Source organism: Pinus tabuliformis, chromosome X (assembly GCF_031772625.1).
Source record: "Pinus tabuliformis cultivar Carrire ecotype Pingquan chromosome X, CPIR1, whole genome shotgun sequence".
Lineage (NCBI taxonomy): Eukaryota > Viridiplantae > Streptophyta > Pinopsida > Pinales > Pinaceae > Pinus > Pinus tabuliformis.
Window position 1 is genome coordinate 1,413,641,850 of NC_142308.1, and position 144,179 is coordinate 1,413,786,028.

Sequence of the window (144,179 nt, forward strand, 5' to 3'; positions counted from 1 at the left end):
CATTCAAAACACCATGATTCCTGAGAAATCAAATCAAAGACCAGATGATACTAGAGTTACCCCCCACCTTATACTTCATTTATTTCTCCCTCTCCTTCTTCCTCTTCGCTTTAGTAACACTAAAAACCATGTAACTGAGAAGAAGAAGAAAGGGAAGGAGAAGGAGAAGAAGAAGAAGCCAACGGTGAAAGGGGGAAACCATGCATCTTCTGGTGAAAATCCACACACTGCGCCATCCAAACCCAAATCTCCTCATTTGCAAAGGAGACCATTATCATCGAGATTGCCCTTGCATCCCTCGGATCTTAAGGGACTAGTCTCCCTGCTTTAGTGCAACCAGCGATTGAGTAGTGGGGTGTCATAGGTAAAAATATTTCACCATGTCTCTGTTCATTGCTTTTATAATTTTCTTGTACTTTTTAAATGTTTATCAAGAGTAATCAAAACTCATGTGTTCGTGCAGATATCAGACCAGTGTGTCTAGTAGTGCGCTCGAGAGTAGCACCTGTCGATCCAGCAGGAGAGGCTATAGGGAGGGTTGTCCTTCGTGATCTGGATGTAGCTGAGACCCTTGTAGTATTGCAGGATCAGATTGAGGGTCTCACCCTTGGTAGTTAGGATGTGAGGACTGACGAGTTACCTCTGAGATTACAACGTCATACCACTGGCGTGCCGAGCTGATGGACTAGGCTCTTACATATGATCGCACAGGCAGTGACTTGTTATCACTATCACCATTAGTCTAGGGTGCCTCCTTGCATTTTTGAGTTTTTGGGTTGTATGAACGATTTTGTCTGGGAAACAGAACACTATGTAAAAACTATAAACAGTTATATATATATTTTATTTTTGGAGCTTTATTTCGGTTAAGTTATATGATCCTGATGCACATATTGATGAAATGCATTTCTTTTATAAATGTTGCAAATGTCTATCTAACACATAATTTGCTAATGAATCAGTTAATGTGTTTAAGCTTTGGGAAATGTGTTGATATTGAATAGAATCAAAATGCCTTTCCAAAATCCTGACCCTTAGGAACATACGATAAATAGCTGGATTTTGAACGGAATAGATGCTGGTAAGCCGTAGAATGACGAGTTGTGAGTCTAGCCTAACGACAAGTCAGCGTATGCCATGTGCAATGGCATCAAAGAAGAGTTTTATCAATGCACTATATTTAGCGATGTTGTTCATTGATTGACCAATACATACCCCTCTGAAACTCACTAACTCGCCCCTTGGATCAAAGATGCCCCAGGCTGCAGAAGATAGGTTTCGCGTACTACGACTAGCTCCATTGGCATATACAACAAATGATTCCAATAGGTTCGACATCTACAATAAATGAAAAAGTGGATTACCTAACCAAAATGATCACTCCTGATGAAAACAAAAATGTAACAAAAGCGTATGAAGAGATTACCATGCTTAGTCAAGCATAGTAACGCTTAAGGTACAACCCGTTTCGAGGTTGCAACAATGGAATCCCATCGTAATCTACTAGCTCATAGGCTCCTTTTGCTAATAGACGCTTAACAATATAGGGACCCATCCACAAAGACTAGAACTTGCCTGCTCCCAATTTATCGGATTCTTGATCGTAATGTAAGACCAGGTCACCTTCTGAGAAGACACGGGGTTTGACATTCTTGTCAAACTGCGCCTTCACTCATTTCTTATGTGCTTCGTTAGCCAAGGCGGAATCACGATGGGTTTCATCCAATTGGATTAATTCCAAGAAATGAGCCTCTTCCTCTGAAGTTCCGGGGAGAAGGTCGACTGCGAGCTTGAGAGACGAAATTTCACAGTGAACTGGTAAGACTAGTTCCAAGCCATACACCAGCTGAAAGGGTGTAAATCCAGTCAAATTTCTCACCGATGTCCAGTATGCCCACAAGGTTGAGTACAGGATTAGGTGCCAACTCCGTTTATGGAATCCAATCATCCTTTGCAACATGCTCTTCAGGACTTCGTTGATCGCCTCAAATTGTCCGTTAGCTTATAGATAATACGGAGTAGAGCTATCGTGGGACAGTCCTAATTTGGTAGCCAATTCAATCATCATGTGATTGTGAAAATGCAATCCATGGTCTGTGACTATAGATTGTGGAACACCGAATCTAGAGACTACATGATTGAAAAAGAAAAGAGCAGCCGTTTCGCCGTTGTTGTTTAATGTAGGCATCGCCTTGGACCATTTCATAAAATAGTCAACTGCGACTATGATATACCCATGCCCCCTAGCCAAGGTGGGGTTACATGTCATTAAATCTATGCCCCATTTGGTGAACGGCCCAACAACAACTATTGGATGCAGAGGTACGGGTGGTATTCTGGTTTTGCGGTCAAAGATTTGACAAGCATGGCAACTTCTGACTGCGGTTATGCAATATTTGAACATTGTTGACCACAAGTAACCGCTCGTAAAATCTTTTGTGACGTAGCATAACTAGATTGATGCCCCCCACATGCTCCTAAATGACAATCATTTAGGACTTTTTTGGCCTCCTCATGGGTGAGGCACCTTCGTAGAACTGTATTGATACCTTGATGGTAAAGTGTATCATCGACGATCATATAGTCTTTTTTTGGTATTGAATACGTCATTGTTCAGAGCGAGAGTTATTAGGCCTGTATGTTTGGGTTTGGATATAGATGATTATATCTCCATACCACGGATCACTCGACGATATTAGAAACAAAGATTCACCCACAATTTTTGCTTCAGATATTGAATCGTTGGACGACGATGGGAAGTCGCATAGTGTAGAGCTGTAACTAGGGTCTCTCACACCGCTAATTATCCCACATTAATAAGTCAATCCGGGAATGTTTGTTATTGCAAGGAGTAACTCAATCCGAGGCTGTTTGTCCGAGTAATGCTCAGTAGTATAGTGTCCTAATGGTTTGAAAGGAAACATATGCTAAGCTGTAATGAAACTAACCCAAAAGATAAAATCACACAAGGCAGTTGATCAGTCAAGGGTACGGAAACAATAACCCATCCCTTTAGAAACTGATAAAGAAAGGAAATCAGAGCATGGACTTATAGGTCTGGGGCTAAGCAGCGTCTTGTTGAGGCTCACGACAGCCTTAGGCCCGCTCTCACACTAAAAACAACAAAGGCAGGTAAATCAAGCAGCGAAAAGTAAAGTGGAACAACAATCTGGAAATGGAACAGCAGTAAAGAAATGGAACAGCAATAAGGAAATGGAACAGCAAGAATAAATGGAACATCAATAATAAATGGAACAGCAATCCTCAATCGTATGTACACGTTCTCTACTACTACAACAATCTGAGAATAATGGATGATATGACTATGTTCCTGAACAAGGTAATATTGCTTTCGAGTCTTGCAAATACTATTTCACATGGATCTGATAACAATAATATTCATACCAACATTCCGCTACAGGAATAGCTGAAAGACGCAATTCGAATAGATCCACTATTACAATGAAGAGACATGAGATAAAGGACTCATTCAGATGTCAGTTATAACGAAACATAACATATCACATAAAACATGTATCAGATTACTTGAATAATGGAAATAAACAAACCACACAGTATAATAATACAAAAGCAAGTGTCCTTTGGAGCTGGGCCCTTGGCTACCAATGGAACACTGCCTGAAGTTACTCCAGATGCAGAGACGAAATGAACACCAAGTCTTTTATATTAATTGCATCAAAAAAAGTATAACAAAGTCAGGTCTCAGAGAGACTCAATGATTACAGTTGGTTTTGGAATTTAGAATTACAAAAACAGTCCTCCTCCGTTCAATGGCGTGGTGCCTTTATATAACAGAAATGACGGAGGTATCTAGATAATCAAAAGATAAGTTAAAGCAGCGATCCCTCAGGATCAAGGATCTTGAGGGATTCACTAATCGTTCGATTCTTCTCTTTCCCTTCTTGCGTTCTCCGTCTCAGTATCCCGCTTTCTTTCTCTGGGCTATTCGGCTCTAATTTTACTTGATCCTGTCCGCATCCGGTTCCCTATTGGCGGGACAGTAGTTATTTTCCCTTTGCTTCTTGCTTTCAATCGCCGATCCTTCGTTTTCACGTCTTCCTGCATAGAAAACGTCAATCATTAGCACTTAAGCTTCCTTTATCGATTGTTGCACATTTTATCAAAACCTTTTATCTTCTTTGAACTCATAATGCAGAAAAGGTTACAACTATTATTGAAAAACCACTAGATTGCTAGTCAAAAGCATACCTTCCAAGTGCTCCACACATAGTAACTCCGTGAAAACTGGAGATTTCTTTGATTTGGACTTTACGAATTCTAGATCAAACTCTTGAAAAATAGCTATCCATTTCAAATATTTTCCCCCAAGCAACTGTCGCGACAAGATGTATGTCATAGGGTTGCAATTTGACAAAATGGTAATTTTGCGAAAGAGGATATAGTGTCGAAATCTCTGTACTACTTGAACAGCTACAAGAGCTAGCTTTTCAAGATAGGAGTACTTGCTTTCTATATCATTTAGGTTTCAACTTAAATAATAGACAGGATGTTCAATTCCATTGTATTCTTGAACTAAAACCATCGCGATGGTCGTATCTGCCGCAGCTAGATACAGGTTAAAGTCTTTTTGATAGTCAGGAGCGTACATTAATGATGCTTTTATTAGGGACCCATTTAGAGCATCAAAGGAAGCTTGCACAACTTGATCCCAATTGAAGGGCACTTCTTTTTTCAAAAGACACGTATAACCTTTAGCAAGTTCGACGTAATTTGGAATGAACCTCCTTAGAAAGTTTGCTTTTCCTTAGAGTTTCTGAATCTAAAGCAAATTTGAAGGTGGAGGCATATCAATGATTGCCTGAACCTTACATGGGTCGAGACGAATCCCATCCTTTAAAACTACAAATCCAAGTAAACAAGTAGAACCGACAGAAAACACACACTTGTGCGGATTGAGTCGTATCTTGTAGTGTTAGCAAAGTAGAAATATAGCTCTCAAATGCTGCGGGTGATCAGTCCGCTTTCACGAATGAGCCCGAAGATCATCGAGATATGGTTGAACGATGTTCTTGATGTCATGGAAGGCATAATTCATAGCCCTCTGAAAAGTTTCCCCTACGTTCTTTAAACTGAAAGGTAGCTTGCGGTACGCGAATGTGCCCCATGGACAAATAAATGCAGTCTTTGACTAGTCCTATGGGTGGATATTTATTTGATTATACCCAAAAAATCCATCCATAAATGAAAATATTTCACATATGGTGCATTCATCAATTACCTGGTCAATGAAGGGTGTAGGGTAGTTGTCCTTTCAACAAGATTGATTTACATCCGTGTAATCGATGCACACTCTAATCGTTCCCTATTTTTTCATCACAGGAACAATGTTCGATACCCAATCAGTTAGCGGATCTAGGTAAATGAAAGTAGCATGTAGAAGTTTTTCTGCTTCTGCCTTGATGGCAGTGGCTTTCTTTGGGTGTACCTTCCGAAGCTGTTGTCGTACCAGTTTGACATCTGGATACATCTTAATTTCGTGTTCAACTATGCTCGATTCAATGCCTGGAATTTCTTCATATGACCATGCAAAGACATCTCTAAACTCATGAAAGAGAGCGTAATATACTTCCAGTTCTGAAGAAGAACAAGATTTTCAAACATGAATATTCTCTACAACATCTGGTTTGGTCGAGATATTTATGGCGATAGTTTCTTCAATAGTGGATAGATTTTTCTCGGAATCCACTGTATTTACTTTATTTGATAGAAAATCAAAAATTGAAGGATGATTAAGGTTGCTGGAACAATCTTCGTTGTAATCCAGAAGATGGGAATGATGGTGGTAATCTTGCCATGGTGCCTCTCCTATCATCATTTACTGAACAATTCCTTCATCTGTAGAATGTACATGCGACCAAGGATCTGAAGAGGTACCATATTCCTTAGACCTATCTATCCAAACACTCGATGAGCATTGATTTTGGTTTTCCACCCAGGCCGAGAACATTGATTGCTACTATATTTCTTTTGGGCTTAGAGGTAATACCTAGCAATGATCCATGTTGACATCATGTTCGGAAATCCTTTGAATCTTATTAGATACAGAAGATACCATATTGTAGGTCTCCACTGTGGTTACTTCCGCCCAATTACTTGGAGGCGGTAGAGAAAAAGTGCCCATCAATGTAGGGTCTTTTAGGAGGCCTACTCCGATATTTTGAAGGGATTGAGAGCTTCCATGGATCATCGGGATGCTTCTTGTAACTTGTGAACTGTTGGGGAGAAAGGTTTGTTGGTCGACGATTGTAATTCTTCCTCGAAAAGGAAATGAAATATTTCTAAGGTATGTTGACACAACAATAGCCATAGCATAAATCCAGGGCCTTCCCAGTAGGATGTTGTAATTGAGGTTTCCATTGATAACTTCGACATCAATTTCTACTTTTTCCCCCCAGTTCGACTTGCAAGTTACTTAAAATCCCGTATGGTGTGTATGTTTTTCCATCAAATGCTTTTAATGTCGTTGATGATCTTGACAAGGGTGGCGATCCTAAAGTTTTCCAGCAACTCATTAACATAATGCATGTAGATTCCCCCTCATCAATAATTGTTCGATGAACAGTTTTGCTGAGGGCTTTCACTTGAATGAGGAAAGTGAGTTGAGCTGGTAGCTAAGGTTCATATCCTTTAGGATTAAAGGCCACAAGATTGGAATCCGCTTGGTCAATCCCACCTATTGCTGATAATAGAGCTTGCTTTTGGTTGGGGTAATTTTGCAGTACTTCAAGTGTTGACATAGTAGACGGCGATTGCGCCAGGTCCTCTACTATATTATAATTCTATGCTGCTCTAGCACGAGGATTAAATGTCGATTTGTGTAATACTCCCTTTGGCAGCTTTATCATTAGCTCGGGAATGATGGGTGGCACAACTTCAGTCGAAGTTGTTGTCGAGCTACTAGGTTGATCAATAGCCTTGTTGTTCAAAAACTGTGGATTCCCATAATATTTATTCCTTGTTGATATCAAAGAATCATTTTTCTGTTTCCAAATGGACAACATAAGCACTTGGGATGGGGAAGCATTGTTGCTAGAAACTAGATTGATTTCTGGGTTCGGAAACAGATCGGTCAATACTACTGAGGTTTTTGAACTCTTAAATAATTTTTTAATCTCAGCTTTATGACGACAATTCCTCATCCAATGGTCTTCATCGCATATGAGACATGGTTAATCAAGTTTCTTTCTCCCATAAGGGTTTTCAAAATATTTTTCAGGAGACGAATCATCCTGCTTCTTCTTTTTCCCTTTCTTTTTCTTCTTGCCCCCTGGTTGCTTTGGTTCTTTGCCTTTGTCAGTCGACATGACATTAACCTCCGAGGCAAGAAGTTCTTATTTTGCATTTTGACCAGAAACCATGCATGCTTTCTTAGATGTAGCCTTTACGATTTTCATGCTGGTCGTACCTATCATGCCATCACCAGCATGAGAGTATTTTTTTGGTTTAGGAGGAGGAGGAACGGAAAACTCTGGTCTAGGAGCATCAGGGATTTTGTCATAGAGCGTGCCAGACTGAGTATAGATCAAGTCTAGATATTGCGCACAAGCAATGAATTGCTCTTCAGTGACAAACCCCCTTTAGCCACATCTTCTGTAATAGAAGGTAACAATGACTTAATAAACCATTCAGCTAGAAGCTAATCAATAACATATGTTTTTACCATTCGACAACAACGTCGCCACTCATGAGTATGAGCAGATATGTGAGTGGTTGTCTTCTACTTGAAATTGGTAAGAAGCTCTGTTCTTGTTTTGCACCTTATTGGTAACTAAAAATGGGTTAAAAAGGTGGTGGCAAGGGTACTGAAGTTATCAAATGAAGCTCTAGACAATTCAATGTACTATTTTGCTGCCAGACCAGTTAATGTTCACTGAAAAAGGTGAAGCCTAATCGAATCATCATTGAGAGTGTTGGATGAACACCACAGATGAAAGGTCATCACATGATTCGACACATGTTCACCCAAATTTCCATTGAATTTACGAATATCTGACGGAAGTTTATGAGGAATCTCCAGCCACCAAGGGGAGTAAGCAATCGGATAATTTGTTAGCCAATTTAGATCTAGCAATTCCAAAGTTGAAACGAAAGGCAATTCTTGATTCAAGTTTGGCAAAGCATACCCAGGATAGGATGGGATCTCCTGAGTAGTGGGCCTTTGCATACCAGCATAATTTATTTGATGCTGATAACTTTGATAAGGTTGATGGGCATAACCATTTTGATATAATTGATGGTGACCGTTTTGAATATATGAGTGCCCATTGCCTACAAAGCTTTGTTGCTCGGGTCCTCGGTAAGCTTGCTGGAATTGCGGTTGTTGATATTGCACCAGACATGGTTATGAGACCATTTGCTATTGCCCAATACTAGATGTTTGACCAAGATGGGGGTTATAGTACCCGTTTGAGCCTGGGTCGCTTTAGTTAAGGATCCACTAATCAACGGTTGTGATTGAGTCGAGGGGACAAGAGGCTGTTGTATTACAACCTGATATTGGAGGTTGACATACAACAAGTAGCGCTTGTACTTGCGACACCATCACAATAGCCGATGTAGTGGGAATATTCTACACAAGTTGATTTGGTTGTATAGAATATATAACTCTTGTTTGTTGAGGCAGTATTGGTACCCAACCACTGGATGTGATTCCAGCCTGACTTGAATTCTATTGTGAACTCTCATATGGTTGTTCTCCCAGAGGGAACAATGAAAAGGCATACTGCCCCCCATATGGCTACAATCCCGTGTTCAAATGGAAAATTGGCCTTTGGAGATTGGACTGCCCAAATTGATATTGTTGCGAAGGATCAATTTACTGAGACTCAACATAAGAGATTCCAGATAAGGTTCTGGACGAAGAAATAGGAACATACCATACTGTTGAAACAGTCCCTGAGTGGACTCCATCTAGTGGTTGAGAACTAGTTGGGATGGATGGTATAATAGCGAACATTGTTGGAGCAGTAGCAGGACCTGCTGCTACTATGTCAGATGACACAGTCCTAGATGTCGATGGTTGTTCAGACATATCGAGTCTATCCAAAATATTTCCTAGCGATTCTACATGAACTTGCAATGAAGGGTGACTAACTTCTGTCATAGAAGGATATAGGTGGATCCCAGTTCCAAAATGCAATGGAGTACTGGATGGAAGATCCTCCACAATCTCTTCTATAGCAATCAACCCAGGTGGAAGAGGTAGACCGTCAAGTGCATAAAATATTTCTAGTGCCGAAGAAGGTATAGAATCCACAACGACAGATGCAGGAGGGGTGACACCTTTCGAGTTAGGCCTAGATGGAGCTGGTTCAGGAATAGTAGGGTTTACCATTACACTAGGATCAGTTCCATTGTCATCTTGTAACCGCAGAACTTCTTATATAGAGGTAGGGTTACTAGAAATAGTTGGAGTAACTGGAATCTCTGAGGATGTTGAAACACAAGTTCCAAACAAACCAGGAGACTTTGATCGAGTTAAATGATTTCGCTTGGCACAGAATGGTTTCATTTCCAGAGTCAAAGACGGTTGACTCATTAGTCTCCACGAATGACAGGGTTTTGATTAACTTTCTTCCACGATTGTGGATTACTTGATCAACTCAAAATAAAAGGGTTCAAAAGCTGATAATTATGCGACCGCAATGGTTATTTACTGAAGGTGCCTTCATTTCTTAATGAGCTTAAACTCTGGTGGAACATATGCTCGTTACTAGGTTTATATTTTAACGAGTTTGAACTTCACATAAAACTACTCGTGATAATGGTCAGAGATGTTCGATTCACCATTATCACTATGTTCTCTTGACGGTCGCACTACCTGTTCAATTGCTCCATCAAATTGATTAGAAATGAGTTAAAAACTAATACCTTACTTGAATTATGTGAAAAGTAACTTAAAAGTAGTTTTTACCCCTCATTTTACCATTTCATTCGAATTTGGGATTGTTGTGTTGGGTGTGGAGCCTGATTATCTTCTATATTCAAAGGTATTGCCACATAGGACCCCAGTTCGAAATGGGGGCGGCAACACCGGCCATAAAATTTTCGTTGCAGGGGGGGTCCAGGGGGGCAGCGCCCCCGAAGCTAAAAGCAGCTGTAAAATTGCCTTGTAAAAGTATAGTAATTTCTAGTCAATCTGGGCCGTTCATTAGGCGGATGATCTGACGGTAGAAATTATGTTTAGTTTAGGGTTTTTTTCCCTAGAAGGCAACCCCTCTCTTTGTATGAGGGTATTGTATTTGAGGCTGTGTGATAGATGTGTATTCTGTGAGCGAGAAATAGAGAGGTGAGATTGTGAGAGAAAACAGAGGATATTACAGCAGATTTGTTGTAGGTTGTGTCTCTTAATTTTGCTCGATAATAGAAAGGAAGGACTGGCTGTTCGGGGTGGACGTAGCCCAAACTGGGTGAACCACATATATCTGTGTCTCTCTTGTTTTGTGCATTTTCTGTGTTTATATTCCTGCAATATTTTATGTGTTCCATTGCTCCGTATATATAATTTTCTAACATGTTGGAGCTTTGGAGGTGCTTTTCCCCCTTGATTTTCATCAGTTGATTCTGGGAGATTCTATGGAGCGTTGTCTAGACCAGGTAGGAGCTAAACCTGAGCTCTTCAATTTCATTCTTTCTTTTTGAATTCTGAGCATGTTTTCCTACTTTTTTGGACCTCTAGGGTTTGAAAAATTCGTTCTCTCCCCATTGCACCTAGTATACATCGAAAGGTGTGATGCATACTAGGCTGGCCATTGGCCAGTCAGTATGATCCCACCCAATACACAGCTAGGGTGAGATGGGCGCAAGGAAGAATGTTTTTGCACTGATTTTTCATGTAAATTTTGCCTGTTTTTTGCCAAATAAGGATCCTAATTCTTCTCTTGTTTGTTTTTCAGAGATTCATCAGAGCAAGATGGTCATTACATGGCGTGAACACGAGCATGAAGAAGAGGACATGGTTGCCTTACATGATCCGTGTATGGTAACTGCACTGTGGAAAAGTGGCTTGCTCAAGTTCTTCTGCATATCTAGCATGAGGCAACAAATCAACTTGTTGCAATGTTTCCTTGATGCATGGGATCCTACCAACCAAGTGTTTGAGATTAGAGGTAAATCCATCCCTTTGGCTCTTGAGGATATCTACATTTTGACCGGTTTATCGAGGTGTGGTGCCCCTCATTATCAGGTTCCGCTCGTGGGGGCGAATCCTTGAGGGATTATATTCACCGATACTGTAGAGATGGATCTCAGCTAAGAAGGGATGGAAAGATCAGTATTTGAGATGTCACTGACTGGTCCTTGAGGACTATCTTATTCATCTTTGCTAGATTGGCTGGTAGCTTGGCCCTTCACTTAGCCAACAGGTCCTATATGTAGTATGACCTGGAATGCCTTGAACCAAAGGTAGTCAACTGGTGTGATGCAGTACTTCCGGTGATAAAAGAATAGCTTACCAAGGTGAAGAACGAAAGATCTAAGAACTTTGGTTATGGTTCTATTTTGACCGCTTTCACCTTGGAGAAGATCCCATTGATGTAGCCACAATACATTTCACTCGGAGTGCCAGCGCCGACAGAACCACGGATGCAGAGATGGGTCAATCTCATGGCCAGACATGCTATTCAGTCACAGATTTCATTCTCTCATGCCTTCTTTCAGTGGTTCAACCATCAGCAGATGGTTTATGCCGAGTATCCATATGCCGGGATGGATTTCCAAGGTGACCAGTCCCTTAAGATCCGAGGGATGCAAGGACAATCTATAACCATCAAAGCATAGAGATCTATAACCATAAACAATATAGAATCAGATGTATATTAACCATACAAATGCATATATCAATACAAGATTCAGATATATACAAGAATATGGAAGAAAACTCAAATAGCTTTATTGATAGAAGTAGTAGAAGAGAGGATTACAACCCATTGGTATGACCTAGCGCCATCCTCCCAACATGAAAGCCCTCTTCACCTCATGAAACGTTTAGATCACCCAACAATAAAATGTTGCACAAAGAAACCAATAGCACTTCCTTACAAAATACAAAATTCCAGCCTCTGGATCTCTAGGATGAGGGATCCATATATAGATGTTTACAGGTGGGTGAGTTAGCAACAAACCAGTCAAAACAGGGCCATACAAACCGCTCAGTGCTAAGGGTGTGATGCATCTCACCTGTCACATGCAAAAAGTGTGATGCATACTGAAAAACCCTTCTGTAGGGTGTGATGAGCGAGAGCAGACAAATGGCAAAGGCAGTTGGCTAGGTGGAAACCCAAAGAATCTTCTAGAAACTGCCCATTTGACACTTGCCTCTCTGAATTCACCCAGGGATGAGTAAGAGATCATGAAATCTCCAAGTGGAACCAAGAACTATCAGAGAGATGACACTAATCAAAATCCCAAAAGCTGAATCACCCACCTACAAACATCTATATATGGATCTCTCATCCTAGAGATCCAAAGGCTGGAACTTTGTATTTTGTAAGGAAGTGTTGTTGGTTTCTCTGTGTAACATTGTATTATTGGGTGATCTAAGCCTTTCATGAGGCAAATAGGGCTTTCATGCTGGGAGGATGGCGCTGGGTCAGACTAATGGATTGTAATCCTCTCTTTTACTACTTCTATCAATAAAGCTATTTGAGTTTTCTTCCATATTCTATATCTCTGAATCTTGTATTCACATATGCATTTGTATGGTTAATATACATCTGAACCTATATTGTTTATGGTTATAGATCTCTATTCTTTGATGGTATTATGCTGCTTTGACTCTACAGGTGTTCTTTGAAGCATGACAAGTAAGGAAGGAGTGGCCAGTCTAGCAAAGGTGAATAAGATAGTCCTCAAGGACAGGTCAGTGACATCTCAAATACTAATCTTGCCATCCCTGCTTGGTTGAGATCCATCTCTACAATATTTCTGAATAAAATCCTTCATGGATTCACCTTAGTGGGTTACAGTATCAGGAAAACTAGTGTCCATCTAGAGCTGCTAATCCCACTAAGACGGGTAGCTATCTTAGAAACAAACAAACTAAAGTCACTTGTGTTTTCCTTTGTGAGAGATAGATGAGAGAGAAGCAGAGAGTACCAACCTCGGTCTTTCACTTGGCTCCTTGCTTGTTTCCTCCCTCCTTTGATAGAGCTTCGCCACTCCTTCCTTACTTGTCCCGCTTCAAAGAACACCTGTAGAGTCAAAGCAGCATAATACCATCAAAGCATAGAGATCTATAACCATAAACAATATAGAATCAGATGTATATTAACCATACAAATGCATATATCAATACAAGATTTAGAGATATACAAGAACAGGGAGGAAAACTCAAATAGCTTTATTGGTATAAGTAGTAGAAGAGAGGATTACAACCCATTTGTCTGACCCAGTGCCATCCTCACAGCATGAAATCCCTCTTCACCTCATGAAAGGCTTAGATCACCCAACAATACAATGTTACACAGAGAAACCAACAACACTTCCTTACAAAATACAAAGTTATAACAACCCCAATTGCATATGTCCATCAAAGCATAGATATCTATAACCATAAACAATATAGTATCAGATGTATATTAACCCTGAAATTTGGAGTACCAACCTCAATCTTTTGCTTGGCTCCTTACTTGTTTCCTCCGTCCTTTGACAGAGTTTCGCCACTCCTTCCTTACTTGTTCCCCTTCAAAGAACACATGTAGAGTCAAAGCAGCATAATACCATCAAAGCATAGAGATCTATAACCATAAACAATATAGGATCAGATGTATATTAACCATACAAATGCATATATCAATACAAGATTCATAGATATACAAGAATATGGAGGAAAAATCAAATAGCTTTATTGATAACAATAGTAGAAGAGAGGATCACAACCCATTGGTCTAACCCAGCGCCATCCTCCCAGTATGAAAGCCCTCTTCACCTCATGAAAAGCTTAGATCACCCAACAATACAATGTTACACAGAGAAACCAACAACACTTCCTTACAAAATACAAAGTTCCAGCCTTTGGATCTCTAGGATGAGGGATCCATATATAGATGTTTTCAGGTGGATGAGTCAGCTTCTGGGATTTTGAATAGTGTCATCTCTCTGATAGTTCTTGGTTCCACTTGGATATTTCATGTTCTCTTACTCATCCATGGGCGAATTTAGAGAGGCAAGTGTCAAATGGGTAGTTTCTAGAAGATTCTCTAGGTCTCCACCTAGCCAACTGCCTCTGCCATTTGTCTGCTCTCGCTCATTGCACCCTACAAAAGGGATTTTCAATATTCATCGCACTTTTTTCATGTGGTAGGTGATATGCATCACACCCTTAGCACTGAGCAGTCTGTATGGTCCTGTTTTGACCAGTTTTGAGTAGTTTTTCAATGAAAACTTCTGGGAGATGATGTAATCAGTTGACCTTACTCCTTTAGGGTATGAAACAACACTTTTAGGGGCTTAGAAGCCCTTGGTTTATGGACATATGTGATTGGGGTTGCAGTGCCCAAATATGTCTATCACAGTTGCCCCCTAAAGCATGAGGTCGTAAATCTTCTGATGTCGGGTGAAATTCTTTATCATGAGGATCCAAGGTTTTTCGAACTGGAAGGTGACCTATAATAAGATACAATACAATACATTATCTTCATAATATTTTCATGTTCTAGCTGAGGCAGGCAGTCCCATGCTCATCTTTATAAATTCATTTTCATGTACATAGGACAGAAAACCGTCTGTATGGTAAACTGATGATTCTGGTAAAGCCATCATCCCTTAGTTCGGATGATTATCTGTGCAGCTATGATGTACATTTAATGTCTTTATTTTCCTGAATTTATCATAGCCCATATGGATGAAACTAGATCCAGGGTCTTCAAACTCATTCAATCTTTTCCCGAAGTACAATTCAATCCATGTGAAAAGACATTCTGGCGTCAAACATGGAAAGACACCACCTAATTACCAGCCAATGATGTAAGTTGTTAACAGGTGCGGGAGGTATCACCAATAATTATGATGACCCTCAAGGTACTACAGTAAAATTCACGTGGTCTGAATACACAAGTTGATGTTGAACACCACGCAAAATCTTTCAGTCAAAGGCCATTGATGTGAACCTGTCGCCAGAAGTGAGAAACTTGCCATTGAGGCATGTAAGCTTCAAAGTACTAAAATGGTTGTTTCTAGGTCGTCTTCTTGGATAATGAGTTGATGTCGATAAGAAGTGACCAGTTGTAGGAGGGCCTTAATGAATCCCACATCTACGACATGAAATGGAGCAAATGATTTTGTGGAGGTGAAAACGATCCGACGATAGAAGGTTTAGGGTGGTGGTCATCAAAGAATGAAGCATGAAGGTATTGCAATGGATGAGACATAAGCTGGGCTAGTGAATTCTCTGAGCGACTTCTCTTGAAAAAAATGGCAACTCCACTGGGGATCGAATAGCTTGTTTTCTTGTTTCTATTTGTTTGATTTATAAACTACAGATGGAGCCTGAAGTTAAGCTAGCTAGCCTTCGAACTGCATTTGCTATGCAAGTGCAAATTAGATCAACGCTGCTTTAGTCCATCTCCAAGTTTTGTTTATAAACTAAACAACTGACTTGCAAACATCCTAAGTGCCTTGGTGGTAGCTCAAGTAACCTCATTAGATCAGCCCCTATACTTTGTGTTTACTACCTATCATTAACTTAGCCTAAAACCCTAAACTTAGATGAAAAATGTAAGAAAAAACCAAGCTCAGTCTCATTCATGGACCATCGCACTGTCTCTCATTGGCAGTCTGGATGCATCGTACTTCCCATGTGTTGTAGGTGAGATGCATCCCTGTTTCCCTATGTTACAGGTGCGATGATCAGGTAAGACTGTTTCTGCCTCCAGATTTTGGTTTTTTCTTCATTGTCTTCAGCTTTATTTACTAGTTTTTCTATCTGTGATCAGTATATCACTGCTAAAATTCTCTTCCTTTGCATTATTCAGCCTCCATTGATAAAGAATTGTGAATGTTTTTATGTATTTTTCGTCATTTACAGCTCTCTTTTGCAAACGGTAGCTTAATCGAACCATCGTACTTTGATTTGAAAGTGTCGCAAGTGTCATTTTCAGTCAAAGAAAATAGTCTTCCTCTTTTTGATAGTCGATTACACTTTTGCCATACATGGTTGTCTGTCCTATGTACATTAAAATGAATTTATGAAGCTGAGCATGGGAATTCTTGCCTTAGCTACATCATGAAAATATTATGAATATAATGTATTGTATTGTATCTTATTACATGTCACCTTCTAGTTCGAAAAACCTCGGATCCTCATGATAAAGCATTTCACCTGACATTAGAAGATTTACGACCTCATGCTTTAAGGGGAAACTATCATAGACATATTTGGGCACTGCAACCCCAATTGCATATGTCCATAAACCAAGGGCTTCTAAGCCCCTAAAAGTGTTGTTTCCTACCCTAAAAGAGCAAGTTCAACTGATTACGTCATCTCCAAGAAGTTCTCCCTGAAAAACTACTCAGAACTAGTTAAAGCAGGACCATACAGACTGCTCAGTGCTAAGGGTGCGATGGATCTCACCTACCACATGCAAAAAGTGTGATGCATACTGAAAATCCATTCTGTAGGGTGTGATGAGTGAGAGTAGACAAATGGCAGAGGCAATTGGCTAGGTGGAAACCCAAAGAATCTTATAGAAACTACCCATTTGACACTTGCCTCTCTGAATTCGCCCAGGGATGAGTAACAGATCATGAAATCTCCAAGTGGAACTAAGAACTATCAGAGAGATGAAACTAATCAAAATCCCAAAAGCTGACTCACCCACCTGCAAACATCTATATATGGATCCCTCATCCTAGAGATCCAAAGGCTGGAATTTTGTATTTTGTAAGGAAGTGCTATTGGTTTCTTTATGCAACATTGTATTGTTGGGTGATCTAAGCTTTTCATGAGGTGAAGAGGGCTTTCATGCTAGGAGGATGGCGCTGGGTCAGACCAATGGGTTGTAATCCTCTCTTCTACTACTTCTATCCATAAATCTATTTGATTTTTCCTCCATATTCTTGTATATCTCTGAATCCTATATTGATATATGCATTTTTATGGTTAATATACATCTGGTCCTATATTATTTATGGTTATAAAACTCTATGCTTTGATGGAATTATGCTACTTTGACTTTACAGGTGTTCTTTGAAGCGGGAAAAGTAAGGAAGGACTGGCGAAACTCTGTCAAAGGAGGGAGGAAATAGGCAAGGAGCCAAGTGAAAGATTGAGGTTGGTACTCTATGCTTCTCTCTCATCTATCTCTCATAAAGGAAAACACAAGTGACTTTAGTTTGTTTGTTTCTAAGACAGCTACCTGTCTTAGTGGGACTAGCAACTCTGAATTGACACTAGTTTTCCTGACAACACCGTGCCTCAATTTATATCCTCTGTAGGTTGGGATCTTCCTGTAGACTGGTAACTACTTCGAGTGCCTTCTCGAAGAGCACAGTGAATTTCTTCACTACAGTATCGAAAACTACAATGACATCTTTGATAGTGGTCTCACGCTTCTCTCTGAATTCTGGTGGAGTCGAATGCTAGGCCCTCAACTCAAGTTTTGTGATCTTAACGTTCATTTCGAACTGAACCTTAGCCAGCTCTGTTCATGCATCATGTACACCTACAACGAGCTTCCAGATTCTTGCATCGAGTCACGTATCTTCTGGGATGTTTAGCTCTGGAATAGTCTGGCATGGCCTAACCACCACAGCTGTTGTGTACTCATTCTTCTCTATGATCTTCTTAAGAAGATCAATTGCGGATGTCTTTTCTACAAACATCTAGGCATTTTTAACCTTTTTCTCGCTGATAACATTTAATGTGCATTTTTACCGAGCCTAAAGTTCCATTATCACACTATGTTGCAGGGTGTGAAGGGATTCACTTGGAAGCACATCCAAGATTAACTCGACTTTTTTGAGAGCACTGACAGTGACCCTGTCAGCTTCTGTTTTTACGGTCAATTCTCCATTCGGCTGCGTGACAACCCATAGATTCATTGAGCAAACCATCTCTATTGTATCTGAGGTTCCAGGCGCCAAACTGCCCAACGTCGTGCTGCCCTAGCCTACACTAGTCTGCACCTGAATGGCCTGGATCTCCAGCTCATGAAGACCTGTTTGAAAGGTGACCAAGGCCTGTTTTTACTGTTGCTCGAAGTACTGCAATAGTTTTTCGGTCACGGCCCTCACTGTATTTCTTATGTCATTCAAATCACCCTCTGTCAAGGTGATTGGGTCAAGGGAGGATTTTCTCACCTTCGACTTCTTCCACGGGCCTTCTTTCTCCTGCTCCCTTGTCCGCTTAACCCTGAATAGAGTAGTCTTCGAGTCTGCTCCTACTTGTTCTCAACACTACTCCTCCTCCTCTGTCTGCGGAGAATGCGACTTCTAACTCCTATCAGAGTCACGTTCTTCCCCTTTGTCCTCCCATTTTTGCTTCTTTTTGGCAGCATGCTCTCCTTTGGCTCTGTCCTCAACTTCCTTCCTCCTTCTTTTGGCCAACGACTCCATATTTAACCTGGCCTCTTCCTTCTTTTGCTTCGCGGCGGACTTACTGGACCCAGCTGATAAGATTGAGGTCGTGCGCTACTCTGCTGGCCAACTCTCTGAGACCATGGCGATTGCATTGTCCGTCACCAGGTATGGAATATCATACCATTTTTCCCCAGGGTCCTTCTGCGCTCTGATGGAAACGCAGTGGAAGTTTTCCTTTAACTCCACACATTCGGACAACTAGTCAAAGACAGTCGGTGAGAGCAATGAATTTTGGTTGATTGCAGCATGGATGCCTGATTCCATGAGGATCAAAAATATCTTACAGTTGTTGACCCTTTAGGTGTCCTTCATGGCCCAAAGCGAAGCGAGCTTCATTGCTTCTGCAAGCTCTACTGCAATTGGAGCGAACTGACTGTCCTCCAGTAAATCCCACGCAACTACTACAATTCACAGTAGTGTCCATGCATAATGGAAGGTCTTGCTTTGGTCTTGTGCTTCTATGTACTTTGCGACGAACTTGCTGTAGAGGTAACCTGCACAGTTAAATTGTACGCCCTTTGCTCACTAGGCTGCTAAAGACACAATTGGTGCTGACACTTCATCTACGCGACACTTCCTCATTATTTTCGCCACCAGGATCTGGGTGGCTACTTTAACCGCGGGGTCGGTTATGCTAGAAATGGAGTAGTAGTGCGGCGTCTTGGGAATCTTGAACTTGTCCTTCATTCGTTTGGTGATGTCGTGCTCACCCATCTTCCCAACAAATTCCAAGGCTGGATTCAAGCCTAAATGCGAGAGCAAAGTGATCCTATGGATAAGCATGTCATTGATATTTATCGGTTCTCCTAACCACAGACACCTATCCTGCACCAAGCATAACAGTTGTTTGATCACTATCAAAGTGATGGGCACGTGGTTATAATGCAATAGCCATAGTAGGTTCAACAATCCGAGCTTGTCCACCCCTTTTATCCACTGTCTCAGCTCCAACGCGGCCACACCAAAGTCTTTATAGAAGACATGGTGCATGAATGTATTGGTCACCAAGTGGGGAAAGCATTATGTATTTGCTAAATTCCAACCCTCCAGCTTTAAATGGGGGACGCGTGCCAGGCGCGGACCTTCGAATGTGATTTTTTCTGGTAGCAATGGTGTGAAAAGTGTGATTTTTCTCTCATCGAGGTCCTTTGGAACCTTCACCTTGACTCGGCACAGAGGGACATATGCTGGTAGCTGGGAGATAGGGTTTTCCCCCTCAATGTCAATGTCTTATGCCCCCATATCAATGTCTTCCACGCCCATATCGACGTCTTATATGTCCTCATCAGGTTCTAGGTCTACTACCTTGCCCTTCTCCTGTGCAATGGGATTTTATTTCTGTGGGTGTCTTCTAGGCGACGTGTGCACCAGCTGGGCCGCTTTCTTCTTATCCTTCTTTGGTTTTGGACCCTCTCTGATCGGCGTAGGCCTTGGCCTGGGTGACCTCAGTGATTTCGGTACTTCTGCATGTACTTCTACACTCACTACCTCCAAGGAATCTCCCTCAGTTGCCATCACTTCTCCAATGCTTGTGGTCTCCACAGGTGCCGACATGATGCTAGTTAAGAGCTCCTGAGTTTCCTTCAACAATTTCTCAAACACCGAACTTGCTACTAAAGCCTCGAAATAGTCAAGTTTCATGTGCGCCTAGTAGCTCAACACCACAATTCTAAAAAATCCAAGTGTTTTTCGTTGGGCGGCCATTTGTAATTTATAGGCAATTTCTAATTTGAATCCAACCATTCCCCCAAAATATATTCATAAATGCTAGCTTGGCTGCAGATTTTCCAAGTTCTTGCTCTTAAATTCCAACTTAAATGCCGCCTCTCCACTACATTTAGCTATTTTCCCAATGTCACATCATGAACAGTGGCCATAACGGTCATTTTCCGGTTGCCCTGCGTGTTTCTCCTTCAATAGCACAGCTCCCCTCACACTTCTGTTGATACTCTGACAATCCTATATTCCGTGCATTTCCCCAACTTCGCAGCTCTACAACTAAGGCAGTGTAGTTTATAGTTCTGCGCCTCCTTTCAGCTACCTGGAGCGCTAAGACTATGCTTCCACCATATAGTCATCTGGCCGGATCCGCGGTGTATGGATTCAATTGGCTACCATTCACATTGCCTGGAAATGGTTCTCTATTCAAATTCACAAACTGAACTACTCCACCATCGGTAATCTCCTTGATTACATAGGGCCCTAGCCAATGCATCCGAAAATTTTCTGGAAATTTATCAAACTTGCTGTCATTTAATAACACTAAATCATTTACCCTGAAGGTGCGTAGTTTGATGTGTTAATTGTGCCATGCCTTTTCGTGCTCCTTTTGAACTCGTTGATGGAATCCAACCAGAAACCTATCTTCTTCCAGTACTTTCAGCTGCACGAGCCTTTCTTCCAAGGCTCTGCGATTTTTCATTCCTGTGAATGCCACTATGTGTAGACTAGGTACAATGTACTCCATTTGCATCATAGCTTCAACACCATAAACCAGCCTGAAATGAGTTTGTCCAGTCAGCTTCTTACAAGTAACTTGTTCTATAATCCTGTTAGTGTTAGTCTTTGCAACATTCCACCAATGATCAAACATGCTCTTACAAAGTAGTCGTAGGGTGTCAAAGTCAAATTTTGTCATTTTAGTGAGTCTTCAAGTAAAATTTGGTCACTAGGTATTAGGTCTAGGATTGTTTTCACTCCTTCCAAATTTTTCCAAGTATTGGTCAATGTCACCATTCAGCTGATTCTACCATCATTCAAAGAGTTGTCATCATTATTTCAAGTTCCAATGGGTCATTTTACACCTTGTTTGTGCTTCAATTGTGCTTAGGTAAGGCTCATTTCTCTCTCCTAGGGTTTTGAAGGTAATTTTTCTTGGATGGTCAAATCATCAACAAAACTTGTATCCTGATACTCATACACCTTTCCCTATCCTTAATATACCTTCTTAAACACTTCCCATCACTAATATCCCTCAAATTCATCATTTTCCCACAAACACTAGCCTATTGCTATAATTTGACACTTTTCTAGGTTAGGCCTGTGTTCTTCCCTTTTGTACCCCTTCCCCTCACTCAATCATTGAAATTCCACTTTCCCCTACTTCCTAGCATCGCTCCCTACTTCCAAAAAGTTTCTCAAGAATTTAGAAGCCCCTCATCCCCTTCATTTGCATTCATTTCTACAAATCCCCGGTTCCACATATCGGGATAGTTTTTATTCAAATTATTTTTTGAGAAAGAAAAGATGAATTTCGCCAATGTGAGGGAGGTTTTTTTCCACCATAGAAGTAAGAATAAAAACCTCCTTCAGTTCTTACAAAGGTCTCATGGTTTGGGAGAAATGTCCAAAACATCATTTGCCTCAAGAGAGTTGATGCAGTTCTAGAGTGACCTTGGGAAAATCAGACTTCCTCCTAGCTGGAGTGACCAAATGACTTTCTTGATGAGTCAAATGATAACTAGACAAATTGAGATTTCTAATGAGCTATCATTAGCTCAATTTGGAGTTGAGGAAGACCTCTAAAATTTGACTAAAACAACACCTTGCATTTTCGCAACCTCATTCTACACATTTTGACCAGTCTTGAGAGATTGAGATTTTGAAAGGCACAATGAGCTCCAAATTGAAAAATTCAAAAGGTTCTGGAATGTAGACAAGACAAGATTTCCAACGAGATATCCCAGACCTAATTTTTAAACTGGTACAAAATTCATCTTGAAGTGGCGTTGTGTGTTTAGGAGGTGGTGTTGCGCGTGGGCCAGTTTTGGTAGTGCAAAATTACACTGCAGTGCGCATTGAGAGGTGGCGTTGCGCGTCTATAGTTGGCACTACGCGTTGAGAAGAAAAGACCATAAAGCCTCCAAAATTCATAAAAACTTCCAAATAACCCTCTCATATCTCAAACAAGTAAGTTCACTCCCTATAACTCATCATTGAAGTTACAATTGAAGCGTTTAAAGGAATTTACCATGACAAATGTGAAACCCTAGTTTCTCCCTCAATGACATTATATAAACCCTAATCCCCTCTATTTTTCCCACCACTTATCACTAAACCGTGAACCCCTTCCCTACATCACTCCATAACACCTATACCCCCTCATACCTCCTCCACATCACCTGGGAGATATTTATTGCTCATGACATCTTCAGGGGTCCTCAAATTCCTCTACCAGTGTCTCGAGAATTAGGAGGACCTCCTAGCAGTGCTCACGTGAATACCAATGAGAAAGATAAAGAGACTAAAGCTAATAAGGTTCCATAGACCTACATGACATACTAGAGGGGCACGAGGATATTGTTTGCAGTGGATAGGCAAGTGTTTGCTCCACATGATGTGGAAGGGACCTTGCCTTCTTCATCAACTCATAGGTAAATGCTACCTCCACAGGATGTGGAAGGGGCTTTGCCTTCCTCATCAACATAGTAGGTACAGGTGCAACAGCTACACAAAGGAAAATAAAAGATGCCAGAGGAAAGTTTTGATGATGAGGAGGAAGAGAGAGAGAGATTTTGATTTGATAGCGCATGATGAGTCAGAGTAGCATTATACTCAAACAATTGGCTTAGAGGCTGAGGATGAAGAAACAATAAAGGACATCATCAGATAGGAAAAGGAGGCTCAAGTCCAAGAATTGATGGATAATTTGGAGGGAGCCAAGTATGTCATCCATGTTTGGAACAAGAGAACAAGTAGTTGAGTGACAAGCAAGTCTTTATGGAGATGGAACTTCTCAAGGTAAAATGACAAGGGGACAAGGAGGCACCAGTTCCATTGTCTCCTATTGAGAAGGAAATTGAGGATGATAGAGATACTTGGCTTGAGAGAGTCAATTTTTACCTAGAGAAGCTGTTGTAGAAGGCCAATAGAGATGATCAGATGATCAGGCACATGGCCTACCATTACAGGACTCGAAACAAAATTTTCAACATGAGGATCGAAAAGATGAAAGCTAGGCTAAGGCGGGCTCTAAAAGGTAAAAACGAGGAGGATAGCCTTAGGTTGCTTGATGAAGCTTCCTTGGCTCATCAAGATGCTTGGTGGTGGTGCTTCTCACCAATTTTGGTCAGTTTTGGAGGAGATTTTTCTTTTTGCAAATTTTTTAAATTTCACACACAGAAAATCTGGCTCAACGTGCAACGCCACTGGCGTTGCACTTTTCGAGGGGCATCCAATGGAAGAATGGTTTGCATTTTTAGATTCAGAGAAATGATTACATGCAACCTATGGATTTTCTAAGTTTTTGGGGCAGAACTGGTCCACCAAATGGTCAAAAAAGACCCTAAAAATGACCTTTCTGCCACCTTTTGGACACACAAAAGCAGTCTTGGTAGAATCATCTTTTAACGGATCAAATGAGTCTCACATGAAAAAATTCTAGGTGTTTTAGAAAATATACTTGAAGGCCTTTCAAATGAGCTATCATGAGCTCAATTTAGATGCTGGGAAGGACTCCCAAAGGGACCTCAAAGTGGCATTGCATGTTGGGCCAGTGGCGCTACGTGTAGGGCAAATTTTGCACAGGATGGCTATTTTTCTATGTTTTGACTGTGTTCGTGGATTTTCTATCATGGGGGATTTTTTACGGATGTAAATGATGACTTGGATTGTAAATATGATAGATAATTAGTAGCAGAGGGTAGATTCATTACACTAAAAGTAAATTTGAGCTCAAATGAATCAGTTTTTCACTTTTAGAGGCAAGTTGTTAGGATGCCTATATTCCTGTTTCTTGTTCAGTGATGGTTAGATTAGCTCCTCATCTTATGGGTTCAACCCCTGATGATGGGAGGAGGTTGAAACAATGCCTATATATTTTTCTTCTTTCTCATTGTAAAGGGTTGGACTCAGCTAGATGCTTATGCCTTGATTGTACATCATTTGTAGCAGTTTAGTAGGAGATTAATAAAAATTGCAGCTATTTCCTTGGCATCCATGTGGTATGGATTTTAGTTTAGTTTCTTCTCTTCTGATCATATGTTAATATGTTTTGTGTACTTCATTAATCATTTCATTTCTTCTAAGTGAACGTTTTCAAGCTGATAGGCAGAATTCATTACATGACTACTCTGCTTTGGGGACATATTCACCATTATATGTTTTCTATAGTTTGGGAAGGATCCATGGTAATCACATGCTCTTCCTAGCCTCTCACTAGTCTTAGAAAACCTCACTCATCATGCCCTAGAGTGCTAAAACTTATGCCTACCTTGCCCCATTGAACACCCTGCAATTTTGACCTAATTCCCTGGCCCTAAACTATCCATCTCCTCCTGATCCAACAAAACCCCTTCAAAATCCAATCAAAACTTTTTGCTACTATACCTAGCCTAAAATCCCTTTCCTAATCCAGTCATCTTGGCTGAAATCCTTACAGAGAGACCACTCTCCCAGCCTAGTAGGGATAGCTACTTAGCTAAGTGTGGTTTGTGGTTACCCTAGCATTGCCTTCCTTCAGCTTGAGGTTGAATCCCAGCAGTCACACCATAGTGGCAACCATACTGGGGAACGTAGTTTTATGTTCCTTAGCAAAATGTATCAAGTTCAGATATGACTATTGATGGTGGAAAGCAATCAAACATTGGAAGGCTGAAATCGTTCACCTGGCAACTCCAAATCAGTTTTGAGATCAAATCCAAGGACTCTACTAGTGGATGAACCCAACAACAAAACATGAAAGGAAAATATGAAAAGATCAGGTATTCAAGTTGGAATTTCATCCAAGACATTACGTTATTTGTTATAAATTATTTCTTCTCTTTTCCCAAGAATGTCAAGAAGTCTTTACAAAGTATATTGTATTTGAGAAAATATCCTAGACCTACATGTGATTCCTTCCCTTTGAAGGTTGCGAATACAAAATATTCGCATGCCTTTGATCTTGATCAAGACCCTTCTTCCGAATCTTATGATGACCATCTTCAAACTGATGAGCCTCAAGAGATCAAGAATAATTCTATAGCTTTTGTATATACTCCTATACCTTGTAAAATTTTGAATAGATACAGGCCTCTAATTTTACCTCCTATATCCCATGCTTTCCCTAAAAATCATTACCTATATCTACCAAGATTTGATGGTGAATGTGACAACATCACTGCTGAGAGACATCTACTAAAATTTGAGTCTTTTCTTGACCTTTTTGAAGTTGATGAAGAGGATGTCAGTATTAGGCTTTTTGCTCTTTCTTTGCAAGGCAAAGTCATGAGTTGGTTCAGAACTCTGCCTGATGCGAGCATCTCAAACTTCCAGTAGTTCGTCAAAGTTTTCCTCGACAAGTGGGTGGACAGATAGAACCCTTTATTGATTCTAGAAGAGTATAACCAGCTGAAAAGATAACCAGGGGAGACAGTACAACAATTTTCTACCATATTTAACAAAGCTTATTGTTTGATACCTCCTAATATAAGACCTCCTCCTGATTCATCTCTCTTGCATTATCCAAAAGACTTTGATCTGGAAATGGAGATTTAGCTAAGAGAAAGGAACCTTGCAACACTTGAAGAGATGCAGAACAATGTAGTAGATGTAGAGGTTAATCTACTGATCAGAAGGGAAACGTTGAAGGAAGAAGAGATGAAGAACATAGATCTAGAGGACTCGACATCTTTAGAGGTAAAGCTCGACATTTTGGTAACTGTAGTGGAAGAAATGATGAAAAAGATCACCACAAGGAATGAGTATGATGTTCAATACCATGGCTCAATGATTGAAGAAGAACAAGTGGCCGATTCAAAACATTTTCTTTCTTATCCCAGTTGTCATAGATCTGATAATGTTTGTTTTATAGATCATCTTGGAGAAGAGAGAACTATAGATCTCACATGTATTCTTGATGTTGTGTTTTATACTGATGATTTGCTTAAGTTTGATCAGTATGATGATGATTATGTTATCCAAACAGAAGCTAGTCTTGCAGACAAATCAACAGCTGATTTATTGAAGGAAGAAGTTCACTTTCAACAACTCAAATATAGTGATTAGTCGTTGCATATCAGCTATGGAAGTGAGGAGGAAAGTGTATAAAATTTTGAAGTAAGTGAAGGATATTTGCCTCTTTGTCTTACTTTGTTTCAGATCATCAGCGACAACTTTTGTGCAATCAAAAATCAACCGTCGATAAGTTTTGATCTTGACCATCTAGAGGGAAATGAAATCCTTGTTCAAGACTTCTCATATCTAGATTTTCAGCCCCCGAATGCCATTGAATGTCAGGTTGCAGATGAAGACTTAGAAGCTGGAACATATGATTAAATGATGCAATTCCGTACCATTATGTTTTGAATCATTTCAGTTTTTGAAGGGAAATTTGCATAGTATATTTTCAATAAAGGTTGAGCAGCTTGTAGAAAATCATGCAATCTCATTGGAACCAATAGAAAATGGGTTGCAACACTCTTTTCAAGTTTTTCATGATCCAATAGCTAATGTGTTGGATGATATCTGCAGTCAAATTCCTTCTCCATTAGCTAACCGTGAGTTTGAAAAAAGTATTGATAAAAACTTGATCTGGCAGTTGGTTTCTTTGTCATTTTCAGCAGGCGTCTCGTCACAAAGATTAGATGAAATTTTGCATTCATGATATGAGGAGAAGCAAACTAATCCATTGGATGAGTGAAGTCCTAGTGCACATGAATTTCAAGATCCTCATGCAGTATTTTTGGAGCCAGATAGAAAATCCATATTACTCAACCTGGGAAAATTTGGATCTGTCTACAAGTTTTCACGGGAGTTGAATTTCCGTCATTCTCTCTTCTTTCTCATAAACAAGCACTTGCGGAGAATTCAAACAACAGCCAAAATGCTTACTTGGCTGCATTGGTTGTTTCATTTCACTTGATCATGTGATGAATGGAACAGTTATAGTAGGCTTTATTGAATAAGCTCCATTTTGAGCATATTTTCCAGTTTGTCAGTTGTGTTTTAGTATTAAGTCAGTTTTTAGTTGAGTAAAAGTCAGTTTGTGTCTTTGAGTCATCAGTATTCAGTCATGTATTTTAGATTGAGTTTTTTTTTACTCCATGCCCAATGGATAAGGCTACTTGGTCTACGGTGTTCTTGGCACCTCCAAGGAGCTACCATCCCCAATGGAGCTAATGTTATTGTCAATCTTTGCAGCCTTCTACCAGCGATCAAGCATGCTCTCACAAAGTGGTCTTACGATGTCAAAGTCAAATTTTTTCATTTTAGTGAGTCTTCAAGTAAAATTTGGTCACTAGGTATTAGGTCTAGGATTGTTTTCACTCCTTCAAAGTTTTCCAAGTATTGGTTCATGTCCCCATTTTTCTGAATGTACCGTCATTCAAAGATTTTCCATCATTATTTCAAGTTCCAATGGATCATTTTACACCTTGTTTGTGCTTCAGTTGTGCTTAGCTAAGGCTCATTTCCCTCTCCTAGGGTTTTGAAGGTAATTTTTCTTAGATGGTCAAATCATTAAAAAAACTTGTATCTTGATGCTCATACACATTCCCCTATCCTTAATATACCTTCTTAAACACTTCCCATCACCAATTTCCCTCGAATTCATCATTTTCACACAAACCCTAGCCTATTGCTACAATTTGACACTTTTCTAGGTTAGGCCTATGATTTACCCTTTTGTACCCCTTCCCCTCACTCAATCCTTGCAATTTGACTTCCCCTGCTTCCTAACATCCCTCCCTATTGTTGGGAAAAGTATCCAATTCGAAATGCCCCTATCCCACTCTAAGGTGTGATAGTGCCTTAGCAACAAACAAGGAAAACTATCTGAGTATTTCTTCTTTATGAAATGTAAGTGAGGAGAAAGGATGTAACTAACCTGTGTCTTCCGCTAGTTTGTCGATTCAATCACTCCTCTCTTCAGTGGCTCTCAGCTCCTTGCTCCTTCACCGGCCCAACTTCACTGAATTCCTGCAAGATCACAAGAGAGAGAAGCTACACGAAGATATAGATATACATTCATAAAAAGCTCAAGATCAGATTAAGCTAAACATGTAAGCATAACAAAACATCATTGGTACACAGCATGTAGGAGAAACTCAAATAGTTTATTGATATGATAATAAAGTCCAAGAGGAGATACAACCAAGTGAGTTCCGATCCAGCATCTACCTCCCAGCAAAGGAATCCCTTCCTCTCCTCCAACAAAGCATAAATCACCCAATGTACTAATCTCAATCTCAAACCAACAACGATTCTCAAAAAAGTACAAAATTCCAGCCCCCTGAACCTCTAAGTGAGAGATCCATATATAGATGTAAGCAGAGAGGATGAGTTAGCTTATGTTTTGACTTGTGGCTTCTCTCTGTCAGTTCTTGCTTCCACTTGGAGCTTGAGAGCCTCTTACTCATCACTAGTCGAATTCATTGAGGCAAGTGTCATTGGAGAAGATTCTGGAAGCTTCCAGGGTCTTTCCACCTCGTTGAATGAGTTTTCCATTTGTCATTTCCTGCTCAGCGCACCCTGGTAGTGCTTCCACCTACGTTGCAGTGCACTTAGCCAGTGTAGCTTCCGCATTTCAACGCAGGCAGCTAGTGGAGCCTCTTAATTGATCCTGAATTGACTGTTTTTGAGTAGTTTTTGGTGGAGAACTTCTGGGAGAAGCTGTCATTGGTTGACCTTGTTCCTTTATGGGTAGGAACAACTCTTTTAGGGACTTTGGATCCCTTGGATTATGGACATTTCATGCTCAATGTTGTAAGGCACAAAAATGTCTATAACAGTTTCCCCCTAAAGTATGAGGCCGTTTATCGGGTGAAATGCTTTATTAGGAGGATCCGAAGTTCATTCCATGCTGGGAGGAGGCCTGTAATAAGATACAATACAATACATTATTTTTCATACTGTTTTCATGATCTAGCTGAGGCAGGCATTCCCATGCTCAGCTTTATAAATTCATTTTTCTGTACATAGAACAGACAATCGTCTGATGGTAGACTGATGATTTTAATGAAATCATCATCCTTTTGGTAGGATGATTGTCTGTGTTGCAATGCTGTACATGTCAATGTCTTTATTTTTCCTGAATATATATCGCAGCCCGGATGGATGAAACTAGATCTGGGGTCTTCAAACTCGTTCGATCTTCACTCTAAGTACAAGTCGATCCATGTGAGAAATGTTCTGAAGTCGAACATGGAAAGACATCGCTTGATTACCAGTCAATGATGTAAACCATTAACAAGCGCGAGAGGAATCACCGATAATGATAATGACCCTCAAGGTACTGCAGTACAATTTACGTGGTGTGAATAAAGGACTTGGCGTCGAACACCACGCAAAATCTTTCGGTCGAAGGTCATTGATGTATACCTGTCGCCGGAATTGAGAAACTTGCCATTGAGGCATGCAAGCTTCAAAGTACTGAAGGGGGTGTCCCTAGATCAACTTCTTGGATAATGAGCTGATGTCGACAAGAAGCGATCCGTCAAAGGAGGGCCTTAATGTATCCCACATCAGTGACACAGAATGGAGCAAATGGTTTTGATGGAGGTGAAAATGATCTGATGATATATGGTTCAGGGTGGCGGTCATGAAAGAATGAAGGATAATGTATGGTAGTGGACGGGACATGGTTGACTTCTCTGGATGACTTTTCTTGAACATATCGGTGACACTTATGTGATGGATTGGTAGCATTTACCCCAAAGATGGATGGTATGGCGAGACCATGGCGATGTGACCGGTGAATGAAACAACCCAACCCGACTCAGGCACGGAGTGGAAGTGTCATGTTCAAGAGCGACTTGCTACCAATAAAGTTCTTTGAGTTTCTTCCCAATTTTTCCCCATTCATTGCTGACCAGTACCTCTTTATTTTTGTCAAGCTTGAGGAGGATAACATATGCTTGTTCTATAATTTTCCCTTTGGGCAAACCCATCGCTATGTTTTAACGAGCCTAGCGATAGTGAAACTCGTTCTTGTCTAAAGACAAGTTTGTCGCTATTAATGTTTTTTAACGAGTTTAATGACAAAGATAACTCAGTCCCTTTTCATTTTTAGAGAGTCTAAAAAGGTACGTAAAGATAACTCCAAAGTTCCTTTTTCGTCATCTAATCCCTTAAGTCCGAAAAAGTATAAAACAATACAGAAGCGATGAATTTTCGATAGTTTTTACGAGCCGAACAAAACAAGCGCTCGATCTTTTTGTGCAATAATCCCTCAGGTCCAAAAAGATTAAAATCTAGAGGAGGGATAGCACTTCCGGTCGCTTTAACGAGTTGGAAGGCCAAAACTTGGCAATCTTTTCATATTTTACGAGTCAGATGAAAAGAGCTTAAAGAAGACTCATCTTTTGAGGAACAAGTGATAAAACGGGTTAGCAGCTGATTCCAGGTAAGGGTTGGAATTTTCCAATCACGGTAGTGTCACAAGGATGGCTAGTGAAATCACTCTTCACAGCTGTTCCTCAAAATGGGTAAACAATCATATGGAGGTGAACGATCGGCCAATGGAAAAGTGGAGGTGATGGTGCAAACACGACCAAGGCTTTAATGGCTGATAATGTTACATTCACTATGGTTATTTACCGGAGGGTAGTTCATTTTTTAACGAGTTTAAACGCATAAAAAAACTGCTCGGTCTTATGTTTATTTTTTAACGAGCATGAACTATGTGCTAAAACTGCTCGATTATCCAGTCATATGATAAGAATGTCTCATGTAAGATCCCATTTTTTATGGAGCTTGCGCCTTACAAAGCTTTGCTCCTGGAATCCTTTCTTTATGCAAGTTCGGAAACGACTAATCCTACGAGTTTAAAGGGTTAGACCTATAGGTTTAAAGGGAGGACCTAAAAATTTAAAAAATAAATAGCCGCCCCTTGCTTGCACTCCAAAAGGGTTGCATGCCCCCAGGTATAAAACAGAGTTTCAAGGTTACCCCTACTTTAGTCCGATAAAACATTTGTTTCAGCGAGAGAGGCCTACCTCTTACAGGTCACCCAAAGATTGTTCTATTAATCTTTCAAACAAAACACTTCTTCGGCAATGTCTACCGAGATAGACAAAGGTGATTGACTCAGTTCTGTCAACTCACATAACTTTGACAAGAGAATCTTATTCTAGAATAACCCTCTTCCAGCATGGGCGGGGTACAGACTAGTCATATTCTCCCGTGGAAACCTGCCCTATACCCGAAGTTTTCCTGCCGAAGTAGACCAGGACGTATGCCCCCTGGGTTCCAGTCATATCCCTCCGAATTACTCGCGCTCATCGGGAGGACGAACTGTGGGTTGAGACATTTCTTGCGTGAAGAGACCATTAGGGATGGTATATGACTATTTGCGATGCGTGATCCGGGAAATGAAAGTTGGTCCACGAGCTTGACCACTCTTCCTTCGTGCGGAAAACACATTACTCTAAAGAGTGAGGAGACGATGGCTCCCATGCAATATATATAGTCTCGTCCAAGGAGTAGGTTATAATCCAAGGGTCCTTGAACGACCATCACGTTCATTTGAACGGTCTTCCCTTTCAATGTTATGGGCACATTGGGGAGGATCCCTAAAGGTCGACTGGTTCCTTTATCAAAGCCTGTCAGATTTCTCATTTCAGGCAAAAGCGCTGGCGAACCAAGCGCTTTCCAAGCAGTAGAGGAAAGGATACTCACAGATGCCACCTCATCAATGATGGTGCAGCCATGACCATTCTGTATATTTGGACGATAATTCTGAATGGTATGCTTGCTGGCAAACGGGCTCTGCCTAGTTGGTTCCAGTCGAAGGAGAAAACTAGGTTGCTTGGTGGTGGGACCGAGTAGATGGTCGGGTACCACTCTGACGAACTTCCTTCCTGCGATAAAGGAATGGGGGGATTGCCCCCGTGCTCGTCGGAGTCTGTGTTGATGAACAGAATTTGGATGGTGTCATCTTTATCCTCTTCAGTGACTGTATCATTCGAAGACAAAACCTCTGAAGGCAAGACCGGGTAAACTGCCGCCTCGACCTTTTGACTTTCGTCGGGTATCGATTCAGCTGGTTCATCTTCAATGACCGGCGCTTCAGCTGACCACTTGAGCGGGCCAGCTGGATTCTCAACTAACGAAGGACTTGGCAAGAGTTTTTTATATCCAGGAGGAAGTTGTAATGGTGAAACCGGACGATCATCCAAAACTCTTTTAGCTTCGTGTAAGAAGGGACAACGGTGGATGGTGTGATTGCCTTCGCACAGTTTACAGGGAGATCTAACTCTCCCTTTTTGTCCACGTACTTCACTTTCGCTAGTTGACGGTGTGCATTCAACATGGCTATCAGAGGTTGATGCCACCAGGTTGTGCAAACGGGGAGACCAGTCCCTTAGTATCCGAGGGATGCAGGGACAATCTCTGTGAAAGTGGTCTCCCTTGCATATGACACATTGCGATTTAGGTCTAGTCAGTGCTGTGTGTGGATTTTCGTTAGACGCCACTCGTTTACCCCCAGTCGCTTTTGGCTCCTTCTTCTTCTTCTCTTTCTTCTTCTTTTCCTTCTTCTCCTTAGGAACTTGGGTTTTTGTTTTACCAGTTCCATCAAGCGAAGAGGAAGGAGGAGAGGAAGAATTAGAGGAAGTAGAAGGTTGGTGGGTAACTCTGGACTGGTCTAACTGTTAATTCGACTTTTCAGGAATAGTGGTGTTCTGAACGACATTGGTTGAGAGAGCCAGACCGGCAAGCCAATTGTCAGTCCTGGAAGCGAAAATGTGGCCATATGGGGCACACCAACATCTCCCCAAGAGGAGAAGGGACTAGGATTTCTACTAGGCGGAATTCCTTGGTTGGTGGGCTCCATTTTCTCAACCTAAAGATCAACGCAGGAAAAAGGGGTGATTGTTCCGTTTAAAATAAATTTTAACGACGCTTAGACATAACTTGCTTTTTCAATTTTAAAGAGTCGAGAAAAAGCTAAAGATGACTTTAGTCGCCTTCGATGTTTTAACGAGCCCGAAATGACTGAGTCTGAAAAAGGCCAAAAGGAAAAAGGCCAAAAAGGAACTGCTCTGGAGTTCTAGGTAGAGGGTGTGTCAAAGTTTTCGCAAAACCGCAGAATACTTTTTAAGGTACGGGCGGTCAATCTTCCCAAATGTTGTGTTCAGTGCATTGCGATCAATAGGGCAGCCGACACGGCTTCCTAAGGATAAAGGTTTTATGCCTATAGGGGTCTCTCAATATATACTCGATGGTACGTGGGAGCACAATCCGTACTGGCGCTTATCATCTCTCAGGAGGAATCACCCAACCATCAGCGAGATCGACAGTCACCAGGTTTTACGACGCCGGAACACGTCTCTAGCCTAGACCTCTATGTTGTGCGTTAAGTTACAAAGCGTTGTTAAGTTCATTCAATTTTTTTAGGTTGATCTTTCTTAGAAGTTTGCCTTTTTGGATCACCACGAGATGTATGATACAATTCCTAAATGCAGTCTAAAGATGATAAGCAAGCTTTTATATCTTTTCAACAATGAAAATCCTAGCTACAAGGGGAAAAGAAAGACACAATCTTTTCTCAAAGAGCATAGAGCACACCGTAAATGCACTTTTCCTAAATCAAAGCATGCAAACTATCAAAATGCAAATGCACATATGCATGTATTTGTTTTCGCTTTCTTAATATTGATGCCTAAAAAAGAAAGCTGTTGTACAAATTTGAATTCGATTTCAAGTGAAAACATAAACAAGCTCCTTTTCCGAAATCAAAAAGACGATTACGACACTTTATGATTTACTTGTTTCGACACTAGAAATCCATAAATTCAAACCAAACGACAAAAGTAAAAGCTTAATCAACTGTGAACAGCAAACAAACTCACTCCTAAGATCAAAACCACACTTACGACAGGTCTAGATCTAAGGGCGACAGTATGACTAGTTTACTTTTGTAATGGGAAACTGCAAATGATGTAACAAATACACAAAGAACAAACATAGTTTCTTTATACAACTGAGGCAGAATTGAGGCAAAGAAAAGGGGTTTCAGATAGGTACACTGACTGATAACAGGCTGCAAAAAACAGAGATAAAACTGAGCAAAAGGAAGCAGGGAACCATAGCTGCACAAGGCAAAGGTTGATCAGCGCACCCTCAGCACAGATAAACTGAACTTCAGCGCAGGTAGCCTTCACGGGACCTGCGTTGAAATGCAGAACCTCTTCACAGAGTCTGCGCTGAAGCAGAAACGAGAATTGTCTCTGGGTTCTGGGTCACGGTTTCCAGTTTAATCTACAGTTTTTGGCCGGATAAAAGCTATCAATTAGGTAAAATTATGAGGATGATTTAAAGGAGGACTAAGATCTATCACAAAGGGTTGTTAGAGCACTTGTGGATCAGCTGTTCAGATCATAAAAACAGGCCCAGTGAGTGGACTAGAGTGGCAGATCTCTACTTTGCATTTGAAAATGGCAAATGCATTTCGATTCGGCACTCCTGAGTTTATGAGAAGAACAACAATAGAAACACAAATAAACTAACAAGATACGATCCCCAGTGGAGTCGCCAATTTGTTGTTGGTAAAAGTATCCAATTCGGAATGCCCCTATCCCACTCTAAGGTGTGATAGTGCCTTAGCAACAAACAAGGAAAACTATCTGAGTATTTCTTCTTTATGAAATGTAAGTGAGGAGAAAGGATGTAACTAACCGGTGTCTTCCACTAGTTTGTCGATCCAATCACTCCTCTCTTCAGTGGCTCTTAGCTCCTTGCTCCTTCACCGGCCCAGCTTCACTGAATTCCTGCAAGATCACAAGAGAGAGAAACTACACGAAGATATAGATATACATTCATAAAAAGCTCAAGACCAGATTAAGCTAAACATGTAAGCATAACAAAACATCATTGGTACACAGCATGTAGGAGAAACTCAAACAGTTTATTGATATGATAATAAAGTCCAAGAGGAGATACAACCAAGTGAGTTCCGATCCAGCATCTACCTCCCAGCAAAGGAATCCCTTCCTCTCCTCCAACAAAGCATAAATCACCCAATGTACTAATCTCAATCTCAAACCAACAGCGATTCTCTGCAAAGTACAAAATTCCAGCCCCCTGAACCTCTGGGTGAGAGATCCATATATAGATGTAAGCAAAGAGGATGAGTCAGCTTATGCTTTGACTTGTGGCTTCTCTCTGTCAGTTCTTCCTTCCACTTGGAGGTTGAGAACCTCTTACTCATCACTAGTCGAATTCATTAAGGCAAGTGTCATTAGAGAAGATTCTGGAAGCTTCCAGGGTCTTTCCACCTTGTTGAATGAGTTTGCCATTTGTCATTTCCCGCTCAGTGCACCCTGGTAGTGCTTCCACCTGCGTTGCAGTGCACTTAGCCAGTGTAGCTTCTGCATTTCAACGCAGGCAGCTAGTGGAGCCTCTGAATTGATCCTGAATTAACTGTTTCTGAGTGGTTTTTGGTGGAGAACTTCTGGGAGAAGCTGTCATTGGTTGACCTTGTTCCTTTAGGGGTAGGAACAACTCTTTTAGGGACTTTGGATCCCTTGGATTATGAACATTTCATGCTCAATGCTGTAAGGCACAAAAATGTCTATAACACTCCCTACTTCCAAAATTTTCTCAAGAATTTAGAATCCACTCATCCCCTTCATTTGCCTCCATTTCTACAAATCCCCTGTTCCACATATCGGGATAATTTTTATTCAAATGATGTTTCTGAGAATAAAAGATGAATTTGACAAATGTGAGAGAGGAGTTTGTCCATAATAGACCCAAGAAGAAAAACCTCCTTCAGTTGTTACACATGCCTCATGGTTTGGAGAAATGTCCAAAACATCATTTGCCTCAGGATAGTTGATGCACTTCTGGAGTGACCTTGGCAAAATCAAGGCTTCTCCTAGATGGAGTGACCAACTGAATTCCTTGATGAGTCAGATGATAACTAGACATAGAGAGATTTCCAATGAGCTATCATCAGCTCAATTTGGAGTTTAGGCAGACCTCCAAAAGTTGACTGAAACTGCACTCTGCATTTTGGCAGCCTCATTCTTCACATTTTGACCAGTCATGGGAGATTGAGTTTTTGATAGTGCACATGAGCTCCAAATTGAAAAATTCAAAATTTTCTGGAAAGCAGACAGGACAATCTTTCCAACGAGCTATCCCATCCCTAATTTGGACAATAGGAAGGTAGTCAAAAGTCATCTTGAAGTGACGTTGCACATTCAGGAGGTGGCACTACGCGTAGAGACTGCGCGTTGCACGTAGGCCAGTTTTGGCAGTGCAAAATTACATTGTGCTACGCATTGAGAGGTGGCACTGTGCATTTGTAGTTGGCACTACCCATTGAGAAGCAAAGACTAGAAAGCCTCCAAACTTCATAAAAACTTCCAAAGAACCCTCTCATCTCTGAAACAAGTAAGTGCACTCCCTATACCTCATCATTGAAGTTTCAATTGAAGTGTTTGAAGGAATTTACCATGACAAATGTGAAACCCTAGTTTCTCCCTCAATGACATTATAGAAACCCTAATCACCTCTATTTTTTCCACCACCTATCACTAAACCCTAACCCCCTTCCCTACATCACTCCATAACATCTATACCCCGTCATACCTCCTCAACATCTCCTTGGAGACATTTATTGCTATCAATGTAAACTTTGAAACGGGAACTATAAACTCAAAACAGGAACTCTCGCCAAAAAACCCCGAAAAAACATAAAAAACAGTGCTAAAAACGAAAAGTGTTGATGCTGGAATAGCATCTTTTTTTTCTAGGGTAAATTTTCAACATGTTTTAAAAATGGCGATGAAAACCAATTTTTTGTGCAAAAATTGTCCAAAAAACACCCTCAAAATGAAGTGTTGATGTTCAAATAACATTTTTTTTTCAATGGTAAATTTTGTGCAAAAAACACCCTCAAAACGAAAAGTGTTGATGCTGGAATAACAATTTTTTTTTCAAGGGTAAAATTTCAACATTTCGAAATAATAGCGTAAAATATTTTATCATGACCCTGAAAAACATTAAAATTTCAAAAAAATAATGAAAACATAAAATAAAAATAAAAAACAAAAAAAAAATTAAAACAATGAAAAAACACAAAACAAAAAAAAAGTAAAAAAAAAAATAACAAAACATAAATAAAAATATATACTAAAAACAAAACATAAAATTAAAAAAAAAAAACAAAAAACGAAAAAAAATCAAACATCAAAAATAAAAATCAATCATAAAAATGTAAAAAAAAAAAAAAAAAAAAAAAAAAAATTAACCTATAGAAGATAATAATTAAAGAACTAGAAAAAAATTACAAATTATAAACAAATAAGTAGTAAAAAAACATATTTAAAAAAAATGGAAAAAAAAACAAATATGTAAACCATCAAAAAAATTGGAAAAAGAAAAAAAAACATGTTAAAAAAAACTATAAAACTAAGTAGGTAAAAATAGAAAAATTAAAAAAACATTAAAAAAAAAAAAAATCGAAAATTAAAAGCAAACTAGATTTAAAAAAAATGGAAAATTAACAAAACGAAATTAAAAACTAGTGAAATTAAGGTTATAATGTTTATTACTTAAAAAAATAAATATAAAAACATATATATAAAAGACAAAAAATAAATAAAAAATGTTTAAAAAAGAATTATTTCATAAGCCATAAAAGAATTTGGAGGAAAAAAGATTTTTTTTTTTTTTTTTTTAATTTATATATATATAACTAAGTAAAAATAGAAAGATTAAAAAAAACCATTAAAAAGAACTAGGAAAAAAAAATTAAAATCACTAGATTAAACAAAAATAGAAAATTAACAAAAAAAAGAAAATTAAAAACTAGTAAAATTAATATTAAAAACATTTAGAAAATACTAAAAAAACAAAAATAAGCTCAAATTATATTTAAAAAAAAACTTAAAAAAAATTAAAATTTTAAAAATATATGTCCTTTCCCATTAAAAAAATAAAAAATTAAAAAACATTTTAAACTTACAAAAAAAAATGTGTTTTTGATTAAAAAAAAAAAAGTTACTTTTTTATTAAATTTTCATTATTTATTTAAAGAAAAGCTAATAAACAAATTTTAAATATAATTTTTTTTCAAAAGGAAATTTTGTTTTTTTATTTGAAAAAAAAATATTAAACATTTTTAATCAAAATTATTCAACATATTTAATAAACAAAATATTTTTAGTAATTTTTAATAAACGTATTTAGTAATTTAATAAACATATTTAAATAAATATTTAATAAACACATTTTTAATAAATAAATTTATAATTAAATATTTACTAAACACATTTAATAATTAAAATAATATATAGTAAACAACTTTAATTTTTTTTTTAAATTTAGTTTTTATTAAAAAAAAGAAATTAATGCCCATGGTCGCGCCACCACCGAGCGGCGGGCGGGCCGTTGGGCGATTCTGGGAATTGCCCAATGGTCCGCTCGCCGCCTAGTTGTGGCGTGGCTGTGGGCGGATGGCTGCGTGAATAGCCCAATGGCCCGTCCGCTACCCAGTGGTGCTGTGGTCGTGGGCAGTAATTTATTTTATTTTATTTTATTTTTTATTTGTTTTTATAATAAAAACAAAAATAAAAATAAAAATTGTTTAATAATTTTTTTTCCAGCTAAAAAAACAAAATTTCGTTTAAAAAGAAAATTATATTTAAAATTTGTTATCGGTTTGTTTTTAAATAAATAATGAAAATTTAATAAAAAAAATATTTTTTTTTAAGTAAAAAAATAAAATTATATTTAAAATTTGTTTACAGGTTTTTTTTAAATAAATAATGAAAATTTAACTAAAAAAATTTAATTAATTAATTAATTTATTATTATTATTATTTTAAATCAAAAACACATTTTTTTATAAGTTTAAAATGTTTTTTAATCTCTTTTATTTTCTTAATTGGAAAAGACATATATTTTTAAGATTTTCATATATATATATATATATATATATATATATACATTTTTTTTCTATAATTTGAGCTTATTTTTGTTTTTTAAATGTTTTTAATACTATTTTTTCTAGTTTTTAATTTTTATTTTTTTTTGTCAATTTTCTATTTTTGTTTAATCTAGTTTGTTTTTAATTTTTTTCCCCTAGTTTTTGTTAATGTTTTTTTAATCTTTCTATTTTTAGTTGCTTAACTTCATATATATATATATATATATATATATATATATATATATATATATATATTCCAAATTCTTTTATGGTTTATGAGATAAATTATTTTTAACATTTTTTTTTTTGTTTGTCTTTTTTTATGTATTTTTTTATATTTGTTTTTTTTAACTAATCAACATTAAAAAAAAAAAAAAACCTGAAAATTCATTAAGAAATCATAATTTAAAAAAAATAAAAATTGGACATAATAAATTTTAAAGTGTGAAAAATAAGTCCTCTAAAAAAAGGTATGTTGCATCAACACGTTGCATCTAAACGTTTAAAAATCAGTATGAAAATCACTAACATTTAAAAACAAATATTTATATTTGATACATAAGAAAATTTAAAGTGTCAAAAATATGCTCCGAAAAAAAAGAAGTGTATTCTGCATCACCACTGTTCAAAATCGGGTCATGTTTTTACTACCCCTATGAAATGGGTAATCGTATCGGTTATTTAAAGTGCCAAAAGCTATGCTCTAAAATAAATATGTGTGTTCTGCATGCCCCTTTTCAAAATCCGGTCAATTTTTTGCTATCTCTACGAAACAGGTAATAGTATCAGTTCCTGTTTCAAAGTTTACGTTGATTGCTCATGACATCTTCAGGGGCCTCAAATTCCTCCACCAGTGTCTCAAGAATCAGGAGGACCTTCTGGTAGTGCTCAGGTGAAGACCGATGAGAAAGCCAAAGAGACTAAAGCTACTGAGGTGCCCGGGACCTACATGACATACTAGAGGGGCATGAGGAGATTGTTTGCAGCTGATAGGCAAGTGTTTGCTCCACAGGATGTGGAAGGGACCTTGCCTTCTTCATCAACTCATAGGAAAATGCTAGCTCCAAAGGATGTGGAAGGGGTCTTTCCTTCTTCATCAACATAACAGGTACAGGTGCTATAGTTGCACAAAGGAAAAGAAAAGATGTGGAAGGAAGGTTTTGATGATGAAGAGGAAGAGAGATTTTGATTTGACAGATCATGATGAGCTGGATCAGCATTATACTCAAACAATTGACTTAGAGGATCAGGTTGAAGAAACAATAAAGGAAATCATCGGATAGGAAAAGGAGGCTCAATTCCAAGCATTGACGGACAATTTGGAGAGAGCCAAGTATGTCATCACATATTTGGAACAAGAGAACAAGCAGTTGAGTGACAAGCAGGTCTTCATGGAGCTAGAAATTCTCAAAGTGAAACGACAAGGTGATAAGGAGTCACCAGTCACTTTGTCTCCTATTGAGAAGGAAATTGAGGATGATAGAGAGACTTGGCTTGAGAGAGTTAATTTTCACCTAGAGAAGTTGTTGTAGAAGACCAATAGGGATAATCAGATGATCAAGCACATGGCCTACCATTACAGGACCCGAAACAAAATTTGCAACATGAGGATCAAAAAGATGAAAGCTAGGCTAAGGTGGGCTCTAAAAGGTAAAAAAGAGGATGATAGGCTTAGGTTGCTTGCTGAAGCTTCCTTGGCTCATCAGTATGCTTGATGGTGGTACTCCTCACCAATTTTGGTCAGGCTTGGAGGAGCTTTTGCTTTTTGCAAATTTTTTAAATTGCACACACAGAAAATCTCGCTCAATGCGCAGTGCCACTGGCGCTCCGCTTTTCCTATGGGAATCCAATGGATCAATGGCTTGCATTTTTTGGATTTAGAGCAATGATTACATGTACCCTATGGATTTTCTAAGTTTTTGGCGCAGAACTGGTCCACCAAAAGGTCAAAAAACACCCTAAAATTAACCTTTCTACCACCTTTTGGACACACAGAAGCAGTCCTGGGAGAATCAAATTTAGGGGTGAAATGAGCTTCAAATGAAGAAATTCTAGGTGTTTTATAAAGTAGACTTAAAGACCTTTCCAATGCACTATCATGAGCTCAATTTTGATGTCGGGAAGGCCTCCAAAAGGGACATGAAAGTGGCACTACGCGTAGGGAAAATTTTGCACATGATGGCTATTTTTCTATGTTTTGACTGTGTTCCTGTATTTTCTCTCATGGAGGATGTTTTACTGATGTAAATGATGACTTGGATTGTAAATATGATAGATAATTAGTAGCAGAGGGTAGATTCATTACATTAAAAGTCAATTTGAGCTCAAATGAATCAATTTTTCACTTTTAGAGGCAAGTTGTTAGGATGCCTATATTCCTGTTTCTTGTTCAATGTTGGTGAGATTAGCTCCTCGTATTAGGGATTCGACCCCTGAGGATGGGAGGAGGTTGAAACAATGCCCATATATTTTTCTTCTTTCTCATTGTAAAGGGTTGCACTCAGCTAGATGTTTATGCCTTGATTGTACATCATTTGTAGTAGTTTAGCAGGAGATTAATAAAAATTGCAGCTATTTCTTTGGGATCCATGTGGTATGGAGTTTAGTTCAGTTCCTTCTCTTGTGATCATATGTTAACATGTTTTGTGTACTTCATTAATCATTTCATTTCTTCTAAGTGAATGTTTTCAAGTTGATAGGCAGAATTCATTACATCACTGCTCTGCTTTGGGGAAATATTCACCATTATATGTTTTCTACAGTTTAGGAAGGATCCATGGTAATCACATGCTCATCCTAGCCTCTCATCAGTATTAAAATGCCTCACCCATCAAGCCCTAGAGTGCTAAAACTTATGCCTACCTTTCCCCATTGAACACCCTGCAATTTTGACCTAATTGCCTAGCCCTAAACTATCCAACTCCTCCTTATCCAGCAAAACCCCTTCAAAATCCAATCAAAACTTTATGCTACTATATGTAGCCTAATATCCTTTTCTGAATCTATTCATCTTGGCTGAGATCCTTACGAAGAGAGCCCTCTCCCAGCATAATAGGGCTAGCTACTTGGCTAAGCATGGTTTGTGGTTACCCTGGCATTGCCTTCCTTCAACGTGAAGTTAAATCCAGGTGATAACAAAGCCCACAGCACCGCAGGTATGCACACATCCCAGTCATTTCTTTGTGCCTTGCAAACCTTCGTCAGCATGCTCTCCGATATCTTATTAAACGCTTCTACCATTCCATTAGCCTACGGGTGATGTGGCATACTCTTCTAATGGTAAACATGAAATTCCTCTGTCAACGCACTGATCGTTTCATTAAGAAAATGCATACTGCGATTTCTCATGAAAATTTTCAGACAACAAAACCTCTTGTATAGAGAATTTTTCGGAAGAAAACACATTGAAAATTTAGGTTGACGCGTTTCAAACCAGCGAGTGTAGTTCATCATGTCCTGAAGATGAACCACACTCGCTGGTTCAAAATGCGTCAACCTAAATCTTCAATGTGATTTCTTCTGAAAAATTCTCTATACAATATGATATGGATCACAGAAGCTTGAATTCAAGAACCAAACCTCATTAGCACATACTTAAATATGAAATTTTCTACTTTTGGGCTTGTAGACTCCTTCATAGGTTGTGCCTCTGCCCATCTGGTTAAATACTCAGTCACAGTGATGATGTACCGTGCACCCGTCTTCTTTCCTGGAGGCTAAATTGGTCCTACAAATTCAATTTCCCACTTCTCAAATGGCTATAACAATATCTGCGGATTCAGGGGAAGCTCATCCCTCCGTGATGGTCTGCCAATCCTTTGGCATGCATCACATGCCCTACAATATGCTTTTGAATCCATATGTAGTGTCGGCCACCACAACACAACGCGTAGAATCTTCTGCATGGTTTCCTTTCCTGCATAATGTTCTCCCACGGATCCTCCAAGAGCCTTAGTGAGGATGTTGTTTTGTGCAAATTTTGGCACATAACATCGCAGTATTTCATCTAATCCCATTTTGTACAAATGCCCTGCAATGACAGAAAAGTTTATCACATGCACCACCAATTCCTTCTTTTGTTGGCTAGTATATCCTTCTGGAGTCGTTCCTATCATCAAGAAGTGTATAATATCTTCAAATCATCTGTCCACAACGCACATCACAGAGAGCTGCATGTCAGGTAGTCCTTCCTCTAAATTATTAGGCTTCTCTTCATTTTCAATAAGCGACAGATGATCCAGCCCGACATTCAATCGTCTTGGTTTCAAAATAACTTTGAAATCATATTCTTGAAATAGAAAAAACCATCTGCATATCCCTCCCCCCCAACACAGGCTTGTTCACCAAGTACTTCAATGCAAAATGGTCTATATACATCTTAAAGTGTCCACCTAGAAAGTAGTTCCTGCACTTCTAGAGCGCATATACCATAGCCAGACCTTCGCGCTCTATCATTGAATAATTCTTCTTAGTTTTAGATAGCTTCCTACTTGTGAATGCTATAGGATTATCCAATTCTCCCTCACCAGCCTGTGTCAATATTGTTCCCAGCGCAATACATGACACGTCCACATGCACATGAAATTCCTTCTTCCAATCCTGGAAGACTAGGATCGATGCGGTGACCGTTTTTTCTTTTAGCATATCCAAGCTCCTCTGACATTCTTCATTCTAGCAGAATGTAGCATCCTTTTTTAATAGTTTCTCCATTGGTGGGGTAATCTGGGAATAACTTTTGATGAACTTTCTATAGTACCCTATATGCCCCAACATTGCGCGTAACTGTTTCACACTTCTTGGTGCCTCCAAATTAATTATAACCATGATCTTCATAGGGTCTATCATTAAGCCTTGCATGCATACCATGTGACCCATAAAGATCCCAAAAGGGACATAGAACAAACATTTCTTCAGATTGAGTGAGATCTTGTACCTCCAGCACATATCCAGCATCAAGCGTAGACTTGCTAAATGGCGCTTTACTAGTCCAAACATTGTCCAATTGTCAAAGTATACCTTGAGAAATTTGTGAATGAAATATCTGAATGCTACGATGACTATACACGAGAAGATATTTAGTTCTTTCTTCAGCCAAAAAGGCATCACTATATACATGAAGCATCCCCATTCAGTTGTGAAGGTCGTCTTACTTCTGTCCTCCAGCACAATCTTGATCTAATGGTACCGTGAGAACCCATCAGTAAACGAATATGCTTCCTAGCCACCAACATTATCTAGCACCTCATCGGTGAATGGAGTTGGGAAAGGATCATGCACATAAGCATCATTAAACTTCTTGAGATCTACACATATCCATATCTCATCCTTTTGTTTCTTGTCCTAAAATACGATTAGGCTTACCCAATCAGGCTCTTCTACTGGTTCGATGATGCCTACTACAAGCATTTTATCCAACTCCAAACGTACCCTTTCTTTATACTTCGGGTTGAGGTGGTAAGGCCTTTGCTTAACTGGCTTCACATTTGGTTTTAGAGTGATTTTCATGACACCCAAGTCCCCTATTATCCCTTTCATATTTGAAAACTTCACAGGGAATAGATCTTGATATTCACAGAGAAATTGGGAAACCTTATCTACTGTTGCATCATCCCAGTAGTCCCCAATCTTTGCAAACTTTGACTCTGCTTCTGTGCCAATGTTCACCTATCTAGTTTTGAGCGACACGGTGATGTCTTAATTCTCTAGTTGATGTCCTTCAACTTCACGGTGACCTTTAGTCTCTGGAATATTAATCTTCCTCAGATCTTCATCTTCTTCTGCTGCTGTCACATTGTATCACTCCAGTGAGTGGCTCAGCTGGGTGGTCCAATCAGGTTGGATCAAATTGATAGGATCCTACAGTATCCTAAAGATCGTTTCCTTAACCTCCTGCAATGCTTCATCAATACACTCAAATCCATCCTGAAAGCTGAAAGTCATAAAAAATCCTTGGTGCAAAAGGTCCCATTCTTCAGTGCCATGGTGAAGCTCTGTCTCCAAGTACCAATTCATCGGTATAACATCCAAGGTATGACAAAACAGATGTACCCACTCCAGCTGAGGCTCTGCTCCATACACTTCAATCCATTTGGCCAAGTGATCGTGCAGGTCATTCCTTCCATCATATTTCTCTCTTAGTCGCACTTGTGGGTGACCAAACCTCACTCTCATCATCTTTCTGTACACGTGCTAATCATCAAAATTGTCCTTGTGTGTGCCCCACCATCTCTTAGGTGTAGCGCCCAATACAAGGCCTGGAAGCGATGCTTCTCTGGCACTTCTCTCTCGAATGCATCCAAAAATTTATCAACATCAGTTAAACCATCATAGTAAGGTATATTTATTACCTCTAATGATACACAGTGCAATGACTTGGTCATCATATTACAACGTAACGTAGATACTTCATTCTGTCGATTCTGCCATTGCTCCAACTCTTCCTCTGAATCTGATGTGAAATAACTTTCGCGGTCCCATGCAATATGCCCATCTGCTGTCAGATTCACCCAATCCTAATCTCACATTGTTATCTTGTAAATATGGTCCAAATCATCATCACTTTCATAATCGCAGACCAATTCAGTATAGTACGATCCTTTTGCAAGGTTCAGGGGCACCACTACGTAGAGAAATTTCTTCTCAAATATCATCTTTTGCTTCTTCACATTCATTACCCCATTCATGTCAGTGGCCTAATCGATCCCAAGGAGTGTAGGGTAGGGATTGTTATCATCCACAATCTCTATTACCTCAAAATCAGCTAATTCTCTCGCGCCCTCGATATCAAACGTTACTCCGTGCAATCTTCCCATGGGAATGATTTTCTACTAATTCACCATTCTTAACTGAATCGGAGACCACTGTAGCGCAGGTATCCCCATCCTTTCCCATGTCTTTTTAGGGAAAAAATTCGCATCTGACCATAGATCTAGAATAACTTGATCCATCTCATATTCTCCTATCTGCGCAGTGAGCCTCATCTCACGCCCTGTTCTCGCCTTATGCCTACCAATCCTCCAGACTACATGAAGTCTGTCAGTAGCGTTTTCTTTCCCAGTTCACCTATTGATCAGTGCCTGCAGTCCCTTCACAGCCTTGCTATTGTGTAGGAGGTTCATACAAGTTTCTAAGAAAGTAGTAATCATGGATGGGTCTATTTCTTCAGCCGGCTTCTCTTGACTTCCTGAGGTAGAGGCCTCAGCCAAGATTTTCTTTGCTTCCATAAATGTTTCTCTTACATGTCCTAGATCAAACCAATCCATTTTTATGGCACTTTGCGTACCAACTCACCTTATTTAGGCTGCTTCCCCTTATCTTCACCAATCGTTGCTCCACTCCGCAACACCATATTTACCTTTGAATCTTCCTTGCGAGGCTCAGCCCTCATCATCTACGTGTTTTGAGTTGGCTATTAAGTCTATGCTCCCTTTTCACGTATCTTAGTTAATTATATAGGGAAATCCTCCATCACATGTTCAAACTAAGTACAATAGCAGCATGACAGATACGTCAGATTCGGCAAGTCTCACGCGTACTGTCTTCATCCCTCGTAGTTGTTAAAAATGACTGCCCCCAACCTCTACTAGGTCCTCCTCCACCTCAGCCTCATTCGTGCTCTTGATACTCACTTCGTGCTCCCCCAGTACATTAGTCCGGAGGTCAGGTTGTTCTATCCATCATTAATTCGTAACTATGGTAATTTCACTCATCATGACCCATCGATTCACAGTAGTTGCATAAGAGTTGTTGCATTGTCTATACGAATTTCTACGACAAATGGAGATTGTATGCCGCATTTTTTCCATTTACCTAACAGATTGCACACCATAGCATGGGCCCTATACTTAGCCCTGCTGGAGCTTCCAGCCTGAGAGGCATTGGGTCCCCTGTTGCAACATAATTTTTGAAAAGTGGACAACGATCTTTGTCATGCCCCTGGCCTTTGCACTTCAGGCACCAAACTTCTTAGTGTACCTTGGTTCAAGCTGTTCTATCTTTTTCCAGGCTTTGCATTTCTAGGAAAAGGTTCTGCAACTACGCATGAATCTATTGAACCCCTAGACTAGCATCTTCCATCGGTGTCTCATGCGATCTCATCGAAATTTCCAGGTCTTCCACCTAGGTCCCAATCTTTTGCTGTGATAGCGCAACCTTTATACGAGGCAAGAGCGAAGCCACAAACATTTTCCGGTGTTGTCCATTATTCAGATTCATGTTAACTTCATAGATTGTACACTTCAATCTCTGATCCAGATCCCACGGTGTCTCACCTAGCTTCATCATGATCTCTTTGAATCCCATAATTGATTGTGCTTCGGAATTAGGTCTACTGAATTCCTTATTCAGCGCAATGTGGATATCTGCCAACATAGACTTCAGGTTATCAGTGCAGTACCTCATGTACCACATTAGCACATGATCCTAAAAATTACTAACCAACGTTTCTTTCTTCATTTGATCATCCATGATACGTTCAGCATCCCATACAACCTTTGTGATGAACCAGAACTGGTTTGGATCTTCATTTCCCATGCCCTTGAACACATGTAGCTTTATTGATTTCGCCATATTGAATGGTGGCAGAGGTGGCGGTGGTGTAGGCAAAGGTGTATGTGGTGGAGGTGAAGATGGAGGCAGTGTGGGTGGATAGGGAATTCATGGGAACCCTTGTTTTATCAACTGAACAATGCTCTGTGGAGATGCCTATGCTACTTCCTCGTCTCACTCAGTGGAGGTTCAAATAGAGAGATGTATTCACGGCCTGTTTTCCCTATGTTCCTAAATGTCTTTCCACTTCATGTAACCCCAAACATCAAGGTAGTTGAATAACCCACTTTTCACACAAGAGCATCTTAATCCAGGTATTTAATGATTTTAAATACTTACCTCGCTGCCCCTTGAAGAAGTGGTTCTTTGGTTTGTTGTAACTGATTGAGGTATTGACCGTGAACTTTGTAATGAACCCTCCTATGATACGATCAAGCCAATGATTGAAAGTGTGTGTGATCTTATCTTCAAAGGCTTCTAATATCTACACTAACTTGGAGGTCTAGACTATTGGACAGTCAAGCCTCCACCTTCCTTGGTCGTTTGCCAATTTCTCGATCCACTCGTACAACTCGAACGAGAAGGAACAAAAGAAGATTTCATGTATCTCCATGTATAGGTATCTATCCAACCATGGTTCTTTCATCAATCATGGATTCTTGTTCTCTTATACCACGAACTCATGGATATTTCTATCTAAATTGTCTTCGATCTCCTTCTTAGTTGGATTCCAGTGATGTGACATCACACATCTCGTTATGCAGATCCTGGTCCTGACAATGAAACCATTTGTTAGCTTGATGGGCCTTGAACCAAGTTCAACGTTAATTAGCCAAGAAAATCCCCACAATACTAGCCCTTTCGGCATCAATCTGCAGAGCATGGACTGAAGTCTCACCCGAAGCAGTATGGGGGGATGCAGGAACCAAGTTTCTACACCCTGAGATAGTTGTGATGTCATTTTATAACCTAACCCTTCCTCCGCATAGACTGATAAGCTCTTTAGGGCTTATCGATATACTTTTCTTATTCGGCTTCAAGACCTTAACGAAGGTCTATGATCGTCCTTTGCGTACCCTAAATAGGAAACTCAGATACTTACGTGCCTTTGTAACTACCCCTACTTCTGTGTCTACTCGAATTAGCTTAAGTATTGGATAACTTCATCATGCATTATGATTATGTTTGCATAAACAGATATGCTTACTTGCGTTCATATGACAAAGTAAAACACATAGGTTCACACATCAATATAGAATAAAATCATAAACCCAATATTCAACCTAACATAACCACATACATTCATAACAGAAGTAAAAGAGCCCATACACAGGTATCCCCAGAATAATTCTCTTTATTGATGGTTCAGATCTTCAGTACAAACTCTAACTTCCTTGCGCACATAGCCACAGCGGTCTGCACACTCAGCTGCGGACTTCTAACCTAGGCCTCTGTGCACACAGCTGTAGAGCCTCTTTCCTATGCTAAGACTCTTTGCTTTTAGCTCTCACAGACCCATTACATCAATCAATTTCCCAAAAACTTACTAAATTAAACTACCTTAGGCTCTTCTAAGACTTCCTTTTTATATAATCCCATGGTCCATGAACCAAGGGTGGATCTCATAAACTCGACACAAGTTACCTAATGTAAGGGTAGAAACCCTTTTTGACTCTTTACATCTTCATGCTCCACAACCAAAAAATCTAGAGACTTTACATTCTTTATACAAAACTTGGGCCTTTAGCCCCAAAACATTCATTTTTGACCCCAAAATTGACCTTAGGGGACCTGTTCCCAACAATTTGAGCCTGGGTTTTGATGCGATCCCCAGGTAAACCCATGAACCAGTGCAAAGTTGCATCCTTGAGATTGGATGGGAATAGTTTCAACTTTTGATCATCAGTGGTGTAATCATAAGTTATGCATATGATAGCAAACTCAAACAAGAAAGTATCTGGATCTTCTGAGGTCAGGCCATGGAAATGAGGAAGAGAAAAGGGCCTTATGTTTTTCATCTTGGTATCCCCATTAGTTTCTCTGATGGGAAAAGCACCCTCAATTCTTTCTCTATATCCTCTCATTTCTATTTTTAGCCATTAGGCTAGTTGGAATGAGTTATCCTTCTTCTTCTCCCCATGTAGGCTCTTCAAAAATATTTGGTTATTTTCCTAAGGGGTCCTCCAATTCACAACCACCGAAGAAGAGGGAAGGTTGGTTGCTTGAAGTGGTGGGGTATTTGGTAGAAATTTTCCTGAGTTATCCCTATTCCCATGAGGCATGAACAAAGTGTTTTTGTTTTGTTTTGTGTTTTTTCAAGCTTTGAGACTATTGCGGAATTGAAATAACAATTGAATGGAAACTAACTGTTTTATGAAATCTCACTTGCAGAATGGAAAAGGAATCAAACCAACTTACAATTAATATTACATAAATGAAGCTAATAGCAGAATGAAAGAGATAAGAAATGGAGGAAAGAAAGAAGAAATCACATCCTACTCAGGCACCTCCTTAGCAATGGTGCGAAAAAGTGATGAGCACCAGTATTGTAGCAAGAATGTTGCAACTCCTAGGTCTACCAACTTTACTTTATTAACCCGAGATTCGTACAAACTTGGAGGTGATAGTGTTGTATACACAAGTAGATGTGATGGGTCCACTCTTTTTCACTGTTGAGTTGGCAATAGACCACTATGGTTTCTCAAACCAGCATTCTATTCATTCAGAAGAAGCTTGATTACCAATTAAGGAAGGGGAATTTTGCACTAATTGGGAGAATTGAAATAGTGTCTACTGCAATAAGGAAAGACTAAAATCAAATGATTTGAACACACCACTCATCTAACTAATTTCTAAGAGATCTTGCTGCAGAAGGATTCTAAGCTAACATATGTGTAATCCCAAGTATCCTAAGCATGCAATCTAAAATAACCAAACATTATACTCCTATGCATATGAATTAACATAATAACTCCTTTTGTCTTTTTGTTCTTCTTTTTGTGAAAATGTGAATGTTAAATCTTCTTGGTGATGTGGCAGGTGGGTTGGGGATGGTGGTGAAAGGTTAGATGACTTGGGATGTAGGTAGGGGTCTTCTTCTATCTTCCTAGATGTGTTTTCCTTAGATCGTCCTCAAAACAGACCACTATAGGTCATCCTAAAGGATGTCTTAATGCTTCCTACATGATGTCCTAATGCTCCTACAGGAACTCCTGTATTCCTACAGGATCCTACCGAGAGCAATAGGAGTGATTTGGAAGGTGGGGTAGGGCTCAGGGAAGGTGAATGATGGAAGAGATAAGGCAAGGGACTGGCTAAGATTTCTTCAAAGCTCAAAACAGAGTTTGCAAGATGGTTGGATTTTCTCAACAAACCTGGAAAGTTGTTCTTATGGAATGATGAATTGGTTGAGGAACTTAGTGGATTTTCATGATCATGGATGGATGCAGTTAGGTTGGGATTACTAGCATGAGACCTTCCTGCACTATTGAAATTCTTGCAATACATACATCACTAGAATTTATCAATGAATCATGTCAGACAAGAAATATTTTCAATCAACTTAAGAAAACAAAATTTCATTACCTAGTTGCCTATTTCATGCATCAAAATACTTGCAGAATATTGTGAAACACCATGAGACATAATGCAAGGATGAAGACATCAAAAATGAAAATTGAAACCTATGCTTGAACACTGAAGAGATGTTGGCCTAGGTAGCAGAGAACCATAAATTCCATAAGAAATCATAATTCTTTTTTTCTAGGGTTGCATAGGAGTTCTTTCCTCAAACCATGGTCCCTAAAGGGAGGAGTGGGGCCAAATCCACCTGCTATCATCCTTTTTTGTATTCCTTGATCTCCCTAAGCTTCTACTAAAGTAATGCCCAAATGGAAGAAAACTAATCAAATTCACAACTACTTGCAATGAAACAGGTGCATGAGAGGTTCTAACACACGAGGGTTGAGACGAGTGGCCCATTGGAAACCTGTGATAGCACAAAGTTAAGAAGGGAACACATGAGGAAAGATGCATCAAAACATGGAAGGTAAGTTAGCTAGAAATCCAAAGTGATGGTTAAACAAATAGCACATTTCAGGAATATTTATACATACATACATAGATAGTTATACATGCATGCGTAAGAAAACATATACATATATAATTTAGAGTAAACCAGATAGAATATAATACAATACAACATATGCATGAAACTTGTTGACTCTTGTTATATTAAGAAGTGTAATTTCCAGTCATACAATATATCCATGTCCAACCACTTGTTCTGACAGCAGAACGTTACAGTCATAAATGCCCGCTCCTCCAAAGAGATGTACTAGCTGCGCAAAGGAGAAGCTAAGACTTGTTACAATACAATCCAAGCTCTCTCCAAGATAGTCTTATCGAAATTTTTACTAGCCAAAAGCCTCTGCAATGAGTTATGAGGGACTATTTATAGCAAAGGGTGGGGTAACCCTTGACATTCCCCTTTGTGACAGTTCATCTACCCTCATGAATCTTCATCTATTCTATGACTGTTACATCCAATTATTGACACTTGACTTACACATGACAAGATGTTACATTAAAATGCACATGTACCCATGTGAGAAAAAATGGCTTCATCAAGCCATGCTAGACATCACTATCACCCAGAAAACTATTGGAATACCAACTCTTCGACATCTTCATCGTGGTTGACAGTAGCATACTGATGCCATGATAGGTAGTCTACGATGGTGTCCTTATGCTACAAGGTGACATATTTCTGGAACCTAACTCTTGCCTCCATAGCATCCGGGTACACTGCTCGGGCTCCTATGTCCAACTCATCTGAAAGCATGTGCATCATTGTCTTCAATGCGATTGGACCAACAAAATACTTATGCATGATCTCTACACTGATGGGCAAGTTTGGGCCAGTGGAAATCCACATCAACTCATCTAAGTACGAGTCAAGCTCTAGTCGGACCTCTTCCTTTGTCTTCAACTAGGTGAGAGCCCCAATAGATGGGATCGCATGTGCACACACCAAAATATCTATAATTTTGAATACACATGCATGGGAAGCCTGTATACTAGTGATGAGTTACGGGAGCTCTTCATAGTTCCAGATCTAACTCTGGATACTTGCCTTCAGCTCAACCACTCTAGGCTTCATCATTTTAAGAAAGTGAAGTGGGGCTCCCTTGTATCTCATCATCCATGTTTGCATGTAATCCACAACATCATGAAAATTCGCTAAGATTCGTGCTCTTCTAACACATCATTGTTTCCATTCGTTGAAATGGATGACTGCCTTACGCACAATACTAAACTTGGAATACAATGCTTGCATCACTGAGTCAAGGGTAAAATACTTCATCTAGTATTTCCTTCTTCAGTTCAGCTCGGGTGGACGTTGTCACCAACTCTACTCCTTGCTTGGCCTTCTACAGTTCCTTAGCCATTCGCTCATTCTCAGCTATTAGGAAGCGAACACTTAAGATAGTGGCTTCATCATACACTCTGGTAGAATCGGCTAATGTTGCTAGATGTTTTCCCATGTCAGACACAATCACTCGTTCCTCAACTTACACAGGAAATGTATGATCATATGGAGTCATCACTCTGTGAGACTGCACAATTCTATGTTGAGACTCGTCGAATGAGATGTTGTGCATATCTCCTTCCGGCTGATCTCCATGGATCTTAGTGCCTCCTTGGTTGCTTGAGACTTGCCCATCTTCTGGATGTGGCGAAGCGGGTAAGTCAACTTCTTGGTGATGAGGCATGAGGCTGATGTCTTGTTCCAATTCCTGTTGCTCCATATCCATATCCAACTGTTGAAGTGCTTGCTCTATCTCATGAGCAAAGTCCTTCTCCTACGATGGTTCACCCTGTCTTCCTGATGCCAGATGTTCTGATGAGTCACTACCTGTATGGGCACTGTTTCATTCTTTTTCACATGTTGCCCCCCCTGTTGTACCTATTTCTTATACACTTCCCTCTCCTTTTTGCGTAGCTCTTGTTCCTTTCGGAGTTGTTCCTTTAACTCATGCAACTCCTTCTCCGTTTCAAACATTATCCTTTTCTCCCTCTACCTTTGCACAACTCGCTTGTCGCATTGTTGCCTCTTTGCCTCTATAGCCATAATTGCTTTCTCCACAAGTGGATATACTCGGAGCTTGTATCTTTGGTCTTCCTCCATGTGATCCACAATATTCCTCTTGCCCTTGTTGCACACTGGCATACTCAATTCTGTTGTTGTTTCTGCTTGTGGTGCTCTCCAGGATGCTGCTTCATGTTGCTTCATTAACCACTCCACAATGAAGCCAACCTGTTCATTGGGTCTGGAGAAACTATAGCAATATCTCCATGGGTCCTCCTCCGCCAAATGAAATGCTTCATGGATCTAGTTGAACTATACTCTCGCGTAGTGATCTTTCACAAGACAACGTGGGTCATATGGATTGTAACTTAGAAGGTCAAATGGATACTTCTTCATCTATTCAGAATTGACATCTGCTTGCTTGAAACTCTAGATCTCGTATAAACCAATCCACAACAGAAGAGCTGGCCAAGGTCAATCCTACTGAGATGTGATATTCTACTTCCTACATGATGAGTATGTCCAAGGAGAACTTCGGTAGAACATGTAGAGGCTTCTCCACAGTGTACATCCATATGAAGGTGCCGGATGGTGAGGCATACCAATCAGAAATGTCTATCAATGCCTCCGTTACTGCCTTTAACATGCAAGGTGGATCTTGTTCAAATATCATCTTCTAAATCGGGGTGACAAAATTATCAGACAGCCGTGTGATAACTTCTCTGAAGCTTCATTTGGACAACAACTTAAATAAGTGTTCACAACAATCTCCACTAGTGACCATGCCCACCTCAAGCCCAAGAACTCCTGTCGGGCACAGATTGCATCCAAGATGTAGGTGGACATGTAGATCTCTACTTTCATACCTTCAGGTGACTATCGAGCCTTTGTTACCTATTCCTTTAGCGGATGAGCCAACATGCTGGACCAGTTACATGGTTTTCCTTCTCTGGCCAGTTGGTCCAACCTGATCACCCAAATCTATGGAAAGGTTTCTATGCTTTCTCGGCCATACAGTCGACATGCAATTATGACCAAGTATTGATACACGTTCTGCAGTCTCTTTGTCTTGTAAATCTGGTTGGGTGTCATCCTGAATCTAGCTGGCTCCTTTACCCAGTTCTTTAAAATGTCTCTGGAGTTGGAATTGCTGTTGGGTAAACTGAAGGGAGTCTCCATGATAGTCACGGGCTCCAAAATTTGATACATCTAATAGTAATCTTGTGCCCAGAAGGTTTCAATATTCATCCCGCTGACACTACTCAAAGTCATCATCTCAGGATCAGTGTGCAAGACGATCCAATGTATCATGTTCGTGCATGGCAACACAGGGTATCTACATGCAATCCAATACAAGCTAGACTTGTGAATGTTCACGTAAGCCTAGTGGTCCTCGAGGTACTTTGCAAAAGTTCTTGCAAATGCATCATTGACCTCTTGCCATTTCAGCTTGATTTCATTTTCTAGAAACAACTTGGTATCTTCATAGATCGGTAGACTTGAGGACACCACCTCAATTGTTGTTGCAGTTGCGAATTTCGTTAGTGTCTTTTGATCCTTCTCTCTCGGAGGCCATTGATCTTGAACTACTAAGAGGCAGATGAACACCTGAAAGGTGTAGAAACAAAGCAACATTCATGGCAATAAATCTGTCAAAGAAAAGTAAAAGAAAACTTGGGAATGGCATAACACATACCCGGGGATTGATAGGCAGGGATTGCACAATTTGTTCTGGGAGGCTAGGAGAGTGGCTACCAGACTTGCACAAAAATAAGTTTGGGTTGTCTAGGGAGGCTTATTGGCTGCTGGGTTTGTGTAACGTGCAATCCAGGCTGACTGTTGACTGTTGGAATTATTCAATGTGCAATTCCAGTTGGTAATGATTGCAGGCTCAATGAATGCATTGCGTAATTTTCTGGGAAAGCAACCATTGTCCCTCAGAATTTCCCAAAGCAAGCCTAGAGGATAGTCGCTAGGAAGAAATGCTCATTTTTGGAGAGGAATACAGAGCCTTCCTTCTCCATATTGTGCAATGTTGTCTTGGTGAGGTAGAGTCTGGGCCAAGGCTGGCCAAACTCAACGACGGGCAACTGAAAGCAAATATGAAAGTGAATGCATGATGATACTAAGTGTAAGAAAAATTGATTGTTCATGCATGCAAACATTGAATGAAATATTCCGCAAACAAAACAACATGCATGTGGGTGAAGCAATTCGCTGAACCGATGGTCGTTCATGAAAAATAGTTGCATGCATGCGACAACACTGAGATGGTAATGAAAACTTAAACGGTGCTAGTAAAATCTAGTATGAATGTAAACAATATAAATCATTCAAAGAAATCAAGAAAGCAACACTCACACAAGTGAAAACATAAAAAGCGGCAGAAATGCCGAAAAAGACAAGTTGAGACCACTTACATGTCAATTGTCGAGCTGGATGTGTTGAAGATTCCTGGATGTGCTATGTGTAGAAATTTTTAATAATTTAACACATATTCAACAGAGATTATCCTGATCATGTACTATTGCGGAATACATACACAATACATAAGCTCCTCTATGTTGATCATCAATATAGCAGCATCAATAATAATAAAACATCAAGAGCATTCACACATTAACACAGTATGTAACCCGGGGAAAGCATCTCGATAAAAACCCCACACTATCTGTATATTAATGATTGAGACCATGTAACATTACAAAGTACAACGCTTATCACAAGCAATCCAATACCAGCTATACCTGTTACACACAATACAACTAAGATCTGATCTCCAAATCTATTCCACTGCTTGCCTGCCTCCAATGCTCAATACCTGCTCAAGAATGAATGAGAATGGTCTACCAAACTCGTATTTCACCTCCAAATAATCACTCACAATGTGTAAGACGTGAGCAGAAGCTACAACCTGGGCAAATACATGAGCAAACTCATTGGCATACTCAATCCCTTGATTTTGCAAGATCTGATGCACAACTATAGTCACAACTGATAGCAATCTGATTCTCTAACACCTGTCCCTCCTAAACTGAACATGCACTGACATGCAACTGAGTTAACTGATGTATTCTATAGTTGTATTATGAGTTAATAATTAGTTTAACAACTCATCATTAGTCTATTTGTAGTTAGACTAACTACAACTAGTTTAACCAAGTCAAACTGAAGACAACTCCATCAACTCCACAATCAACTCCACCAAACTCAACTGATTGAGTTCTAATTGAAGTCATGCATGCAACAACTCAACTGACTCAGAAGAAAAGAGTACTTCCTTCTGACAGCTACATGGGCCACATCTGTAGCTCAAACTGAAGTGCTCAAAGAGAATAAGATCAAGTTTATAGTCCAAATATTATTATGAGACAATAATATTTGACTTTTCTATTTTTTTTTATAGCCAGTCTAAAAATAGACTTTGATCACCCACACTGTGGTCACCCACACTTTGGTCACCCACATTGTGATCACTCACATTGTGATCACTCACACTGTGATCACCCACATTGTGATCATCCACACTGTGATCAAAAATAGAACTTGCGCCATAATTTGCCTGCGGGCCCACTTAGTGAAGGCGACTCTTTTCACTAAGCTCCATCATCTTGTTGCAATCTCAAAACTCCCTATCGACAAGATATGGATTATCAGCAACCCCTATCCTGCCTCGGTGGTACTCGAATTTTCTCCTGGTGAGAGCCTTCGTCAGAATATCAGCATCCTAATCCTCCGTTGGAATGTATGAAAGCAACATGATCCTCCACTGCACACTATCTCTGATATGATGGTACCTGATGTCAATATGCTTAGATCTATCATGAAATACAGGATTAGCCGAGAGTTTAATGCAACTCTGGTTATCACAGTAAATCACAGTAGGATCCAAATGAGAACCGAACAAACCAACCAGGATCTTCCTCGTCCATATAGCCTCGCATGCAACCAAACTTGCTGCCATATACTCGGCCTCTGCTGAGCTGAGTGCCACGGATCTCTGCTTCCTGCTATACCAAGAAACTGTTGTCGATCCAATACTGAAGACCCCTCCTGATGTGCTCTTTTTGTCTGTTGGGATCCCTACCCAATCTGCATCCGTGAAGCCACATAGCTTCACCTCATCCTCCTGTCTGTACCACAAACCATATCCCTATGTGCCTCTCAAGTAGCGCAATACATGCTTGCCCGCCTTCCAGAAGAGCTTGGTAGGCTAAACCATAGCTTGTGAAAGCTGGTTAACTGCATAGCATATATCAGGTCATGTATTGACCAAATACATCAGCGACCCCACCAACTGTCGATAAACAGTGGCATCCACTTCTTCTCCCGAAGTGGCATCCTCCTTCCTCCAACCTTTACGAAGAGGAGTATCAACAGGCTTGCAGCCATGCATGTTGAACTTCTCCAGTATCTCCCAAGCATACTTCCCCTGAGAAACAAACAATCAACCACTGTGCTGCCATATTTCCAATCCTAGGAAATAGTGAAGGAGGCCCAAGTCCTTCATCTCAAACTTTGTAGCAAGATCCTTCTTGCATGACAGTATCAACATCTCATCACCCGTTAGAATCAAATCATCAATATACAGTACAATGATAAGCAACTTACCCTCCACCACAATCTAGTATAGGTTAGGATCCGCCTCGCTCTTGGAGAATCCAAGTCCTGTGAAATAGCTATCTATCCATGTGTACCAAGCACGTGGTGCTTGCTTCAACCCATACAACGCTCTCTTGAGCCTGCACACATGCGACTCGCTGCTGAAGACCTCAAAGCCTTCGGGCTGCTCAATGTACACCTCCTCCTCAATGACTCCATTGAGGAGCACAGTCTTCACATCCATCTAATGAATGTGCCATCCCATCTACGCTGAGAGAGCAAGAATCGTCTGTATGGAAGAATACCTTGCGACAGGTGCAAAGGTCTTCTCATAATCGATCCCCTCTATCTGTGAAAAGCCTCGGGCAACAAATCTTGCCTTGTACTTCTCCACACTCCCGTCAGCTTCCTGCTTGACCTTGTAGATCCATCTCGAACCCACCACTGATTTCCCTTCCGGTCTAGGAACAATCTCCCATGCACTGTTTCTGACAATAGAATCATACTCTTCCACCATGGCGTCTACCCATGCGGGATCCTCCACAGCTTCCTCGAAAGAGGATGGCTCAGTCACAACACACTTTCTCATCAGAGCCATGTATCCAGTGTACCGATCAGGTGATTGTCTCTGCCTGTGTTGGGCTGTAGGTGGTCCTATAACTTTCTCTGCATCTTGAGCCAGTCGCTCAGCTTCTGTCAAGCGATTTCGCCCTCTGATGGTTGGCGTTGCATGAGTGGTCTCTTCCACTCCATGAACCTCGTCCTATGGCTGATCCACATCCTGAAGCTCATCCTTAGGAACTAATAGCTCCTCATCTGCATGCAAGTGTAGCTCCCTCTCAAGCGAACACTTCATGGCTTTCTCCTCTTGAAATTTTATATCCCGTCGCACAACATTTTTACCACTGTCTGGAAAATACACACGATAGTTGTGGGGCATATCAGTGTACCCCACAAATATCCCAACCTCTGCGGTCGGCTCCAACTTCTTCTTGGCATCCTTCGTCACATGCATGTAAACGTTAGCACCAAAAATCCTCAAATGAGAAAGATCAGGCTTCTTACCAGAATAAGTCTCCTCGAGTGTACTCATGCCAGGTATCCTATGAGGACAACGGTTCTGCGCATAAACTACTATATTGTATGCTTCCGCCCACAAGTGAAGGGGTAGGCCCTGATCATGCAACATTGCCTGTGCAGCACCCACAATCGTTCTGTTCTTCCGCTCAGCTACCCCGTTCTGCTGTGGGTTATGGGGAGCTATGAGCTCTCTACGAATCCCTTTTGACTTGCAGAAATCCTTGAACTCGTCCGAGATGCATTCACCACCATTATCTCTCCTAAGAGCCTTCACCTTCTTCCCCGAATCCTTCTCGACCAGTGCTTTGAATTCACAGAACTTTGAATATGTCTCTCTCTTCTTCTGCATGAAGAAGATCCAGCACTTATGTTATAGACATTTTTGTGCCTTACAGCATGAAGCATGAAATGTCGATAATCTGAGGGATCCAAAGTCCCTAAACATGTTGTTCCTACCCCTAGAGGAACAAGGTCAGCAAACCACAGCACTGAAAATCAGTTCTCCACCTGAAAACACTCAAAAACAAGCTGTTTCTGGATCATGTCAGCTGCTCCACTGAGCATCTGCGCTGAATGTCAACTGCTCCACCTTGTACCTGCACTGAATGTCAAATCTAATGAAGGCTACCTGCGCTGGGCGAGATTGGCCAAGTGGCACAGTCATTCTGCAAGGTGTCAAATGCCCAGGAAGCTTCCAAACTGACACTTGGATCAGGGAATTCGCCTTGTGATGAGTAAGAGGATCTAGATCTCCAAGTGGAAGCAAGAAACTCCAAGTGGACTCAAGAACTGAAGTATAACTAAAGTGGGAGAGGACACTAGTCAGCTTCATGCCAGCCTCAAGCTGACTCATCCTTTCTCCAAATCTCCTATATATAGAGCTCTCTCATGAGGTCTAGGGAGGCTGGAATTTTGTGCAAGTAAGGAAGTGCTGTTGGTTTGTGTATAGAACTATTGGGTGATTGCTTTGAAGGAGGTGAAGAGGAGATTTCTTTCTGCTGGGAGGTGTTGCTGGATTGGGCCTATTATGGTTGTAACACTCTCAGAACTTTACTTCTTCCATTAATAAAGTATTTGAGGTTCTTCTATATGCATGTGTCTCTATGGTGAATTGATGCTTGTATATTTGATTTATTCTAATCCTTGAATCAGTTATGGATGTATGCTTCTTGTAGTTTCCTTTCTTTGTGCTTTTACAGGATCTTTGTGTAGCTGGGCCAGTGAAAGAGCAAGGAGCTAGGAGCAAGCAGCAAGAGGGAAGATCGGATCAACCATTAGCGGAAGATAACGGTTAGTGGATCCCTTTTCTCTTCTCTCTCTCATCTCATAAAGAAGTAATCTTGAATAGCTTTGTATTCAGTTGTTGCTGAGGTACTATCACCCTCAGAGTGGGATAGGGTCATTCCGTATTGGATACTTTTCCCAACAACAAATTGGCGACTCCACTGGGGATCGTATCTTGTTGGTTGTTTGTGTTTTTGCTATTCATTTCATAAACAAAGGGAGTACCGAATCGAACTGTGTTTGAATCTTTCAAATACAAAGTAGAGGGCAGCTACTCTAGCTCAGTTTCTGGGCAAGTTTATGATTTGAAGAGCTGATCCACAAGGACTCTAATAAGCTCTTAGTGATAGCTTTTCATCCTCCTTGTCATCCCTTAGTGTGTCCTTGACTGATAGCTTCTGATTTGAGCAAAAACTGTGAATTTTTGAGCAATCTGTGACCCGGAAACCACCAGAAACGAAAGTTTCGTTCTTCAGTGCAGGCTGTACAAAGGCTATTTGCATTTCAGCGTAGTTCCCGAAGGGGCTACCTGTGCTGAAGGTCAAACAGGCAGTGTTCCACCTGCGCTGGACCAGTCCTGCCTTGTGCTGCTGGGGTTTCCTGCTGTTTCTTGCCCTGTTTTCACTCTTGTTTTTGCTGTTTGTTACCAGTCAGTGGGCCTATCTGAAACCAACTTTCCTTATCACTATTCCGCCTCAGTTGTATAAAGAAACTGTGTTTGTTCTTTGTGTATTTCTTATACATTTACAGTTTCCCATAACGAAAAGTGAACTAGTCTTGCTGTGACCTCTTAGATCTAGACCTGTGATAAAGTGTCGTTTTGATCTTAAGAGTTAGTTTATTTGCTGTTCATAGCTGATTGAGCTTTTGCTTTCGTCATTTGGTTTGAGTTTATATATTTCTAGTGTCGAAACAAGTAAATCTTAAGGTGTCTTTTGATTTTGGACAAGCTTGTTTGCTTTCACTTGAAATTGAATTCAAAATTATACAACAGCTTTCTTTTTGTATTGTCGCACAAACATTAAGAAAGAGAAAAGAAATACCTGCATCTTTGCATTTTGCATATAAGTTTGTATGTTGATTTAGGGAAAAAGTGCATTAGCGAGTGCTCTTTGATCTGTGTGAAAAGATTTTGTCTCTCTTTTCCCTCAGTAGTTAAGATTTTCATAAGTCGAAAAGATTGGAAAAGCTTGCTTCTCATCTTAGACTGCATTTAGGAATTTGTATCAATACATCTCGTGGTGAACCTTGAAAGGAAAACTTTAAAAAGATCAACTTAAAATATATTGAATGAACCTAACAACGCTTTGAAACATAACGCAAACATCTAGAGGTCTAAGCTAGAGACGTGTTCCGGCGTCGTTAAACGTAGTGACTGTCGATCTCGACGAAGGTGGGTGATTCCTCCTGAGAGTCGGTGGCACTAATACGGACTTGTGCTCCCACGTACCGTCGCGTATATATTGGGAGACCCCTATAGGAATAAAGCCTTTATCCAATAGGAAACCGTGTCGGCCGCCCTACTGATCGCAATGCAGTGAACACAACATTCACGAAGATCGACCACTCGTACCGTAAAACGTATTCTGTGGTTTTGCGAAAGGTTTGGCACACCCTCTGCCTAGATCTCCAGAGCAGTTTCTTTTGGCCTTTTTCAAACTCTATAACTGAAAAAGTCCAACCGAGCATTTGTCACTTCGGGCTCGTTAATACATCGAAGGAGACTAGAGTCATCTTTAGCTTTTTCTCGACTCTTAAAAAGTGAAAAAGCAAGTTGTGTCTAAAAGCGTCTAATAAAATTTATTCAATTCGGAAACACAAATTTCCCCTTTTAATATCTTAGTTGATCGAGTAATCCGCAATCGTGGAAGAAAGTCAATTGAAAACCCGTCGTTCGCGGAGGCTTACGAGTCAACCGTCTTTGTCCCCGGAATCGAAAACAGTACGGGCAAAGCGAACTCGTTTAACCGGTTCAAAATCTCCTTTGAAAGTTAGAACAAGTGTTCCAACTGCAACTGAGGTTCCGGTTACTCCTAACATTTCTGGAAACCCTGCCTCTATAGAAGAAGTTCAACAGCCACAAAAGGACAGTAATACTGATCCTAGTCTGGGGGCAAATACTTGTGTAACTGAACCAGTTCCATCTGTAACCGGTCCAGAAAGTTTTGTTCCCCAAGCAACTGTCGCTGTCGAAACAACCACTTCTTCGGCACCAGAAATATTTTACGGACCTGACGGTCTTCCTCTTCCACAAGGTTTGATTGCGATAGAGGAAATTGCAGAGGATCCGCAAGCAAGTACTCCAACTCATTTTGGAGTAGGGGTCACTCTCTTTCCTTCATCAGAGGTTAATCCACCACAAGTGGAAGTCCCTGTAGAATCGCTAGGCAATCTATTGGATAGACTTAAAATGTCTGAACAACCGTCATCATCTAGGACTGTGTCAAATGACACAGCGACAGCAGAAGCCCCTGCCGTCACTCCAACGATGTTTGCCGGCATACCAGCTGTCCCAACTAGCTCTCAACAGCTAGAAGGAGTCCACCAAGGGACTATTTCGACAGTATGGTCTGTTCCAGTTTGTTCATCCGGAGTAATACCCGGTAATTCTTATGTTGAAACTCGAGAGATTGACCCTCATGGAGGTCAATTTGGGCCATCTAGTCCTCAAGGACTAACAATCCCTCTGAGTTCCGGATTGCTACCATATGGGGGGCAGTATGCCCTTTCATTACCTCCTCCGGGAGGATATCCATATGGCAGTTCTCAACAGTATTCTGGTTATACTGGAATTGCATCGAGTAGTTGGGTACCTATGCTACCTCAACAACCAAGGATTGTATATTCTATGCAACAGTGTGTACCTATGACAAACATCCCAACCACCCCGGCTATTGTAACCGTGTCGCAAGTTCAAGCAATACCTGTTACATGTCAACCTCAGATTTCTCAGGTTGTAATGCAACAGTCGCTTGACCATGGGTCACAACCACAATCGCCAACTGGTGGGACGACACAAGTACAAACGGGTACAATTACCCCACACCTTGGTCCAATGGTTAGCATGGCACAACAGAACATGGCGTCACAACCATGGCTTGTACAATACCAACAACCGCAGTTCCAGCAAGTGTACCAAGGTTCTGAGCAGCAGATCTTTGCGAATAGTGGACAGCCGTATATCCAAAACGGTCAAAACCAACCACTTTACAGTGGTCAAGTCCACCAACCGTATCAATCATACCAACATCAATTACATTATGCTGGTATGCAAAGACCCACTGCTCAAGCGATTCCATCGTACCCTAGTTACGCTTCGCCTAACCTGAATCAACAGTTACCATTCGTGGCAACTTTAGAGTTACCCGATTTACACCGTTTAACCAACGATCCGATTGCTTATGCCCCTTGGTGGCCAGCGATTCCTCATAAACTTCCATCTGACATTCCTAAATTCAATGGAAATCCAGGTGAAGACCCGTCGAATCACGTAATGACTTTTCATCTGTGGTGTTCGTCGAACACCCTTAACGACGATTCGATAAGACTTCGCCTTTTTCAGAGGACATTGACAGGTCCAGCGGCTACATGGTATATTGAATTGCCAAGAGCCTCTTTCGACAATTTTAGTTCCCTAGCCACGACTTTCTTAACCCACTTTCAATTACCGATAAGGTATGAAACGGGAACAGAAATATTAACCAACTTCAAACAGACAACTGCTACCCATATATCTGATCATATACATGAGTGGCATCGTCGTCGTAGGATGGTGAAAACATATGTTCCCGATCAGCTATTAGCTGAATGGTTTATAAAGTCGTTACTTCCGGCTATTACGGAAGATGTGGCCAAGGGGGGAGTCGTAACAGAGGAGCAAGTGATTGCTCGTGCACAATATTTGGACTTAGTTTATACTCAGTCCGGCACACTCTATGACAAAATACCTGACGCCCCTAGACCAGAGTTTTCAATTCCTCCCCCTCCTAAATCAAACAGTGACGCTCATGCCGGTGATGGCGTGATTGGCACAGCAAACGCGAAATCGATAAAGGCTTCGTCAAAGAAAGCCCGTAAGAATTCGGATCAAAATGCAAAAGAAGAAATTCTTGCTTCGGAAGTAAATGCTGTATCGGAAGATAAGGGCAAAGAAACCAATCAACCAGGAAGCAAGAAGAAACAAAACAAAGGGAAGAAGAAGAAACAGGGTGAGTCATCCCCTGGAAAAGATTCTTCAAACCCTCCTGGCAAAGGGAAACAAAATTATCCATGTCTAATATGTGATGATAAGGATCATACCACAAAGAATTGCCCATTCAAAGCTGAGTTAAAGAGGTTCTTTAAAAGTTCCCAAACCTCAGCTGTGTTAACTGATCCATTTCCCAACCCAGGTCAAAATCTGGTTGATAGTGGAAATGCTTCCCCGTCGCAAGTCCTAATGTTGTCGGTTTCGAAACAGCAGAATGATGCTTTGATTTCGACAAGGAACAAAGATTATGGGAATCATCAGGTGTCGAACGAAAAAGGTAAAGATCAACCAAGTAGTTCGACAACAACTTCGACAGAAGCTGTAACACCCACCATCCCTGAATTAACAATAAAACCGCCGAAGGGTGTAGTACACAAGTCGACATTTAATCCTCGCGCCAGAGCGGCGCAGCATTATAATATAGTGGAAGATTTGGCCCAATCGCCATCTGCTATGTCGACTCTTGAAGTGCTACAAAATTGTCCAACCCAAAGGCAGGCATTGTTATCGGCAATTGGTGGGGTTGATCCTAAGGATTCCAATCTAGTATCCTTTGATCACAAGGGACATGATCCTCAGTTACCAGCTCAGCTAGCTTTCCTTATTCAAGTGAAAGCACTCAACAAAACAGTTCACAGAACGATAATTGATGAGGGAGCCTCGACATGTATTATGTCTATGAGTTGCTGGAAAACTTTAGGATCTCCAACCTTGTCGCGATCCTCGATGACATTAAAAGCCGTCGACGGAAGGACTTATACCCCTTACGGTATCCTTAATAACTTGAAAGTTGAACTAGGAGGAAAGACAGTAGAAATTGATGTAGAAGTCATTGATGGAAATCTTGACTATAACATCCTACTGGGTAGACCATGGATTTATGCCATGGCAGCTGTCCTGTCGACTTATTTTAGGAAGATCACATTCCCGTTTGAAGGAGGGATTACGATCGTCGACCAACAGAATTTCCTCCCTAATGGTTCACAAGTTACAGGAAGCATTCCCATGATCCATGAGAGCAACCATTCAATTCAAGACATCGGAGTAGGATTATTGAAAGACCCCACATTGATGGGAACTTTCGCGCTACCACCTCCTATTTATATAGGAAATGTATCGTTTGTAGCAACCTGCAACATGATATCTTCCACGAAGGTCAACATGGATCATTCAATGGTTTTGCCCCCAAGCCCTTTAGAAATATTGTAGCAATCAATGTTTCACGCATGGGAGGCGAGCCCAAATCAACGCTCATCAAGCGTTTGGGTAGATAGATCTAGAGAATATGGAACCCCATTAGATCCTTGGTCGAAAGTACATGGGACTGACGAAGGAATCTTACAATCAATGATGATTGAGGGGGCACCATGGAATGATCACCACCATCGTTCCCTTCTTCCGGAATATGAAGAAGATACTCAAAGTGACCTTTATCACCCTTCAGTATTTGAGTTCCTAACGAATACTGTAAATACGGTGGATTCCGAGCGAAACCTATCCAATATTGAAGAGACTATAGCCATAAATATCTCGACCAAAACAGATGTTGTAGAGAATATTTATGTCGGCAAAGGTTGTTCCCCTTCAGAACTGGAAATATATAACGCTCTTTTTCGCGAATTTAGAGATGTCTTTGCGTGGTCATATGATGAAATGCCAGGCATTGACTCGAGTATCGTTGAACATGAAATTAAAATGTATCCTGATGTCAGACCAGTAAGGCAACGGCTTCGGCAGGTGCACCCGAAGAAAGCCGCTGCCATTAAGGCGGAAGTTGAAAAACTCCTCCATGCTGGATTCATCTACCCGGTTCCTCTAACCGATTGGGTATCGAACATTGTCCCTGTTATGAAAAAACAAGGGACGATTAGAGTGTGTGTTGATTATAGGGATGTAAAACAAGCTTGTCCGAAGGACAACTACCCTACACCCTTCATCGACCAGATAATTGATGAATGCGCCGGATGTGAAATCTTTTCATTTATGGATGGATTTTCCGGGTATAATCAAATAAATATCCGCCCACAGGACCAATCAAAGACTGCATTTATTTGTCCGTGGGGCACATTCGCTTATCGAAAATTACCCTTCGGTTTAAAGAACGCAGGGGCGACGTTTCAGAGGGCGATGAATTATGCCTTCCATGACATCAAGAACATTATTCAACCTTATCTCGACGATCTTCCGGCTCATTCGCGAAAGCGGACTGATCATCCGCAGCATTTAAGAGCGATATTTCTACGTTGCCGACACTACAAGATAAGACTCAATCCACACAAATGTGTGTTTTGCGTCGGTTCTGGTCGTTTACTTGGCTTTGTAGTCTCTAAGGATGGGATTCGTCTCGACCCCTGCAAGGTTCAGGCAATCATTAATTTGCCTCCACCTTCAAATTTGCTTCAGATTCAGAAACTCCAAGGGAAAGCAAACTTTCTGAGGAGGTTCATTCCAAATTACGCAGAACTTGCTAAGGGTTATACTCGTCTATTGAAAAAGGATGTACCTTTTGTCTGGGACCAGGTGGCGCAAGCTTCTTTTGATGCTCTGAAAGATTGTCTAATAAAAGCATCATTAATGTACGCCCCGGACTATCAAAGAGATTTTAACCTGTATCTAGCTGCAGCGGATACAACCATTGCGATGGTTTTAGTTCAAGAAGTCAATGGAATAGAACATACTATCTATTCTTTAAGTAAAAACTTAAACGATACAGAAAGTAAATATTCTTATGTTGAAAAACTAGCGCTTGCAGCTGTTCAAGCGATTCAAAGGTTTCGACATTATGTCCTCTTTCGGAAAACTACCATCCTGTCAGATTGCAACCCCATGACTTATATACTGTCGCGACAGTTGCTGGGGGGCAAATATTCAAAATGGATAGCGATCCTTCAAGAGTTTGATCTGGAATTTGTAAAATCCAAATCAAAGAAGGCCCTAGTTTTCGCAGAATTATTGTGCGATCTCCCATCATCGTCCAACGATGAAACATCGGAAGAGTCAATCGTGGACGAAAGTTTGTTTCTGATATCTGTAAGCGATGAGTGGTATGGGGATATCATAGTTTATCTCCAAACCCAAAAGTTCAGGCCTAACACCTCTCACTCCGAACAAAAACGTATACGATACCAAGCAAAAGACTACATGATCGTCGGTGATACACTTTACCGTCGTGGTGTCGATACAGTTCTGAGGAGGTGCCTTACCCATGAGGAGGCCGAAAAAGCCCTGAATGATTGTCATTCAGGCGCGTGTGGGGGGCATCAGTCTGGATATGCAACAGCACAAAGAATCTTACGAGCAGGATACTTCTGGCCAACCATGTTCAAAGATTGCATAACCGCAGTCAGAAGTTGCCATGCTTGTCAAATCTTTGATTACAAAACCAGACGACCACCCGCACCTTTACAGCCGATAGTTGCTGTTGGGCCCTTCGCCAAGTGGGGCATCGATTTCATGCAATGTAACCCCACCTCGACCGGGGGGCATGGGTATATTATAGTCGCTGTCGACTATTTTACCAAATGGGCCGAGGCGATGCCTACATTGGATAACACTGGTGAAACAGCTGCCCTTTTCTTTTTCAATCATGTAGTCGCCAGGTTCGGCATACCACAGGCTATAGTCACAGATCATGGGTCGCATTTTCGCAATCACATGATGGTCGAATTAGCTGCCAAGCTAGGGCTATCTCACGACAGCTCTACCCCATATTATCCGCAAGCCAACGGACAAGTTGAGGCAATCAACAAGGTCCTGAAGCGTATGTTGCAAAGGATGATCGGGGTTCACAAAAGAAGGTGGCACCTAATCCTGTACTCAGCCTTGTGGGCCTACCGAACGTCGGTAAAGAATGCAACTGGGTTCACACCTTTTCAATTGATGTATGGCCTGGAAGCAGTCTTACCGATCCAGTGCGAAATTTCGTCGCTTAAACTCGCAATTGATCTTCTCCCCGGAACCTCAGAAGAAGAGGCTCATTTCTTGGAATTAATCCAGTTGGATGAAACCCGTCGTGACGCCGCTTTGGCTAACGAAGCTCATAAGAAACGAGTCAAGGCTCAGTTTGACAAAAATGTCAAACCCCGTATCTTCTCAGAAGGTGATTTGGTCTTGCTTTATGACCAAGAATCCGATAAATTGGGAGCAGGTAAATTCAAGTCCTTATGGATGGGCCCCTATATTGTTAAAAGGGTGTTAGCAAAAGGAGCCTACGAGTTAATGGATTACGATGGAATTCCACTGGCGCAGCCCCGCAACGGGTTGTACCTCAAGCGTTACTATGCTTAAATAGTAACCTGCATGCTTTTGTTGTATTTTGTTTTCGCTAAAGTGTTTGTTCTGGTCGAGTGATCCACTTTTTTTTCCGTTGCAGATGTCGAACCTTCTGGAGACATGTGTTGGATATGCCGACGGAGCGAGTCGTAGTTCGCGGAACCTGTCCTCCGCAGCCTGGGCCATTTTTGATCCAAGCGGCGAGTTAGTAAGTTTCAGAGGTGTATGTATTGGGCAATCAACGAATAACATCGCTGAGTATAGCGCGTTGATAGAACTACTCTCTGATGCCATCACACGTGGAATACACCGACTAATTGTCAGGCTAGACTCATAGCTCGTAATACTGCAACTCAATGGTATATATTCTGTTCGCAATCCAGCTATTTATCGCATGTTCCTAAGGGTTAAGATCTTGGAAAGACGATTTGATTCAATTCAATATCAACATATTTCAAGAAACTTAAACACATTAACTGACTCATTAGCAAACTATGTGTTAGATAGACATTTGCAACATTTATAAAAAGGACACATCATCAAAAAATTGTACATATGGATCACGTAAATCAACCAGAATAAAACACGAAAATCAAAATATATAAGCTGTTTATATAAGTTCATACATAATGTTCTGTAACCAAGACAAAATTGGTCATATGACCTAAGAACTCAAAAAGATGCTAGGGGGCACCCTAGCCTAGTGGTGCTCATGATAGTACGTCACGGCCTGTGCAATCATGCGCAAGAGACGAGTCCATCATCTAGGCACACCAATGGTATGCCGCTGCATCTGTAAAGGTAACTCGTCAATCTGTACATCCGGAAGGCCACGAGTGAGGCTCTCAACCTGCTCCTGCACAGCTGTAAGGGTCTCGGTGTCGTCAAGATCGCGAATAACAACTCTCCTAGCAGGCTCCCCTGCCGGGGCAGCAGCTGGCGATCTCGGACGAACTGCTGGACGAACAGGACCAATATCTACATGCACCCAAGAGTACAATTAAAAGTCTTGATAGAATAAAGCACAGCAACATTATGAGTAAGAACAATAAACAGTAATATGGTCAAAGAGTTTACCAATGGCACCCCACTGCTCGCCATCCGGTAGCACTAAATCCGGATCACCTCGGAAATCCATACCCACATATGGATACTCAGAAAACGCCATCTCTTGACGCTCGAACCACCTAAAGAAGGCCTCAGTAAAAGTAATCTGAGGTTGACCTGCATGCCTAGACATGTGGTCAACCCACCTCTGCATGCGTGGCTCGGTCGGAGAAGGCAAGTCAAGTATGATGTACTGAGGCTGCATCAGTGGGATTTTCTCCAAGGCGAAGGCAGTCAGAATAGAACCAAATCCAAAGTTCTTCAGCTTCCCGTCCTTTACCTTGGTCAATTGACTTTTCATCTGAACAAGTACCGCATCACACCAGTTGAATACTTTCGGTTGGAGACACTCCAAGGCGTGCTGCATATAAGACCTGTTGGCAACATGTAAAGCTGCGCTGCCGGCCATCCTACCAATAGTGAACAGAATGGACCTGAGAGCCCGATCAGTAATCTCACGGATAACAATCTTGTCGTCTCTGCTCGGCTGAGAACCTTCCCTGCAATACTGGCGGACATAATCTCTGGTGGAATCAGTCCCCCGGGCCGTACCTGATAAGGAAATGGGGGCACCTCGTCTTGACAGTCCAGTCAAGAAGTACATGTCCTCTATGGTCAAGGGGATGGTCTTCCCCCTAATCTGGAAAATTTGGTTAACAGGATCCCAAGCATCAAGCATATACTGCAGTAAAGAAATCTGTGCTCTCATGCTAGAGATACGGAAGAACTTCAGCAGGCCACAGTTCCGCAGCGCGTTCACCGTGACTGGGTCATGGAGGGCAATCATGTCCTCCTCTTCATGTTCTCGTTCTCGCCATGTAAAGGACATTTTGTTCAAGGTTCCCTGCAAAGCAAACAAGAGATAGAGTGAATTCCTGATTTGATGAAAAACTGGCGAAAAAATCATCAAAAATAACCTTAAAACTCAGTCTTTTTGAGCCCAGCGCAGGCAGGAAGTCTCCCACTTGCGCTGAGGGTCAGGCTGCCTTAAGGCAGCTTGACCTTTAGCGCAGGTTTCGAAAGGGAAACCTGCGCTGATCCTAGGGCGCCCTGGCAAAACCCCAGGGGCTCAGAAAGACCGGAAAACAGGCAAAAAACAGGAAAAGGAAACCGTGAAAAGAAAGAGCTAGGGTTTAGCTCCTACCTGGTCCAGACGGCACCGAAAATCGTCCGCAGAATCTCCCAGAATCAGCTGGTGAAAATCAAGGGGGAAGAGGCACCTCCAGAGCTCCAACCAACCAAATGCAAATGAAATGGTAAATGAGAGGTAAAAACACCTTTTAATGGCTTTTTACACAGTTTAAAGTGAAATATTAGGGTTATAATCTCGTTTTCATGCAAATATTATTCATTTCTAAAAAAGTTTGTTGCAGCAATTGAAAATGCAGTACTATATTTGAAAAAGAGAAAAGCTAGTAATGGTAAAAATCAAAATTTGACCATATTATCGAGCAGTTTTACCGCGGAATTTATGCTCGTTAAAAAATAGAAAAGCGAGATCCGAGCAGTTTTAGCGTCATAGTTCATGCTCGTTAAAAAATAAACATAAGCTTTTGAGCAAGAGTTTCCCCCAGAGTTCAAGCTCATTAAAAAATGAACCTATTCCGGTAAATAACCATTGTGATCGTAAATTTATTATCCATAAAAGCCTTGGTCGTGTTTGCACCCGCCACCTCCATTTCATTTGGCCAATCGTTCACCTCCATATGATTGTTTACCCATTTTGAGGAACAGCTGCGAAGAGTGATTTCACTTAGCCATCCTTGTGACACTGCCGTGATTGGAAAATTCCAACCTGTACCTGGAATCTGCTGCTATCCCTGTTTATCACTCGTTCCTCAAAAGACGAGTCTTCTTTGAGCTCTTTTCTCCTGACTCGTAAAATATGAAAAGTTTGCCGAGTTTTGGCCTTCCAGCTCGTTAAAGTGACCGGAAGAGCCATCCCTCCTCTAGATTTTAATCTTTTTGGACCTGAGGGATTATTACACAAAAAGGTCGAGCGCTTGTTTTATTCGGCTCGTTAAAGTAATCGAAAACTCATCCCTTCTGTATTGTTTTATACTTTTTCGGACTTAAGGGATTAGATGACGAAAAAGGAATTTTGGAGTTAACTTTCTGTACCTTTTCAGACTCTCTAAAAATGAAAAGGACCGAGTTTTCCTTGTCGTTAGACTCGTTAAAATGATTAAATAGCGACAAACTTGTCTTTAGACGAGAATGAGTTTCCCTATCGCTAAGCTCGTTAAAACATAGCGATGGGCTTGCCCGAAGGGCAGGTTATAGAACAAGCATATGTTATCCTCCTCAAGCTTGACAAAAATAAAGAGGTACTAGTCAGAAATGACTGGGGAAAAATTGGGAGAACCTCAAAGCTTTAATGGTAGCAAGTCGCTCTTGAACATGACACTTTGTCCTCCGTATCACATCGGGTTGGGTTGTTTCACTCACCGGTCTCATCACCATGGTCCTCGCCAAACCATCCACATTTGGGGTAATGCTACCGATCCATCACATCAGTGTCGTTATATGTTCAAGGGATGTGTTCAGAAAGAGTCAACCGTGTCCCATCCACTGCCATACATTATCCTTCATCCACCCATGATCGCCACCCTGAATCATATTTCACAGATTGTTTTCACCTCCACTAAAATCATTAGCTCCGTTCCGTGTCACTGATGTGGGATTCATTAAGGCCCTCCTTTGACGGATCGCTTCTTGTCGACTTCAGCTCATTATCCAAGAAGTTGATCTAGGAACAAACCCCCCAGTACTTTGAAGCTTGCATGCCTCAATGGCAAGTTTCTCACTTCCGGCGACAGGTATACATCAATGACCTTCGACCAGAAGATTTTGCGTGGTGTTCGACGCCAAGTCCTTTATTCACACCACGTGAATTGTACTGCAGTACCTTGAGGGTCATTGTCATTATTGGTGATTCCTCTCGCGCTTGTTAACGGTTTACATTATTGACCGGTAATCAAGCGATGTCTTTCCATGTTCGACTTCAGCGCAATTCTCACATGGATCGACTTGTACTTAGAGTGAAGATCAAACGAGTTTGAAGACCCCGGATCTAGTTTCATCCATCTGGGCTGCGATATATATTAAGGATATAAAGACATTTGTTATGTACATCATTGCAGCAGATGATCATCCTACTCAAAGGATGATAATTTCAGCAGAGAATTATCAGTCTACCATCAGACGATCGTCTGTTCTATGTACCAAAATGAATTTATAAAGCTGAGCATGGGAATGCCCGCCTCAGCTAGATCATGAAAGCAGAATGAAAAAATAATGTATTGTATTGTATTTTATTACAGGGCACCTCTCAGCGATTGAATGAACTTCGGATCCTCCTGATAAAGCATTTCACCCGATAAACGACCTCATACTTTAGGGGGCAACTGTTATAGAAATTTTTGTGCCTTACAGCATGAAGCATGAAATGTCGATAATCTGAGGGATCCAAAGTCCCTAAACATGTTGTTCCTACCCCTAGAGGAACAAGGTCAGCAAACCACAGCACTGAAAATCAGTTCTCCACCTGAAAACACTCAAAAACAAGCTGTTTCTGGATCATGTCAGCTGCTCCACTGAGCATCTGCGCTGAATGTCAACTGCTCCACTCTGTACCTACGGTGAATGTCAAATCTAATGAAGGCTACCTGCGCTGGGCGAGATTGGCCAAGTGGCACAGTCATTCTGCAAGGTGTCAAATGCCCAGGAAGCTTCCAAACTGACACTTGGATCAGGGAATTCGCCTTGTGATGAGTAAGAGGATCTAGATCTCCAAGTGGAAGCAAGAAACTCCAAGTGGACTCAAGAACTGAAGTATAACTAAAGTGGGAGAGGACACTAGTCAGCTTCATGCCAGCCTCAAGCTGACTCATCCTTTCTCCAAATCTCCTATATATAGAGCTCTCTCATGAGGTCTAGGGAGGCTGGAATTTTGTGCAAGTAAGGAAGTGCTGTTGGTTTGTGTATAGAAATATTAGGTGATTGCTTTGAAGGAGGTGAAGAGGAGATTTCTTTCTGCTGGGAGGTGTTGCTGGATTGGGCCTATTATGGTTGTAACACTCTCAGAACTTTACTTCTTCCATTAATAAAGTATTTGAGGTTCTTCTATATGCATGTGTCTCTATGGTGAATTGATGCTTGTATATTTGATTTATTCTAATCCTTGAATCAGTTATGGATGTATGCTTCTTGTAGTTTCTTTTCTTTGTGCTTTTACAGGATCTTTGTGTAGCTGGGCCGGTGAAAGAGCAAGGAGCTAGGAGCAAGCAGCAAGAGGGAAGATCGGATCAACCATTAGCGGAAGATAACGGTTAGTGGATCCCTTTTCTCTTCTCTCTCTCATCTCATAAAGAAGTAATCTTGAATAGCTTTGTATTCAGTTGTTGCTGAGGTACTATCACCCTTAGAGTGGGATAGGGTCATTCCGTATTGGATACTTTTCCCAACAACAACTTACGAGAGAAATCATCAACAAAAATCACATAATACCTGTGTTTTGCTATCAAAGCAACTGAGAAAGGTCCAAACACGTCTATGTGAATTCTCTCAAGGATCATCGTGGTGCGACTATCCTTCTCGTGAAAGGTGGCTTTCACAAACTTCCCCAAAGTACACCCCTTGCACTGATATGACTGCGCAAGTGTGCCTTTAGGAAGCCCTGTAGTGATCTGTTGCAGTATCTTCAAGGCTCCATGGTGAAGGTGACCCAATCTCCTGTGCCACAACTCGCCATCATCCCAGCTCACTAATCCTTCTGCCTTGCCCACCATTGCTGCGCATCCATCTACATGCAACTGATAAAGGTTCCTCACTCGAACCCCTATCTTCCAGGTCTCACCAGTTGTATTGCTGCGTAGGGAAGCCTTTCACTCGCTGAAAACAACATCATACCCCTTGTCTTATAACATCACCACTGAGATGAGATTCTTCGTCAATCCTGGAACATGCATGACTTCCTTCAATACGAAGGGTTTACCAGACTCCCTCTCAAAGGAAATGGTACCGACACCGGTTGCACTGTATCTACCATCATCGCCCATCTTCATGTGCACTCCAAGATCTTTGTCCTCCAGATCAGAGAACAAATCTCTATCTCCCGTCACATGAAAAGATGCACCACTGTCCAAGAACCACACTGATCCCATCACACTTGAAACGAAGCATGCGATCAATGAAAAATCAAGCTCAAACTGTGAGGCTAGAGCCTCTCCTGCTGAAGATCCAGCAGCCTGCTTGTTCTTCTTCTTCTGCGGACAATTAGTGGCATAGTGTCTGTGCTGGTGACAGTGAAAACACTTCACCTTGGACATATCCTGCTTCTTGCCTTTCGCACCGGAATGAGAAGCTTTCTTGTTCTTCCCCTTCTTTGCATTGGCAGCCAAAGCGCAATTCTCTTCATCAGATACCTTTGATGAAGATCCATTCTCACCTTTATTGTTTCTGAGTTTATCCTTGAGCGCCAGGTCACTCTTGCTTTGGAATAACATTTGCAATCCGTTGAAAGACATTTTCAACAACACTGCTGCAAATTTGAATTTCCACCAGCTCCAACTCAACCTCTTCTGATCTAGAATTCGTGAGAACACAATATTTCTCGTAGAGAGATTGACTGTATGGGCATTCACCAGATATCTCACCTTCCAAAGGAAGGATGAATCCAGAGGCTACCTGGCCCGACTACAGACTCTGCCTAAATAAATAGAATGTAAACACTTCCTGAAAAGTAGATCTGATGATCAATCCTCGCTTGATATCCTGTAAAAATCTCTTCTACAAATCAAGCAGCTCTGATACCATGTAGAAATTTTGAATAATTTAACACATATTCAACAGAGATTATCCTAATCATGTACTATTGTGGAATACATACACAATACATAAGCTCCTCTATGTTGATCATCAATATAGCAGCATCAATAACATTAAAACATCAAGAGCATTCACACATTAACACAGTATGTAACCCGGGGAAAGCATCTCGCTAAAAACCCCACACTATCTGTATATTAATGATTGAGACCATGTAACATTACAAAGTACAATGCTTATCACAAGCAATCTAGTACCAACTCCCCCTGTTACACACAATATAGCTAAGATCTGATCTCCAAATCTATTCCATTGCTTGCCTGCCTCCACTGCTCAATACCTGCTCAAGAATGAATGAGAATGGTCTACCAAACTCATATTTCACCTCCAAAGAATCACTCACAATGTGTAAGACGTGAGCAGAAGCTACAACCTGGGAAAATACATGAGCAAACTCATTGGCATACTCAATCCCTTGATTGTGCAAGATCTGATGCACAACTATAGTCACAACTGATAGCAATCTGATTCTCTAACACCTGTCCCTGCTGAACTGAACATGCACTGACATGCAACTGAGTTAACTGATGTATTAATAGTTGTATTATGAGTTAATAATTAGTTTAACAACTCATCATTAGTCTATTTGCAGTTAGACTAACTACAACTAGTTTAACCAAGTCAAACTGAACACAACTCCATCAACTCCACAATCAACTCCACCAAACTCAACTGATTGAACTGAAGTCATGCATGCAACAACTCAACTGACTCATAAGAAAAGTGTACTTCCTTCTGACAGCTGCATGGGCCACATCTGTAGCTCAAACTAAAGTGCTCCAAGAGAATAAGATCAAGTTTATAGTCCAAATATTATTATGAGACAGTAATATTTGACTTTTCTATTTTTTTTTACAGCCAGTCTAAAAATAGACTTTGATCACCCACACTGTGGTCACCCACACTTTGGTCACCCACATTGTGATCACTCACACTGTGATCACCCACACTGTGATCAAAAATAGAACTTGTGCCATAATTTGCCTGCGGGCCCACTTAGTGAAGGCGACTCTTTTCACTAAGCTCCATCATCTTGTTGCAATCTCAACACTATGGGATGTTAGAGCTCCAAGATTGATGTGAAATAACAAGCTCTGATGCATCGAATAAATAAGTTTGGGCTCATGACGTGCATGCAACAAATCAAGGAAAAAGCGACACTTGGAGGAAATATTCTGAAATGATCTTTGCATGTAACCTACAGCTGCTAAAAATAGCTCCCTAAATCAAGGGATGCTTTTTGAATTTTTCCCTTTTCTATTCCAGGAAAAATAAAGCCATGAATGGAAGTCAAGTTTCCTTGGTCTTAGGTGGAATTGGTCAACCCAACTGCACATGGAAGAGGCTGTTCAACTGCTGGGAGAAAATGTGCATTTCTGGAAGGGAGTTGGGCTGGATACCTAGGATATTTGTGAAATTTCTAGGTAGAGAAGTTGATGGCTGCCAAGGATTGCTAATTCCTAGGCTGAGAAACCCTGTTGGGAAGAATTGTGCAATTTTCTAGATGAAGCCTGACTAGCAGAATTGTGCAATTCTGGAGCCCAGCAGGCTGCCAGACAGAATTGCATAATTTCTGGAGGGATGGTTAGTTTCCCTATAGAATTGCACAATTTCTTGAGGGAGTTGTTGACCCTGTAGCTAGACCAAGTCTAGAGGAACAACCTATGAGGGGAATGCATCAAGCTTTCATATACATGTTCTCTTTTTACAAGAAAATAACTGAAGCTTGGGTACTTGATGAAGCAAGACATGGTGCTGTAAAAGTTTATTAGGGAGGCTCCAAGAAGAAGCTAAGGAAAAAATTTGGAGGCTAGTTGTAGCCGCTGCAATACTTGGCGACACAAGGGTAGAACTCCAACTCTCTGCATGGACCTTGTTCGTGAAAAGCAAGTCTAATACCTCCAAAAGTTTTTTTCAATTCTTAGTTTGTCTTGGTTTCACACTAGCTTGATTGTAAGATGTAGCATAATCCAAGCTCTTGGTTGATTGACACACATTTCAAGCCAAGGCAACATATTTGTTTCGATCGGGGTTGAGGGGTATATTGGTGCACTAGCAGTATAGTCATCAGAGTCTTAGTTTCATCTCTAGTGTTGCTCCACTGAGAGTAGGCCTGAACAATACCCCGACGGAGTCAGATAGGAACACAAGCATGGCTTCGTTGCTAGTGAGCCTGGTCAGTCCCATGACAGAGTTATTTGCATCACCTCTCTATGCAGGAAGCCTTTCTCTCCTTTTGCCTTATTCATTTTTCATTTTTTGAAAATTTTCATTTTCATTTTTTCATTTTTATAACTGTCCATAACACTTATTCCTTTCAGAGGCAGAAGAGGTATCCCGACTTATTGAGAGCAGAAGAGGTTGTTCCTGCAGAGAAGTAGTTTATTATATCTTTGAGAGGTTGTTTTCCCCCTCACCTTACTCTACTTTACTGAACTAACAAGGGTTAACCCAAAAACAACTGACTAGAGTAGGTGATACTAGTTAGCATGCAAGCATTGTGCTTTTACCAAGGTTCAATTCGAATAGTATGTAGTTTCCGTCGACGTATCATGGACTAAAAGTAACAAGTTCTTCATAGAAAGCCAGGATGACAGATAATCAAGTAGTGATAGATGCATGAGGCCTCTTGTACTTTACCCAGCTTGTTTTAAGAGCCATACATGGTTTCATGCGAAACTAACCTATGAAAAAAAAAGCAAACAAATGAACAACAAAGCAAAGAAGAAATAGAAGCAAAAGTGAAACAAAAGAGAGTAAGCTAACAAGCAAGCAGACAAACAAACAATCAAAGCAAGTAAGAAAACAAGCATGCAAGAAAACAACTAAAACTAAGCACTACTCCTACTCCTAAGGTAATGGTGCATCAGCCTGATCACGTGAAGTGATATTTCCAATGCAGCCACCAATGCATTGGTTGACCCATGTTTGTGAAGGCTTGGTCCGCGAGCAACCCTGTTGTGTGAACCAGTAAGAAAGAAAGATATAACAATGAACACAAGCACAGTTCATGTTTCAAAGCTCCCACTACACACAAGTGAGTACAAGTGCATGACGAGCAATCTTTGGACTTATCATAGTGATTTGCTAGACTGAGTGAAGCTTTGAAGCATATGCACAATCTTCACTGTGACATGCAAGAAAATGAAAGAAACAAAGACAAATTGCGTCATGCACGTGTGCTTGCAATGTAAGATTCCTCCAATGCATGAGCGATGGGATCATGCAGTTCAAGTGGAGGAAGCATGCTCTGTGTGTGATATTGATCTTTAATGCATACAGATGAGTGATGAGGATGTTTGGGTGATTGGATAATTTCCTGATCGAAAGTGAAATGAACCTCAGGATAGTGAGGGCCTGACATAAAAATGAGCTCGAACTGAAGTGCCTCAACAATCTTGGGTATTTCAACTTCATCGCCAGATAGATCATCAGAAACCAGTGGCTTTGAAAAATCAACTGCAATAGAAACATGATCATGTTCGAATATTGTTATCAGGAAAACTAGTGTCCATTTAGAGCTACTAGTCCCACAAAGACAGGTAGCTATCTTAGAAACAAAAAAACTAAAGTCACTTGTGTCTTCCTTTATGAGATATAGATGAGAAAGAAGCAGAGAGTACCAACCTCAGTCTTTCGCTTAGCTCCTTGCTTGTTTCCTTTCCCCTTTGACAGAACTTCGCCACTCCTTCCTTACTTGTCCCACTTCAAAGAGCACCTGTAGAGTCAAAGCAGCATAATACCATCAAATCATAGAGATCTATAACCATAAAGGATCAAATGTATATTAACCATACAAATGCATATATCAATACAAGATTCAGAGATATACAAGAATATGGAGGAAAACTCAAATAGCTTTATTGATAGAAGTAGTAGAAGAGAGGATTACAACCCATTGGTCTGACCCAGCGCCATCCTCCCAACATGAAAGCCCTCTTCAACTCATGAAAAACTTAGATCACCCAAAAATACAATGTTGCACAGAGAAACTGACAACACTTCCTTACAAAATATAGGATTCTAGCCTTTGGATCTCTAGGATGAGGGATCCATAAATAGATGTTTGCAAGGGGGTGAGTCAGCTTCTGGGATTTTGATTAGTGTCATCTATCTGATAGCTCTTGGTTCGACTTGAATATTTCATGATCTCTTACTCATCCTTGGGAAAATTCAGAGAGGCAAGTGTCAAATGAGCAGCTTCTAGAAGATTATCAGGGTCTCCACCTAGCAAACCGCTTCTGCCATTTCTCTGCTCTTTCTCATCGCACCCTACAGAAGGGCTTTCCAGTATGCATCACACTTTTTGCATGTGGCAGGTGAGATGCATTGCACCCTTAGCACTGAGCAGTCTGTATCGTCCAATTTTGACTAGTTTTGAGTAGTTTTTCATGGACAACTTCTGGGAGATGATGTAATCAGCTGACCTTGCTCGTTTAGGGTATGAAACAACACTTTTAGGGACTTGGAAGCCCTTGTTTTTATAGACATATGTGTTTGGGGTTGCAACGCCCAAATATGTCTATAAAAAATATGGAAGTAAATGGATGATGACAGCCGCGATCAGAAAAATCAAGGTTTTCATCGGCATCCTCATGATCTAATGAATCAAACAGAGGGGTAGATGAAAAGCATACAAATTCATCCTCTGTGTTTCCAGAAAAGGCAGATGAAATATCAAGTGGATTTTCAATGAATAACTCATTTCTTAACGCAATACTCGAATCTATACCAAAGATATAAAATTTTCATCTGGCTCTTCAGAGCTTGAAACTCCAAATCACGGAAGCACTGCCAAAAATCCATATTTGATTCATGCGAAGCCTTTCGTTGTTGTAACAATTTCTAGTCAAGATGTTCTAGATCAAAATGATAGAAATTGTCTTCAATGAGATCACAGAGGTAGTCAAGTGAGTTCATGTTGTTAGTCGGTAGGCTACACAACCACTGATGTGGAGATTCGTGAAGTGTGTATTCAAGCATCAAGCTGGCCTATTCGTTAGAACATACATCTTCCTCATGAATCATGGAAAGAAATTCATGCAATAACTTAGGCCAGACCACTTTGCCTTCACCATCATACGTGTAAGTGGACAAGATATCGAAAAAATCCCTCATGATTGTGACATCTTTGTGATTCGAAAAACATCGTAGAGGGAGAAGAGTGCAAGAATCCATGATAAATATGCAAAGGTTCAAAATGGCATGAGAGGGCACAGCTTCTCATCTGGCCCTCCTTCTAGTGCTAGAAATGTTGACGGTGCTGGACCTGCCAACATGTCAAGGGATCTCCCTGGTAAGAAATCCCAATTAGAACTCAGACCATTTGGTGTAGGAGTCCCAGCAGTGGGTCATACAGTAATGCCTGGAGAATGATTTCGCATAGAGGTAAGTAAGATAACTCTGTTGGTAGCAAGGGTGTGAAAGATGCACTAAGCCAAGGAAGGTGCATGAGAGGTTCTAACACATAGGGGTTGAGATGAGTGCACCCTTTGGAAACATGTGATAGCGCGGAGTTAAGAAGGGAACACACGAGCAAAGATGCATCACAACATGGAAGGCAAGTTAGCTAGTGATCCAAAGTGATGGTTAAACCAACAACACATTTCTGAATGATTCATACATACATACACAGATAGCTATACATGCATCTGTAAGAAAACATATAAATATATAATTTAGAGTAAACCAGATAGCATAGAATACAATACAACATATCCATGAAACATGTTGGCTCTTGTTATATTAAGAAGTGTAATTTCCAATCATACAATACATCCATGTCCAACCAATATCTTGAACAGTAGAATGTTACAGCCACAACTACCTGCTCCACTAAAGAGGTGTACTAGCTCTACACAGTGGAGGAGCCAGGACTCATTACAATACTATCCAAGCTCTCTCCAAGATAGTCTTATCGAAAGATTGGTTGAACAAAATCCTTTACAATGAGTTATGACGGACTATTTATAGAAAAGGGTGGGGTGACCCTTGACATTCCCCTTTGTGACGGTTCCTCTACCCTCATGGCTCTTCATCTACTCTGTGATTGTTACATCCTACTATCGACGCTTCCCTTACACTTTAGAAGATGTTACATTACAATGAACATGTACCCATGTGAGACAAAATGGCTTGAGAAATCCATACTACACATCACTATGACTTGGACAACTGTTGGAAGACCAAGTCTTTGACATCTTCATTGTGGTTGATAGTAGTGTATTGATGCCAACATCGGTAGTTCGTGATGGTGTCCTTATGCTCCTAGGTGACATATTTCTAGAAACTGACTCTTGCCTCCATAACATCTGGGTACACTGCTCGAGCTTCTCTATCCAACTCGTCTGAAATCATGTGCATCATTGTCTTCAATGTGGCCAGACCAACAACATATGTGTGCATGATGTCTGCACTAATGGGCAAGTCAGGGTTGGTGGCAATGTACATGAACTCATCAAAGTACAAGGCAAGTTCTAGTCAGACCTGTGCCTTTGTCTTGGCCTAGGTGAGATTCCTAATAGATGTGATCGCATGTGGACGTAGCACAACATCCATAATTTTGAATACACGTGCATGGGAAGCCTGTATACTAGTGATGAGATGTAGGAGCTCTTCATAGTTCCAAATTTGACTCCAAATACATGCCTTCAGCTTGACTGCTATGGGCTTCATCATCTTTGGCAAGTGAAGTGGGACTCCCTTGCATCTCATCATCCATGTTTTCATGTAATGAACAACAGCATGCAATTTCGCCAAGATTTGTGCTCTTTTAGAACATCGTTGCTACAATCCGTTGAGATGGACGAATACATTATGGATGGTACCAAACATGGAAGACAATGCTCACATAACTGTGTCATGGGACAATACTTCATATAGTATTTCCTTTTTCAGTTCAGCTCAGGTGGACGATGTCACCAACTCTCCTCTTTTCTTGGTCGTCTGTAGTTCCTTAGCCATTCGCTCATTCTCAGCTATCATAAAGCGAACACTTGAGCCAGTGTCTTCAGCATATACTCTGGTAGCATTGGCCAAGGATGTTGGATATTTTCCCACATCATACATGATCACTCATTCCTCAACTTGCATAGGAGATGTATGATCATCTGGAGTAGACACTCTGTGAGACTGCACAACTCTATGTTGAGACTCGTCAAATGAGATGTTGTGCGTCTTTGCTTCTAGCTAATCTCCAAGGATCTCAGTGCCTCCTTGGTCACTTGAAACTTTCTAATATTCTGGATGCAGTGAAGTGGGTAAGTCGACCTCTTGGTGATGAGGCATGAGGTCGATGTCTTGTTCCAATTCTTGTTGCTCCATATCCGTATCCAACTATTGAAGTGATTTCTCTATCTCACGAGCAAAGCCATTATCCTATGATGGTTCACCCTATCTACCTGATGTTAGCTATTATGATGAGTCCACTATCTATACGGTCGTTGTTTCATCTGTTTGCACATGTTGCGCCCCCTGTTGTACCTATTGCTACTGCACTTCCCTCTCTTATTTGCACAACTATTGTTCCTCTTAGAGTTGCTCCTTCAACTCATGCAACTCCTTCTCCATTTCCTCCATTATCCTTTTCTCTCTTTTCCTTTGCGTGATTCACTTATTTCATTGCTGCCTCTTTGCCTCTATATACATAGATGCTTTCTCCAAGAGTGGATCTAGTCAGAACTCGCAGCTTTTCTCTTCCTCCATGCGATCAACAATCTTCCTCTTGCCCTTGTCATGCACTAGTATGCTCACTTATGCTACTTTTGGTGCTCTCTGGGATGCTGCTTCATGTTGCTTCACTAACCATTCCACAATGAATCCAACCTATTCATTCGGTCTAGAGAAACTATAGCAATATCTCCATGGGTCCTTCTCTGCCCAATGAAATGCCCTGTGGATCCAGTTGAACTGTACGCTCGCATAGTGATCTTTCACAAGATAATGTGGGTCATACAGATTGTAACTTCATACATCGAATGGATACTTATTCATCTATTCTGCTTTGACATCTTCTTTCTTGAAACTTCGGATCTCGTATAACCAAATCCCCAATGGAAGAGTGGGCCAAGGTGCCTTATTCTTCTAGTGCAGCCTAGTTGTCAATCCTGTCGAGATGTGATATGCTACTACCTACATGATGAGTATGTCCAAGGAAGAATTATATAGAACATGCAGAGGCTTCTCTGCACTGTACATCCGTATGAAGGTGTTGGACGATGAGGCATACCAATAAGAAATGTCTATCAATGCCTCCATTGTAGCCTCTGACATGCAAGGTGGATCTTGTTCGAATATCATCTTGTAAATTGGGGTGAAAAAATGATCGGAGAGTCGTGCGATAACTCCTTTGAAGCTACATTTGGACAATAACTTACAATAAGTGTTCGCAGTAGTCTCCACTGGTGAACGTGCCCACTTCAAGCACGGGAACTCCTATCAGGCATAGATTGCATCCAACTTGTAGGCAGACATGTAGATCGATTCTTTAATACCTTCGGGTGATTGTCGAACCCTTACTACCTTTTCCTTCAGCTAATGAGCCAACATGTTGGACCAGTTACATGGTTTTCCTTCTCTAGCCAGTTGGTCCAGCACAATCACCCAACTCTATGGGAAGATTTTTGTGCTTTCTTGGCCATACATTCGACATGTAAATATCAACAAGTATTGACATGTCTTCCGCATTATCTTTGTCTTGTAGATTTGGTTGGGTGTCATCCTGAATCTAGTCGGCTCCTTTACCTAGTTCTTCAAAATGTCTATGGAGTTGGCATTATTCCTGGGTAAGCTAAAGGAAATCTTCATGATAGTCATGGGCTCCGAAATCTGATACATCTCATCATAATCCTGTGCCTATAAGGTTGCAATTTTCGTCTCGCTGACACTGCTCAAATTCATAGTCTCAGGATCAGTGTGCGAGATGATCCAATGTATCATGTCCGTGCATGGGAATGCGGGGTATCTACATGCAATCCAATACAAGCCGGACTTGTGAATGTTCACGTAAGCTTGGCGGTCCTCGAGGTCTTCCCCAAAAGTTCCTGCAAATGCATCATTGAGATCTTGCCATTTTACCTTGATGTCCTTGTCTAGAAACAACTTTGTATCTTCATAGATCGGTAGACTTGAGGACACCCGCTCAACTGTTGCCCGAGTTGCACTTTCGTCAGTGTCATTTGATCCTTTTCTCTTAGAAGCCATCGATCTTGAACTGCTAAGAGGCATATGAACACCTAAAATATATAGAGACAAATTGACATGTATGGCAAGAAATATGTCAGCAAAAACCAAAGCAAACTCAATAATGACATAACACATACCTGGGGATTGATAGGCAAGGATTGCACAATTTCTTTTGGGAGGCTGGGAGATAGGATTCCAGGCTTGCAGAAAAAATATTTCAGGATGTTTAGGGATGTTGTCTGGCTACTCGATTTGTGAAATTCACAATCCAGTCTGACTGCTGATTGCTGGAATTATGCAATGCACAATTCCGATTGGAAATGACTGTAAGCTTAGTGATTGCATTGCCCAATTTTTTGGGCTAGCAGTCACTCTCCCTCAAAATTGTGCAAAGCAAGCCTAGAGGATAGTCACTAGGTAGAAATGCACATTTCTAGAGAGGAAGTCAAAGCCTTCCTTCTTCGGATTGCACAATGTTGCCTTGGTGAGGCAGAGTCGGGCCAAGGCTGGCCAAACTCGCCGACAAGAAACTGAAAGAAAATGTGAAAGTGAATGCACAATGATACGAAGTGTAACTAGAAGTGATTGATATTGCATGCAAAAATTGAATGAAATATTCAACAAATAGAACAACATGCATGTGGGTGAAGCGAGTCGCCGAATCGATGACCGTTCGTGAAAAATAGTTTCATGCATGCGACAACAATGAGATGGTAACGAAAAATGAAATGGTGCTATTACAAGATAGTATGCATGTAAATGATAGCAAACATTCAAAGAAATCAAGCAAACAACACTCACACAAGAGAACACACAGAAAGCGACAGAAATGTTGAAAAAGACAAGTTGAGACCACTTACCTATGAATAGCTAAGTTGTATGTGTCGAATATTCTTGGATGTGCTATGGGACATTAAAGCTCTAAGAACGATGTGAAATAATGAGCTCTAATGTGTCGAATAAATAAGTTTGCACTCATGACGTGCATGCCACAAATCTAGGAAAAAGCAACACTTGTCGGAAATATTCTAAAACGATCTTTGCATGTAAGCTCCCGATACTAAAAATAACTCCCTAAATCAATAGATGTTTTTTTCATGTTACCTTTTGCTATTATAGGAAAAATCAAGCCATGCATGCAAGGCAAGTTTCCTTGGTCCCAGGTGGAGCTGGTCAACCCAACTGCACATGCAAGAGCCTGCTCAATAGCTAGGAGAAAATGTGCATTTACAAAAGGGAGATGGGCTGGCTGCCTAAGAGATTTGTGCAATTTCTAGGCAGAGCAGCTAACTGCTTCCTAGGATTGCACAATTCATGGGGTCAGAAGCCCTGCTAGGAAGAATTGCAGAATTTTCGAAAGCCTAACTGGTAGAATTGCGCAATTGTATAGCCCAGCAGGCTGCCAGATAGAATTGCACAATTTCTAGAGGGAAGGTTGGTTGCCCTCCAGAATTGCAGAATTTCTTGAGGGAGTTGCTCAACCTATAGCTAGAACAAGTCTAGAGGAACAACCTATGAGGGGAATGCATCAATATTTGATAAACAGGCTGTCTTTCTGCATGAAAATCATTGAAGCTTGCATACTTGATGAAGCAAGACATGGTTTTGTGAAAGGTTGGTAGGGAGGCTCCAAAACGAAGCTAAGGAAAAATTTTGGAGGGTGGTTGTAGCCGCTACAACAGGTTTAATGGCTTAGTTGCCAAATACTCAAATATGTGCCTTGGGCCTAGCTGTTAGCATATGAGAGTGTTATGTTGGTATCTTCAAACAACAAGGTAAGTGTAAATGGTGAGTACATAATGCAACTATGTCAAGGTTATCTTACTGCAAAGCGGGGAGAAAAGTGAGCCTCTAAGTGATAGTTAATAATATGACCTAGGAAGAGACACACGTGAACTAGGAATTATCTATCCAACATCCAACAGATTAGTCCATAGTAGACGAGGTAGGTGTTAAAACCAAAGTGCAAGGGGAGACCTATCCACCATCCATAAGAGTAGTCCACAACAAATGTGACAGGTCGTTATAACCAGTAAGAAAGGAGGGCATGTCTAATATCTTGTAGAGTAGTTGACAATGATGAGACAACATCGATAACCAATATATTACATTCCCAGCAAGGTGAGTACTAAAAAAACCGAAATAGTTCAACTGTCTTAGTACATGTGAAACGAACATGAGTTACAAATTATGAAAGAATAATATTACAAACAGATAGAAGACATGCATCAAAACAGGTTGGCCTGAACATGCTTCTATATTAAGAAAAAGTTCTAAGACACATATCTACATCATACATCACTAGCCCCAATAGAGGGACATTGGGACCACTTGCTCCTCAAAGAACTGACTGAAAAATCTCTATGCTTCATGGGAGAAGCCAATGTGAAAAGACCTTTATCATACAAAGGGAGATGTATATATAGTTGAGGGTGATGCTTAGCCCCTGTGACTTTTGGACTACCCTCATGATTGTTCAACCTCCTAAGACTCTTCAACTAACATGACTGTTCATCTTCATGTGTGTGTCTGTTGGAATTTCCCTTTACATTACATTTGATTACAAGAGACATGACCCATAGTAGTGATGTGGCATTAACAACTCATGAAAAAACTTGAGATGACATTGTTGACGTGGACTGGATGGCTGTGGTGGTAATGTCAAGCTTCTATTATTGCTCAGTGATGGATGTGTTATTGGATGTTCTTTGTCTTCTCCTTCACATGGCTCGATGTTGCAGGGTTTTCAATGGTCTTGGTCTTGTAATATGGTTACATATATGTGTTCCTTTTGCTTTCTCTTTGATGATCTTCTTTCATTCGTCTAGCTACAAGTGAGTCTTCTAGCATGTGTGCTCCTTCTTCATCCCATTCGTCATCTTTCCATGATCTATCAGTGTACCTATTCCTGCAATTCCCTCATGATGGGATGACATCAAATCCAAAACCTCCTAATGTAAGATGATGCATTGTTTTCCATGGTTTAGGCTTAAGACAGATGACAGGATGGGAAGAGGACCTAGTAACTTTTCCTTGCATGGTTCTAGGTAACATGGAGGGAGATTGGTCACTGCAATGGTTTGGCTCGATCAATGCAATCGTTTTTCAATAGATAGGGTCTGAAATTGTTCCCCACCTTTTACACTGGATATTCTTGTTTTTTGACGACGAGATAATTGAGTTTTGGTCCTTGAAGGGTTGCACTCATGAAGGAGATGGGTCACTCATTGTTCAGATCGTCCTTTTGAGTGAGCACCACATCGAGTGAACTGTCGGAAGTAAAAGTATATAGCAAGAAAAATTTGTTGAACTTTGGGTTGTATAGTGTTGGTTCCTATGCTATTGTTTTCTTAATATGAGTGAACATGTCCTTTTCCCTCTTTCTCAAACTGTAAATTTCATCCTTCTTGATCATGTCTTGAATGGGTTTAACAATATGTTCATAATCAGAGATGACCTTTCTAAGGAAGTTGATCTTCCCCGAGAGGGACTACATGGATTTCTTGTTCACGGGGTGAGGAAACTGTGTGATGGTGCAAATTCTATCTGGATCTACCTTGATCCCAATTTTTGCAATGATGTGTCTAAGATGGTTACCCTTAGACACTGAGAATATTCTTTTCTTGGGATTCAAGGATATCCCATATTTTCGACATTATTTGAATTTTTTTTTAAGATGGCGCAAGTGGTTTGACCACTGTCTTGAGAATATTGTCACATCATTGAGGTAGACCACTACACTCTATCTGATGAGCTCACAAAAGGTGATGTTCATTCTGCCATGAAATGCTTCACCTACATTCACCAATGCAAATGAAATTCTACGGAAAGCAGATGTACCCCACTTGGTACATAGTGTTGTTTTATGTCTATGAGGGTCTGCTATGGAAACTTGTTTCTATCCTAAAAGGTCGTCAAGAAAAAAGCGTCTATGCTGTAGATACTATCTCCAGTATATTCTCCATGGATGACATTAGGTATTTATCCTTTTCCGAGGCGTGATTGAGATTTCAGAAATCTACGCACAGGAGGATCTCCCTAGACTTCTTCCTGACAAGGACTAAATTGGAAACTCATGTAAAATGTTGTACTTTGTAGATGATCCTAGCATCCAGCAACTTGGTTAGTTATTTCTAAATGAGGGGCTCACGTACTAGTGAAATTTCCTTAGCGTTTGTTGAAAAGGCTCGGCCCCTTCCTTGATTGGTATGCCATGCAGGATTATTCATGTGTCATGTGTCTTAAGATCATTATGCGTCCACACAAATACATCATGGTATTGTCTGAAAAGGCGGATGAAAGATTTCTACACTTGTGATGTACAACATGTACCGAGATTTACAAAATTAAGATCCTTATCCATTCCCAGGTTAATCTATTCATGCAATAATGTAAATTTGAGGGTTTTGGCATTCACAAGTCCATGAAAGTGGTTCAACAAGTCATACAACTTTTCAAGTGATAGCACACCCTTGGGGATGAGGTTTCCTTTGCTTGCATCATTTGCATCATGTAGAGACGGCTTGTGCTCGTCCTCATCTATTGTTTCATTTTTGAAGATGTCAATGTTAGCCATGAAATGCAATATCTGTTGATCATCATAAAAAACATGTAAATTAGTGATGTTGTCTGGGACAGGCTATTTATAAAAAGTATCAATAGAAAATATATCCCTTAACGGTGACATCCTATCAACTGCATTCATCAAGGCATCTGCAACTACATTATGCATTCTTGGTACTGGAATAATATTAAAATATTGGAATTGAGAGATAAGTTGCCATACTTTCTTGTTTATAACTATTAAGGCAACATGACACATAGTGTATAGAGTTACGTCCCTGATGCACCATGATCTCTGAATCACATGTCACTTTTAGAACAACAACCTTGAAGTTGATGGTTTTTTGTAAGCCCAAGAGGAGTGCTTCCTACTCGTTGGTGTTGCCCATAAACTCAAATTCCAAGTGGCTAGATATTAAGTGATTTCTTTGCAATGGGTCTGTTAAAACACGACTGGCTCCAGAGCTCGCCTACGTCTTGGATCCGTCAGAGTACATGGTCCACATAACATCTCTACATGGACCACTTGCCACACCAGTACTACTATCACTACTGCTACTAGTTTATAAGTTTTATTTTCTCCAGTTCGCAATGGAAGGAGGCCCAACTGTGTGGCTGGTGGGGTAGGGGATGGTTCTACAAGATAGCACTCCAACTGTGTTTCTGGAAAGAAATTTATCAACATAAGTTCTGCGAAAGCAAATGGTTCATTTTCTCCATTCAAGGGAGCCACCCTAAGCTCCATGTATCTCTCTGACAATACTCAGATCCGATTGTTTCTGCCCTTATATGGAAGAGATAAGTATGACCAGTTGGTGGCAAAGTATCCTTACAACTTGATTGACCAATCTTTGCTAAGAAATACCTAGTATGCTTCCTGGATGTCCATAACTATAATATTGATTCATTGATGAACTCATTCATCAAATGATAACCAGATGATCACATCCCTGAGTTCACCAATGGATGGTACACATGTCCTGGCTAGTTAGATGATCTGTGCACTTTTCTTACTCCATTGAGCATTGATCTTCTTAGCGATGGAGAGTGGCATGACATTAATTGATGCACCAAAGTCAACCAAGCAGTTGTGAACATTGAAGATGAAGATTTAAAATGATAATAAGAATGGCGGGAAGAGTGAGTTCGCCTCCTCCCTGTGGAGTGCATTGACCATAGATGTGAACGTGCTAGGAGAGTTACCTTATCCCTTGTTGAAAGAGGCAATGTTACCTATAGAGGTTTTCCCAAGTGCTTTCAGAAGAATGTCTCGCTGACTCATGATTTTTGTGAGTTCATATACAGATATGTTTTCATGAGCCTTCTTCATATCTTCTACAACATTATAATCCAAAGCGGGGATACTCACTGAGGTATCTAAGGGTGGAAGTGAGTTCATGGTTTCTGGTGGACTACTTTTGTCTTTGGTGCTTGTGGAAACACTTTTCACTGAATTCGTCTTCCCAGTCTTGCTCTAAGTTTTTTGTGTTGATTTAACAAGCATACCTACTTTCCTATTCATATCTGGTCTTGTTTTATCTCTTGGTATCTCAAACACATTAGGGACCCCTTGGCATCTTAAGTTATATTGGTTGTTTTTCTTCGGGGTAAGACCGACACTCAAAGGCTCCTTCTTGGTAGTGGTCTTATGGGCTATCTAAGTACATTTATACATGTTTACTACATTCCTAATACTTGGAGCTTCATTAGATGTAGCAACTTATTCTTATTCATTGTTGGGCTCAGCTTGCTAACTATCCGTGAGATTGTTGGATAGTTTTGTTGCCATGCTGCTCATCACATGCTTCTATTCCATGCATGTCCTTTCTGAATGTTTTTCACAATGAAGCGAATAGTATGAGTATGTCATGAGCTGATCAAAGTTCAGAAGTAGACTGGAGCTCTACAAGGATTTGGCCAGCTAGTGATTGTTTCTACCTGAAGCTACACTCTTCTTCTGCAGGTACCTAGGAGGTGTGATGTTCACAGTTTTCTCACTCATCTGTTGTTTAAGTTTAGCAACTTCGGTGGTCAATTACTTGAGGAGACGAGTAAGGTTCTCAATGTCACTTGCTCCTTTTCCTTAGACTTACTCATAGAGGCCTAAGACCTCTTGCCCATGTCTTTTGATTCCTTAGTGGATTCATCATCTAAAATAACTCCAATAGTGCATAGGTATTTCTCTACGACAATAGCCTCTTCAAAAAAATTTGTCAATGTTGGCCTCATAGCTTGCAGGCAAATTGTGAAATATTGGTCAACAGTGCAAATGCGTAGTAGGCAATGGTGACGGATTCATGAGGTTTAGTGTTTGCTGAGAACTTGTTCATAATGTGGTTAAAACTCTTATTGAAATCTTTGACCTTTTCTTTTTGCTCCATCTTGAGACTACCCAGCGCTTTCAGCAACATGGTGGGGTTCTTGTCTTCAAATTTTTTTTTCAGGAATGATCGTTTTGAACAACCCCCAATTTGGGATGAAGTTTGGTAGAAGAATGTGGTATCATACATTTTCTCCTCCATCCAAGGTACATGGAAACAATGTGCACAGAATTTCATCATAACGTACCTCGAGTGTTTGTAGATGTAGGTAGAAGGTGTTTAAGTGATCTTTTGCCTTCACTGACATGGCAGGGTCATATTTCATTAAAATATTCTCTTTGTGTCTCAACATCTTGTACATGATACTCAAGAGTGCCAATGGGCCCAGTGTCATCCATTCCATATTTTGTTCTTCTATGTTTCCCTCTTCATCTTCCTCCTCCTCCTCTTCTGAATCTGATGGTTCTTATTTTGAGTCTATTGGTCCTTCTTTCTCTCCTCCTCCTCCTTCATTTCCTTCCCCTCTGCCTCCTCCACTAGAAATCTAGTGTGAGAGTAAGAGGTTATCTTCTTCTTCCTTTCAAAAGGTTGGGGGTTCCTCCTCTTTCTCCACGACTTCCACTAGCTCTTCAAGAGTGGTGAAGATCACTTCTTCCACTAATGAAACTACCACTCCCGTGGAGATAGTCTTCTGCTTCCTCTAAGAATATGGAAGAGAATACACTCCTAGAATCACTCCAACATCTTTTCAAATTGACAGGTGACGGGATGAACATCTCATATACAATGATACAGGATTTCCCGTTCAGGTCTGGGAGGTGGGAAATGACCAACTTCAGAAATTTTTGTAGGAGAGAGGGAATGAATTTTATTTCCTTTACCAGATGATGGATGAGTGGGGTCAGTGGGATAGTTAGCCATAAAATACTGGCATCCCTCCTTCTAGTACCAAAAATGTTGACGTTGCTGGACCCGCAAACATTCACGGGATCTCGCCAATATAAAGTCCCAACTAGACATCACACCGTTTGGTGTAGAAATCCCATCTGGTATAAAGGCCAGGTTTCCAAATAATCAAACATCTTCCTTGGCTCTAGTTGTTAGCACATGAGAGTGTCATGCTGGTGTCTTCAAACAACAAGCTAAGTGTGCATGGTGAGTGAGTAACATAATTGTCTCAAGGTTCTCTTACTACAAAAGGGGGAGAAAAGTGAGCCTCTCACTGAGAAGTAATAGTACCACCCTGGAAGAGACACATGTGAACTAGGAACGGTTTGTCCAACATCTAGAAGAGTAGTCCACAACGGATGTAGTAGTTGTTAAAACCAAAGTATAAGGGGATTACCATCCACCATCTAGCAAAGTAGTCCACAACGAATGTGACAGTCATTATAATTAGTAAGCAAGGAAGGTCTATCTAGTATCGTTTGGATTAGTCCACAAGGATGAGAAAACAATGATAAACAATATAGTACATTCCAAACAAGGCAAGTACTAAAACAACTAAAATAATTCAACTGTCTAAGTACATGTGAAACAAACATGAATTACAATGGTTGAAAGGATAGTCTTACAAACATCTACAAGACATGGATGGAAACGTGCTGGCTTGAACAAGATTTTGTATTAAGAAAAACTTCCAAGACACATATGTATATCATACATCATTAGCCCTAGTAGTGGGACATTGGAGCCACTCTTTACTCCCCAAAGAACTATCTTAAAATTCTCTACGCTTCGTGGCAAGAGCCAAGGTGAAAATTCCTTTCTCATATAATGGGAGGGGTATATATAGCCAAGGGTGATGCTTGACCCTTGTGTCTCTTGGACTACCCTCATGACCATTCAACTTCCTATGAATTTTCAACTGACATGACTCTTCATCTTCATGTGTGTGTCCATTGGAATTTCACTTTACATTACATTTGGTTACAACTAACATGGCCCATAGTAGTGATGTGGCTTTGAAAACTCATGACACAACTTGAGCTAACACTAGTGACATGGACTGGCTGGTTGTGGTGGAAATGTCAAGCTCTTATTTTTGTTCAATGATGGATATCTTCTTGGATGTGCTTTGTCATTTTATCCTCATGGCTTGATGTTGCAGGGTCTTCAATAATATTGGTTGTCTAACATGGTTACATGCATGTGTTCCTTTCTCTTTCCCTTTAACGAGCTTCTTTTGTCCATCCAGTTGTAAGCAAGTCTTCTAGCTTGTACACTTCTTCTTCATCCCATTCATCATATCGCCACGATCTATTAGTGTACTTGTTCCTGCAATTCACTCATTACGAGATGACATCAAATCCAAAACCTCCTAGTCTAAGATGATACATTGTTTTCCATGGTCTAGGCCAATGAAAGATGACAGGCTGGGAAATGGGCCTACTAACTGCGCACTACACAATTTTAGGTGACAGGGATGGAGACTGGTCACTAAACTACACAGAGCACAACTGAGTCTTGGACGGGCACTCTGGGGTATAGTATTTGCTATCGAGAAAAATTGTGCAGTTGCCACTTTTAGAGATGGTTCCGAAGTTGAGGTTGCCAATGACAGTTGGAAGGTGGGGCCTTGGAAGGCACCTCTAGGTAGTGTTCTTAGGGAAGACAAGACAGGGTAGCAGTAGGACCAGAGGGGACAATTCTACGTAGCTTCTGAGAGTAGTGAGTTCCGATTGAGGGAATACACTGGGAGAAAAACTGTTCACAGTTCAAGTGGGAAAAGTGAGCTAAGGTCTCTATGCATTATAGGGAACCTACAGTCAAGGAGGAGGCTTGATGACTGATCTTGCAAAGTGCACAGTTCAAGTCAGGCTCTGAGGAAGTTTTTGCACAATTCTGGGAAGGAGGGAAAGTTGCTCACTTCTCATATTGTGTAGTGCAACTGTCTTAGAGGACAACCTCAAGCACTGCATAGTTCCTTGCAGCGGAGTAGCATCAATGAGGTCTCAGACTATGCAGTGCAACCTAGTCAGGCTCCAGTGAGAGGGGGGTTCTTTGGTCGGAAGGAGTTTTAGGAAAATGACTAAGCGTGGGAAGCAAGTGTACCTCTGAAGACTCAACATTAACATCACACACTTAGCATACTTTGACAACATGACAACACTGACCACTGGGACAGCAAGCCAAAGAATTTAACTTTGTGACACTTGTAGGTTTTAACCCCATTCAGAAATTACCTATATACGAATTCTAAAAATCGAAAATAAACAGAGGCTAGAGCATAACACATAAAAAAAATAGACACAGATATTTTCCCCTCGATCCCAAAATCGGGACTACTAGATTGTTTTTTCACTATATTCCTTTCAATGTTACAATACATATATATACATGCCAAAGAATCCAATACCATGGACTGAAAACAATCGCTCCCAAAACCATGTGTGAAAAACCATGCACAAAACCATAGGTAAGTTCGCCCACCTAATATAAGGTCCGAAAAAAAATTCCCAGGGCACTACTTTGGACCTCGAAGAGGGGGGCTACTGCCCCCCTCAAACTCCCTGTCACCCCTCCACTACACATCGGAGCAATGAAGCGGGGGCTTTGCCCCCCCCGCTAGTCGTGGAAAGAATATAACATAACCCAACAATCTCCCACTTGTTGTTTTATTTTCAGAGAGGGCGACATGAAAGCTTAGTTATTTATCCAACCTTGCAACACCCATTGTTTCTATACACCAAGAGAAATTCTCAGAGCTCACAGATTTTGTTAATGCATCTCTAGTATTCTTCAAAGTGTCCACATTTACCAACAACACCGTTTTTCTTCTATCATATCCCTCACAAAGTGATATTGAGCATCAATGTGCTTTGTATTTGAATGGTAAGCGGGGTTATTTTCCAAGAAAATTGCACTCTGGTTGTCACAGTATATCCTTATAGCTCCCTATAATAACCCCATACATGAACACAATCTCTTTAACCAAAGTTCTTCCTTGCTTGCATGAGTGGCTGCCTTGTATTCTGCCTCTATAGTTGATAGTGACACTACAGATTGTTTCTTACTCATCCAACTAACTGCACCTCCAAATAGGTTAAACACATACCCACTTTTATATCTTCTCTGATCCAGATCTCCATCCCATTATGAATCAACAAAGCCATGGATATCCAAAACTATGTCAAATCTTGGTCTTCATTGGTAGCACAAACCATAATCACTAGTACCATGAAAATACCTGAAAACCCGCTTCACTATTGTCCAATGCTCCTTGCCTGGGTTTTCCATAAATCTGATCAATACTCCCACTGCATGTGTAATTTCTGGTCTAGTATGGACCATCGCATACATCAGGCTATAGACTGCACTTGCATATGGAACACGAGACATGTCCTCTTCCTCTTTTCATGTCTTCAGACATTATTTAAACCTTTGCATTATTTTCTCGACATACTTCCTCTGGTTTTTACCAGAGCTTCCTATTTTCCCAATCTTTTTTAATTTCCATGCCCAAAATATAGTTTCCAGCACCAAGATATTTCATGTTGATTTTGGAGGACAATTGGGTCTTCAAATCCTGGATAATTTCTTTATCATTTCCAACCAACAACATATCATCCACATAGAAGACCAAATAAATAACACGGCCACCAATTAATTTAAAATACACACAATGATATTCTTTGCTTCTGGTAAAGACAAGTCCCCATATAAATGTATCAAATTTCTGATACCACATCCTTGGTCATTGTTTTAACCCATACAGAGGATTTTTAACTTGCATACTAGTTATTTCTTACCCTTCACAACAAAGCCTTCAGGTTGCTTCATGTAGATCTCTTCTTCCAGATCCCCATGAAGAAATGTTGTTTTCACATCCATCTATTCTACCTCAAAATCAAAATAAGTAGCAACAGATAAAAGTAATCTAATAGAAGCTATATTGGCAACAGCAGAAAAGATATCACCAAAATCAATTCCCGACACCTAGGAATAACCTTTTGCTACCAACCAAACTTTCTATTTCTCCACCTTTCCTTCTACATTTGTCTTCTTCTTGAACACCCATTTGTTGCCAATGGGTTTCCTTCCAGTCGATAACTCCACTAGATCCCAAGCCTCATTTTTGTGAAGAGATGCCATTTCATCAACCATGGCCTCTTTCTAGAGTTTTCCATCCTCTGAATCTACTGCTTCCTTCATAGTTCTGGGATCATAATTTGTAATAGATAAAGCAAAATTTGAAGAGAAATCAGATGGAATATAACTTTCTTTCTCCCTTCTTTCATGAATTGATCTTCTCACAACCAGAGTTCATGGCCCTTCATCTTCTGATTCCTCTTCTGCTGTAGAGTCTGATTCTTCCTCCTTAAGCTCAAAATGTATCTTCTCAAGTTCACTAGGTTGGACTTTGTGTTTAACACCATATTTCACCTCTCTGAGTAGCACATCTCGGTTGTACACAACCTTCCTTGTTACTGGGTTACAAATCTTATAACCCGTTAAACCATCCTTATACCCAATATAGATGCACTTTTCAGATTTACTATCCAACTTTTTTCTTTTCTCCTTTGGAACATGTACATATGCATCACATCCAAATACCCTCAGATGTGAAAGAGAAGGTTTCTTGCTAGTCCATACCACTAGTGGAGTCTTATCCTCCAACATTGATCAAGGTGGTATGTTCACGAGGTAACATGTAGTCTCCACCTCCTCTGTCCAGAATTCTTGTCCCAACCTTGCACCACTGAGCATCCTTCTTGTCCTTTCCATCAATGTCTTGTTCATTCTTTCTACAACTCCATTTTCCTGAGGTGTGTTTGCAATAGTCTTCTATCATAATATACCACCCTTCTTACATAGATATTCAAATTCCTTCTTGAAAAACTCTCCATTTTTATCTATCCTCAACACCTTTATCTTCTTCTCTGTCTAGTTTCCCACCAGAGCCTTAAATTCTTTAAACCTGTCAAAGACTTCAAATTTCTTATTGAGGAGATATATCCATATATTCCTTGAGAAGTCATCTATAAATGATACATAGTACAGAGACTTACCTAGTGATAGAACCTTCATAGGTCCAAACACATCACCATGCATAAGCTCTAATATATGTTTCGTCCTCTTACCACCAGAGGGAAAACTCACCTGATTTTGCTTCCCATATACACAATTTTCATAGAAATCAAAATCCAGAGAGCTATTACTCATACCTTCTACCACACATTTACCATGAAGTATCCAAAGGCCCTTCTCTCCAATATGTCCAAGCCTTTGATGCCATAGCATGGTCTATTCTCAAGAGTCCACTAGATTTTTTGCTCCACTTTCAGGAACCACAAAACTGTTGTACCCATTAATAAAAATGCTACCTTGAAACTTGTACATAGTTCCAATCCAAACTCCCTACATCAATACAAGTGCTCCTTGAAACATCTTACATGTATTTTTCTCAAACACTATTTTTACACCTGCATCATCTAGCTTGCTTACAGAAATCAGATTTCTAGCCAATGGAGGAATATGTAGAACACCTAGAAGTGTTCTAATCCTTCCACCTTATAACTTCAACTTTAATTTTCCATGACCAATGATTCTAGCCTTCCTATCATCCCCTAAGAAGACATCACCACCATCGTATTTCTCATACTCGCAAAACCACTCCCTATGGGGAATGAAGTGAAAGGATGCACCGGAGTCAATCAACTATGCCTCATGATCTACATGTGTACTTGAAGAAGAATCCAAGTACACATCCCCACCTTCATTTGATGTGTTTTTAACCTCTGTAGAAGGAGCATCATTATATCAATTTCCTTTGTCAGGAGCTTTAGATTTATAGTCCCTTTTGTAGTGTCCTTCCTTTCCGCATTTCAAACGCACCTTTACAAATTTTCCTGGAGATTTAGATCTCCCTCTAGATTTATATCTCCCACTCAAGGACTTATTTCTGTTTCTGTTGTGGGACCATCCTCGTATAAACAAGACATCACCATTCTGGCTCTCCATATTTTTTTGTCTCATCTCCTCCGCCAGCAACGATGAGACTATTCCATCAAATTGCAAGGCAGTTGCATTGATACCAATTGCAATAACCAGACTATCCCATGAATATGGCAGAGAACACAACAAACTAATGCACTTGTCTTAATCTAAAAATTTAATATCAACAGATAATAATTGGATTACCACAATATTAAATGCGTTCATATGCTCTGTCACCAAGTCTCCATCTTTCATCCTTAGGTTATACATATTTTTCCATAGGAACAATTTATTCATCAGAGACTTAGATTGGTACAAAGTCCCTAACTTGTCCCACAAAGCCTTCTCCATAGCTTTCCCTGATACATTCAGTAATACTGAATCTGATACACATAATTGTACTGTGCTCTTTGCCTTCCAATCCAAATTCTTCCATTCTTCATCGGACACTCCCGTTGGTTTAGTAACTAGTTCTACTGTGATCTACTAATCTTTATCCACTGACAGATCCTCCATCTTGAGTTTCCAAAACTCAAAAATTTGACCATTAGATTTATCGATCTCTATCTTTCCACTGCTCACCATCTTCTTTCACCACCAGAATTGATCCCATAGATCTCCCACTGAATAGGGTCTACCATAGGCCTGAACAAAACCCCTTAGCAACAAAGGTATCCCCTTGAAGCAAAAACAACTCAGATACCAAATGTAGGTTTTAAACCCATTAACAAATTACCTACATATGAATTCTAAAAAATAGAAAATAAACAAAGGTGAGAGCATAACACATAAAACAAATAGACACATATATTTTCCTTTGGATCCCGAAATCGGGACTACCAGATCGATTTTTCATTATATTCATTTCAATGTTACAATACATATATATACATGTTGAAGCATCCAATACCATGGACTGAAAACCATCGCACCCAAAAGCATGTGTGAAAAACCATGCACAAAACCATAGGTAGGTCAATCCACCTAATATAGGGTACAAAAAAAAATTTCCCGAGGGGCTGTCGCCCCCTGTAAAACCCCCTCGCTAATGGGGCTAGTCTTGGAAAGATTATAACACAACCCAACAATACTATCTAGAGCTAAAAGTGATAAGTGCGACACTTGGGATAAACCTATGGATGACCGTGACAACACTTGTGCGACAGTGCTTAAAACATTTTGTATGAGTGCAACTAATGTATACATAGCTAGGACAACTCAAACAAACAAATAAAAACCTTAGAAATCACCAGAGCATGACCGCAAGCATGATAAAGCAATCAACATGCCAAAAGATGACAGTTGGTCAAACAAGAAAAACGAGTGAAATGACTCAAATGGAGCTCACAGAATGAGCTCAAGTGTTTGTAACCATAAAGGAAAAGCCAAGGAAGTCTCTGAAAATTAAGTGCAAGCCAAAATTTTCGAGGGTTTTGTAGCTGCTACAAAATAACCATTGAATGAATGTATGTGATTCATGTTTAGGTATGGTAAAGACACGAACCCTCGGGTATAAAAATATTGTCAGAATATTTTAATCCATTCATGAGTTAGTTTGTTCACGGTAAATTTTTAATCCATGAGAATGATCTCTACCCAAATTGTGGTATAGGAAGAAGAGCATATAACTCTTTATGCACTCATTATTATGCATGTGAACATGTGACTACTTGTAATAGTCAAACTGTTTAAGAGATAGTAATCAGATTTAATGGGTGGGTACACTCATGCTATGCCTATAGTACTAGGTGTAAGGTCATATAGTTGTTGGATCTTGAAGCCTTAAAGTGTTGCATAGTATTCTATGGATTCCCTATTGTGTTGAGGTCTAAGATGCAGCGTCATTACCAAAATTGAGAGGGTATAACCCATTGTTGTATTGGGTAAAGAAGGAGGGCATACTTATAATAAAACAAGTGTTGGGGAGATGACTGAGTGTTAATTTAAGAATTACGTTAATTCATCCAAATTTCCAAGACAAGACACATGAGTAGGCTTTGTGGGTTGTTTTGAAACAATGCCTGAGTGAATTGAGTGATGAGGTAGAAGTAAGTATGTGCATCAAGCTAAATTATTTGGGAAGATGTTCCCAATGCCCATGAGGGACTGTTAAGAATTAAAATAAGTGGCACAAAAAATAAGATAAGGAAGTAATAACGAAACAATAAAAAAATAATAGCAGGAGGGGGAGGGAGGTACCCTGCACTAACCCTAATAATAAAAATAAAAATGTGTAAGTGGAATATGTTAGTGATGCATGATTTAAGAGTAAGAATTCATTGCATTCATTATATGATAGCTGATTGATTGAATTGTTGTGATGTAATTATGAGAATCATTGTTATTGTTGTTTGTTATCTTCTAATGAAGGTACGAAGTCACTTGTCTGCATTAGGCAAGGACCTTGAAGTGGTCCTTTGGAAGAAGGCAAGATGGTTTGGAAAGGAAGTATTCATTCTAGGTAGTTATGGCTTAGATACCTAGTTCATTCTTCAAAATGCTTGTCTGCCAACTGATCAGGCCATCCGTTTTTAGGGTAGGTCATTTCTCACTTACATAGAGACCTGCAAACAAGATGGTTTTGTAACAGATTTATTCCTTTTTACTACATAAATAAAGGAATATATGCTCCAATTTCTCTTGCATGCAAATGTGGTCATACAACCAAATTCTCTCCATGCAGGTCAATCTCTATGCATATCCCAACAAGTTAGGTCTTGAGAAATTTTCACTCTCTTATCTTGGGCCAAATCTTACTGAAATCGATTCCACGCAGCTCAATTCCGATGCATTACTAACTAGTTAGGTCTCGAGTCTTTTTGGTAAGAAGAAAAAAGGAACTATGTTCTAATGAGAATGACCTGATTTAGTGGATACGGCTTCAACGAAGCTCCCAAGAATCGACAATAACAAACCATACCCTACCGATTCTCTCTTCATCCCAATTAGGATTCAAAATATAATATTCCAAATGCAAAAAAGGAGTTTAGTTTATATCGTCTGTAAGCTTGATAACTCTTACAAATCTCTCACAAGATTTAACTCTAAGCCTTTTTCCAAGTAGAAAATGGGTTCTCAATCTGTATAACTTCAAATTTTTGTCTAAAAAATTCACCCACACATATGGCTAGCCCTATAGCCTTGACACTTTTTTTAGGCAATGTTATGAAGTTTATAAATACTGTTCTCAGATACATGCATTTCCCTCCTGAATTTGGTCCCTCAATATATTGATTTTATCATCCTTTTCTTATGTAGCTTGTGCCAATTTCTCCTACAAAAACCATTTAAAAAATTGATTCCATACAAAAGGGCTATAACCCTAAGTTACTACACCTTGTAAATTGAAATATATAATTGAGATCAATTAGTCAAAGGAAAAGGGTATCTAAATTTTTATATAAATAGCCTCAATCTGGTATATGGTTTATGGAATTAAATCCTACGAAAAGAGTTTTCAAAAATAAGAACAAGAAAGAGATGAGGCTATTTTCATAGACTTGATTAGGAAGCTAAGAAAATTAAAGGAAGATGGTTTGTAACTTTGAATCATGAGATTTTCATGGCCAGATTAAAATTTAAACTCAATATTCAATATTCAAATTTACAAGACATAATTGTAAAAGTGACTAATGTCAATATTATGTCCTAAAGTCAACATTATGGCTCAATCATCAAGTGGTACTGACTCATGGACTTCCTTTTTTAGTTTTAGTGACTCATGGGCTCCTTTTTCTATTGAGAGTTGAACAATTTTAGACATTCCATTTCTATTGCAGAATCACATCTTAATTATCAAGTTGTCCATTGCATGGGCATCCCAATGAACTCGTAGACATAAAAACAAGATGGTTTTGTAATAAATTCATTCCTTTTTACTTTGTAAATGAAGGAATATAAGCTCAAATTACTCTGTCATCGAAATCAGGTCATATAACCAAATGATGTCCATGCAGGTCAATCTCACCAATTGCACAAGGGATGTTCAACTAATGAGATGCATTACTCACAAGGGATGTTCAAATTTGATTACAAGGTGATTTCTTGTCTGTGAACTATGAATTATTAGGCAAAATAGAAGCCTAATAGTGGCACTTAAGAAAGAATAATAGGACTTTATTGAGTGGCGTTAATTTTTATTTTTGTTTCAGGTTTTTTTTTTTTTCTACTAGTAATGAAGAATAATTTTTCATTAACAAAGAAATGAAATGCTACATGTGGTTACATATCTTTTTAGAAAAATTATGATATAGCACAAATCAGATTTATATTCTTGTGGATCATATATTGAAATATATTCTTTAATTTATTTTTTACAAACTATACAAGAAATAAATATCTCACCTATGTGCTCAAAATAATGATGGAAATGGTAACTTCACCATTGAATTATAAATCTATATTACTGTCAATCATTACTGAAAATGGTTGATCATGCTGCATACAAGAAATTCTTTATTAAATACCTACAGTCTCTACTCCCATCATGTAATTATTCATCTCCAATGATTCATATAGTCTGTTTTTCCAGCATATTTGTACCATGTACTGAAGAGGTCAAAGAAGAAAGAGGACACTAACTGAGAGGTGATTTATGTAAATTCCACTGCCTCAACCATGACCATAATCTGCAATCATATCTTGTCTCGTTTCCATCATGAAGGAACAAACCGACCAAAATTTTCAACCCTAGCTTCCTTTTGATTCCATGATAGTTCACAACATTTTCATATAAATTAGGAAGGCTTCATAATAAGGCTATGGCTCTATCCTCCTTTGAGATATTGACCCCAACCACTCCAAGTGGATTGGCCAAAGCCATTGTACTATTGATATGGCCAACTATTTCTTCTTTCTCACTCAGTTTCCAAATGATTCCACATATCCAACCAAGTACCTTTGGTTATTTTCTCTCTGCATCATAAAGTGCTTTTGAGTTTTCCATATTATGCTTAATCTTTTCCTTCTATTATCTAGTTACTTCTATTCATAATCACTTTCCCTTTAGCTTAATTCCTGGCACAATGTTCTAATGTTCCATTTAATTTAGGATCCCCCATCTTGATATTCCATAGGTTAAATCCTTCACCATCAAATTCTTATCTGATGTGGATGTAATCTCATCAACTAGTGTATATCTCCCACTAAAATAGTACTCCAGTATAGCATATCTCCTTACATTAAAAAATTTCAATGTTACCATTCAAATTGAACTTACTTTTAAAAGGCACCTTAGCTTCAGATCCTCCTAAAACAATATTTTGACTTTGATACCTCTTGTTACACAATTAACATGTACTAACACTGCCCATAATGGTGATCAAACTCTAACAGGACACACACACACATTTATGTAGATCATTTCAGGAAAAATCCTTGTTGACTCCTAAATTTGCACTTCAATTGTATTCAAGTCTAAGAACAAAGTGCAACCCTAAGGAAACTTAGGAATGTTGCTCATTATGATCACAACATTGGTTCCTCTTGTTACACATCATTTTTTCATACCCCTTGTTCACTTCCTTTTCCATAGCCCGAAGTGCCAAAACATTGACTACTATGAAACATATCCATGATAATCTATAGATCAAAATATCCCTACAATATTAGAGGAAAACTACCCTGAATCCATTCTAAGGAAGGTTAACTAAAAACCTAAATTTTAGCATAAACGCACTTTGCTCCACTACCTTCCCATGTTGATGGCATGTTTCATAGTTACACTAACGCTGTCAGTGCGGGTTTTGATATGAAAACCCATGTTGAACCTCTTCTGGCAGGTTTTCCCAAACTCAAGGAGAAGCTTCATGCACTAGAACCTTCAGGAGCAACAAGCTGGATATTGGGTTTTGTTGATATGGTTGAGCTCTCCCATTTGAACCTCTTGATATTATCATGATGGGATTTCCCCTTGATATGTGGACCTTCCTCCCTCTTTTTTGGATCCCTCACTCCCTCTCCCTTCCTATAAATTCACTCCCTTCCATATCCAAATGGTTCGTCATTGATTGTTGCACCCCTATGTGGATATTATGCTTACATGCTACCAATTATAGCTTGGAGGAGTGCTTGAAGAGTCTTTTCTTTGACTTGGACATCCTGACCAAAAGGAGGTCTCCAAAATCAATGCATAGGTTGTATGATTCCATTTTCATCTTATTAACATATACATATGATGTTCACTTCCCATAATTGTGTAAATGTTTATGCTTTTAGCTTAATACTCCTTGATCTATTAAGTAGTTTATGTTTGATGTATGCCATATATGCTCTTGTATCTTTCATAGCTCTTTGATATTCCTTGCAGGTACTCAGACGTCAAGAACAAGTAAGGAGCGAGGCCTGGAGTGAGAGAATCAAAGTCATCTTCAAAACGATTGAGAGATTAACATCAGAGAAAGGTAGGCCACTGAGTAGCTATAGCCCTTTGATCCTCTTTTCTCAACTAATATTTTGATCAGTTTGACCAACCATCATGTTCTCAGCTAGTTTGGGTCTGTATAGGTTTGCACAATCACTGGTTGCTTCCTTAGACCGCTAAGTCTAGAAGTGTTTGTGGAAATATTTTTATTTTTCACCTTACCCCTTGCCCAACTCTCTTTTTGCTCTGATAGTCATGCTGCTAGCGCACTTTATCTTTAAACAGTCATGTTGATCCCCTGTCCAACATCAGTTTGCCCATAACAACTGTGATGATCTCTGATATTGGAAAAAAAAGCTAGGGTCTCTCTGTCAAACTCCAGTGTGTCTGAGCCTCTAAGGTCTTGTTTTGTCCTGCATGACTAGAATTATTGATGTTTTGATTCGTTTCCTGATTTCATTAGAAAATTCTTACCTTTTTAAAATTTCAAGTGTTTGAGTGAAATTGGATTGATTTTAGGGTTTATAGGTCATTTGATTGTCACTTGCCACTTGCCACAAACTGAAAAGAGCATATTCGTTTATTTATTCAAAAGAGAAAGTGAAATACATTTTCATTAAGTGATTTTGGATTTAATTAGGTCTTACTTTGATTGATGTATTATTTGCATTAGGGGCATTTTGGATCAAAAATTTCATTTTTTTTCTTTAGTTGAAGCATAATTGCATTAGAGCATATGAAAATCAAAGTAACCATCATTTAGTTAAAGTGAATCTTAGTAAGGTAAAAGCCATTTTTTCTTTCAATAGATTGCATGTTCAATAGTGAAAGTGAAGTTTAGTTTTCCTCTTGCATGTTGCATTTAGAAAAGTTAGTGGAAGTTGTTGGGATGAGGAAAAGATATGATTTCTCCTCGTGAATGGCCTAATTAAGAATTTGTATTCACATTTTTACCTTCGTTTTATGGATAAAAATAGAGGAAATGATAGCTGAAGTTGGGTAAAATTGAATAGTAACAAATTAGATAAATCTGTGCATAGAAAACTGACTTTCACTATCTTTATATGCAGGGGTGCAGATTGGATGATAGTTGTTCAATCCATATGATAACATCAACCAATGAGGGAAAAGAGACAGTGTCCTGAGCATGGAAGAAAGCAGAAGACTAGGAGGATGAATTTTATTTTATGATGAAACCATATCGAGTATTGTGAAATTCTCAGGATCCCCTGATCCTGAGGATTCACTTTTATCTATTTACTTTTCTAAATGTTATATAAAGTTGAAAGGCGAGATGAACAACTAGTTTAGGAATTTTCATATTGTAACCATTCCATTTGGAGATATAATACATTCATCTCGGTGATGTTGTAACTCTATTATTGGTTTTAATGAAGATGATTGTTTCTAATTCATAATTGTATTATGAGTATTTAACAGCGGGGACTTCTGGAGAGTCTGGGCCCAGTCAATAGAAGATATACTCCTCCAACTATGTTATAATCATTTCCTTTTATTATTCATTGTTCATTATTATTAGTTTTCAAAGTTAGTATCATTCTGATTACTTTGAGGATTGATGATTCTGATTTTCATTGTTCTTCAGTCAGGATTCTAGATCTAGCTGTGTAATTATATATGCATGATGCTCTTTATTGAAATGGTTATTTCATATGTGTGATGCTCTTTAATGAATTGGTTGTGTTCATTGTAGATTTCTGTTAATTCTAAGGTAATGATATCATATATTTCAAAGCTAGAGTGATTGCATTCCATGAGGTGTTTATGTAGTTATTTGTTGTTGAATTATCATAGCCTTCCTTCATGTTAAATACTAGTTAGATTGTCATGTGTGATTCTTTCTATTTGCATTCTGATTCAGTTGCTTGCAAAATAGATTAAGTAGCTCTTAAAGTGTGTTGTGAATTCCTTTCAGAAGTGTTTGGATTTAATTTAGAGAAATAGACATTAGCAATTGCAATGATTCCAACATAGATTGACCTCTGAATTCACTGCATATATAGTGCTGATACCGTTCAAATAAAAAGACTTGCCCTGGGTTGATAATGAATGTAGGTATTGAGATTGCTTGTAATAAGACATCTTAATGCACCAAAAGAAGCATATTGTTTGATGCATTAATTGATTGAACTCTCTTCCCTCGCTAATATAGAATTCATTGAAATGAAAAGTTTCCTTTTCTCATATAGTTTCATTCTAGGATTCAGGTGACATTTTTTGAGCCCAAAATTGAAACATAATTCAAGAACAACATTAAAATTTGTTGAACTAACCTAAGGAACATTTCAAACTTAACGAAAACATTTAGAGGTTTGGATTAGAGACATGTTTTGGCGTCTATAAACCAAGAAACTATCGATAACTGCCTGCATTGCATCCTGGGGATGAAATCTCGTTCCAGTACGGAAGTGTATTAGAGGTTCTCGAGTACTCTTGGGTATATCAAAGGCACTCTAGTATGGCAAGTATATGGGAACTCTCTCACTGAAAGGTTATGCATTAGACAATGCTAACATGGACTTTTTCTCCCTGTAACATTGAGTATATATTTAGAGACCCCACTAGGTTGCTATCATTTAGCCATAGGTAACCCAGTTAGCCAGTTTGTAGATGTGATACATTGAACACACCATTCGGGGAGATCGCCATACATTAAGTCCTCGATTTCAGCTGAGTTGTATATACCAGTTCACAGATACTTGCTAAACCCGCTTGCCTAGTACACCCTTTATGATTTATTTCCTATTTTTAAGCTCTAAAATTTAACTGTCCATGATAACATGACTTACCTATTCATTTGTCCTTGGCCTCATATTGATTTATTAATAGTAAATTTAAATTATAGGCTCAAATCAACCACCCTTTTTATTTTTTTGAGAAAAGATCATCGTGGCTAAACCACTAGGTTCACCTTACATTTCCCCTTCATCTTTTGACACTGAAGGGTCATCACAAGGATTTCATCATGATATTTCACGGTCACTTGAAGAGCAAGGTCTTGAACTTGGAAATATCACGAGCATCGAACCCCCTTCTTCTCGTCCTCCACCTCGAGACTCATCATCTCAAGAATCTGATCCAGAAACTCCTGAGGGTCTATAGAGGTTTGATTTATTCCCTCCGAATCTGATTTTTGATCCATTGGTCATATCTCCTCAATGGTTGTATAGTCCATACAATAATCCTAATGTGCCTTTGGAGTTATCTCCATGATCATCTCAGATTCCCCGTCACCAACTGATTCCACCCATGGCATCAGAAGGTGAGTTTCCAACCTCTCCTTGAGGTCCTCCAGAAGTCTTAGCCACTCATACTCTTGGTGTTGACAATGATTCTGAATATGACTTTATGCTTGATGGATTTCCATATGTGGGAAGTGTAGCACCTCCACCACTACGTAAAATTAGTGAACCTTTGTTTCAAGCTACTTATACCTCTTTGGCTCAATTGGTTTCAGCTACTCCAAGTGTGTCTTCACTTTATTACAACCCCATTTAGTCGTCAGGCACGATGCCTACTTCTGGTCCATTTGTTTCAAACATGGCCTCCCAAATTCCTATACCGGCTGTAGTTTCTTTCGTTCTTATACAACTGATAGTTATGGTCGGGAAAATTAATGTCCCTATTGTTGGAAATAATACTGAGAGGGGGGGTGAATCAGTATTATCAGATCAGATAAAACTTTTTCATTTCATACTCAGATTCATATACGCTACTTCAGTTAAGTGAACCCGCGTGTACACGCTACTGTGTCTACAGAAACTAGCGTATATCCAGAGATCTTATGATTCAGTTAGCTTATCTTCAGTAAATGCATCAGAACATTATTAACCATATTAACAGTAAACAGGTGCAGTATAACAGAACAGATCATCACACAAAAGCCACACACATGAACACAAAGATATAAGGTGGAAACCCAATGTGGGTGAAAACCACCTGCTGCAAGTCATCTCAATCTTCTTCTTAATAAGAAAATACTTTTACAATATTTGTACTGGTGCAGTCTTATACCAGTACGGGAGCTACAACCCCCTTTGCTTTTGTACTAGCCGATCCATTTACTAGTACACAGGCTGCTACCTGCTACAATGCTCCAAAGATCTCCCTTAGCTTTTGTACTAGCTTAGATACTAGTACGTAGGTGCTTGCCTACAATCTTCTCTCCTCCAGGTACCACGTTTCATCAATTTTCAGACTGGATACACTGAAGCACAACACATAATCTGAAAGGCCACATTTCATCCAATTTTCATACTGGACCCATAACTATCATTGAAGCTCAAAACAATCATCAAACTCTGAATCACTGAAACCCTGTTACCAGATCACAGAGCAGACACAAAACTCTGTAATAACCATCAGACCCATCTGCAACTTCAAGTATCAAGCTTTACAATGTATACGCTACTTTGATGAATCAAACCCGCGTGTATACGCGCTTTTTCCAAAGACAACCCGCGTACAGATCTAAAAATAATTTCTCATAACTTGCAGCTGTACCAGACATCAATCATACTCATAATACTTATAGAACAATACATGCGTCAGTATGTAGATCTAGAATAAGCATCATAAAGATAGTTCATTTTAAACCATTTGATCCCGATCTCTCCTTAGATCTTGTTCTCCATCAACCGATGAGATCTCTCCTTAGCTCAGATCAAGCAATGCATCATCAACCCATAACCTACATGCTGGATCTAATGCTTCATCAGATATTCAAGACATTTCAGATACTCTTGCCTAATGATTTCCTTCTCCTTATATAGCCTTAGGCCTTGTTCAATACCAAGAGCCAAAACCATAGAAATCCAATACCATCAACTTCAAAACTAGGGATCAACACGTCCGCCGAGACGCCAAGGTCCAAAACCATAGGCATAACTTCCAAGGAATAACCGCCATGGACCAAAGGTACTTTTCCACATACACGCGCTTTTGCTGAAGCCAACCTGCGTGTACACGCGACTTGGGCTTAACGAACCTGCGTGTATGAACTTTCTCTTCTTCTTATAGTCTGATCATCAATTCCTTGCTGCTGTCCTTCTGTACTATGATTTGTCATCAGTGAGGTTTGCCATCAAGGACAACACTTATCTCATAATGCCAACAATCTCCCCCTTTGGACTTGATGGCAAAGCTAACTTGTCACACTTAGAATTATCATCTGATTCCTTTGAGCTATCCTCCATCAGTCACATCTGATATCTCTTCTGAAGATTCATCCAGTTATACATAAGTGAGATATTCTTCTATGAGAGGGTTGCCATCAAGTACAACACATGCATCATAATGCCAACAATCTCCCCCTTTGGACTTGATGGCAACAACACCAAATCACTCTCCCCCTTTGACATCAAGGGCAAAGGGTGGACCAAGATGTTCTCTTCTTTTGCTGAACATTTCGCTGTCCATACTCCCCCTGAGTATCTGTTAAAATCTCTGAATGATCTCTCCCTTTGTTTATGCCAAAGTGTACCAATCTGTCAATGCTCCCCCTGAGTACATGCCGAGTCTCTGTACTGCTGAAGTGTTCTGTTCATGCTTTTCCTGACTGTAGGCGAGATCTGCAAAAGATGTTCTTCAAGAAGAACATGACTCTATACATCATAAAAGACCTTCCTATCACCAAAAAAATCATACATACATCCATCTCTCAACTAGGTGAGGATATACAAAAAAATGACTCATCCACCCAACCAAGTGGGGATACATCAAAAGTTTACATATGACAACCAATAATATTGCATCAATCATCCCAGGCATAGTGGGGAAACCAAAATAGGTCATTACATGACCTTGACACCATGAAAGAGATACCACAAAAGAGATATATGACATAGAGACGAAAGAACTAGACCAAGACTTATGAAAGTCACCAGAAGCATCTGATAATCATCATTCAGATCAGCAACCAAGAGATCCTTCTGTTCTCCTCTCGCCTTTGTTCCACCTGAAGCCAACAACAAATGTGAACCAGAACCAAAAGCTTTAAGATAATGCCAACAATGCATCATTGGAAGATTATCTGCTCCCTCTGAACCTGTGCCAGATGATCTCTGTCAGATCCATATCAGACTTTCTGCAACCAACATCTGTCCCTGCTGATTTCCTTCAAAAACTCCATATACGTGTCTGCATCCACATAAACAAGCGTATATACGCGGATAGGCCTTCTGAAACTCGCGTACAACCATTTTCATATCAGCAACCTGTAAATGTCCTGCAGCAAGGTATGTCTGAACATAGATGTCAACTCCTCCTTTTAATCATCATCATGAAATCATTCACATTACATGTGAAACCACCATAGCCACTACATCAACGTCAAGATCTACATGATCCAAGTATCATTACTTGGGAACATCTGCATCAATCAACATATGTAAGGATCAACCTATCATCATATAGATAAGAACTCATCACCATGTCTCCAATAAAGCAACTTGAGTAGTCATCCATGTATCAGCACTATGTATCTTGAGCTCAAATTCTTTTGACAAAGATTCTTGATATCATCATCAGCAACAATCCTTATCCGCATGAGTGCCTGCATCATAACTGTATGATATTTGTGCATATGACAACAGCAGTATATAAGTGACTCATCATCAAGTGAGGAAGATGTGTATTCAAGCTTTGTACTTCTCCTTGTTCTTATGAAGATCACCATGTAAGCACCAAAGAATCAACCATAAATCTGATCTGAACATCTTCTATGTAACTTCAAGAATCATATGAGAGTTTATCATAGACAACTCACAACCACATCATAGCAAAGATATATCATTTAGCCATATAAGAGTCATCACCAAGGATTATTAACCATAATGCCAACAATGAATTACTAAAGGCATATGCTCCCCCTCAACCAGTGCCATCTGTTAGATCTGATCATGCATATATCAGCAATAAGCATCAAAACATCATCATCCTCAAGTTAGGATCAAAACACTTCTAGACATCATACAAGTAACAAAACATTTCCACACATCCTCAGCAGACTGTAACCAATAGAGCAAATAATAGACTGAATGATATCAGATCCTCTTTCTGATCCTGTTCCCACTGCTTTTCCTCAGACTGACATATACGCGACTTTGCAGTGTCTAACTCGCGTATATACGCGACTTCCCTTTAAGGAACTTGCGTATGAGATTCAGGACACTGAAGTTTTACACTTTCAGCTCCCCCTGAGTCTGATATGTCTGTGCTGTGTTGTGTCTCAGTACATTGTGCTGACTGTACTTCCTTTTTCCTCCATATCTTCAAGTGTGATGAGGTTTTCTTCTTTTGGTGTGATGTCCATCCTTTGTTCCTGCATTCCTTTGCTATATGTCTGAGCTTGTTACATGCATAACATCTAACATGTTTCATGTTCCTCCTGTAGCAATCAGCAGCTTTGTGACCAAACATATTGCAAGCAAAGCAATATCCATTAAAGTACCTTGAGTGTGATGATCTTTCTGCATGATGGTCTTGAACCCTTCTTCTTCTACATCTAGCTGCAACATGTCCAAGATTATGACATACATAACATTCAACATTATTCATAGGAGGAGTAAAAGATTTTCTTTGAAGAATCTCTTTCCTTGGTTGATGATGAGATGGATCTTTCATTTCTTCACTGATCACTTTAGATTTCTCTTTAGAGTTCCTTGCCTCACCTTGTGAACTAGATTCACCTTCAATAGATTCATGGAAACCAAGACCAGTCTTTATAGCAGGAGATCTTTGACTACTAAGAATATCATCCAAGACTTTAGAACTATCTTGAAATCGTAAAAGCTTATCCTTTTCTTCTAGTTTACCTTTCAAGATATTTACCTCAACCTGAAGCTGTTCTTCTTTTTCAAGAGATTGCTTTTTCAAATCTTCTTCAGCTTTCCTTCCTTCTTCCATTTGTTCCCTTAGTTTGAGAATCTCCTTTTCTTGTTCTTCATTCAGATCCTGCTGCATTTGACGAACTTGGAAGGCATATTCTAGTTGAGATTTTAAGCTGATGACTTCATTTTCTTGTTTTGCAATAGCTTGATGTAGATCTTCATTCTGCTTCCTTGATTCTTCAAGATCTCCCTTTAGTGAGAGGATTGTAGCTTCAAAATTTTCATAGTAGCTGGATCTATCTTTGAGTTTCTTGATGGTTGTGCTTCTTTCGTTGACTTCTTTTCTTAATGATGTCACTTCATGCTGCAATTTTTGACATTGGTCTTCCTTGTCCTTGAGTAGCTTTCTTACCTTGTTTCCTTCTTCTAGTTGGGCCTTTAGTTTGGTAACTTCTTCTTTGAAAGCACATTCCCCTTTGTTCAATAGATCTTGTTGATCTTTAACTTTGTCTGTAAGCCTTCTAAATACTGCCTCTATTTGATACTTTTCTTGCTCACCCATAAAAGCATGTTCAGTAGTTTCACTATCACTTCCATCACTTTCACAAGGAAATATAGCAGGAACATCAGAGGATAACACATTCATACCTGATAATGATTCTGAATCTAATTCTGAATCTGATTCTGAATCTGAAGAACTTCTTATACCTAATCCCCAATCGACTCTCCCACTGTCATAGATCTTCTGAGATGTCTTCTTCTTCTTATGAGCTTTCTTCTTAAGCTTCTTTCCCATTGTTCCACGGATCTCCTTCAAGCGATCAAGCTTCTACCAAAGGACCTGCTCTGATACCAATTGTTGGAAATAATACTGAGAGGGGGGGTGAATCAGTATTATCAGATCAGATAAAACTTTTTAATTTCATACTCAGATTCATATACGCTACTTCAGTTAAGTGAACCCGCGTGTACACGCTACTGTGTCTACAGAAACTAGCGTATATCCAGAGATCTTATGATTCAGTTAGCTTATCTTCAGTAAATGCATCAGAACATTATTAACCATATTAACAGTAAACAGGTGCAGTATAACAGAACAGATCATCACACAAAAGCCACACACATGAACACAAAGATATAAGGTGGAAACCCAATGTGGGTGAAAACCACCTGCTGCAAGTCATCTCAATCTTCTTCTTAATAAGAAAATACTTTTACAATATTTGTACTGGTGCAGTCTTATACCAGTACGGGAGCTACAACCCCCTTTGCTTTTGTACTAGCCGATCCATTTACTAGTACACAAGCTGCTACCTGCTACAATGCTCCAAAGATCTCCCTTAGCTTTTGTACTAGCTTAGATACTAGTACGTAGGTGCTTGCCTACAATCTTCTCTCCTCCAGGTACCACGTTTCATCAATTTTCAGACTGGATACACTGAAGCACAACACATAATCTGAAAGGCCACATTTCATCCAATTTTCATACTGGACCCATAACTATCATTGAAGCTCAAAACAATCATCAAACTCTGAATCACTGAAACCCTGTTACCAGATCACAGAGCAGACACAGAACTCTGTAATAACCATCAGACCCATCTGCAACTTCAAGTATCAAGCTTTACAATGTATACGCTACTTTGATGAATCAAACCCGCGTGTATACGCGCTTTTTCCAAAGACAACCCGCGTACAGATCTAAAAATAATTTCTCATAACTTGCAGCTGTACCAGACATCAATCATACTCATAATACTTATAGAACAATACATGCGTCAGTATGTAGATCTAGAATAAGCATCATAAAGATAGTTCATTTCAAACCATTTGATCCCGATCTCTCCTTAGATCTTGTTCTCCATCAACCGATGAGATCTCTCCTTAGCTCAGATCAAGCAATGCATCATCAACCCATAACCTGCATTCTGGATCTAATGCTTCATCAGATATTCAAGACATTTCAGATACTCTTGCCTAATGATTTCCTTCTCCTTATATAGCCTTAGGCCTTGTTCAATACCAAGAGCCAAAACCATAGAAATCCAATACCATCAACTTCAAAACTAGGGATCAACACGTCCGCCGAGACGTCAAGGTCCAAAACCATAGGCACAACTTCCAAGGAATAACCGCCATGGACCAAAGGTACTTTTCCACATACACGCGCTTTTGCTGAAGCCAACCTGCATGTACACGCGACTTGGGCTTAACGAACCTGCGTGTATGAACTTTCTCTTCTTCTTATAGTCTGATCATCAATTCCTTGCTGCTGTCCTTCTGTACTATGATTTGTCATCAGTGAGGTTTGCCATCAAGGACAACACTTATCTCATAATGCCAACACCTATAGGTTCCTTGGGTCCTCCATTAAGTGGACAATATTTGCTACCACCTATCCCACCGCATGGGGGGAAATAACCACCTCTTGCATATGTACCTCTTGTTTTTGGTGGAACTTATGGGAGTGGATCTAAAACTCAACTACCGGAGCTAGTCAAAATGTTGGCAGTGTACCTTATCCTAGTGGATCATCAATTCCCTCTAGATCAGGCCAAATCCCATATCAACAACCTCTTTTGTCCTAGATAACCTACTAGCAACTGTAACCTTCGTATGGCTCACAACATCCTAAAAATCCACCTTTTACTCAACAGGTAGGCCCCCAAATGCAACCTGTTTCAAATCTCTCATTGGTGGCATCTAGTCAATTTCAAGCTAGAACCCATCAGTACCAACCTGGTGTTGAGTTACGAAATGGGTATGTATTTAATCTTAATTCCATCACCTTTTTCCTCTTTTCTTATCTCTTTCGTATCTTGATATGCTAATGTATTAATGGCTTATGATAAGAAATGGATGAAATACTCTCGATTAAGATTTAGCTACCATAACTAACTCTTATTCCTTTTTATACAGAGAAACGACGAATGGAATAGTTGTTGTTCCCTAGATACGGAACAACATAAACCAACAAAGGAAGAATGAGGCGCGTCGGTTGCAATCAGGTCAGAGGATGAATCAGGAGGATCAACACTAAATATGAAGGGTGTCAGAAGATAGCATTCAGTTGTGAATCCCTCAAGATATCTTGATCCTGAGAGATCACATTTATCTTTTATCTCTTTCTGACTATAAAAGCAAAAGACTGTAGGAGGGGAGGGGATCGATCTTTGTTTATTTCAAATTGTAATTTTAATTTACACTCATGATGTTGGAGGAACATGACCATATTGTAATGATACTTGAGTTCAATGGTTAATATATAATTTACATTGTTGCTCATTTGTATTCTCTGAAGTAGCTTGGCAATATTTGCTGGTGGCTAAGGGGCCAGCCTCTAGTGGATCAAACTACTATCCTTTGTGTTATATGTTTTTGATTCACGCAAGTTTGATTGGTTTGATATTTTTCCCTTTTTCTGTAAGTTTATCTTATTTTCTATTTACCGATTTCCTATATTGAATGTTAGTACATTTTCTTTACATGTTTCGCAACATTGTCATTTGATTCTATTTATGCTCATTGTAGATTAAATTAATTAGCCATTAACACATTGAACCTTATTGATTTAATCAACTGAAAGAGTTTGGTTACCGCTACTAAACTCTTGGTTGACATAATTTTCATTTGGATTGGTTAATTGAGTTTGAGTTCGATTTAGATAGAATCATCTAGAAGAGATTGGTTAATGCTACTATGCTCTCGGTTGATGCTATTGTCAATTGAATTGCTTGTTTGAGGTTTGATTACGATTTCAGCAGAGGATTAAGTCTTGATGCTTAGATCTAATATTTCCTTTAACAGTTGCAATTTGAGTTTTATAAATGCATCCATTTACTCTTGTATCAAAGCTTTAAATTTCATTTTGAAGAAGAATTACTTGCTGGATTCATAGCATACACATATTGTTTACACTCTTGGAATAAAAGGACTTTCCCTAGTTGATGATTAATGTGAGGTAATTAGGAGTTTTAAAAGACACCTTTTAGCACCCAAGATTTTGGCGCTGTTGCCAAGGAGAGTGTCACCATTTTACAAAGTGTGATGTATATTTGATAATTCATGTTGGGAAAGAATTGGGTATTGAAAGCAAAAGGTAAGAACCTACGTAACGATCAAGTAAAGTGCTTTCTCCTCCACCCACTTTTTAGTACAATTACAAAAAAGTAAAGTAGGTGTTTGTCTGCTGAGAGAGAACTGGGTATTAAAAATGGAAGGTAAGTACCTGCATACGGAGCAAGTAAAATGCCTACTCCCCCACCCGCTTTCCAACAGAATTGCTAGGAATTTAAGGTAGAAATAAACATTTGAATTTTTGCATGAATGACTAAGAAGAAAAGAGCAGAAAACAATACAATCCCACACCCCAAACCTGAAAAATCTAAGGAACCGGTGACCCTTGGATGATCAACTTTTATCAACGAAATCTTAAGAAAAGATGAATCTCAGCCATTAGTAGGTCCCCAAACTGTTCCTTCTAGACAACCTACTATCTCCCTTCGGGCCACAGGCTCACCATTTATAGCCTATGCTAAGGTCGACAGTAAAACTGAAGGGATTGAACAAAGTTTTACAGATATTGAAAGTTCGTGATTAATTCCCACACAAGAAGGGAATTCTTGCAACATATGTGAAGGAGAAGGATAAATAATGGAATCTGAGGAACCAAGATCTCCTGAGGTAGTAATTAAGAAGATAACACCCAGTGTCCCATATCAAGGTAGTGTTGTTAGGATCATTCCCGCCTCTTCTAGACATCTTAGGGAAATCTCTCTAGCTCCAGAGATCTCGGAAGATTACTGACATATCTTTGATCAAATGGCCAATAATCCACAAACACCCCAGACCTCTACTTTACATTATCCTATTGTTGACACACATGTCAACACCCCCATTAAAGCTATCCCTCTACAAAATATTCCCACCTTTCATGGACTCACCTCAGAAAATCCAGATGCATTCCTATTTGAGTTCGACATCCTATGTCGAGGTTATGATTACACCATCGACCCCCAAAAACTGAAGCTATTTCCCTCCGCTTTAAAGGGAGCAGCTCTGCTTTGGTTTATGGGACTCGGTGGAGGTACCATCAATGATTGGGACCAAATGAAAACTGCCTTCCTTAAAAAATATCAAGATTATTGTAGATCTAGAGAACTACAAGATGAGATATTCCAAATGCTAGAAAGACCTAGTGAAACTTTGGAAGAGTATGTGGAGCGTTTCCAATATAACCTCCAAAGGTCTTTCTATGCAAATCTACCTGATAATGTGCTAAAAACCACAATGATTAAGGGGATGAAAGACAAGTGGATAGAGACACTAAATATCATGGGTAAAGGTGATATCTATCAAGAAGACTATGCTAAAATTATTGATTTGTGTATCAGGTGCTCGAGGGGCAGCACAAGACTGAAACCAGCTGAACACGATATAATCACCAGGGATAGAAAAATCTCTGGCAGAAGTATTACTTGTACTAAAATTAGAAGCCTACTGGAAGATTTCAAAACAGATATCCTAGGAACCTTGACAACACAATTAGACATCATGAAAGCCAAGCAGAAGTAGGTCGAAGTAGAATAGAACTTGGTTATTTTTATCCCTTGATGCAGGAAGAAACATACTCATAAAGAATTTCCACTGGATATCGTATAGACCTGTGCCATATGAACTAAAGAACATTCCACAGAAAATTTCCCATTGCTCCCAAGATTATAAGTGGTCTTCAAGGAGGCTGAGAAAGAAGCAGAACTAGTCTACCTATTAAACCAGCAGCCAATGACAAGCACAACAAACAGGTATGCCTACCGACCCATCTTCATTCTTTCAATCTTCACAATATAATTCTCAACAATACATAGGAGATACATGGTAGAACCAACCACCTTCTCCTAATTGGGCACCACAACCATTTTTTATGCCACCTTGGTCCAATCAGTCAAATCCGAATAAGAGTTGGCCAAATTCCTCTTATTTTCCATCATTTTGGCAAAACAATCCATATCCATCTCAATGGTCCCCCTCCACTTTAAAGAACGAAAACTGGCAGTCAAGTTGGCAAAGACCTATGAACCAACCAGTAGGGACAATCCCCCTGCCTCAACCTATGCTACCAGCACCTTTCACATTGCAGCAGAATCCTCAACCCAATTTACGACCGCAACTCCCAGCCTAGCCCAACCCAAATCCTAACAACAGACCAGTGCATTCTGTACAAATTATTGAAGGTCTAGATTTGGAAACCGAGTTGAGAGAATGTAATGATCTCAAATTGAGGTAAATAATCGCACCAGAGGATGATAAAAATATACAATTGGAAGAACCACTAGCTATAGAACAAACACCTCAAAGGGAGAATACAATCAAGCAAAAAAGCCACAAAGAAACTATTACCTCTTCTCTGCCATTCCTAGAAAGATTTATTATACCTCACCCAATCGAATATCCCGACATCGATCTATTGGGAGAGTTAAAAAATCTTTGTGTAAAAATACCATCCTCCAGGCTTTCAGGACATTCCAATCTATCCAAAAATCATTAAGGAATTGTGTAACAAAAAGCCTATGAGGAAAATGAAGGTAACACCAACTGTCCACGTAGTCAGAACTCTATCTAATTTATTATTAGGCATAGAGATACCGATGAAATATGAAGACCCAGGAAACCCTATTGTCACTGTGGAAATAAATGGATGATCCTTTCCCAATGCGTTAGTCGATCTAAGGGCAACCATTAATATTATCACAACAACAACCTGTTAGAGACTTGGCATCACAGCCTTAGATCGAACTATGACCTTGCTAGAACTTGCTAACCATTCAGTTATTCAACCAGAAAGGACATTACAGGATGTAATGGTGTTTGTATATTCTTAGGAGTAACCAGTAGATTTCTTGATTATTAATCCTAGAAATTGGCTAGATGGACATCCTCTAATATTAGGAAGACCTTGGCTAGCGATCGCAAATGCTTATATAAGCTGTCGAATAGGCAGTATGACTATAGCCAGAGGAAATGATGTGAATAACCTAGCTTTATACCCTCCAACTCAGCCAAGCCTAACCATAATAAAAACTAGGAAGCAACCTGTAACATATTTAATCGAAAATATTCAATCACCACTAACTGTCATAGATGCTCTTGAATTTAAGAACCAAACAGAAGATGATATTATTAACACTTACATTAAACAGCCAGCTGTTGTATCTAATCTAAAATGTCACATGATTGAAGCGGTCTGATAATGAAATTGAAGAAGATCCTTTAAAAGATATCAATGACCAAACAATACTAACAACAACTATCTATAATAGCAAACCTATTGAAATTGAGCCAGGGAAAGTCCTTAACATTAACAAAAACTTGCGTGATGGCCAGTAGCATAAGCTTGTTCAAATCCTTAGGAAATATAAAGGGGCTTTCGCTTGGGATTACCCAAATATGAAATGGATTGACCCCCAATTATGTATGCACCACATCTACACTGAAAATGATGCGAGACCCATTCGATAACCTCAGCGAAGATTAAACCCTCACCTAAAGGATGTTGTTAAAGATGAACTATAGAAACTGTTAGATGTAAATTTCATCTATCCTATATCTGATAGTGAATGGGTTTCTCCATTAGTTTTGGTTCCTAAAAAGAATAGGAAATGGCGTATATGTGTCGATTACAGAGAGCTTAACAAAGCAACAAAAAGACCATTTTCCCCTTCTGTTTATCGACCAGGTTCTAGACACATTGGCAGGTAAAAAATTCTTCTCTTTCCTGGATGGCTTCAGTCACTACAACCAAATCCAAATTGCCCCTGAAGACCAAGATAAGACTACCTTCACCTGCTCCTAGGGGACGTTTGCTTACAGGGTATTACCTTTCAGACTATGCAATGCACTTGCTACATTCGAGAGGGCCATACTCAGTATTTTTGCAGACTTGATAAACGAGGGATTAGAGGTGTACATGGACGATTTTACACCGTATGGAGATGAATTCAAGAAGGCATTACAGACACTGGAGAAAGTCCTGGAAAGATGCATTGCTACTAGGCTCTAATTAAGCCACGAGAAATGCCACATGATGATGACAGAAGGCCTGATCCTAGGTCATTACATCTCAGCGACTGGAATTTAGGTAGATCCACCAAAAATTCAGGTAATCCTCTTACTACCTACCCCATACACTCAAATAGAGGTACGTAGTTTTTTGAGATTATCTGTATATTATCGAAGATTTATAAAAAAACTTCTCCCAAATTGCTGGACTGTTATATGCTTTCACAGGAAATATTGATTTTATATGGACTAGAAAATGTGACATTGCCTTTGCAAAATTAAAACAACTAGTATCAATAGCCCTAGTACTATGGGGTCCGAACTGGGATTTACCATTCCAAATTTCATTCGATGTATCAGATACGACCATTGGAGAAGTTCTTAGCCAAGAAGAAGACAATAAACCCTATGCTATATACTACATCAACAAAAATTTAACTCCTGCTGAGTTGAATTACACACTGACTGAGAAAGAGTTTCTAGCTATTATCTACGCTATTAACAAATTCAGACACTATATAACCGGATACCCTGTTGTCCTATATATTGATCACTCTGCTATCAAATATTTAGCTAATAAACCTATTACAAATGGAAGAGTGACACGATGGTTAATCCTTTTGTAGGAATTTGACATAACGATCAAGGATCGACTAGGAAAGGAAAATCTGGTGGAAGACTTCCTCTCACGTGTGCCAAGAATAGATGATGTAGTGGTGGTAGAAGACCAGTTCCCCGATGAGCACCTATTTGTTGTGACCGTGAAAACACCATGGTACGTAGATGTCACGAATTACTTAGCAGTGGGAAAACTACCCAAACACCTGATGCCCAAAGAAAGAAAATTAATAGTGCAACGCAGCACTCGGTTCTCCTGGATCGGAGGATACCTCTTTCACACAGGAGCCAATATGCATATCCGTAGGTGTATCAGGGTAGATGAAATCTACGATATCCTAAATGCCTACCACGATGGACCTTGTGGTGGACACTTTGTAAACCGTAGGACTGGACATAAAATCTTATAGATAGGCTATTATTGGCCAACCATTTTTAAGGACACCAAGAAAATTGTCCAGGCATGCGACAACTGCCAAATAATGGGCCGCCCTGGCCAGTCTGATGAGATGCCCCTACATCCACAGTTAGTCATCGAACCTTTTGAACGCTGGGTGTTAGATTTCATTGGCCCAATAAATCCATCATCTAATTAAAAGTCATATATACTAGTTGCAACAGAATACGTGACTAAATGGGTGGAAGCAGTAGCATTACCAAGGGCAACTGAAGACATAGTAATCAACTTCTTTTTTGGAATTTTCATGTGGTATGGATTGCCCAGAGAAATAATTACGGATGGAGGGCCACAATTTGTAGGCCATAAGATTGCTACAACACTAAAAAATCATCACGTTTTACACAGAATCACATCTCCATACCACCTGCTGGCAAACGGCCAAGTAGAAAGTACCAACAAAGTAATCAAGGCCATTCTAACAAAGACAGTCACCTCGCATAGATGTGACTGGGCTACTTGATTACTAGAAGCCCTGTGGGCATATCACACGACTTGGAGGAGTACCGCAGGATACTCCCCATATCAGCTGGTGTTTGGTAAGGAAGCTATCTTCCCCATAGAATTTGAAATCTAGAAATTGAGGATAGCCCAAGAAGTAGGGCTGGATTTGAATGAAGCACAGATTAACAGACTTCAACAAATAAATGAATTGGATGAAATCCGGCTATAAGCTCTTTAGCATTCTGCACTTATTCAACAACAAAGAGAAAAATGGCATGACACCCTCATCATGAAAAAGATATTCCATGAAGGTGGCTACGCACTTCTGTACAATTCAAAGTTCCAAGATTTCCCCGACAGACTCCAAACTAGATGGTTAGGTCCCTATGAGATAAAAGAGGTGCATGATAATGGCACCCCTACATTAGCCACCATTGATGGCTCTGGCTACTCTTTTAAAGCAAATGGGCATTGGGTATGCCTCTACCACAAACCGATTACAAGGGAATCCTTTTGCCAACAAACATGCGAAGATTCTACGATACAAATTCTTGTTGAAGAAGGCAACTCTTTGACAACATCAATCCAGTAAAGAATTTATTTTTGAAACTTGTACATACAATTGTTTTTATATTTTATTTCTATTTGATTGTATTTGCTTAGAATAGTAGAGATGATTGTTTGTTGGTTTTTTTCCTATTTTCCTTTGTTGTTCCCTACAGGGAACAACTGTTGTTCCCATTGTTCCCTATAGGGAACAACACTTTTCATGTGTATTTTTCTTTGTTGTTACCTATAGGGAACAACACTTTTCATGAGAATTTTTCTTTGTTGTTCCCTATAGGGAAGAACACTTTTCATGTGCATTTCTATTTGTTGTTCCCTATAGGGAACAACTGCTATTCCCTATAGGGAACAACACTTTTTATGTGTGTTTTTCTTTGTTGTTCCCTGTAGGGAACAACACCTTTCGTGTATATATTTCTTTGATGTTCCCTATAGGGAACAACTGTTGTTTCCTCTAGGGAACAACACTTTTCGTGTGTGTTTTTCTTTGTTATTCCCTACAGGGAACAGCTGTTGTTCCCTATAGGGAACAACACTTTTTGCATGTGTTTTCTTTTGTTGTTCCCTTTAGGGAACAACACCTTGTGAGTATTTTTGAGAACACCCTTTCTCCCCCTTGCATGATCATTCCTAGCCCATCCCAGTTCACTCTTTATGATCCTCTTTATGGCATAAAAGTATAATACATATCTAAGGACAACAAGTATGGAGTCTACTGAAGCAAGTGAATATCTTGAATATTATCATCTTTAACAAGATTTCTTTGTGATGATCGAAAAAGAAAGGACACAATTATCTATATCACTTCATTGTCCTCATTTCTGCTATAAATGAAACTGATTGATTATCTTTACCATGCTGGTTCTCCCCCGTCTCATATAATTCTCTCTGTTTATTATCAATAAGATTATGGGTATATTTTTTTTTCTATTGATATGTTCAAACTTCTTCCACCATCCCTACTCTTAAAGAGTACTGAGCCACCCTCTATATATAAAATGGGGAGTGTTTAATAGATATATATATATATATATATATATATATATATATATATATATATTCACTAACAATTTTATGATATTTTTCCACAGATGGAGGATAGGGGGTCTCATCATGAGCCAGCCTAACCACTTTCACTACTTCCTAGTGAATGGCAATGTGTTCATCTGGTTACCATGCCAGCACACTGGTCTCTACTATGTACATCGTAATGCACTTCCCCAATTATACATAGAGGACCATGGCTCCCAAGGGTTAGAAAGCAACTCTCTCAAGGATATGGATGCCTATAGGCAATAGAAGCTCTGCTTATGGTATTGAAGTTTTATTTTGTACATCAATAATTATTACAATGCCCTCTTCTTATTTTTCTATATTTTTCTACTGAGATATTATTTCCCTAACTTACCTTGAACCTTTATGCAAGAGTTAATCTTTCAAAATCAATCACAACATTTTCAAGTGGAATAATGGCGGTAAAGTATCATCTCTTGTGTATGATGTCCCTTTTCTTTATCGCATCACCTCACGACATCTTATCACTTAGTAATAATTCTCCTTCCATGCCTTGTTTTCATTACTCCAATATCCTTTTATGATCCTTTCATTAATGTACGTACCCTGTCGCTTTCATTACTCAATCCATCGCCCCTGTACTTCACCGCCAGTGCATCATCTTTTCATCCATTCGGTTGTAGGGGACCTATCATTTCGAGAGGGGGTGAGGACCTCCAATATATTCATGCATGCGTTATCATCTTTTCATTTGATTTTGTCGAATAATACGACATCCCATAATCACAGAGCGTGTGGCATTATAACAGTCCTCGATAACGGTATTTATGTTTATAAAACATCACCCGATAGAGCCATTACAACCATTTGTTGTTCCATCTCTCGGCTCTGCTCGTTGCTATGCTTTCTCCACTGCACTAATCGTTTACAGAAGTCAAGCATCATGGGAGCAAGAACAGTGCACTGAGAACCTTTAACACTGGCTGTCTCCGATGAAGCCAGGGAAATTCTAACTCACGTAGGATGGACAACATATTTTACAAGATTTCAACCCCCGAATGAGGAAATCACCATCCAATTTTTACAGTATCTACAGAATTGACAACCCTTGGTAAGAGGTAGACAAATCACTGTAACAGATGCTGTGATAGTAGAAGTGTCTGGGTTTCCGACAAAAGGACCAGTATGGGCTGACAAGCGATTAAGGCTACATGACGCTGTAGAGATTTTTAATGACAAAGGACAAGAGCTAATAAAGAAGGGTAAAGGAATTCAGCCATCTTCTCTCGGAGAGCCATGGGGAGAATTGGTACGAATTGTCCAGAACTATATTACCTGTGATGAGCATAGAGACGTGGTAAGGCCATGACAACTCAAACTTTTAATAGTTTTAAAACAAAAATACTCTATTAATTTTCCTACACTGTTGAATTCACTATTGCGTGACACTGCAAGAGGCTGATATGGTCTCAACATCCAGAAATAGTAGTTAGCCACCATTTTTTAATCAGGTTAATAGTTAGTCACAACCTTGCCCTACAACAATCAATGTGGGATGATCTCATAGTGGCCCTCGAAAGAGGTGAAAACCTACTAGCACATAACCCTGTTCCAAAAAGAAAAAGGACTGCCCTTTCAGGAAGTATACCTCACAAATGCAGACTATCTACAAGGTTGAAGCCAAACTAGGGAACGTCTGAAAATCCTCAAGGCAATGCTAGTCAACCCATAGAATTATCCAGCCCGATAAATGTACAAGACTTGCAACCAGAGTCAGGAGGACAAGATAACCCTAAACCAGATCTGAGGAAGGGGCAGGGCATCCTGACGATGAATGAAGAAATGAAGTGGGGCCTCCTCCAACACCAAATATGAGTTCTCAAGACAATATTTTGCACAATTTCAAGGTAGGGATGGACCAGGTCCTGGCTAACATGAATGTTTACATGTAGCCTGAAGAAAGGCTTAATATTAACTTAGGAGAAACCCAATCTCTAGGGAATTCTGGCTATACCAGAATTCTATCTTCCTCAAAAGATACAAACCACGAAGCAGAAATAGATATAGAGGCTATTCAGGAATTAGAGAACCAATCTGGTGACACGTTACCAATGGAAAATAGTCATGAGGGTCTAGACACAGAAAACATAGGCCAAGAAGAGGAAGCAGAGACAGAGGTTATTTGGGAGTTTGATAATCAATCTAGAGACAAGATCTTATTGGAACAAAGCCAGGGTGAACAATCGGGCTCCTTAGAAACAGAAGCTATTAAGGAGACTATTAGCAGCTGAGTTACTCCTCAGAAAAGGTAAAGAGCCAGAAGGAAATTGAAGAAGCTAAGAAAAGAATACCGGAAGCTTCGTAAGATGGTCAAGAGGCTCCAAAGAAAAATAAAAGAAATCACAATGGGAAAGGTTCCGAACAATACCCCTGAGGTAGTAAATGTGGCTATGCAAATGGAATTATATGAAGGTAGGGCTGCAGGAACTCAAACTGAGCTCATGCCTACTCAAACAATCATCACTCAAGGAGGACCACATGCAGATTTAGTAGATGTAGCTACTCAGACAAAGGTTTGGACCTCCTACAATAAAGAAGTACAGATAGAATATATCCCCTCTTATAGCATAGGAACTTAGACGAACATATAAGCCAAATACATTATGGCGCACCATGACCACATTCTACTAAATCTTCAGGGGGAATTGGCACAAGCCCGACTCGCTTTGGAATGATTTGAAAAAAAAATCGTTTCCCGGAAAAAATATCATGAGCTACAGAAATAGCTTCGGGAAATGACTATAATAGAGAGCAAGACTTTTGACATGTGTAGAAAGGTGAAAGAAAAAATGGAGAAAATCAAGTTCAATCTAGACAGAGTCATAAGTAAAAAGAAAACCATATGCTCACTGTATTCAGATGTCCTCGCATGCAGGTCTCCTGCCACCAATTATGCCTTGTTTTTATTAGAATGGTACATGTTATTGAAAATTAAAGCCATAAGAGCTGCTAAACCAATTGAATTAGGAACAATTTAAGATTTTATAAATTCCTGCAAGCAACATGGTGTAAAGGTCCAAAGGCTTCTTTGTGAGTTTTATCTGCACAATTTTATATTAGAGAATGAGATGGAAAAGAACTCTAACCCTTTTGTAGGAGATGTTCAATTCCACAGTTTTATTTTGTTTTTAGTTAACCAACTCAAATGGTTTAAAGCTTAAATCATTTCAAAGATAGGAACATGGATTGGATGTTTGGGTGAGAAGTGAACCTAAGCACCCCTTGCAAATGTTTTCTAACCATAAGAGTCAAATGAAACGAGAAGGGGTGATTAAAACTTTAGGGCCCATACATAAGGAGATTGTGCAGAAAGGAATGTCATATTTCCTCTCCATTCAAGAAAGATCTCTGACTGCATCTAAGCCTAAATGGACGATCTCCATTCAAGAAAGATCTCTGACTGCTTTTAAGCCCAGATGGACGATCTCCACTAATAGTGTGAAATATAGGGAACCATTTAATTACAGAAGGTTTAAAGCTGCTACGGCCCGTATGGTCACCTATAGCAATATTATTTTGAGAGAGGGACCTTATTAGTTAGGATGCTGGTTTCAAAGCCCCATTATTTGGTATCCCCCTGAAGGGTATCGGTCTGACTACGAATTGCCTGAAGGAAAGGAAGGGCCCGCCGTTGTGCTCCTCACTCAACATCATGGCTTTAGACCAATTTTTAACACTTTCTCTCTAGCCTACTCTTTAACTGCACTGCATAAGAACTATTTACTTTTCATGAGGACATGAAACAGGGTAAGTAGGGGACTATGTTGAGTTACGAAATGGGTATGTATTTACTCTTAATTCCATCACCTTTTTCCTCTTTTCTTATCTCTTTCATATCTTGATACGCTGACATTTTGATGGATTATGATAAGAAATGGATGAACTACTCTTGATTAATATTTAGCCACCGTAACTAACTCGTATTCCTTTTTATGCAGAGAAACAATGAAAGGAATAGTTGTTGTTCCCTAGAGATGGAACAACATAACCCAACAAAGGAATAATGAGGCGCGTCGGTTGCAGTCAGGTCAGAGGATGAATCAAGAGGATCAACACTAAATATGAAGGGTGTCAGAAGATAGAATTCAGTTATCCCTTAGGATTGCGATCGCATTTATCTTTTACCTCTTTCTGACTATAAAAGCAAAAGACTATAGGAGGAAAGGGGATCGATCTCTGTTTATTTCGAATTGTAATTTTAATTTACGGACTCATGCTGTTGGAGGAACATGACCGTATTGTAATGAGACTTGAGTCCAATGGTTAATATATAATTTACCTTGTTGTTCATTCATATTCTCTGAAGTAGCTTGGCAGTATTCACTAGTGGCTAAGGGCCCGACCTCTGGTGGATCAAACTGCTATCCTTTGTGTTATATATTTCTGATTCATGCAAGTTTGATTGGTTTGATATTTTCCCATTTTTCGTAAGTTTATCTTATTTTCTATTTACAGATTTCTTATATTGAATGTTAGTACATTTTCTTTACATGTTTCGCAACATTTTCATTTGATTCTATTTATGCTTATTGTAGATTACATTAATTAGCCATTAAGACAGTGAACCTTATTGATTTAATCAGCTGAAAGAGTTTGGTTACCACTACTGAAATCTCGATTGACATCATTTTCATTTGGATTGCTTAATTGAGATTGAGTGTGATTTAGATAGAATAAGCTACATGCTATTGTCAATTGACTTGCTTGTTTGATATTTGTTTACGATTTTAGTAGAGGATTAAGTCTTCATGCTTAGATGTAATATTTCCTTTAACAGTTGCAATTTGAGTTTTATAAATGCATCTGTTTACTCTTGTATCAAAGCTTTATATTTTTCATTTTGAAGAAACATTACTCTCTGGATTCATAGCATGCACATATTTTGTAAACTCTTGTTATAAAAGGACTTTCCCGGGTTGATGATTAATGTGAGGTAATTAGGAGTTTTAAAAGACACCTTTTAGCACCCAACACTTGGAACTCTGTAAATTCCACAAGGAAATTTCCAACAACAATAGCCTTATGTACAATAAGGACCTTGTGTGCAACAAGGGCTCTATCAATAGTTGTTGCAGCAGCAAGGACATCCCTTGCAGTAGAAAAACCAACCCTTGTATCCAGAATGCCAAGCGTTACAGCAACAAGGTCAACCCCTGCAGTAGCAGGGTCAAGAATTTTACCACCAGGGTCAAAAGTTGCAACAAAAACCTTATGATTCATATGCTTCACAAGCTTTTTATCCACCTTATGGTTCTCAACGGCCCATGGTGCGTCAATATCAACCTTACGTTGGTCAAAACCCATGGTTGTGGGGTCAAAATCCATCTTTGTATGGTCAGAATACCTCACAATGGGGGCAATGTCAAGCCCCTTATGGTCAAAATCTTCCACTTTGGAGGAAAAACCCATACAAACAAGGATGGAATCCACAAGTTGGGCCTTACAACGGGCTTCCCGTCCCTTTCAATCCATAATTTCCATTTCTATCAACATTGGAACTATCGTATGTGTCAAGATTCACCAATGATCCAATAATCCATTTGTTGTATTGGTCTCCGGTTCCTACTATGATTTCCAGTGATTGTCCGAAATTCAAAGGAAAGTATGGAGAAGACTCTGAGGCACACATTAAGACTTACCATATATGGTGTCATCAATTTCCTTTGTTGAAGACTCTGTTCATTTATGACTTTTCCAGCGAACCCTGACAGGTGTTGTCATGAAATGGTACACCGAGTTACCTCAAGGTGTCTATCAAGTCTTCAATTCTTTGGCAATGGCCTTCTTTAGTAACTTCTATTTACCAGTTCAAAATGACACTAGTACCCATCTTCTTACTCTTTTCAATATAATATTTCTACCCACATCTCTGATCATATCCATGAGTGGAGACATCAATGTCACCTTATCAAGTTTGGTATACTTGATGAGTTGTTAATTGAATGATTTACGAAATCATTCCTCAAAAACATTTCCAAGGCAATAGCTATGGGTGTTTGTTTGACCTTGGAAGATCAAGCCATTGGTCATGCCCAATATTTATATTTGGTATACTCCCAATTTGGCATGTTATATTATCTCTTGCCTGATGCTTTGAGACCATCTATGTATCTAGCATCTTCTAAACCTCCAGCCATACCACCTGTCGATGTTATTATTGGGCTAGTGACTCAAAATTCCAGTAAAGCTTCTTCGAAGAAAAAATCCATTTCAACTACTACATCCAATCCTCCTTCGAATCCCTCTCCAAATCCTGGTAAAACCTCTGAGGTTAATGTCATTTAGTCTATCGTAGAAAACAAAGCCACAAAAGGTAAAAATAAGGGTAAATGAAAAGCCAAATCTGATACCCCAAAATAGGATCCTCCATAATTGTCTCATGATGAAACATCTAAACGTAAGAGAAAATATCCTTACATCATTTGTGAGGAATATCACTATACCAAGGATTTTCCCCATTGTGCGGAAGTTAGTCGCTTCTTAAAAGTCACTCAAGGGACACTGGATGTACTAAAAGAACCTTTTCCAACACAAAAGACCCAATTGGTATAATAATTGAAATATTCTACATATTTGGGTTCTCATGTTTATATGAGTGGAACGGTACCTATTTATGTCACTACTCGGTCAAAATACTATTTGAATCCTCCAAAACAGGTTGTGGAGAAAGAAGTTATTGATACACCTTCCACTTATGCTCCACCCAGTTATGGTCCTCTTCATATTGAGAGACCTAGTAATGCCTTTGTTATAAGACCACCTCCCAAGGGTTTCCTTCAGAAAACATCTTACAATCCGAATGTGTGAGCTACCAAGCATTAAAATATTGTCAAAGATTTAGCTCAGGTGCCTTTGGCGATGTCTTCCTTGGAAGTTCTCCAGATTTGTCCATCATATTGGAAAGCATTACTATCCACTATAGGAGGAATTGACCTTATGGATTTGAATCTGATTACCTTTGACCTGGAAAATCATGTTCCACGTTTTACCCATCAAATTTCTTTCTTAATCCATGTCATTATTAAAGGGAAGATGATTCATCAGACTATGATTGATGAGGGTGCTTCCACCTGCATCATGTCTATCTCATGCTGGAAATCTATAGGCTCTCTACCACTCAACCAGTCTCTTAACACCTTAGAAGCCTTTGATGGAAAGGATCTCTTCCTTATGGTATTCTCATGAACATTCCCATAACGTTGGAAGCGAAAACCGTTGATTTAGAAGTAGAAGCCATTGATGCAAATTTGAATTATAAGATTTTACTTGGTCGAAGTTGTACTCATTCTATGTTTTGCATGGCTTCTTCTTTGTTCCGTGCACTCTGTTTTCCTCATGAGGGGAAAATACTCACCATTGGTCAGTTATCCTTTTTCTCTTCTAACTTTTTGAATGGAAATGTGCCATATGTGGGAAATACTGAAATCCCTTATGATAATGTTGGGGCGGGTCTTTTCAAAGGCTCTATTCTTATGAGAATTTTTTCCCTCCCACCTCCGAACATCACTTCCATCAACATGATATCCACTTCTCACGATCCTTGGATTGTTCCTCACCCTGATCAAGTTGATTGTTTTGGCAATGTCATGCTGCTCAGCCCAACAGAAAAAGCCTATCAAGGAGTTGTTTTGGCTTTGGAGTTCACTTATGAAAGTCATGCTACTCTTATTATGTGTCTAGATGTGTCTTCATAGTTGCCTTGGCTTGGTTCTTGGTATTCTTCGTATCCCTTGAATGACAAATTTTCCCACTAACAAGAGTATCACCGAGGTTATGTCTCTTGATGAAACTCCCTAGAATGATTCTCATCATCATTCCTCATTTCTCCCAAGTCTTGGAGAGATTTCATCTTGTTTAGATAGATTTGTTTCCCATACACTGACCCATCCACATCAAATGCCCATTTTGGTGCATGAAGTTTTATTTTAGGGAAACATGGGTAACATTACTACTATGATGCCTATAGAAATTTATGTTAAACCAGGCATTGTCCAAAACATCCATGTCAGAGTTTCTTGTTCTCTGGATGAGATCAACATTTACACTACCCTCTTTAAGGAATTTCACGATGTCTTTGCCTAGTCATATGAAGAAATGTCTGGAATATGTCCGACTATAGTTGGGCAAAAAATTCCTACTTATCCAAATGTGAACCTTCTTCATGAGCGACTTCGTCCAGTGCACCATAGAAAGGCAACCGCTATAAAGGGAGAGGTTGAAGAACTTCTAAACGCAGGTTTAATTGACCCCATTCCATTGATAGAATAGGCTTTGAACATTGTCCCTGTGGCTAAAAAACAAAGGACTATTCTTGTTTGTGTTGACTACTATGATATCAATTGAACGTGTCCGAAAGGAAAATATCCATCTCTTTTTATAGACCAAATCATGGATGAATGTTCTGCTAGTGATATTTTTTATTTTATGGACCATTTTTCTGGTTACAACCATATTAATATTCTTCCCAATGATTAGCATAAAACTTATTTTATTTTCGATGGGGAACCTTAGGCAAATATATTAGATATCATTTTTGGGATTCAACTGCGTTAAGTAAGTCATTCATCTATGACCATTTCCATGAGAGGTAGTCATAACTGACTGATTTATCATGATTTTTGAGCAGTCCAATTAGCACTTATTGCATCGGGTGATGCTCACAGGGGTGAAGAAGTGGGATTGAAACTAGTGAAATGGAATCACTAGCGTCAATCATCATTTTCAAGGCTTGCATTGCAAAAACCCCCTAATACTTAAATTCAAAAGACTGAAGGGAACTCTACTTGAATGGTTCATGAGTGTTATAGACATTTTTGTGCCTCGCGTCAAGGAGCAGGAAATGTCGATAATTACAGGGATCCTCAGTCCCTAAACATGTTGTTCTTACCCCTAAAAGAACAAGGTCATCAATCAACAGCACTTCCAATCAGTTCTCCACCTGAAAACACTTCAGAACAGGCTTATTTTGGATCATGTCAGCTGCTTAACTGAGCTTCTGCGCTGTATTGCAACTGTCCCACTCTGTACCTGCGCTGGAAGTCAAAAACAATGAAGGCTACCTGCGCTGGGCGAGATTGGCCAAGTGGCACAGTCATCCTGCAAGGTGTCAATTGCCCAGGAAGCTTCCAAACTGACACTTGGGTCATGAGATTCGCCCTGTGATGAGTAAGAGGTACTTGATCACCATGTGTAAGCAAGGATCTCCAAGTGGACACAGGAACTGAAGATTAACTGAAGATGGAGAGGACACAAGGCAGCTTTATGTCAGTCTCAAGCTGACTCATCCTTTCCTCTTCTCTCCTATATATAGAGCTCTTCTATGAGGTCTAAAGGGGCTGGAATTTTGTATAAGCAAGGAGGTGCTGTTGGTATACTGCCAGGATTATTGGGTGATTGTTTTACTAGAGGTGAAGAAGAGAGTTCTTGCTGCCGAGGAGGTGCTGCTGGATTGGGGCCAACATCATTGGTTGTAACTTCCTCTGGAACCCTGTTACTTTCTATCAATAAAGTTTGCATGTTCTTCTATATACTTGTTTTACATAGATGCTTTTGTGTTTACATGTATATTTGATGCAACCTAATCCATGCTTCAATTATGATTGCTTGTATCTCGTAGTTTGCTCCCTTTTGTTGTGCAGATTCTGTGTGTAGCTGGATCGGCTTGGAGAGTAAAGAGCTGGGAACGGGATACAAAGCGAGAAGAACAAGGATCGACTACGCGCAAGACACCAGGTTGGTTGATCCTCTTTCTATTCTCTCTGTGCTTTTATAAAGATGAACATGAAAACTTTGTCATTCAGTTGTTGCTAAAGTCTGTCACCTTTAGAAAGGGTTAGTGTCATCCGCATCGGATACTTTTCCCCACAACAAACTGGCGACTCCACTGGGGAGATCCTAGTATCTTGTTGTTGTAGTATTTTGCTATTCATTTCTTGAAGAAAGGAGTACCGAATCGAAAAGCTTTTGACTCTATCAAAAGCGAAGTAGAGGGTTTTGCTACTCTTGCTCCTTTGCTGAGCAAATTCAAGATTTAAAGAGCTAATCTACAGATGAATCCTTACTCTTTGTGATAGATCTTTATCCTCTTGATCATCCCTTAGCCTGTACTTAACCCATAGCATTTTATTTCAGTCAAAACAGTACATTTTTGAGCTTTTTATGACCCGGAATTCTTAGCAGACGTAACTCTCGCAAGTCAGTGCAGGTTGTCCACAGGCAGTCTGCATTACAGCGCAGGTGCTCCCTTCGGGAACTGCGCTGAGAGTGAGATTGGCAGACCAGTGCCTGCGCTGGTCCAGTTGGCCTTAGTCTAGCTCAGCTCTTCCTTTGTGTCTTGGCCCTGTTTGCACTTGTTTTTGGCTGATTGCTTGCTGGTTATTGTATTTGTTGTAGACCTTATCTCCTTGACATTATTCCGCCTCAGTTGTGTGATGAAATTGTAAACGTTCTTTCAGTATTTCTTGTTTCAGTTACAATTTCCCATTGTGAAAAGCGAACCTAGTAGCTGTGGCCTCTTAGATTGCGATCTTATGAGTTAGTGTTATTGCTGTTCATAGCTGTTTTGGATTGGTTTGCTTCTCACTTTATGGTTTGAATCTATACTTTTCTTGTATTTAAAACAAGTCTTTCATAAGGTGTTCTTTTGATTGTGGACAAGCTTGTTTATTTTTACTTGAAAGTTGATTCAAAAATCATACAACGGTTTCCTTTTGTTAAGCATCAACATTAAGGATAACGAAAAGAAATACATGCATTGTGCATTTTGCATTTGACTGTATGCTTGACGATTTAGGAAAATGTGCATTTTAGTGTGTGTTCTTTGATCTGTGGAAAAAGTTGTGTCTTGCTCTTTCCTCAAGTAGATTAAGGTTTTTCAAAGTTGGAAGATTGAAAAGATTTTGCTTCTCATTCTTAGATTGCATATAGGAAGTTGTATATATACATCTCGTGGCGAACCTGAAAGGCAAATTGTTAAGGAAGATCAACATTAAAATAAACTCAATTTACATAACAACGCTTTGGAATTTAACGCAAACATCTAGAGGTCTAGGTAGAGACGTGTTCCGGCGTCGTTAAACATAGTGACTGTCGATCTCTACGAAGGTGGGTGATTCCTCCTGAGAGTCGGTGGCACTAACACGGATTTGAGCTCCCGCGTACCGTCGCGTATATTGGGAGACCCCTATAGGCTTTTATCCTTTATCCTTAGGAAACTGTGTCGGCCGCCCTATTGATCGCGATGCAGTGAACACAGCATTCACGAAGATCGACCACCCGTACCGTAAAACGTATTATGTGGTTTCGCGAAAGGTTTGGCACACCCTCTGCCTAGATCTCCAGAGCAGTTTCTTTTGGCCCTTTTCAAACTCTATAACTGAAAAGGTCCAACCGAGCATTTGTCACTTCGGGCTCGTTAATACATCGAAGGCGACTAGAGTCATCTTTAGCTTTTTCTCGACTCTTAAAACATGAAAAAGCAAGTTTGTGTCTAAAAGCGTCGTAAATAAAACTTATTTTAAAGCGGAACATAATCACCTGTTATTCCCACGTTGATCTTTCAGTTGAAAAGTATGGAGCCCACCAACCAAGGAAGTAACCTTGGCGGAAGTCCAAATCCCTTCTCCTCTTGGGGAGATGTTGGTGCGCCTCATATGGCTACATTGTCACTTCCAGGATTGACAATCGGCCTTCCTGTTTGGCTCTTTTCAACTAATGTTGTCCAAATCGCCACTAATCCTGAGCAGTCGAATCAACTGTCAGAACAATCTAGAACTACCCACCAGCCTTCTACCTCTTGTGATACTTCCTCTGATCCTTCATCTTCGCAAGGTAGAGCCGGCAAAAGTCAGCCTCCCAAGGAGAAGAAGGAAAAGAAGAAGAAAGGGAAGAAGCAGAAGGAGCCTCTGGCGAAGGCGACTGGGGGCAAGCAGAAGAAAACTGACAAAAACCCACACACTGCACCGACCGAGCCTAAATCGCCATGTGTCATTTGCAAAGGGATCCATTTCCATCGTGATTGTCCTTGTATTCCCCGGATACTAAGGGACTGGTCCCCGAGGTTGCACAATCCGGTAGCATCAACCTCTGGTTGTCAAGTTGATTGCATTCCCTCAACTAGCGAGAGTGAAGGACGAAGAAGGGGACCAAGATCACCCTGTCTATTGTGTGAAGGTCACCATGCCATCCACAAATGTCCATTCTTAGATGAGGCAAAGAGAGTTTTGGAAGATCGCCCGGTGTCACCGGTGCAACTTCCGCCTGGATACCGAAAACTCGCCCCTAATCCCTCGATAGTTGAAAATCTAGTTGAACCACTCAAGTGGTCAGCTGATGTGTCAGTCATTGAGAGTGAACCTACCGAATCTAGACCAGACGAAAGTCTAAAGGTCGAAACGGCAGTTGACCCGGTTCTTCCTTCAAAGGTTCTATCGTCCAATGACTCCGTCGTTGAAGACCCGTCTTCAAATGACACCGTCACCGAAGTGTCGTCTTCATGTGACACCCTCACTGATGAGAACAAGGATGACACCATCCAAGTTCTCTTTATCAGCACCGACTCCGACGAGCATCCGGGCAATGCGCCCATTCCTTTATCGCAGGAAGGAACATCATCTGAGTCGTATCCGGCCGTATATTCGGTCCCACCACCAAGCAACCTGGTTGTATCCTTTGATTGGAATCAACTAGGCAGACCCCGGTTACTAGCCAGTACACCATTTAGAATCATTGTCCAGATCTATAGAATGGTTATGGCTGGTACTATCATTGATGAAGGGGCGTCTGTGAGTATCCTTTCCTCTATTGCTTGGAAAGCACTGGGTTCCCCAGCGCTTTTACCTGAGTTGAGAAATCTCTCAGGTTTTGATAAAGGAACCAGTCGACCATTAGGAATCCTCCCCGATGTACCTGTTACATTGAAGGGGAAGACCGTCAGGATGAACGTGTTGGTAGTTCAAGGACCCTTGGATTATAACCTACTCCTTGGACGCGACTATATTTATTGCATGGGAGCGATAGTCTCCTCACTCTTTAGAGTAATGTGTTTTCCACACGAAGGAAGGGTGGTCAAGCTCGTAGACCAGCTTTCATTTCCGGGATCTCGCATCGCAAATAGTCAAATACCAATCCTAAATGGTCTGTTCACTCAAGATTCGCCTCCGCCCCCAGTCCTCCTTCCCGATGAGCGCGAGTAATTCGGAAAGAAAGACTAGGACCCAGGGGGCATGCACCCTGGTCTGCTTCGGGCAGAAGAAACTCCGGGTATAAGGAAGAATTTCCGCAGGAGAACATGACTAGTCCGTACCCCGTCCAAAGGAAGTGGGGTTGTTCTGGAATAATGATCTTTTGTTAAAGTTATGTGTTTGGGAATCATTCACCTTTGTCTAAAAAAGTGGGCAATGCCCAAGTAGGAATTCCCTTATTATAACAAGTAGTCACCATCTTTAAATTCAAGCCTCGCCCATCGAAACATATGTTTTGAAGGATAAGCAGGGGCAGTAAACTAAGAAGGAGACCGTATTGTTGTGACAGAGGGTAACCATCTTTGGACAACCCAATGATAGACACCGCCGAAGAAAGAGATTGATTTGCGGCAGCGAATAGAACCACTCTTCGGATAATAAGAAAGAGGCAAGCCTCCCTCGATAATACCAATGTTTTATCTTTGAGTAGTGTTCTTCTATTGTCACAATAGCTGTTTGTTAAAAGTGGGCCGACAGGAAGTCTGAGTACTGCGTAAGACCCCTTAAAATAACGAGAAGACAAGTATCGTTAGCATTAGATTAGCAAGATGACAAATAACTGTGAACACCCAAAGAAAAGCAGAAGTAGGAGAGAGGAGGGGCAACCTCGAAATTCTATCCTATACCTGGGGGCATGCAAACTTTCTGGAGTGCAAGCTAGGGGCGGTTATTTATCTGGTTTTAAGATTAGCCGTTTCCAAACTTACATGAAAGAAAGCCTGTGGGGCAGAAGTAAAATTTGCCAAAATAAGAGCATAGCTGTAGTAAGGCATAAGCTCTATAAAAATTGGTCCTTATAGGAGGCATTCTTATGACTGGTATATCGAGCAGTTTTAGCATATAGTTCATGCTCGTTAAAAAATAAACGCGAAATTCGAGCAGTTTTAGGCCTGAATTTATGCTCGTTAAAAAATAGAAAAGTGTGAGCAAATGTTTCCCCCAGAGTTCAAGCTCATGGAAAAAATGAACCGGTAAATAACCGTTTGAGATCGTAAATTCATTAGCCATAAGAACCTTGATCGTGTTTTCATCCACCACCTCCACCGTTCATTTGGCCGATCATTCACTTCCATTGGTGTGTTTACCTCTTTTGAGAAACAGCTGCGAAGAGTGATTTCATCTAGCCATCCTTGTGACACTGCCGTGATTGGAATTTCCAACCTGTACCTGGAATCTGTAGCTATCCCTGTTTATCACTCGTTCCTCAAAAGACGAGTCTTCTTTCAGCTCTTTTCACTGACTCGTAAAATATGAAAAGTTTGCCGAGTTTTGGCCTTCCAGCTCGTTAAAATGACCGGAACGCTATCCCTCCTCTAAATTTTAATCTTTTTGGACTTGAGGGATTATTGCACAAAAGGATCGAGCGCTTGCCTGGTTCAGCTCGTTAAAATACCGAACAACCATCCCTTCTGTATTGTTTTATACTTTTTCGGACTTAAGGGATTAGCTGACGAAAAAGGAATTATGGAGTTGACTTTCTGTACCTTTTTAGACTCTCTAAAAATGAAAAGGACCGAGTTTTCCTTGTCGTTAGACTCGTTAAAATGATTAAATAGCGACAAACTTGTCTTTAGACGAGAACGAGTTTCCCTATCGCTAGGCTCGTTAAATCTTAGCGATGGGCTTGCCCGAAGGGCAGGTTATAGAACAAGCATATGTTATCCTCCTCAAGCTTGACAAAAATAAAGAGGTACTGGTCAGAAATGACTGGGGAAAAATTGGGAGAACATCAAAGTTTAGAGGTAGCAAGTCACTCTTGAACATGACACTTTTCTTCCGTATCACATCGGGTTGGGTTGTCTCATTCACCGGTTTCATCACCATGGTCCTCGCCACACCATCCATTCGGGGTAATGCTACCGATCCATCACATCAGTGTCGTTATATGTTCAAGAGGGGTCATTCAGAAAGTGTCAACCGTGTCCCATCCACTACCATACATTTTCCTTCATCCATTTCATGATCGCCACCCTGAATCATATGTCACAGTTTGTTTCACCTCCACTAAATCATTAGCTCCGTTCCGTGTCATTGATGTGGGATTCATCAAGGCCCTCCTTTGACGGATCACTTCTTGTCGACTTCAGCTCATTATCCAAGAAGTCGATCTAGGAACACCCCCATCAGTACTTTGAAGCTTGCATGCCTCAATGGCAAGTTTCTCACTTCCGGCGACAGGTATACATCAATGACCTTCGACCAGAAGATTTTGCGTGGCGTTCGACGCCAAGTCCTTTATTCACGCCACGTGAATTGTACTGCCGTACCTTGAGGGTCATCGTCATTATTGGTGATTCCTCTCGCGCTTGTTAATGGTTTTCATTATTGACCGGTAATCAAGCGATGTCTTTCCATGTTCGACTTCAGCGTAATTCTCACATGGATCGACTTGTACTTAGAGTGAAGATCGAACGAGTTTGAAGACCCCGGATCTAGTTTCAGCCATCCGGGCTGCGATATATATTCAGGAAATATAAAAGCATTTGCCATGTACATCATTGCAACAGATGATCATCCTCCTCAAAGGATGATAATTTTAGCGGAAGATTATCAGTCTGTCTTCAGACGATCGTCTGTCATATGTACCAAAATGTATTTATAGAAAGCTGAGCATGGGAATACCCACCTCAGCTAGATCATGAGAATAATGATGAATGAAAGATAATGTATTGTATTGTATTGTATTACAGGGCACTCTCCTCAGCACTGGAACGAACTTCGGACCCTCTAGCTAAAGCATTTCACCCGATTAACGGCCTCATACTTTAGGGGGCAACTGTTATAGACATTTTTGTGCCTCGCGTCAAGGAGCAGGAAATGTCGATAATTACAGGGATCCTCAGTCCCTAAACATGTTGTTCTTACCCCTAAAAGAACAAGGTCATCAATCAACAGCACTTCCAATCAGTTCTCCACCTGAAAACACTTCAGAACAGGCTTATTTTGGATCATGTCAGCTGCTTAACTGAGCTTCTGCGCTGTATTGCAACTGTCCCACTCTGTACCTGTGCTGGAAGTCAAAAACAATGAAGGCTACCTGCGCTGGGCGAGATTGGCCAAGTGGCACAGTCATCCTGCAAGGTGTCAATTGCCCAGGAAGCTTCCAAACTGACACTTGGGTCATGAGATTCGCCCTGTGATGAGTAAGAGGTACTTGATCACCATGTGTAAGCAAGGATCTCCAAGTGGACACAGGAACTGAAGATTAACTGAAGATGGAGAGGACACAAGGCAGCTTTATGTCAGTCTCAAGCTAACTCATCCTTTCCTCTTCTCTCCTATATATAGAGCTCTTCTATGAGGTCTAAACGGGCTGGAATTTTGTATAAGCAAGGAGGTGCTGTTGGTATACTGCCAGGATTATTGGGTGATTGTTTTACTAGAGGTGAAGAAGAGAGTTCTTGCTGCCGAGGAGGTGCTGCTGGATTGGGGCCAACATCATTGGTTGTAACTTCCTCTGGAACCCTGTTACTTTCTATCAATAAAGTTTGCATGTTCTTCTATATACTTGTTTTACATAGATGCTTTTGTGTTTACATGTATATTTGATGCAACCTAATCCATGCTTCAATTATGATTGCTTGTATCTCGTAGTTTGCTCCCTTTTGTTGTGCAGATTCTGTGTGTAGCTGGATCGGCTTGGAGAGTAAAGAGCTGGGAACGGGATACAAAGCAAGAAGGACAAGGATCGACTAAGCGCAAGACACCAGGTTGGTTGATCCTCTTTCTATTCTCTCTGTGCTTTTATAAAGATGAACATGAAAACTTTGTCATTCAGTTGTTGATAAAGTCTGTCACCTTTAGAAACGGTTAGTGTCATCCGCATCGGATACTTTTCCCCACAACAATGAGGAATAATACTTGCTAAGGTTTTGAAAATGGGGCAGCAAGCTAAGTGGGCTTGATTGTGGGAAAAACTCCACAGTTAAGCGTGCTTGAGCCAGAGGTGATCTGGGATGGGTGACCTCCCAGGAAGTCCTAGTTACCGGGTGCAAGACTCGAAAGTGATGATTGATGCTTGTGATTCCATTTCACTAGTTTCAAACGCACTTCTTCACCCCTATGAGCATCACCCAATGCAATGAGTACTAAGTGGACTGCTCAAAAATCATGAGAAATTAGTCAGTTACGACTACCTATCATGGAAATGGTCATAGATGAATGACTTACTTAACACAATTGAATCCCAAAAATGATATCTAAGGGAAAGGGATGTTGAAGTTTCTAAGTTTACTTATTTTGGAAAGCCTTCATGAACTTTTTCTAATTTATTCTTACCGCCTACAAAAAAACTCCCTTTTGGATATGAAATATGCTGGTGCAACCTTGCAATGAGTGATGTATTATGCTTTTCATTACATCAAACACATCATTCAACCATATCTTCATGACTTACTAACTCATTCTTCTAAGTGTCACGATCATCCTAACCACCTTCGAGCAATCTTTCTTTGCTGTAGACACTACAATATTTGTCTAAATCCGCATAAGTGTGTCGTTTGCATTTAATCTCATCGTCTCCTAGGGTTTGTGGTATATAAGGAAGGCATCCGATTTGAGCCCCTCAATGTTGAGGCCATTGTGAATTTACCCCCTCCATCATATTTACATCAGTTGCAGATCTTTCAAGGGAAAGCTAATTTCCTTCGTCATTTTATACCCAATTATGCTAAACTTGCCAGGGGATTACTCATTTGTTGAAAAAGGGGATCCGATTTATTTGGGATGAACTCGCTCAAAAATATTTTGATGCATTAAATAACACCCTCATTAGTGCTCCTTTGTTGCATCCCCGCAACTATCACCACGATTACTTCTTGTACTTGGTCGCAACTGATATTACTATTTCCATGCTACTGTAGAAAATCTTGTAAATTCACAAGCTCATGCAATGTAGTAAGCACAAGACAATAATCTACTTCTACTTTCAACCAGTGGAAGCCAATAGATCGATGAAAACAATATGATGAAGAAGAATATTAATCAATGGCATATAACACAAGACATGTCTAGGGAAAGCCACTGCTTAAAACCCCACTATCTGTATTGCATATATCAAAAATGAAGATACAAAGCTTGTTTTCACTAGAACAATTCCGCATGAGTATGTTCAACTCTCTCAGCTCACAAGCTAGTTCAAGCTAAATCCTTAGCCTATTTAGTAGCTCTCCAAGCCACTAATCTTTTGTGTAATTCCTAGGATGAATAGCCCATATTTAAAGGGAATTCATGCTTCCAAAACTACACAATCTAAACATAGGTTCTACTCTGATTGCATGCATGATATTTACAACTCAGTAAATCACACAAGTGATAGTACATTTTCCTTGAACTCTAGTCTCAACTAGGTCTTTCTCTGAACTGACATGCATGAGTTTATCATGAGGGAATATTCAGTTACTGGAATAGCACTAGTGGATGCATTAGTGCACCAACTGAATGTTAGTCCTCTATTATTTCCTCAGACGGTTTGGAATTAATTTAACTGAACATAACTTACTAAACTGAGTCATATAATTTCCAACTCAATTTAAACTCATATTGGACCCCTAAAACTTAGGGAGAAGATATACATGGCTTTGGAAAGACTTCTGAATCGAAATTTGTAAGCTAATTTCTATGAGAATACAAGTTTCTATGAGAATAGAATTAGATTTTAATTCTTAGTTTAATTCAAGGACAAATTAAACTGGAATTTCTTGTTTCCATTTCTCAACACTCCCTCTCAACAAGAAAGGGATTATCAGCTATCTTGATCGTGTCTCTGTGAAACTCAAATTTACATCTTGACAATGCCTTTGTAAAAATGTCAATATCTTTCTCCTCCATGGGAATGTACTCTAGCTACACAATCTGCCTCAATACACAATCTTTGAGATGATGACATCGGATATAAATATGCTTGGC

The 144,179-nt window shown here is 40.0% G+C and overlaps 1 protein-coding gene across 1 annotated transcript; it reads right to left on the reverse strand.

Moving 5' to 3' along the window:
* Positions 1–19,143: 19,143 nt before the first annotated feature.
* LOC149145332 (uncharacterized) lies at positions 19,144–71,074 on the reverse strand. Its single transcript, XM_089452418.1, has 3 exons — positions 70,678–71,074; positions 70,421–70,578; positions 19,144–19,443 (listed from the first exon to the last, which is right to left on the reverse strand). The coding sequence occupies exons 1-3, from the start codon at positions 71,072–71,074 to the stop codon at positions 19,144–19,146; spliced, it is 855 nt and encodes a 284-aa protein (XP_089308544.1).
* Positions 71,075–144,179: the final 73,105 nt, after the last annotated feature.

Bases quoted from the DNA above. Each gene is read 5' to 3' on its own strand.
- LOC149145332 (XM_089452418.1), bottom strand. From the start codon at position 71,074: ATGCAGCACGCCTTGGAGTGTCTCCAACCGAAAGTATTCAACTGGTGT. The intron at 70,579-70,677 runs GTAAACTCTTTG...GGGTGCATGTAG, and splicing joins CGAGCAGTGGGGTGCCATTG to ATATTGGTCCTGTTCGTCCA. The intron at 19,444-70,420 runs GTACAGATTGAC...TGCTTGGTGCAG, and splicing joins TCACTCGTGGCCTTCCGGAT to GATAGGTGTCTGTGGTTAGG.